The following is a 144,179-nucleotide window of genomic DNA, read 5'->3' on the forward strand; positions in this document are numbered from 1 at the left end:
TTGATGAGAGAGATCAGAGGAGAATGACCAGACTGGTCTGAGCTGACAGGATGTCTATAGTAACTCAAATAAGAACTCTTTACAACAGTGGTGAGCAGAAAAGAATCTCAGAACACACAACACATTAAACCTTGAGATGGACGTGCTACAAGAGCAGAAGACCACATCAGGTTCCACTCCTCACAAACAAGAACAAGAAGGCTGAGGCTATCATGGGCACAGACTCACAGAAACTAGACAGTTGAAGACTGGAAAAAAGACCGGGTGATTTTTATTCTAATCTTCAACTGTCCAGTTTGGGTGAGTCTGTTCCTCAAGGTTCGATGTTTTGTGCATGCTGAGATGCTTTTCTGCTCACCACAGTTGTAAAGAGTGATTATTTGAGTTACTATATCCTTCCTGGCAACTCAAACCAGTTTTGCCATTTCCCTCTGACATCTCTTATCAACAAGGCATTTCCACCCAAGAACTGTCACTCACTTAAGGTTTTTTGTTTTTAGCACCATTCTGTGTAACATCTAGAGACTGTTGTGTGTAAAAATCCCAGGAGATCAGCAGTTTCTGAAATACTCAAACCAGCCCATCTGCTACCAATATCTATGCAATGATCAAAGTGACAGAGATCACACTTTTTCTTCATTCTGATGTTTGATGTGAACATTAACTGAAGCTCTTAACCTGTAACTGCTTGAGTTTTTGCATTGCACTGCTGCCACATGATTGGCTGATTGGATAACTGCATGAATGTGAGGGTGTACAGGTGTTCCTAATAAAGTGGATGGTGAGTGTATATATTACTTTATGTAATATCTCCATTAATATAATATGTTTCATTGGAAAAACAGTTATTCAGTCCTGCAGCAAACTTCAAAAGTCATAATTGGAACAGGCCTCCCTTAACTCTCACATCATTTCATACATCATATAAAATGAATAATTATTTTATAGTATTCAGAACACTCCTAAGTGAGCAAAGAAGATCATTTCTGATTCTTCAGATCCAGCTTATCATCTTTTTCTACGTTTTCCCTCTGAGAGCCACTAGACAGAGCATTAATAACTAAGACATTCTACTTTCGAGCTAGATTCCTATAAAAACATTGAACATTCTCTCTTAGATGATACATTACTGGGAATTTGCACTTTGCAGTCAGTTTATAAGAATTAATTTGTGAATTCCTAGCATTCATCCTGTTTGCTTTGTGTTCTCCTGAGGTGTTCAGTGGGGTTGAGGTCAGGGCTTTGTGCAGGCCACTCGAGTTCTTTCACACCGCCCTTGGCAAACCATGTCTTCATGAAGCTTGCTTTGTGCACAGGGGTAGAGTCATGCTAGAACATGTTTAGGCCTGCTAGTTCCAGTAAAGGGTTATTCTTAATGCTACAGCATGCAAAGACATTCTAGACAATTGTGTGCTTCCAACTTTGTGGCAACAGTTTGGGGAAGAACCACTTGTGGGTGTGATGGTTAGGTGTCCGCATACTTTGGGCCAAATAGTTTATAATTGCATTATTAATGTGCTGAAGCAAAAACAAATTTGACCAGTGCTTTGCATTCCTTGACTGCTAATATCTGAAGAGAAAAAAATCTTCAGAAAAAGAAACTGGGGGAGGGAGTGGGTGACATATATATACTTCAGACATTATAAGGTACCATGTGATAAAGGGCTCTGTTTTCATGACATAGCAGACATGCAAGAACAAAGGCATACAACCCAGCACCGCATATTTGTTGGATTCCATGGGCACAGGAGCAACACAAAAGTAAAAAGGGTCTGAGTTAGATTTCACTTACAGATATTATTTTTATCCTTTTTGGTAGAAACAACTATCTTACTGACAGAACTGAGAGAAATATATTTTCTTTTTTCATTGTCACTGGATTTTATGTCAGTATTTTAGTGGTAGTGTCACACACATGGAGGCTTGGATACAAGTGTGCCTGATTTCTGAAAGCCAACAGTCCAAAATCCGCAAACCTTAAAAACGTGATACACAGATATCGCACGATTGCACAGATTGAATGGAGCTGCAGCTCCCCCTAGTGGAGGCAGCATAGCATCTTAGATAAAATAATAAATAAATAAATAAATAAATATATTAGGTTAGAACAATGGATAAAATTGGTTAAAACAGTCATGCATGGTTGTACTGAATACATATTTTAATTATTTATTGAGTATATTTGCTCATTTAACGTATGATATGAACAATAGTTTGGTCAATCAAGGACGCTTACACTAAATCCTCTAAAGCAGAGGCAAACAAAACTGGCAGCTATCAGCAAGCAGAAAATAATATCATATTTTTTCCCAAGTAATGTTAAGATGAAAACAATACCAAAGCTGACAACAATCCAGCCATTCCAGTAGAGACTATAGCTAGCTCTGTGCAGTTAGTGTTTGTTTATTCAGCACATGTAATAGCAGGTAGCCTAATGCTAATGGGTTTGTTGGTAACACTGCTAATACGGTTTGTGTGTGTGTGTGTGTGTGTGTGTGTGTACACATTAAATACTCTAAAAATGCTGGATTTTTTTTTTTTCACATCTAAGCTTTTCGGTCAGGTAGTTGAGACTTCCACATTCTAAAATACCTATTAGCAGAAACAAACACCCAAGCAAAAGTTTGATCTTAAAGTTCACTACAAAGTAATTTGTTGCCAACTGGGTGTCTTCAGTTAAAATTAGATATCACCTGTGATATTAGACACATACAGTCCCCTCCGAAACTACTGGAACGGCAAGGCCAATTCATTTCTTTGTGCTATACGCCAAAGACATTTGGGTTTGAGATCAAAAGATGGACATGAGATGAGGGTTTAGGACTTCAGCTTTTATTTTTTGGTATTTACATCTAGATCTGTATCCTTTTGTATCAGACCACCCAATGTTTTGGCGAACAAAAGTATAGGAACGGATAAGTCTTGAAATAAATTAAAGTGAATAACACTTAATATTTGGTTGAATATCCCTTGATTGCAATAACTCACTGACATCACCAAATTGTTAGTTTCTTCTTTTGTGACGCTTTCCCAGGCTTTTACTGTAGCCTCTTTCAGTTGTTGTTTATTTTGGGGGATTTCTCCCTTCAGTCTCCTCTTCAGGCAGTGAATTGCATGCACAATTAGCTTAAGGTCTGGTGATTGACTTGACCAGTCTAAAACCTTCCACTTTTTACCCCTGATGAAGTCCTTTGTTGAGATGGCAGTATGTTTTGGGTCATTGTCTTGCTGCATGTTGAAGTTCCTCTCAATTAGATTGGATGCATTTCTCTGTAAATTGGCAGACAAAATGTTCCTGTAAACTTCTGAATTCATTCTGCTGCTGCCATCATGAGTGACCTCCTTAATAGAGAGTGAGCCCATTCCAGAAGCAGCCTTGCAAGCCCAAGCCATGACACTACCTCCACCATAATTCACAGATGACTTTTGTATACTCTGTATTTCTTTGTGAATTCTAATCTGGCTTTCTGATTCTTACTGCTGATGAGTGGTTTGCATCTTGTGGTATGGCCTCTATATTTCTGCTCTTGAAGTCTTCTTCAAACGGTGGATTATGATACCTTCACCCCTACCCTTTGGAGGTTGTTGGTGATGTCTCTGACTGTTGTTTTTGGGTTTTTCTTCACAGCTCTCACAATGTTTCTGTCACATATAACATATATGTAGATACATGTAACTCATCTCTTTTCATATTCATCTTTTGATCTCAAACCCAAATGTCTTCAGTCTACAGCAAAAACAAATGAACTGGCCTAGCCTTTCCAGTAGTTTCGGAGGGGACTGTACATTAAATTATTACATGATTTTCTTTGACAATTTATTATGTCGGTTTGCTTTTTAACCACAATAATCCATACACAATATAGGTAATTGCTAAGGCATGTTAGCCACATTATCAGCATGTAAAAGTGCTGCTATGTTTAATCGATATAAGTAATGTGTTTAATTGTTACAATAATAAGGGTTCAACTAGCTGATATGCCATGAAATGTCTGCTACAGACCTTCATCGTGGGTGGAATTGTTGCATACATTAACTATCCATCTCCTGAGACAACTCTGAGCTGGAAAGCTTTGAAGCTTAAAGAGCTCTTAAATTTTGAAGACACTGTACACAGAGGGACACAGCAGTAATCAGAATATTTCTTCATTTGTTTCTCAAAATGTTCTGCTGTCAATACCTTGTGGCATTAGAGAAACCTGAAGAACAATTTGCTGTTTCACTGCACTGACAAAGGTAAATAATGATGCTGGAAACACTACAGCCACACTATTTCAAAATGCAAATGTGTCATAACACTGAATGCAATAGTCCACTGTTCATAGGTTGATACTGGGCAATCTAGCATGCGGGTTGGGGATGCAGAACCATGTAAATGGAAACAGGCTCTTTGAAAATTAACATACATAGCTATTGATGATACATCTAGCTGGTTCAAAACATTATCTTGGATTATTGGCTACCTCTGGAGTCAAGTTAATTCTAATCCTGAGTTTGATGTTCATTGCTCATGATTTTGAAATGTGCACAGATATGAAATTATCATGTTTTAGTTGAGTAAGGCTTCTTTCACACTAAGTGTTTTTAGTAGATAAAAGCACAGCCTGAAGCTTTTTTTTATGATGATTAAAAAAAACCTGCTCATGTTTTACACACACACATACACACACACTCACACACACACACACACACTGTAACCATAACAACTTGGGTGTCTACAGCCCAGCAATGTAGTAATTTTCAACCACAATTTGGGTTTAAGTGACCTGGTCAACATCCTACCCCAATGCTATTACCCTCCACAATAGAACTAAAATCCAGTGAAAATGTGTTTAACTTGGCTAGATTGCATTACACAGAGTCATTCACAAACAAGAAATAATTAATCAGTTGTTAACTGTGGCTATGCAACTTGATGTGGAATGATTTGGCCGATAGGTTACACTCACACGATCCATAAAGCCGCTATGCTGCACTATTAAAAACTAATTTGTCACACTTTTACATTCAGTTGACAGCCTGACCTACATAAAACATTTTACCATGCGCCTGATGGCATTTAAGAAAAAACATGCAGAAATCCAATGATGCAATGTACTCATATGCTCATTTATGCACTTATCCAATCAGATAATCATGTGGCAGCAGCACAATGCATAAAATCATGCAGCTACAGGTCAAGAGCTTCAGTTAATGTTCACATCAAACAGCATAATGGGGAAAAATGTGATCTCTGTGACTTTAACTGTGGCATGGTTGTTGGTGCCAGATGGGTTGGTTTGAGTATTTCAGACACTGCTGATCTCCTGGGGTTTTCACACACAACAATCTCTAGAGTTTACACTGAATGGTGCGAAAAAAAGAAAAAAAAAAAAAACATTGAGTGAGCAACAGTTCTTGGGTGGAAACAGCCTGTTGATAAGACAGGTCAGGAAGAAAATGGCCAGACTGGTTCGAGATGCCTGGAAGGATATAGTAACTCATATAATCACTCTTTACAACCGTGGTGAGCAGAAAAGCATGTTCAGCATTCACAAAACATCTGACCTTGAGGTGGAAGGTCTACAACCGCAGAAGAACACATCAGGTTCCACTCCTGTCAGCCAAGAACAGGAATCTGAGGCTATCATGCTCACAGATTCAACCAAACTGGACAGTTGAAGATTAAAAAAAACTCACCTGGTCTTTTTCCAGTCTTAAAATATATAATATATAATATAATATATAATATATCATTATAAATTGTCTAGGCTTGCAGGTAAAACCTGAGTACCTGAGCTGTATTCAGGAGGTTGCTTCATTAACATGATGTAAGTTACATTCACGCTTCGGGTTTTTATCAGTAAAACTGAATGCACACGGGTTAATTATGTATTAATTGTGTCTGATCACACTTCAAGAAAACATGTTTAAAGAGTTAATAAAAAGGCTTAAATTCATTCATCTTCATTAACAACTTATCCTGGGTGTTTCCTCCTACTGGTAAATATTTGAGAGGTGGCAGGATTTGTTTTGGTTTGCTTTCTTTCAAGTAATTCATATGAAATAACTGAGTTTCACAAAAGTATATTTCATTCACGTCTGAAATAAACAATTTCAATTTGACAGTGTAAGCTCCATATATCAAGAGTTTCACATTAGTGAGTCTCCCTAAATGTAAATGTGCAAAAGGTCAAGAGTTCTTGTAGGATGCAAATGCTTTCATGAACAGGATTTTCATGAATACTAATTCAAATTGAACAATGACTTATCAGTTCTGTGGTGGCCCCTTAGCTCCGTGCCTGACTAGCACCCAACCATCCTGCTGCATTTATATTTCCACCTACATAAACTCCTTAGAGTCTCACAGAAGCTTTGTAAACTGACCTTTTATTGCCACAACTGAGACGGTTGTTCTTATAATTAAGAATTATGTCTATTGTAATAATGAAATCTGTTGTTTTTAGATAGGAACTGGCCTATTTATGTTGAAGTGAGTGGTACAGGCCAGTAGTAAACATCCACAAAATGGTCTTGTTAGAAATGGGAAAACACCTATAACTCCGAGCTTGAAGTCATGAAAATATCCCTGCATCTCAAGAGGGATCTTGGGAGGCAGTGACGCACGCACCTATTTGGACAAAAATAGGTTTAAAAAATCCCACTGTGTTGGCAGATTTTCAATGTTACACCCCCTTTTGCACCACTTCACCAACTTCACCAAAGGCCCATACTAGCAAAAGTATGTAAATGCAAAAAAAAGAAGGCTTTTGCCCAAACAAAAAACCCCCCAAAAAATAATCTGGTGTTCACTGGCACATTACACTGCACTGGAATGGAAACAGAGCTCAGTGTAGTTTACTTGTCATAGTTCAATCATCCCAACCCGTTAATAAAAAAAAAGCTTCCAGACAAACTGCATCATTTTATTATTTAAAAAAATGTATTTCAGCATTTGCTTTATTGTGTTTTCTTGCACAATCCAAAATACGACAGAGGACATAAACAATTTTAATGCGGTCAACATGGTCATCTCATTTGTATAATATTAATATGCCCTGCTTACTTCCATTCAGTGTTTGTAACATTAGCACTTTAGCTTGCACGATTTCTTAATGTGTATGTCAGCAGCACAGCTCAGCAGGCAAGACTCATCTCTCTGGAGCAGATGACAGTTTTGCAGTGTGGACAGAATTGAAGCAGTGATGCTGGACCTTAAACTGCTGTACTATTCTACCATAAAACTGTTATGGGTTTAGATGCAGAGACTCTAGTATTACACAACATAAACAGCATGGAATTAAATGTAAACATCGAGGTATCAAGGTAAATAGAAAAAAATACATTCAGAAACATTTTGTTGTTCACTCACACAAAGCACAGTCAAAAATATTGTATGCATAAAAGCAGGGGTTCAACATAGCAAGGAATCATACAAAAATAACAACAGAATAAATAAAATAAATAATAAATAAATAAATAAATAGCTTAAGGAGGTGGATGGGAATCATATACACTTGTATGGCTCTTGTGTTCTACTGGACATCATTTGCAATAAAAGTTTGTCGGATCACATGGCACAGCAGGACACTGAGAAGAAATTCATCATCATCTTCCACTCACACGTTCTGCAAGCAAACAAACACGATTACATAAACTGCTGGTGCAGGACAGCGGACAGCACAAAAGGCGAGATGCTCTCCTGCGTGGCTGATTGCTTTTCACGCCACAAACGTAGTGATGATGTTTTTTCTAATCAAATCGCCATCACTCCTTCTTAAAAGCACGTTATTGTTTATCAATGAAAGGCCAATTATGAACCTGGTGATTAAATCGCCTTTGTGTTTGCGACATGTGTTGTTGTGTTGCTGCATATCGATTTCTGTTCTACTGCGCCGTGTGGTCTGTGTTAGCAGTAAATACTGTAATTAACTAATTTAGGCCTATTGAACCAAGCAGTCTGGAAACACAAACACACGCACACACACACACGCGCACACACGCACACACACAGTTTAACAAATGTCTAATTATATGTTCTTGTGTATATGACTATGACATATGCATGCTTTCAAGGAGCCTGGTTCAATTGGTTCAAATTAGTCTGAATTAGTCAAGAAACAAACATTTGCACACTGAACTGTGCTAACATCCTCAGCCCACCTCTTTTTTCCTCCTGGTGTGGGAAGCTGTGGAGGGATGAGAGCAAGAGCTGGAAGGTTCAGGAGGAGAATACCGACTGGACATGTGATTCCTGGACTGCATATTCACACTGTAATGGATAAGCTCCTCATCTGTATATAAACACAGCATTCAGCATTTACACTCAAACAGACACTAAAGCATTTACACTGAACAGAATGCACTGAAGGAAAGCAATCATATTAGGGGTCTGACCTTATAAAAACATATCCCTTTGTTTGTGATTGACTTTAAACATGAATAGACCTGTTTAAATTCATCTGGCATCCTGTGACCGTTCATTGCTTGACTGACAAGAGTTACAGGATGGGTGACTGACCCTATTTGTGAGTGTGTAGTAGGTTTTCAGACCTTCTGTGCTCCACTGGCTCTGTGTTCTCTGATCTGCCCTCCATTCTCGGCTAGGTGGCTGCGTTCTGGCCTTCGACATGGCTGCCAGGTCCACCTGACAGCCTTCTCCGGGAGGGGGTTCAGGCGGAGGGGGCAGATCTGCACAAATAAACAAACCAATGAGTTTGCTACATGCACTGTACAACACCTAATTCTATGAAAAAAAAACCATTTTGTCTCCTGACCTCCTGGTTTCAAGGTTTCTCTTCTCCGAGGTCCATCTCTGGATGATGTCTTTTTGGACCGTGGCTGCTCAGTGGGGGATGGAATTGATTTCTCATGCACAAATAAAGCAACGTCACCTATGTCAGGATAAATTCAGGGATAGAAATGACATAATTAGAGAACATGTAATACTATATTAGCCCATGATGGATCCCGACGATAGGTATAGAGTTTTGAAACAGATCATTTGGTAGAGTTTTTACCTTTTAAGTGCTGAGACCTGTCTGCTTGACAGATGTCTCTCCAGTGGCCTGGCAGACGGGGCAGACTGCTGTTGTGTGATTCCAGGTTGGTGAGAAGGTTTGGGTTGGGCGGAGTTAATTTGGAATTTGGTGCGCATGGTCCCTTAATGCTGGACAAGCACAAACCCAAGAACATTTTAACTTCTACCTGATGATAACACTTGTATGTATGTTAGTGTGGCAGATCTGAAGTAATAAGTCAATAAGAAAATAAGAAAAAATGCAATAAAATGTATGATACTATATTTTTACATACAGTATGGGATGATTATAATTGTATTTTTAACACAATATATTTTCAAAACATTTTCTTAAGTGCATTTTTCTCTGCAAAACATATGGTCAAACATTATTGACACTGTTAAAACTGATATTTAGAGTAAGTATATACAGTTAGTACAGTAATGTCCTTTTTCTAACTAATTGTTAACTATTACAGATGTGAAACTTTTCTATTAAGGACCTGATTGTGCTTAAGGGTAAATTTAACTGTTTATGCATTTTTATAATCATCTGTCTCTTTTTTAAAAAGCTCTTTGGTTTTCACCTTGTTGATGGATGACATGAATTTTACAGGTGACCCCGACTGGCTGGAATGAAAGTGTGTAGCAATCCTTTGTGGCTAAGATTGAATACCCCTGGTGTACAATGTTTATTTTAGTCATTTTTGGCCATTCACTTGAATGGTGCAAATAATTATGGTCACATACCAAGGGACAACAAGTCTCTGTATATTCAGTCTCTGTAACTGAATGTACATCAACAGTTTCTGTAATTAAATGAATTATGGTATAACAACAAACGCCCTAAATAATGACCCATGAATAAGTAAGATGGATCATACCTAGCCAGCCATTTTATAACAGTGTATCTTGTCTACATGCTAGCAAAATTTTTACCCAGCTAAAAGGCTATTTAATCTGAAATAATGTACTGTAAATGTTCTTAGCATTCTTGTGAATATTATTACACAGTGATGGCTGGTCGTGATATTAGATGGAAGGCTAAAATCTAACATCTTTCAATATCTTGACAATGAAACTATTATGCTTGAAGAATTTTGGGGGGGAAAATGATGACAGAGTAAATAACCCACTTCATTCAGGTTCATTACACCCACAATTGTATTTCACATCACCACTGATGTGAAGGCTTGGGGTGTTTTACTCTTTGTAATCACTTGACAAAACTGTCGCTGATAGGCTGCATCAATCTAAAGTCTGTGCTAGAAGACTGGGCTAGAAGATAGTTGCGCTTGGTTACACAAAGATCCAAAATAATCCACTTTGTTAACAGCAAATAATTTGATGTGGATGCCAAAAAATGAAACCTTATACTGATGTATTTTTATCTTTCTAAAAAAAGGGACCAATCGCCAATCCTATTACATAAACAGCACACTATTACCTTTAGTATCAATAATGCAAAGTCTCATAAATTGATTTAAATGCCAACTGTTCCTTCCTTGTTAATATGCGTAGAGAGTATATTGCATAAACGCAGCATCTGACCTGCCTGTTCTCTAGGCATTAATTTTTTCATTAGAATGGATGTTGATTCAGTTTGCTAGCCATCTGGAAATGTTGAAGCTAGCCAGGAAAGATGGGGGCTAGTCTTGACTCTGATGTGTAGGTGTGTAAGTGTGTGTGTTTGTGTGTGTACCGTAGCAGTAAGTCAGGATGCCGCAAACATGGATTAACTGGCATTCGTTCCTCATTAGGAGATAGATTTAGGGTAGCTGTGAACGGCTGGCTGTAGGTGGTAGCTCGCCCACAGCGCTCTCCTCTCAAAGGCAACGTGGCTGCGTTCTCCAAACCTTCCATCCGATAAGTCCTCTCCGGCAGAGGAGCACACCAGTCTTCATCATTCTCACACCTGCAGGACCGGGAGACAAAATACTGTTGGGGTAATAAGTTTACATACACCTTGCAGAATCTGCAAAATGCTTATAATTTAAAAAAAAAGAGGGATCATAAAAACTGCATTTTGTTTTTTATTTATTACTGCTCTGAATAGGCTATTTCACATAACAGATGTTTACATATAGTCCACAATTCTAACTGAGTTTACACAAATGAAGTAAATTTTTGAAACCAGTTCAAAAGGTTACATTCGCTTGACTCTTAATACTGTGTGTTGTTACCTGGATGATCAACGACTGTTTTTATGTTTTGTGATAGTTGTTCTTGAGTCCCTTATTTGTCCTGAGCAGTTAAACTGCCCACTGTTCTTCAGAAAAATCCTCCAGATCCTGCACATTATTTGCTTTTCCAGCATCTTCTGCATATTCGACCCCTTTCCAACTATATGATGTTGAGATCCATCTTTTCACATTGAGGACAATTGAGCGACTCGTACACAACTATTACAAAAGGTGCAAACATTTACTGATCCTCAAGAAGGCAACACACTACATTAAGAGCCAGGGGGATGTATACTTTTGAATAGGACGATTGGTGTAAATTGTTATTATTTTGTTTAAAGGTCTTATTTTTTTTTTTACTTAGTACTGCCCTTCAGAAGCTACATAAGATATTTACGTGTTTCCCTGATGACAAAATAATAACAATTTACACCGATCATCCTGTTCAAAAGTTTACATCCCCCTGGCTCTTAATGTGTTGTGTTACTTTCTTGAGCATCAGTGAATGTTTTACCTTTTGTAATACTTGTGTATGAGTCCCTAAATTGTCAGAGTGAAAAGATCAGAATTATGAATCAGAAACGGGTCAAATATGCAGAAGATGCTGGAAAACCAAAGAATGTGCAGGACCTGGAGGATTTTTCTGAAGAACAGTGGGCAGTTTAACTGCTCAGGATAAACAAGGGACTCCTGAACAACTCTCACAAAACATAAAAACAGTCCTTGATCATCCAGGTAACACGACACAGTATTACGAATCAAGTGTATGTAAACTTTTGAACTGGTTCATTTGTGTAACTTCAGTTATTATTGTGTCTTGTGGACTATATGTAAACATCTGCTATGTGAAATAGCTTATTCAGGGCACGACTAAGTAAAAAATGGAATGCAATTTTTATGATCCATTTTATTTTTTTTAAATTGTTAACATTTTGCAGATTCTGCAAGGCGTATGTAAACTTATGACCCCAACTGTACCATACACATCTCATAATCCTGAAGAGGCTCCAGTTACCACAAATCAAAATGACCTGGATTACTAAAATCGGAGACCCATTTAAGTGCTATTGCCAAACAAACATTATGTCAACCCACCCACTGAGACCTGAGGTAATTATCCAACAGCATGACAGAGAAGCACACCAGCAAATAAATGGATCAACTATCAGAAGACCACAGACCCTTGGGCTGTTTGTGGATAGGATTTATGGGTATTACATATTGAACACTGCAACAAAAATCTTCTTAAACCGAGCCTATCCCGAAGGGCAACACTCCAAACATGATGTGAGAAGAGGAGGAAGTTAACTTGATGTGTCTCATTGCACAGTGCACTGCCAGCAGCTATTATAAACCGGCTATGCTCAGGTGGCCTGTGTCTCATCCTGCTTGTTCTCGTAGTGTGGCACTGAAGCTTGGACTTGGGCTCTAACTTCATTAGCTTCTGTCATTATAAGTTATAAGCTGTCACTATAAGAAGATAAAACGGGTCCTTTATTTACTCTCCACCTGCGTTCTGTCCACTGAGAGCAGTCCAGCACAAGGCTGGCTAATTAAGAAAGATGTCAAAAATAATCTGGCAAAAAAAACACACATACTGCAAAGGGAAATTGTGTATGAAATGAATATACACAAGACTGCAAAGTTTTAGAACAACACACAGTTGAGTGCAAAAGTTTGCATAAGACAAAATGAAGACAACAAATACACTATATGGCCAAATGTATGTGGACACCTGACCTTCACACCCATATGTGGGCCTTCCCCAAACTGTTGCCACAAAGTTGGAAGCACAGGATTGTCTACATGTCTATGTATGATGTAGCATTAAGATTTCCCTTCACTGGAAGTAAGAGGCCAAAACCTGTTCCAGTATGACAATGCACAAAGCGAGGTTTATAAAGACATGGTTTTCTAAGGTTGTTGTGGAAGAACACAAGTGGCCTGCACAGTCCTCAATCCCACTGATCACTTTTGGGATGAACTTGTACACTGACTGCATGCCAGGCCTTCTCGCCCAACATCAATGCCCGACTTCACTAATGCTCTTATGGCACAGTTAGCACAAATCCCCACAGCCATGTTCCAAAATCTAGTGGAAAGCCATCCCAGAAGAATGGCAGTTATTATAACAGCAAAAGGAGGACTAAATCTTGAATAGGATGTTCAACAAGCACATGTGGTGTGATGGCCAAGTGTCTACAAGCTTTTGGCTATATAGTGTAAATGGAATTTATACCAAGGGAACATTTATTGTAAGGGTTCACAGATATTCCTTCATAACCTTCACACAAGTTACAGAAGTGGTCAAATAGTGTATGATATGATATGATATAAGGTATTTACATCATATTTATTGCAAACTTCACTCAATTGTACGCATCAAATATTCAACTCTATTCAAAAAATAGTGTTACATTTTGAACTTTTGATTTCAAAATATGGTGCTATAATCTTGTCCTACCATTTAAGTCTTAGTAATTCATCTGCTGGCTTTGTGTAAGACAGTGCATGCTGTTGGGCCTGACCTGGGCTGCTGTCTCTGTTCTCGAGTATTTGGCGGTGGCAGGGACAGAACATTGGACCAGTTATACGTCGCTGACTCACAAGGCTTCTGCATTTCCACATTAGCTGTAATAACAGAGAACATTTAATAATTTCATTTGAATTGACATAATTATCTTATATGTAAAGGCAAGACTGGCTTCTGTAAGTATCTAATAACTTCGACCTTATGTTCAGGTCAATTACATTTTTTAACAAGTGTTCCAAGTGTTTTTGAACAAATTATTTAACACTTGATTTTACCTTTATAATTTTTTTATTCTTAACTACATAAAGAAATCATTTTAAATGGTATTTATGGTATGTAGCAGAGATAATGTCGAAGTCATGACAAGGTGAAAGAGTATAAATATAATAGTGATATATTCTGAAAAAGACTGAATTTTTAAACAATATATTAAAAATAATAAAAAAATGTTGGTTATTCTAAAATAAAGCCTTAAATTTCACTGCTACAGGATTATAAGAGATTACCAGGGTCAAAAGACATACAGTGCTATGTAGTAAACAGAACATGAGTGTTAAGACAGAAGGTGAAATTGAGCCACAGTACCATTGTCCGTCCTTGGGTACTGGAGTTGGGCATATTCAGCTGTGCTGAGGTCAGACTGTAAGCTCCACTGGTCGAGGTCAGGTTTGGACAGGACTGGTGAGCTGGTGTAGAGGTCATGAGAGTAAACACTACTCATGTCATGCTGTGACTCGTTAGCTCTGTCTATAGTGCTGTAAATGGCGCCTTCGTTGGATGTTGGGCTGCATGCTTGGTTCGGCCTCAGGAAGTTTGTCCCTGCAGCTGGAGAACAAAGGAACAAGAGAAACTAATTTGTGAAGTGGAGGGCAAAGGCAGGGCTTGATTTGATAGGGGATGCATAGAACCATGGCAACAGTCATCTTCTGCAAAACTGCCACCCCACTTGTCCATCCCCTCCATATTTCAATTTAGTCCCTTTTTCAGATTTATACCCGAAGTTGGACAATTAAGGATTTCTTAACATCAAACCAGATCTGTGCTATATCTAGGGATGTAACCAAATATTAATACATTATTTGGAATGAAGAGATAATGGGTTCTAAATGGATACAAATACAGATATAAACTGTAGGCACACTATTTATTTATTTATTTATTTGAAAGCTTGTCACAAAGGTTAACAGGGCATGTGGTTGAGACTGTATAGTGCATGTATAATACATTTATGGAAAACACCACAGGAAATAAAAATATTTAAAACTTTATATTACGTGAATATCTGCACATTGTAAATCTGCACATTGTTAAATTCTGCACATTGTTAAATGTGACAGCTGCTATTGTTATTGTGTAGTTGCACTCAATTTGCTACAGGCTACTGTACTATTGTTTTTGTATTTGTATTGTATTGTTTTGTACATAAGTCAATATTTGCACAAGTCAACATTGCACACTCACACATACAGATGTACATAGTCTATATTTCTATATACATAATCTATATTTCTACTTCTGTAACATAGCTACACTTATTATGTTTGTTTGTATGTATGTGTATGTCTGTTTTTTATTTTTATTTCTATATAGTTTCTGTTATCGTGGCATTCAATGTGGACAGCAAAGAAAGAATTTCATTGTTCAGGGAAACTTGGTTCCTCACTGTGCACATGACAATAAACGCTTTGAATCTTTGAATCTTGAATCTTGAATATCATTCATGTATACAATATTCATATATAAATACTTTTATCAGCTTCTAAGTTCTATAGTTTGTACTTTTATGTAGGTTTGAGTGAGCATTCAGATATGAAGCTTGCAGTATAAAGAAAGACCATGTTCAGTAACTGAACATGCAGCACTCATTCATTCATCCTTAGTAACTGTTTGGTCAGGGTCATGCTGGATTATATTAGGCTAGTCTCTAGTTGAGGCCAGTTATCAACTCAAGTGATGTTGGTGAGGTTGAAGAACTGTCAGAGCCAGACTGTGCTGACAGTGCTGGCATTTCCTCCTTTGTGTTTTTTTTCCAGCATATTCCAGTGTTTCTGGGGACATAGTTACATGATTTATATTAATTTAAATTAATTTAAAAAAAAAACGACCATTTGAGGTTTATATCCAAACACAGATACAGATAGGGATATTTGCAGCACTAAACAAATACCGATACAGATATTGATAGTGTCACTGAATTAAATAATCAGGTATAATCACCTGATTGCTGAAATATGTACAGAATAAATTGAAACATTTAAGTCTACTATGCAGCATTATTTTGGCTGTTACTTTAGTTGCTGGGTAGCTAGTTAGTGCACAGCTAGTTTAACACTACCCTTAACCCCACACACCCCACCCCAAGTCCCCGAACAATCAGCTCAACCTAAGATCATCCTTGAATTAAAAAAAAAAAACATCACTCTGTCATGATGTGAGAAGACTCTTACTGTTGTAATATCTGTCTGTGGAGTCGTGTTTGCCAGTGCAGCAGTTCATTGAGTCTTTACTGCTCTGGTTGAAGTTGTTGTTCGGCCATGAATCTGCCAGCCAGGGATAGTTAGCCATGTTGGATCCAAGCAAGCATGGCCTAGAGAGAAAGGTCATTATATACACTCACCATCCACTTTATTAGGAACACCTGCACAAACTGCACATTCAGGCAGTTATCTAATCGGGCCAATCATTAAATCATGCAGATGCAGGTCAAGAGCTTCAGTTAATGTTCACATCAAACATCAGAATGGGGAAAAAGTGTGATCTCTGTGACTTTAACCACGGCATGGATGTTGGTACCAGGCAGACTGGTTTGAGTATTTCAGAAACTGCTGATCTCCCGGGAATTTCACACACAACAGTCTCTAGAGATTACACAGAATGTCGCGAAAAACAAAATACACTGAGTGAGCGACAGTTCTGTGGATGGAAACGCCTTGTTGATAAGAGAGGTCAGAGGAAAATGGACAGATTGGTTCGAGCTGCCAGGAAGGATAAAGTAACTCAAATAATCACTCTTGATCTCACACACAGCAGTCACTAGAATTTACAAAGAATGGTGCAAAAAAAACCAAAAAGCATCCTGTGAGCAGAGGGTCTGCAGGCTGAAACACCATGTTGATGAGAGAGATCAGAAGAGAATGACCAGACTGGATTGAGCTGACAGAAGTCTCCAAACCTAGAAGTCTCCAACAGCAGAAGACCACATTGGGTTCCACTAGAACAGCCAAGAAAAGGAATCTGAGGCTATCATGGGCACAGGCTCACCCAAACTGGACAGTTGAAGATTAGAAATAAAATCACCTGGTCTTTTTCCAGTCTTCAACTGTCCAGGTTCGGTGTGTCTGTGCCCATAATAGCCTCAGATCCTTGTTCTTGGGTGACAGGAATGGAACCTGATGTGGTCTTCTGCTGTTGTAGCCCAGCTACCTCAAGGCTCAATGTTTTGTGTATGCTGAGATGCTTTTCTGCTCATCATGGTTGTAAAGAGTGATTATTTGAGTTACTATATCCTTCCTGGGAGCTTGAACCAATCTGGCCATTTTCCTCTGACCTCAGGAGATCAGCAGTTTATAAAATACTCAAACCAGCCTATCTGGTACCAACATCCATGCAATGATCAAAGTCACAGAGATCACACTTTTTCTTCATTCTGATGTTTGATGTGACTTTAACTGAAGCTCTTGATCTGTACCCGCATGATTTTTTTGCATTGTGCTGCTGCCACATGATTGGCTGATTAGAAAACTGCATGTATGTGCAGTTGTACAGGTGTTCCTAATAAAGTGGACGGTGAATGTATGTTTTGACAGTATACTTTTCAACGCATGTGCAAAACTATAAGCAGATGGAAATACCTTCCGAGTCCTGATCCGTCACCATTGGAGAGGCCAACTGGGAGAAAAAAGTAAGGTTAATACCATTCATCTCTAGCTCTATTGAGAATATAAGTAAAGCAAGAAAATAGATTAAGGCATTATATTACTGCCAAAAATCAAGGGAACAGTGCCTAATTACGATTCTTTAATCTCTCAGAGAGATTCATTTAGTCTTTCATTTTGTGCACACACTATTGTTTTCTGGCAGGAAGATAATGGCAATGCAGTATATTTCATTTCAGGGTACCTGCAGGTGTGTAGGCAAAAGAAGTGGCATAGTGGCCGAGCTCTTTCCTTCTCTTGTGTCTGCAGTAGATCCAGGCACTGAAGCCCATCAGCACCATCCAGCAGGCTGAACCCAGAGTGGCAATAAAAGCTGGTTGTCTGAACAGTGCCGAGATGTGCTCCGAAAGACTGCTGCTGTCATCATTCAGCACAGGCAATGAGGGCTCCCCTACAGGGGCTTCAGACAGAGAGCGCGAGAGAGATAGAGACAGAGAGAGAGAGAGAGAGGTATGTGGGTGACAGTTTGGATGTTCAGTGTCATCGAGTGGAAGGTACGACTGAATGTAATGTGAGATTTGTCAGATATATGGGATTCTAAAAAGATATGATAACAGCACTGACATAAAAATAGCTGTGTCAAATTAGGGATACTGTATGTCATATGCCACAGAAGAAGAATCCATCAGTTTAGCGATGGGTACTGTTAAATTGAGAGAAAAAAATCAAAATTACAATGCAGTTTATAAGTAATTTAACACTCATTATGCTAAAGTGCAGAATGTCATCTTAAAGTTGAGGGAGACTGTGTTTGTACTGGTTAGAACAAATTCTGTGATGCTGTGGCACACACATGATGTTGGAACATTTTCAGCTCCTGCTTGTCTTGTATTCAGCAAACCACATGTGAAATAAGGTTCATGTCAGGTAATTGATTTCCATTCCACAATCAGCTTCATAATATGCTATAGCTGACAGTCTGCACTTTAATATTAAAGTCATTAAAGTAATGTATTTAGTCTCTGCAAATATTATTGTGATAGTTTCATTTCATTGTTAAGTTAGTCAATAAAAAAAAAAAAAATCTTGAAATGGCGAAAGGAAAATGATCCAATCAGGATTTTTTTTCTCTGTGGTGTCTGAGTAGATACAGTCTAGCTAACTCGCATTAGACGGACAGATGGCCTTGCATGACCGATTAACCACCAACATAATTAGTAACTGACAGTGGAACTGACACTTCAATCACACTCTGCTTTCCAATATTAGGGGTCATCTTGCGAGAAAAAGTCAGGCTTTCTTGAAGGTCAAGATACGTCACTGACTCTGAGCACTTTTTACATACAGCCATTTGACATATCTATGTTGAGAGCATGAGCTGCGACATTCAGAAAGTAGGTCATTAATGGGTGTCCATTAAAGCAGAAATGAAAGGATTTGGTCACGGGTTTGCTAGCACTGGAGAAGAATAGATATAATCAGTAATAGACAATCAGCACTGTTAGCACTGTCTCATAAGTGATCTTCTTAATTAGTTAGCTGCTACTAGCCAAAAACAGCAGTTTAATGTCTCTGATCCACTGGTTACCTGGGATTTCCTGATGCTCATGTTAAATACGCATTATTTTTCTTGGTGGCAATTCATGTATGGTTGTTGAAAGCAGACGTCCTCTTTTTATTTTAAGGTGGTTGTATGTCAAGTGTCTATAATGGATGATGTCCACACTGTGACCTTTTAAATTTTTTAAAACAGTGTTTCCCAAACAGGGGCTTGCAAACCATTAGGGGTTCTGGGTGTCACTGGACTGGGTTCAAAGGGACTATGATTAAAAATGTCAATGTCACATTGAATTAAAATTTGAAAATATATATTTTTACAAGTTAAATATGTAAAATAGTAATCATTACACATTGGAAACCCCTGATTTAAACAATTTAGTTAGAGGCTCAAAATTCAGTTTGCAAATGAAAACTACAGCTGTATACATAAAGCAGATCATCTGAACTGTGCTCAAGATTTGGTCTCATAAAAATCTGTGTTTATGTTAATTTGACTTGCTATTGCCTGGCTCTTGTAGTGAAAAAGCATTAATATCCCATATCCCCATCTGTTAATGTTCATCTATGTGTACTCTGGAGCTCAATGAGCATGATTTGCAATTGGATGTGAATTTTCTCCCATTCAATCTGTAACATCCAATAAATGTCACCCTGAGCTCCAGAGGCATCTGTCAGTGGAAGGCACTCACTGATGAGAATAAATACTGGCTCGCTGGGTTCTCCAGCTCCTGCACTGGTCACTGCAACCACCTGCATGCTATACAGTATCTCAGGCACCAGGTCATCCACCAGCACGTGGAGGACTTCCCCGGTCACGCTTTGGTTTAACTGCATCTGAAGTCCAGACACATTCCCTACACACCACACCTGCAGAGGAAACCAGAGTGGCACTAAGGACCATGCACAACGTTTTGCAAATGGTACATTGGTGAACTTTTCCAAAATGGGGCACTATGGTGAAAAGAGTGTAGTTAAAGATACAAGGCCAGGGCTCTCACCCTGTACTCCAAAATGGGCTCATCCTGGATATCAGCAAAAGGAGGCTCCCAGGACACTCGCACTGTGGAGCTGTTATCCAACTGGACCACATTGACAGCCTGTGGGGGGCCACATAGCACTGAGAAAATAAAAAAAAGAAGCTCAGAGTAATCAGTTTAATCTCTGATTAAACCTAAGTCATTAGTGAACCCTCATGCTCTTTTCGCTACATAGCAGTGGATGTTCCATTGGCCCACTTCATCTCTTTCAATTCTATAGCAACACAACTGTACAATTACTACATTGTACATGTACAATGCTAAAACATTTATGAAACAAAACCTGCTTGGCAGAGAGGGAGTGCAGAGATTAAAATATTAAAGATGAGTACAGAGACTTAAACACTCTTTGGTTACTTACTTGCAAATCCCAATCATTTTCAAAACTTTAATAATGTCACCTTGAAATATAACCATGGTTTTATAAAACAGCTTTTCATATTCATTCGATGCATTGAGCCAAGGTCATAAAGTTCATGTTTGAACATTCCTTTTGATTTTGTTCCATTCTCATATTGCCCCAAACAGTTCATTAAAAAATCCTTCCTGAGGTGATCTGAGCATATCAGAACAGGCTTCCCACTAAATTTTCAGGACTCATTTTGATACCCCTGGCCTATAAAACCCTACAGCGCTATCCCTGTGTCCTGAAATGAGGTTGGGGTCAGATAACTGGAGTTGGTAGCATGGGCAATACAGGGAGTTGTACATTGTAGGTGCAGAGAACAGTGTTTCTAGCTGGAAGGTATTCGGTACACTCCGAATAAAACCAGAAAAGGAATTAGTTAATATAAAAAACCTTACCCTCCTCTGGGGTGCGAAACACTACTAGCTCACTGTCAGAGCCCTGGAACTCTTTGAAGTAGGGCCTCAATTTGAGCTCATACTCTCTGCCTCTGTGCAGCTCTGATAACACTGCTGTGTGTTTGGACGCTGCCTTTATGTCCTGAACCAGCCAGGCACCGCCCGACGGCCTGTACAGCAGCCTGTAACCCTGAATGTAGTACGGCTCACGCTCAACCTGAAATAACACAGCACACTAGTTGTTAATGTGTATAAGGTTTGCTAAGCTGAAAATGAATGTGTTATTCAGACGATAAAGCCGTGTTCTTACAGTCCATGTGATCTGTATGCTTGTAGGAGTCAGGATCTCTGGAGGATGCACATACACCGTGACCTCTGCTAAATCCGCTTGTACACGCCTGAGATCGATTGGTGAACTGCTGGGACTGCCATCTGAAACACACACACATACACACAAACATGATTACACAATTTTTTGCTGATAAGAATGAAAAATATGATTGTTTTTTTTTAAGGAAGCAGTAACAGCAATAAGACCGAATTTATAGAGGACCATCTTAATCGAGTCAATTTGCTACAAACAGAATTGTTTTCTGCTGCTCAGTAGGCTCCCCAAAAAGACAATACATCCCCTACAACTTGTACATAATGCACATATTTTTACAAAAAACAAATAAGAGCACATATCATCCCTGTCTCGAAAGAACTGCACTTGCTATCACTGTCTTCCAGAGTAGGTTTGAAAAGCCTTTTAGCTAAATGGCCTAAAGCTCTGATTACCTGTGTACCTCAGTGAATCTTTTTATTTTATTATTTTTTTTTGCTTAGCATTATTTTTTTGTTATGCCAGAGGGCAGAGTTGCTAGGTGTACTTGACAAAACCAGCCCAGTGGACAATAACTCGAAATCTGACCGTCACAAACCCTGAACTTCAAACTCCAAAATCACGACTTAGTTTTTATATATTGCAGTAGTTACAAAGTAACATCATAGGATGTATTTTTCAATTATGCAGTTTTAAAACCATGCAGTTTTACTTAACAGTACAGTCTTAATATTGGCTTGCACGACATTTATATAATGCCATGGACAAAAATACACCAACCCATGACATCAGTCAAAAGTAGTCCAATTCTACAGAAAAAAAAAAACTGTGGATGTGGCAATACTGGCTGTTTCAGTTGATTTATTTTACTTCTTGTAAAGCATACTGGGCTACCATATGTATGAAAAGTGCTTAAAAAATATGTATCAGCCTGAGAAAACCCTTCACATGGTGAGGTCTTGATATTTCAGATATACATATCTATCTATCTATCTATCTATCTATCTATATATCTATCTATCTGTATATATATATATATATATATATATATATATATATATATATATATATATATATATATATATACAAATAACCACATATATGTTAAACTGTCTCCTTACCTAGTGTGATCTTTGCAGGAAGATTGCCTAGGCAAGATTAAAAAGTTAATTTAAAATCAATTTGGTGAAATAATACATATAGAATACAGTTATTATAGAAGTGGCCTCAGGGAGTTTTTCCTTCGGTTGCTCATTAGGGCTAAATTTTAATTAAAATTTTATATCTGGATTTCTGTAAAGCTGCTTTGTGACAATGTATATTGCTAAAAGCACTATACAAATAAAATTTAACTGAATTGAATAGAAATATATTTATTGTTTCTTAAAGTTGAGGTGTCAAAATATGTTACAGGCAGAAAAACCTTTGGCAAAAACCACATTTTTCATCTTTTTTTGACTTCTTTCCTGAATTCTGCCACAGTGACATCACAAAGTGACGGGTTTTCTCATGCTGATTCACAAATAAAGATTATTACTATTGTATAAGGTGCTCATCAGCATTTCATATAAAAATTTCATTCGAATGATAAAATATAAACATACTGCTAATGAATGTAACAAAGTATGTAGCATGCTATGTATAAGATTGAGGGACGTAACTGCAGTGTACAGTAACAGTATCAGTAATAATAGTAAATGTAGTTAAAGTTAAGCATATTACACATAGTTTCCAGAGAAAAACGATGTTTGGACAAAAGTACTTCATCAGCTGTGTGTAAGCAAAGTGCTGTAAGCTACATATATTAGCCTTTTATTAGCAATTATATGGGATTGTGAACTGTGTCTTTCCTTTTATCATTTAAACAAAAATAATGCCTGAGATCTAATCACAGTGCAATGCTGATGGAGATGGTCTGGCTAAGCCAATCACATTCTGGTTGCAATGCATCCCAGTTGTATTTATAACTGTTTTGATTGTGAACTGACCACCATGTTAATGTGAGGTGTAAACAAGGCATTGGACCCTTCTGTATATACGTGCACATGTCAATCATAACTCAGCGCTACAAAAGAATTGAGTAAATTTCCAGTCCCCACAATTATTCACACTCACCTTGTGTTCTGACAGGCTCTGAGATGGGGCTTGGGTCACTCAGGCCATACGAGTTCACTGCACGCACAATGAAAAGGTACACAGTGTTTGGGAAGAGACCAGACACTGTGTGCTTCTCCTGCTTCACTTGATCTGCAACAGTCTGCCATGTGTTTCCCACTGACTGACTGCAAACAAAGAAAAAAGATTTAAAAAAAAAAAAATCACTGTGATGATCAATTGAGACATAAATGAGTAACCCAAATACATGTTGTTGCTTTTCAGTTGTATATGGATATGCACAATTATTCCATCATGGAAAAAAAAACGTTGAGTTTCATGATCATAATACATGTACAAAAACAAGTCATAATATCAGAGCATTGTATTTTATGTGGCACAAAGTGGCACAAATGTAACACGAGGCTGAGTCTGAATTAATACACTATGTAAATGAGGAATATAGACAGAATGACACAGAGTTCACAATTCTCTTGGCATGATTTACCACTATAATCACTGTAAAATCCAAGATTCATTCTATATTTGGCAGTCTATGCTAGCAATTAAAACAGTATATGAACTATTCAAAAAAAAAAAACAAAAAAAAAACAAATCTCGTATGCTCAGAAATTCTATGGAGTATGTTTGAAGAAGACATTTCTGCCAAGACGTGTGGGTCTGCAGCCCATTATTCCTTCTTTTTTTTTTTAAATGTTTCTCTTATGAAATAGCCATTTAAATAAATTCTTTTTAATAATCTTAGATTACTGTGCCTTGGATTACCTTTTTTGGAGTACATGAACTATACTGAATAGTTTAATTTCAAAACACAATAAATGTGAAAATCCCACCAAATCAGTGGAACTGAATGCTCATGGGTCATTTAATAGCATAGTAATTATCCCTGATCACGCTGCAAGCAAAAACATGTTGTTTAATGGGTTGAAAATTAGTTTCTTGCAAAAAGCCATCTCCGCCACATCTGTTTTTAACAAATCCTTACATATAATGGGAGACTTAAACCCTGTGACCGAGAGATTTATCTAGATAATCTGCTCCAACAGCAAAAAACAATTTCACACATTTATAGTTTTATATATAAAGGCAAATGTATACTTCTAGAGAGACCCCCCAATTTGGTCATTGGCCAAGTCCTATCCACTAGTTAGCTCTCCATTGTCACACGACAGCTACAAACGCTACACAAGGCAGCATAACACCCTCGGAAGAAATCGCTATCTGCGCTCTTCTGCCTTCATGAGCTCACAGGGGACCTTGATTGGCTAGTGTTGTTGTGATTGACAGGGGAGAGAGTATTACTATCCCTCCAACCCAGAGAGCATGACCAATTTTAATCTTTTAACATGAGTGTCTGTGAGCTCATGTATGTAGAAGAGGGTAGACAGCAGTGTGTTACACTGCCCTGTGATGCAGCATGAGCAGCAGCTTGAAAAAGATACAGTGGCTGGCTTCATGTGTCCCAAAGGAAGCACATGCTAGCCCACACTGTATGATAAGAGAGAGTTAACTAGTGGTTGGAGAAATGTGGGTGGGGGACAAAAAAAACACAAGCATTTGTCTGACTAAAAGACTTTTTTCAGAGCATTTTATTCTTATTCTTGTTCATATTTGTTATTTAGGAAAAGTAACCTATTTATGTTGAAGTGCAATGATATATACATTCATAAACCCAGTTATAAGAAATAGTATAACACTTGTAAGGATGCACTTTATGTGTGAAAAATTTGTCTAATCCCTGCTTCTGCACTAAGAAAGGGTTTCGAGAGGCAGTAATGCACACACAGTATTAGATAAAAACGTTTGAAAGTCTCACTGGTGGCAAGTTGGCGGATTTTTAATGAACCCCCTTTTGAACTGCTTCACCTACGACAGGGCAGTTCATTTACCTTGAAAAACATGAAAAGATTTGGCTTGCACCCAATCAAAATAACAACATGTCAGCCTCAACCAGTAAATTATGCTGAAAGTTAATACTGCTGCTCTTGTTTGAAAACTTCAGCACACAAACTATGCTGCATGGTCGCTGAAAGAAAATGCACACACACATTCCACAAGTGGGTGAAGGACACACTTGAGGAGGCCCCTTCTACCACACACACACCGAGGGCCAGTAAGGACAGCGGTGTAAGCGCAAAGGCTGTGCGAACACAAGTGTGAGGAGGCCACGCTATAAATCAGAGCACATCCTTAATAAGGTGTCAGAAAAAAGCTAAGTAATGACTTGAACTCTGCTCCCAACCTCGCTGACACCCCAGTATGAATGTGCTGTTGCCCCAGACCATATCTGTGGATTTTATAGCAATACAAGTAGAACATTCATCTTCAACTACCATATTATCTTAAACTCTGTTACTAGCTATAACAATATAGTGGTGAAGTCAAATGCATTTTACTTCCTACTGTTACTCTCAGGTCAAAATGACCTGAATATTATCTTTATATTATGTATTTTAGAGAATGATTCATCATCAAAATCAAAACTGAGCCAAGAACAAAAATATCCTTTCTAAAAATATCACTTAGACCTTAACTAAACAAAAGAGTATGAGGTTTAAAGCGATTCTGCAACAGAAAAGCTGAGGCTCTCCACTTTAGCCTGAGCCTCCATCAGAATGACAGCCTCTGAATAGAGTTTCTCCAACAGCCATCACCCTAATGAGACCTTTCGACAATACACACCATTGTGAAAGAGCAACTGAACAAGCTAACACAATGATGTGTGATGGATGGGGTTAGCCCTACTGCATTGTGCTGGTACCTGAAAGCAGACTGGCATGTAATAATGAGTTTCAATACCAGTGTCGCAACACTTGGTGGTACATTTAATTATATAATATTGAGTGACCATATCTTGACTGTTTACAGTATATACAACTTATTCATACAATATAGACAGAAAATAGAACAGCTTCCTATCAATGAGGTGCTTGGGAATTTTCCATTCAGCTGAGTCAGGTGTGCTAAATTGAGGAAAACACAGCATTGTATATTGCCATGACCCCCCTTGAGACCGCTTAAGAAGCTTATTTTAACCACACCATTACTGCATTCTCTTGGGCGTGCACTAATAAAAGCTTGGCATAAGGACACTGTGATGTACAATAAAGGTGACTGATACAAAAAATCTATTTCAGTCATTCAGCATCTTTGCTGCAATGAGTCAAGTTGACTAGACGTTTGATGTTAAGTATAAAACACTTTGGGATATGCTGTTACAGGAAAACAATCAATGATGGAGTGGTATGATGTGGCCCAGCTTGATTCTGTTACTACCACCAAGTTGATTATTTCCCTATAAGAGCACATCCTGAAGGGTTTTACTCTTCGAATACCACAGCGATTCATCATTAATGTATTAATAAACTACAATTATAATTCATTTTTAATTTATTAATGAATCACACATCATGCTTTCTAACAGTTTATAGTTACATTTAATATTTAACATCTGCAAGACAAGTTAGTTCCTGTTATCACTTATGTTATAGTTACATATATAGCATAACATATATATTGCAGCTACAGTGATTCCCTCACCAGGCTCTCTTTTTCTTTCTCTCTTGAAGTTAGAAAGACAACAATACCACAGATTGTCACATTACTGAAAACTCTCATGAAGGAAAAAAAGCACTGACATCCAAGACATCTTACATACTGTAAATGTTAAATAAACATTTCCAGAGCTTTACAGAAAGCTTCGTTTTATCAACAATTCTATATTTTTGTTTGTTAAACAGCAACATATTTATAATCCATTTATTATTAAAGCATGGATTAAGTGGAGCATCTGCCATACAAGTCCGAGTGAATGAGTTGTTATTATAGAACAGTAATGTATTAGAATGAGTATTAATATAAACCTGGGATGTGAATTACAGGCACTACTGTCAGAACTGTGCTGTAGGTTTTAGACTTTTATCACTTCAACTAAACAGTGAAAAATTTAACATTTGTGATTCACAGTCACAACGTCACAGAACTCATTATGCTCACAGACTGACAATGCACACTGGAGGTGCAAATGGGTGTGAAATTACCAGTTTAGATATTAGCAGGTTTACCTAAAAGCTTCGATAATGTAGGAGGTGACAGCAGCGCCTCCTTCATGCTGGTTGGGCTGCCACGTCAGCGTGACGCTGCTCTGGCTCACGTCCGTCACGGCAGGCTTCAGTGGGGGACCAGGCAGCTGCAGGGTCTGAGAGAGCCGGACCAGGGATGACGTCTCTGTATCTGTAACGCAGACATATTTGTCTTACTATCCTTGTGAGGACCTTCCAGTGACATAATTATTAATGCACCTGACTCAAACCTTTTTGTTCTTTTAGGTTTTTTTTATTTTTAAATAAAGCTGTGGTTTTTGTAATAAAGCAGTTTTCCTCATGAGGACCAACCAAATGTTCCCATACGGTCAAAGCTATCAGAAATTCTTATCCTTGTGGGAACTAAACCACCAAGGTATATAAACAAAACAAACACACACACACACACGCCCCTCAAAGTCAGTTGTATTGCTCTTTGAGGTAACTCAACATTATCTTTTTATGCCCCAAAGATCTAGAAAATTCAAACCCATCCAAGCGCATAATTTTACATAATTACCATGTGCATGTTTAAATTATCTTTTTTTTTTACTTGCTTTAACCTTTCATTTGAAATGCCCTTTTTTTTTCTCAGTATACCAACCTCATGTTATTCTTTTTTATTATTTTATATTAATACCTCTTCCACCTTGGCATGTCTTGTTTTTAGCACCTACCCTTAAAGCATGGATAACATTTCAAAGGCATGCACTGGGATATATAAAAAAGTTATCATTGTCAAGAATTCTTTGTTGTCTCACCTCTCACAGTGATGGTGCCACTCCACCTCGTCTCTCCTGTGGAACTGGAGGCTACACACGTGTACATCCCTGAGTCGGTCTCCTAGCAACAGTCAAGGCCAAATAATCTCACTTTATGGATGAAAGCAGGCAGAGATAATTGCAAGCAGCGCTCCATATCCAAATGGAGCAGATCAAATGGGACATTTGGGCAGATACAGCCTGTTTGCTGAAATTAGAGGTCACCCAAGGAACTGACAAACATTTCTGCATGAGTACATGACTTTGTTTAACAGCTTGAAATCAGGCCATACAGGCCACTTAAAATGATCTACCGGCAGCTTTCAAAATAGCATAACCACTTCAGTAAACTAGGGATCCATGGGAGGGAACTGATGACAAAAGGTGAGGCATATCTAAATATACACTTACACAATGGTTATAGACTCATTGGCCACTTTATTAGGAATATGTCTATGTCTGATCATTCATGCAGTTAACCAATCAGCCAATCGTATGACATCAACGCAATGCATAAAAACGGGCAAATACAGGGAGTTTCAGTTAATGTTCACACTAAACATCAAAATGGAAAAAGAAAACCTTGAAACCTACTGGGATTATGATTTTCTGCTCACCACGGTTGCAAAGAGTGGTTATTTGGGTTACCATAGCTTTCCTGTCAGCTTGAACCAGTCTGGCCATTGTCCTCTGTTCTCCATCTACCTCTCTCATCAACAAGGCATTTCTGCCCGCAAAACTGCCACGCACTGGATGTTTTTTGTTTCTCACATCAATCTGTGTAAACTCTAGTGTTACGCATGAAAATCACTGAAGACCAGCAGTTTCTGAAATACTCAAACCAGTATTTTGTGCACCAACAACCATGCCACGGTCAAAGTCACTGAGCTCACATTTTTTTCCCCGTTCTCATGTTTCATGTGAACATTAACTGATGCTCCTGACATGTATTTGCATGATACTGCTACTGCCTCATGATTGGCTGATTGGATAATTGCATGAATGAGGTGTATAAGTGTTCCTAAAAAAAGTGGTCGGTGTATCTTACGTATCTATACTGTATCTACTATCTATTATTCAACATTCAGCAAACTGATGTATTATTGGATTTTATATTAAAAATATAAACAGCAGGTGTCAGTGGCTACATAAAAATTATATTAATTTGCAGAGGCTTGTAAAAGGTCACGTAAAGACCTCCGTTGAAAGGAGAGCTGCTTGTTCAGTGCTGCCCATTGCTTTAGTATTCAAGCCAGGTTTACAGAGTAACGTGAATTAAACATCTCAGCCCACTTTTGGAAATATCTCTATCTAAGCCTTTGATAGGCTAATGCATCTCCTGTGTTCAACACTATCATGGCACGACAGATTTGCTTCACTCCGCTGATGTATTGGGCATGGAGAAGGCTCTTTACACCGTTCACCACTGTGACTGAATCTTATTGCGGGGACAAAGCTTAAAGTATTTCTTCATCTGACAGTTTCTAATTAGAATTCCCAAGACTATAAATCACACACGGTCTGAATTAATTACTATTGCCAATACACTCTGTTCAGTGCTGCAAACAGCAGGTGAGGCAAGAAAAAAACACAACCAGTACTCTGTCAAAGCCACTATTTACATTTCTAAATGAGCTCATTAATTACTAATACATCTTTGTGTGCTTAATAGGATTTTGACTGAAGCAACTATATGGAACTGAGGCATGGACAAAGAGAAACAAAAAAAAAAAACTTGATTTGACATACAAAACAAGTATTAACAAAAGTACTTTTTGGATGCTTGGAAACTTTGAGTACACTCAAGTAGTGATAAAAGCTGTTTGTACATATATTAACACAAATATCTAGAAGTAAATGGTAGTCATTCAAAAGTTGCCAAAAGTACTATTTTCAATACAGGCGCTTTATTTCCAAAAAAATAAATAAATAAATAAATAAATCCTACAGCTAAAACGCTCCAAATATTTTCAGTCTAAGAGTAATTCATAAAACATTTAGTACCAAAAGCAACTCCTAAACCTACAACAAGGTGCAAGGATCCAATAATTTGGATCGATGCATCAATTTAAAAGGCAATGGTTAAAATTAATTGATGCAATAGTCATCAATCATTTATTAAATGGACATACAACTGGAGCGTAAAAAATATTTTTACATACATTAGTGTGTTAATGATTTATGTTAGGTGATTTGCTCTTAACTCTGATAGTTTGACCATAGGTGTAAATGTGAAGCATCATCATTCACAAATTAACAGTAAGCCTACCCAAGATCCTGAACAACGTTGGTTGGTTGGATATCGCTCAGGGGTTACTAAATCAGATCAAATTAAATCTTATCGTTGCATTGTTAGCGGTATCATCAAATATTGAATCGTGAATCAAAATCATATCAAAACAAAAGAACAAATTGTAAGTCCAGAAGAGTGCTGTTACTAAGAACGAATCAAAAACAATCCTAAATGGCCTCTGACAGCAATCTGCAATGCAGTTAAGTTAATGGGCTCTATTTGTGTACCAGTGCAATTCTTAAAATCATCATTTTGCAATTTTTATTGGGCACAAGCCAATTTGTAAAAAGTCTGTGCAAAAACTAAACAAAAATTCATATTAAAATCACAATTTGGATTTGTTTCTCAATGCAATTCACTCGGGCCACCATTACATAAAACTGAGTGCCACTATTTGTCCTTATTCATTGTACACCTACCTGTAAAGAGAAGGGAAAGAGTTGTCCTAAACAAATGCGTAATATTATTTACTGAATATTAAACGTTCAATTAGGAAACAAACAATGACTTCTTTCAGCTGCTACTGTTAAAGAGTGGCCACAGCAGATCACCTTCCATTGATTTTGGCACAGGTTTTACACCGGATGCCCTTCCTGATGCAACCCTCCCCATCATCCAGACTTGGGACCAGCTCTGAGCCTATTGCACTAGCCTGTGCACCCCCAGTGGCTGGGGTTGGCACCCGGCGTGGGGCTCAATCCCACAACCCTGAGCTCAAGGGTCCCATGCGCTACCAACTGAGCTAGCCAAGCACTGAGGAAACAAACAATGACTAAATGTATGAAGTGAATGAATGGGATGAGTGAGTCATAGTTGCACACACTGTCTCGCTCAAAATTCATCAATGACGCATTACGTATTTATACATAGAGCGATTTTATCAAGACTGATTTTCACCCCAAGTGGCTTATGAGTTGCTATCAGAAGAAGTACTTTTATTTTGAGAGATGCTGGGGATACAAATAAAAAAAGAAACCTGTGATCTTTTCACTGAAAACATTTTTGAAGCAAGATAATGCTTCCATTTTCCATTTAAAACTCTAGAGTAATAACAGGATGATGGATGCTCTGGAAGCCTTTTAAAATTGTGTTGTTATGGTTTACAACACCTACAGCGCGTTGCACTTTGGGAGGTTGGTAGAAGAAAAAAAGAAATTAAACCAGCTTTAACTCATCTATTTACACTCATCTTACAACCATTTACACAACATGTGTTTGCTTACAGTGTGATCAGACATAATTAGTGTGTGGTGACTCATGAGCAATCAGTTCCATTGATAAAAACACAAAGAGTGAATTTGGTATTTATCTTGCTTTTTTTTTAAAAATAAACTATTAAATATGGTTCAGATACTGTTTTATAGAAGCACAGACTGCAGAATGTAGCTTGAATGTTGTATTTTACAGAGATTATAAACCATACAGAAGATAAAATGGACTCTTTGCGTATGCCTGCAGCTCACAAATGATGAACTCTATCATTCTGTCTATATTCATCACTGAATTTCTGCATGTGTTCTCTTCAATATCTTCAATTTCTTTATTAGCCTGATGTCTGTATGCCTAATGTAGAGGTTCCCAAAACAGAGGTTGTGACCAAGCTTGATTTACAAAAGAGAGAAACTCACATCTCCTTTTTTGTTTTATTCATTTATTTTACAAATGAATATTATGAATATCGCTGTAAATACGAAGAAAGATTTCGTGTGTTATTATTTTGAAACGTTAGCGGGAGTCACCTACAAGCAAGCCACATTTAAATTAGGAGTGTTTGGCTATTTTAGTCATTTTTATTCTGACGCAGTGCACTAGTGTAGGAGTTCGGCAATAAAAATGGACAAATTTCTCTATCCATCTACCTCCGCTAGTTGCTCAACAACATCGAGTGACTCTGACTCAGTGGAATAACGTAAGTCAAGGAAACAAACATAAAAATATCCCAAACCACTTACTGATTATAGATATCTAAGCGTGATGATAAATAACGAAGAGAAACTAAAACTAAAGGCACACGGTTCTTAGGGAAGGAGAACTTATTTGACTGGATATCATAGCAGCTCACCTAACCATGACCTATTAATAATGTTTTTATTCAATCTTTGCTCTGCTGTGAGTGACATTACCACCTGTGCTGATGGTCATAAAAACATGACAATTACACAAGGCGCTGCTCCTATGCCTTGTTTTTGTGCATGCACTATAATCTCAAAAATACACCCCAAAGACTTTAAATTTTTAATGATAAACAATATAAATGTCTCGGGTGTGAGGGTGTTGTGATGATTGTGGTGTTATTCAGAAAAGCAGACACCTCACGTACCAAAAGAAGCAAAGCAGTACCAAAAATAATAATAGTATAAAGTATACAATCCTGCTAGTTACTTTAATTTTTTATTTATTTAAATATGTCAATGTAAATTGCAATTTCATCTACACTATAGTATCAGCCAATCCTTATCAATATTCATTCATAAAACACTTTCTCAGTCACAGAAATGGGATCAACCCTCCACCAGTCCTTCACCTTAGCTTAATTCCTTCAATTTCTTTGCAGTATCTCTCTGAAGTTTTGTGAATATTTTTTAAAAAAACAAACTCTAAGCTAGGAACTTTTATTGCTGCTTGGGAGAATGCGTAGTGGTAAGATAAGATTTTTTGTCAAAACAGACCGGTCCTCTAAATATCTTATAAAAACCAATACTGCTGGATATGGTATTAACTTTGTCAAAAGTGATTTCTCTTTTACCGCCTTAAATGTACAGTAATAAAGTCGGCAAAGATACACTTTATATTCCATAATTGCGAATCAGTGGAGTCATGGTAAGTGTTTTGAGCAGTATCCACTAGCTGCGCGCTTTTGTGAACTTTTCACTTGATTTGAAAAATCCAGATAGAGGCATATCTGCCTAAAGTGCTTTCAATTTCCAGCCCACTAATGAAAGCCAACAATCTATGTTTTGCCTTAAACTGTCTGTCAAATACCTGCAGGCTGCTGATGTGTAAAGTGCCATTTTCAATCAGATTGATGTGGACTCCATCTGCTGAGAGTCTCTGCCCGTCCTTCTCCCACCTGATGCTGGGGGGTGGGATGCCCATTACATGGCACTGGAGCTTGGCACTGGAGCCCCGTGTCAGCGTCTGGTTACCTGGGCCTTGGTGGATGATTGGGGGAATGCGATCTGAGGGCCCTGCAGAATAAATGGAGCAATGTTGTTGGTTTTTTTTAGATCACTGTCACCTTTGCCTTGCCTCAGATAATAAGTTTAATACAAGAACACAAGACAGGGACTCATTTCAATGCTGACAGTGCCTTTTTGATGTATACTATATTTTAAAGGCCCCAAAGCACCATATCTATGCAGACTTACTATAACATCCTATTATACACTATATGGCCAAAATATGTGGATACCTGACCATCATACTTATATGTGCTTATGTTCCACTAGATTTTGGCGCATGACTGGGGATTTTCCTATTCAGCCAAAAGAGCATTAGTGAGGTTGGGCGCTGATGTTGAATGAGAAGGATTGGCACATGGTCGGCGTTCCAATTCAACACAAAGGTGTTCTTCCACACCAGCAAACCATGTCTTCACAGACCTTGCTTTGTGCACAGGGACACTGTCATGATGGAACAGGCATAGACATCTTAGTTCCAGTGAAGAGAAATTGTAATGCTACTGAATACAAAGACATTCTAGACAGTTGTGTGCTTCCACCTTTGTGGCAACAGTTTGAGGAAGACCCATCATATGGGTGTGATGGTCAGGTGTCCACATAGCTTTGGCCATATAGTATTAGTGTATAAGCATGTAACTAATATGAGACTTTGACTGCAGTGAACAGGCATAGAATGCAATATTCACAGTCAAATAAACTTTCAACATGCAAAATTGGGTACATACTGTATTCTGTACAATAGGGGTATAACGCAATGCCACTATCTGTATTTGTATCTGTTTAGTGCTCCAAATACTTATATCTGTATTCGGATTCGGATTTAAACTCGAAAAGGTAGTGGCCTAAACCTGGTGTTTTTTTAAATTAAATGTGAAGCCTACCACTATGAACTGCTGTATTACATTCAAACATGTAATATGTAATACAGACTGATTAACATAATAGAGGCTGTCTGGTTTTATCTGCAAAAACAGAAGCATGTGCTAAGGCCAAGGAACTGTGGCAGATTCTCTTGAAAAAAACACTCTGAAATCTGTACATATTATTCTGTGGGTAAATGGTATATTTTGTAATATTCTTTATTATTTCCAAACATTCGTATAATATTTCCAAATATTCATATCTGTATTCGGATTTAAATCTGAAATGGGCGTGGCCTAAACATGAAATAAACATTAGGAATAATCCAGAGGTCGAAACGCCAGCATGGTTTGTGAATTTTCCTAACCTCATCACTCCAATTCATCACTAGCCTCAAATAGAAACATGCACAAGACTGTTTTTAATCCCACTTGTGCTGTTATTATTGTTGTCTGTACCTGTCTGTGATATTTTCTAACAAATTTAGTTGGTTTTATTTCCCAAAATATAGTAATTTAAACCACTGCGACACTTATAAGGCAGTCAGTAAGGACTGCTCCATGTTCATATTAATGAATGTAGTCTTTATTTGAGCTCTTGCTCACGTCTGCATGAAAGTAAAAAAAATCCCTGCTCGTGTGACTTTTTTGGGGTTTTTTTTCTGTCCGCAGTCCCAATACACAACTGTAGTCTCAAGCAGATGCACTGTAAGGCTTTGAAGTAAGCTTTTTTTAAGTGAAACTTCTATTTATATCTGTACTTGTGCCCATTTTGAACACATTATCTGTTTTATTTGAACAATGTAATTGTATTAATCATGAATTTATATACAATTTGTTATTGTACACACTGCAAAGAACAGCAGAGCTTTTATTTATCATTTACTTTATTATATGTATGAAATGACAATGACTAAAAACAACCATATATGTATCAATTAGAACTGTGGTCAAACACCAGGTCCCGTACCATTCTCTGGTAGTGGGAATATCTGTGCTTACCAGTGACTACCTTCAGGAAGGCTTTGGAGACAGTACTGCCTGCCACGCTGATGGCTTGGCATATGTAGTACCCAGAATCTTCACTTTGGACAGCAGTGATGATTAGCTCACCGCTCATAGACACAGAGTAGCGTCCAGCCTGAGAGGGAGGCTGCCCTGGGAATAGCAGCATCTATACAAAGCACACACACACACATTTGTCTTAATATTGTTGTAAGGGCCTTCCATCGACATAATTATTGATGCAGCTAATTAATTTGATGCCTACACCTACATCTAACCCTAACCTTATCCTCAGTAAAAGGAAAGCTTTTTGGCTCTTTTAGCTTTTTAAATAAAAGCTGCAGTTTTTGTAAAAAAAAAAAAAAAAAAAAAGAAAAAAAAAAAGCATTTTTCCTTGTGGGGAATGTCCTCACAAGGTCAAACTGTCAGGTATTCTTATCCTTGTGAAACATTTGGTCACCACCAAGCTATAAAACCACACACATGCTCACACACATGCTCACACACACACACACCAGCTCCTCTGTTTGCTCAACATCCCATTACCCTTGTCTTGTTCATTAACTGCATCTTTACTCCCTGTATAAAAATGTATATTTTTCCTGTGACTTTGAGAAGTAAGTAATTTACTTGCGTTACTTACCTGTATTCTGAAATCGCTTTTCATCTCATTTCTAATTCTACTGTTTTACTATCTACTGCAGAGTGTCACATGCACACACACACAAACACACTCCAAGGGGCGATTTACAGTGATCAATCTAATGGCATTAGAGAGGTGGGTGGAACACCAGAGAACCCAGAGGAAACCCACATAGATCTAGAGAGGACATGTGAAACTCAGACACAGACTATAACCAGAGCTCATGATCAAACCATGGATCTTGGAGGCACCATCACTACATGCTACATCACCTAAAATTTAGATGTGCCATCGATTAAACCTGTCTGACTGTGCCTCTGAACATGGAGCCATGGAGCCATTTTTTGGCATTTATGGAAAAGTCATAAAAAGCTGTAAATCCCACTGTTGATACCTTTGACTCAAAAGATCAGATACAGAACATTACTCTCATTTATTTAAATTTCACTATTGACATTTATTTTAATATAACAGCCAGGATTAGCACAATTCACAATTATAACGAAGCCTTATTAATGAAAAAATACACGGTACACTAACATACACTAGTTTTCTTTTCACTAGGTCCTTATTGTACCTTTTACTCTGGGGAATAAGGAAACAGGCATTAGGTCTATGTCTTTTATGTCTTCTTTATTAGTGTGTCGGTAGAAAAGGGCAAATTAAGTGTTACACAGCAAGGTACACTGTTTGTATGGCATAGTAAGTAATGTAGCACTTTTTAGACACCATAATGGAGGCTGTCTGGATTTATCTGCAGAAACAGAAGCAAGTGCGACAGCCAAAGGCTGCAGAAGAACTGTGGCAGGTTCTCCAAGATGCCTGGAAAAATGTACCAAAAGTTTCCTTTTATAAAACTACACAACAGTGTACCTGAAGAACTGATGCAAAAAAAACCTATTAAAAAAACTATTTACTGCTCTTTATCGCCAGTTGTATTATTTCATTATTTTTGAAGGCATCTTTGCTTTAAATAATTTATTGCAAAAGAAAATGTTGGTCACTGAACAACAATGGTGTGTCTGAACCTTATTTCTGTACCCAAGGTGACCGAATCAGAAAACAGGTTATTGGAGCAATGGGATTTAATCCATTTTATATAACTGTCCCATAATCCCATTTAATAGAATGTAATCATTAGCCCCTGGGCTTCCTGAAAAAACATATACCTTTTTCAAATCTATTCCTACTAACACTGTGGACACTGGGAAACATTTAAAGATATGTAAAACACCTCACACTACTGGAAAATTGTTGATTTGTGAATAAACACTGAAGGGCTGCTGAAAGATTGAATAAAATTCTATAATAAACCTCTGCCTGAGATGCTTATTACTACAAAGATGTTGTTCCGCTTTTAGCAGTTTATCCTCTCTAAATGGATTACTCCAGATTTTTCCTGTGGAACATTTTTCAACTTGGTTTAAAAGCATTCATATCCAAATGTGGAATTTTATGTGGTTGGATTTTGGAAATTGGTGTCCTTAGTTTTGCATCAAAGCTACAATGCTAATTTTGCTATGAAGGATAGCATGGCGCAAACTGCATGCTAAATAATTACACACTCACCCCAAACCAGGTCAAGTTGTCTAATCTCAAATAACTGAGCAGCCCACGGTTGGTATGTTAAAAGTATTGTTAATCTAGTTAAAGCTAGTTCTAGCTTTCTTTATATTGTCGTTATCTTTGCCCCTTATATGTTTTTCATTTATTGGTTTGTCTGTGTTGATTTGTATTTGTGAAGTCTGTTGTCTGCATCGCCTACAGTTTTGAGCCATGGTTTTTCTCCTATCCATTGTATTTTTTAAATTGTATTTCCTTGTTTGGATCGCTCTTTGACCTTTGGTAGTTTTGGAAGGTTTTTATTTTACCTCCCTCATTTCTCTAGTCATCAAAGGGACGTCCTGATAATGTGGTATTGGACTGTAGCCGATTCTGTGTTAATACATGCATTCCAATGCTACCCGCAGTCTTGACTGACATCAGAGCAGCTTAGGAGGACACTACGTTTGCCCACAGACTTAAATGGCCTTTACACTGTAGCTCTCACAAGACGCTACACTGTGCTTCCAGACTTGAGAGATATGCATCACACATAAAATCAAATATTTATCTCAATAAAATTTAAGTCTAACTGGAGTCAAAGCACTTTATGGAGGAATGGAAGTATAACATAGATGAACAAATCAGAATCAGAATCAGTTTTATTTGCCAAGTATGCCTGAACACACAAGGTGTTTGACTCTGTCTTTTCAGTATTTTTCTCACAAAAACAACACATACACACACAGAGTATTCAAAAAGAGCTAAACATTACTGCTGATAAATAATAGTTGATAAATAATAATAATAATAATAATAATAATAATAAATAATAATAATAATAATAATAATAATTCTTCTTCTTATTATTATTATTATAATAAAGTGCACAAGCTGTGTAGCCTGTGGTACACGGGTATTCCTTAGTTAGATATGTGTAAAGTTCTACTGCACAGAAAAAGGTGCATAATGTGCATTGATATTCACAGTGATATTGTCCTGTATGTAAAGAACTGTGCGTTATCTATTACTGTCCATGCGTCTGATGGCCTCTGGAAAGAAGCTGTTCTTGTGTCTGGTTGTTTTGACACACAGCTATTTGTAGCACCTCCCGGAAGATGTGAGGGGTCTGTGATCAGTTTAGATGCTTGTTTACTGACCTCAAGTCTTGAAGGGTGGGCAGGACTGGGCCGATGATGTTCTCTGTGGTTGAGACTATCCGGTGTAGTCTGTCTGGGTTGGTGGCTGAGCCAAACCAAGCCAGACAGACTGGAATAGCAAATAGATGGAATAGCAAAGGATAGACTCAATAACTGATCTATAGAACTGGGTTTGCAGTTCTTGAGAAAGGTTGTACTTCCTTAACGGGCATAGGAAGTACATCCTTTGATGTGTTTTTTTCATTATGGACAATATGTCAGCCGTGCACTTCAGGTCCTGGCAGATCATGAAACCTTCCGGGTGATGAAGTCTACTATCATCTCCACAGTTTTGACAGTAGCTACGTTTACATGGACACTAATAATCCGATCGTAATTGGACTAGAAGCACAATCAGATCTAAAAAGTCACATGTAAACACGTCAATCGGAATGAATTGGGCAAAACCGATTAAAATTTCATTCGGATCGTAAGGGGTGGTTTAAACCTTTTCTAATCCGATGGAGAGGACATATAAACACTTCATCGGGTTGAAAATGAAACCAGATAGTTCTGCGCATGTGCAATGACATACAAATCACGTAATGACGTATGACGCACGGCTGTCAGCGGTATTGGGGCTCTGACCGTAGCCTCACCAGGTGCCATGTTCCCCTCCACCATGGAGCATAGTGTCGTAAATGACTGTCGTGTCATCCTAAAATTCTCCTTCCACTCCTCGTCTGTGAAGTGGTGCAAGACGACGTTGTCCCACCGGTCTTTGCTTCGGACCCTCATCCACAGACGCCTTGTTCTGGGCTCGGGAAGGGGCATTTTAATTGCTTGATAAATACACGCAGCACCGCACAAAACATCACGCACTCGTCGTCTTCTAATTAGCAGCTGAAATAGGCAAATGTTAAGTTCGCTTTTTAAAATGAAAAAAAGAAGCAATGGCAAGAGAGTGGCTGCTAGTATCTGCATGTTGGAACGGCTGGAAACGTGTATTCGTGCACTGTGCGCATGTCCGAAGATTCTGTCATGTAAACGCGCATATCAACCCGATTACTTTATTCAGCGTTCTTGTAAACACTGCGATCGGATTAATCAATCTGATTGATTTCATTCTGATTGAAACAAAAAGTGTCCATGTAAACGTGACTAGTGTTAAGCTCCGGGTTGTTGTGGAAAGAGGGTAAGTCGGTCCACCTCCCTCCTGTACGCAGTCTCGTCATTGTCAATGATCGTCATGTCATCCGCAAATTTCAGGTGCTTGACAGAGGGGTTGACAGAGAAACAGTCATTTGTGTAGATGGAGAAGAGCATCGGAGAAGTGTGCTAGATGTGACTTTGCCCACCCTCACCTGCTGCTTCCTGTCTGTCTGGAAGCTGGAGATCCACTGACAGGTGAAAGCAAGCACATTCGTCATTATAGTATATTAAATATGTAGTGGGTCACATTTTGGCAAGGTGGATCTCACTAAAATGTTGATCCTGTCTACCCCACAGTTTGTGGGGTAATGCTGAATTGTTTTTCTGCACTTGCAACCCAAAGTGTGTGTTAGTTCATTGCCCTACAGCAATCTTTTTAATTGAGATGGGTTGTAATTACAGCTGGCCCAATTTCAGATGTCCCCATCCCTCATGTTTCATTGGCACTGTTGTGAATATGGGCATTAGTTTCCTTGATTAAAAATGAAGCGTGCTGCTGTACCAGTAGTAATGCACTGGCGTGAATTGAAGGTAGCCTTACTTTCTAATTTCTTGGAAGCAAATTCCTCAAACAGTTCATTGAGGATACTGTAATTCATCAGCCTCAGATAATAGAGTTAAATGGCTCAAGGTATTTCTCTTCTGTGCTCCTCTCTCAAACCTTGTATTTTTTCTTAATGCATTTAATATTATCTTGAATTTATTCACTTAAAATAATTTTACTGGCACTACTGTCACTTAACTTGTTACATTGTTAAGTTTGAGTTTCAAAACTCATCTGCTTGCAACAAAGCCACAAAACTATGGAGATGAGTGCCAGTTAGCCAGCACTGAAGCAAGTCCACTGTTTACTTTTGCATATAATTCCTCTGCCTTAGACTATGGAGTTTAAAATATTATCTTTAATAGAGAGCATGAAGGTGGCTGACCTGAGCGCACAGAGCTATATTAGCCCTCAGGGTCATTAAAAATGAGCACAAGGTGCCACACGTTACTTGTTACTGTTGTAGGAAGATGCTGTAGTTGCTCCTCTTGATGTTTTCATAGAGCACAGTTTGCAGTCTGCTTTGCTTTGATTGCTTTGCTCAGTTTGCATCTTGCTTCGCCATCATTAATCGTGAAATACATGTCATCTGTTCATTAGCGCAGAAATATGCACTAGGCTTATGTGGTATCAGATGCTGGTATCACAGCATTTTGTATGATTATGAGAAAATGAGCATAGCACCTGACCGATACCAGTATTGTTATCAATGCATCGGTGCTTTTCATTTTTTAGTATGTGTAGTATGTGACATACAGTCATGGGGTAAAGAAAGTACACCCTCCTTCAATTCTATGTTTTTATTTATCAGAGCCTATTGTGTGGTATTGTGTGATGTAACACAAATAACATCAGGTGACAACAAAAAACACGACAGATTTCAATATGTAGTCATTTTTTCCCAAAAACTAAACCAACATTTAGAAACCAGGTGGTGAGTAAATAAGTACACCCTATAATTCAGTAATATGTAGAACCACCTTTAGCAACTATAACTTAAAGTAAATTTTTTCTGTAGGAGTTTATCAGTCCCTTACATAATTTGGAGAAAATTTGACTCACTCTTCTTTACAACATTGTTTCAATTCATTGATGCTAGAGGGCATTTTTTATGCACAGCTTTCTTAAGATCAGCTTAAGTTGCTGGACAGATGGCCTCCCGTTTGTCTCAAGAATATTCTTGTATAAAGTGGACTTCATCGTTGCCTCAAAAACTGCAAGTTTTCCAGGTCTTATGGTGCAAAACGAGCCCAAATTATCACCCCTCCACCACCTGGCTTGACAGTTGGTATGAGGTTTGTGCCAATACACTGTGCTTGGTTTTCACCAAACATGGCGCTGTGCATGATGAGCAAACATCTCCACCTTGGTCTCATCAGTCCAAAGGATATTGTTTGTGAACCTTTGTGGTTTGCTCAGATGCAATTTTGCAAACCTAAGTCATGCTGTCATATTCATTTTTGAGAGAAGGGCTTTTTCCTAGCCACCCTTCCATGATAGCCATAGTTGTTTTGTATTTTTCTGATTGTGCTGTCATGAACATAAACATTTAATGTGCTTACAGAGACCTGTAGGTCACATGATGTAGCTCTTGGGGTTTTCTTTATATTACAGAGCTTTAAACAGTCTGTCCTTGGACTGAACTTGCTCAGACGCCCACTCCTGGGAAAATTGGCAACTGTCTTGAAGGCTCTCCATTTGTAAACAATCTTTCTCACTGTAGAATGGTGAATTTCAAATTGTTTGGAGATGGCCTTATAACCCATCCTAGATTGATGGGCAGCAACAATTGCTTCTCTAAGGTCATGGCTGATGATGTAAACACCCTTGAGTGCTCCAGAACACCAAACTGTCAAACGTTCTGATTTTATAAAGGTGGTCATACTTCTTGATGATTAATTAATCTTGTGTATTTCACTAGTAACACCTGGCTGCTAATTACTCTCTTACTGATTGTGGAAGGGTGTACTTATTTTTGCCCACCTGGTTTCTGAATGTTGGTTTAGTTTTTGGGGAAAAAATGACTACATCTTGAAATCTGTCGTGTGTTTTTTTTGTTTTTTATTTTTTGTCTTCAGAGATTCTTTGTTTGTTTATAGATGCTGATGAGGACCACACAATTTTTATTAGGCGCTGATAAATAAAAACATGACTTTTTCCGAAGACTATATATATATATATATATATATAAACTCCACAGAGGCAGTAACTTGAGCTCAGGATCGAACCTGCTGCACCACTGTGCCACCCTCAAGTTACATGTATATTTAATTTTTAAACATGGACATATGCTGCTATTTAATGCCAACTTTTACACGTATTTACAAATTGTACTACTTTGCCAAAGTCTTTCAGGGCATGTGCTGTTTGCAGCATGCAGTTTGCATAATGCTAAACTAGCCATAAGCCTATCTTAATCATCTTAACACATCTTGACTGATTGTGTATATTTGGGGGAAAAGAAAATTTGTAAAACTATTCCTTTAGTAGATTTACTAAAAAAGTTCCTAATTTAAAACTTATCTCTAGCTGCTGTTTGCTTTTTAAAGAGTAATACATTTAGCCAGAGGCCTCTTGGGCCTGTTTCCATATTTGTAAAACCTCTGGCTAGCATACAGAAATGCAGAGCCAGCTTTCTGTTGGAGCAAGGCACCTAATGATGCTCATGCAGCAATAGGTTTTTAACCTTTCCTTGACATATGAGTCCTGGGTAATGTTTGAAGAAGTCTATCTGTTTCATTAAAAACAAATAAAAACTATATATAATATAAATCCCCCCTCCGTGAAGTCTCCTTGGTGAAGTCCTTCAGGGCCTTCCAGAGGAGCAAATATTTATGAATGATATATGAATGAATATATTCATTTATCAGCTGAGGGTCATGGTGTATCCACAGCGCATCCAGGAAACACTGGGTGCGAGGTGGGAATATACAGTATCCTGGATAGGAAGCCAGCCCATCTCAGGGCACAACACACATTCACACAGGGGAGGAACTGGTGAACCCAGAGTACATGCAGACATGGGGAGAAGTAACCTGAGCACAGGATCGAACTGGGACCCTGGAGCTGTGAGGCAGGTTACCTGCTGCGACACTGTGCCGCCCCATCAGTATTAATTGCAGGCAAAAATCTGGTTCATTTATATGCAGTGATTTGTGGGTGTTGAATAAGAGATAATTGAAATCCCAAAAATAGTGACTCATAGTTTTTAGAACAGTATGACAGATAAATGGGTCTGCAATGATCTCATATGAAGTGGTCATTAATATTCTGTACTCTCTCACTAAGCAAAACGTTATTCTTAAAAATGACTGATGTACCACTGAAAACAGGTGAAATCCCATGGATTCCTAATTCCTAAATGATTCATCCAGTATTGCTGTAAACACCGTTTAAGCTGGCAGTGTTCATTTTAACTTCTGTAGACTGTGCAATCTTGCTACACATGCACACAAACACACACATACACACACATACACCGGCTGACTGTAAAATGACTAAAGCTGACTTCACTGGATGCCTGCACGAAGAACACCAGGAAGAGCACTGCACTACGCCTCCCAGGAGGCTTTCCTCTCATTCACTTGGCCTGTTGTCTATTTATAGAATAGAAGCCTGTTCCAAACCACCATCAGGCAAGAGAGTGTGCAGAGTGAGCTTGTGTAGGTTTGAAAGAGGAGCACTGGCACCTGATGTTCCTCACAACCACCTCTCCACCTCCTTCATATTTTCTCCACAAAAGCGTCCTTCTCAAGACACACTCCCACAACAACACAAATCTGCCTCTTTATCTGCTGAGCTGAAATGAGCCGAGGTTTTGATTTACCACTTCAGCGTAATCAGCACAACGAACCTAATCAGCATTGGCGAGGGGGAGGGCAGAGGGACTGCTTATTGAGAGGCTCTGGATTGTTGGAAGAACTTAATGAGTCATGGATGAACACGGCGAGACGCAAAAATGAAAGGAATTAGCTCCAAGAGCTTAGAATGATTAGGTGTCTGTAACCCACACATAATAGCTCACCAGCAAATAGCACTGTGTTGTTATTGAGAGTTAGCATGAAGTGGAGCCTGAAAGCAAAACATAGACATGTCATCTGGTTCAGTAGCTGCACCTGTACCTGATTCCCTTCTTTCTGCCAGAAAACTGCTGGAGGAGGGTTGCCTTTTGTGCCACAGTGGAATGTGACAGTCTGGCCTTGGGCTGAGACCTGGTCCTGGGGCTGGAGGACAATCTGTGGAGGGACTGTAAAGGAGAGGAGAGGAGAAGTCTGAGATTAGCAAATTCACAGCCATCCACTTCAGGTGCATCGTTATTACCAATGCATTGAAATGAAAATGAACCAAAATTCCAGACACACTAGGCCAATAAAAAGCTTTTTTCAGTACTTAAACTGAAAGCTGAAATATCTATCATGAGGAGATCAGGGATGTGAGCTGCAACTAGACTATATGGCCAAAAGTTTGTAGACACCTGACCATCACTTCCATATGTGTTCCTTCCCCAAACTGCTGCCAAAAATTTAGAAGAACACAATTGTATAGGATGTCTTTATATGCTGTAGCATTACAATTTCCCTTCACTGGAACTTAGGGACTCAAACCTGTTCCAGCATGACAATGCCCCTGTGCACAAGGCGAGGTCCATGAAGCCAAGGTTTGGCAAGGTTGCTGTGGAAGATCTCAAGTGACCTGCACAGAGCCCTGACCTGAACCCCACTGAACACCACACCTTTGGGATGAACTGGAACACTGGCTGCACCCCAGGGCTCCTTACCTAACATCAGTACCTGATCTCAGTAATGCTCCTGTAGCTGAATGAACACAAATCCCCACAGCCACATGCCAAAATCTAGTGGAAAGCCTTCCCAGAAGAGTGGAGGTTATTATAAAAGCAAAGGGGGACTAAACCTGTAATGGGATGTTCAAAAAGCACATATAAGTGTTATGGTCTAGATGCCCACAAACTTTTGCCAATGTAGTGTATGTTGTACATCTCTGGTAGACATGTATCTGAAAAGTACAGTAGCATCTACTCAGCACTGTCTAATCAGACACAATCCAATGAAATCCAACATCCATGACAACAGGGAACAGTTGGTCATCCAAGGCAATGGATTACATTAGTTATTGGATATACTTTGTGCTTTAGCACTGTCTTTTGTGAATTCGTGCATCTTTTCAAAATCTGTGGCTGCAGATGGCTTTTTGCTTCTGTTGTTTTGCTGTATTATGCATATTGAGAGAGATGCCATGATTTCAAGTGGTGTATCAAACCAATGGTGGAGAAATCCTTGGGCATTGTACCCCCTGTTTATACTTGACATGAACAGTGATTATAATTCATTTGTCTAATGTCCCTCTTAGAAATTGTGAAATATTTCCACACAGCTGACTTCTTCTCTGTTGATCTGCTGCCGTTCTGTTTGAACGCATCTATGCTGACCGGCCCCTGAGAACAAAGGAAAACTAGGACATTTTTAATCACATTCTAATTTATCATTTTTACCATTACCAGTGATAGATTTGACACTTTATTTTAGGTCTATTCAATCTTTTTTTCAGGTCCATTTTTTTCTTTTTCAATCAAAAACCAAAAGTACTGTTTCGGACTAATTTGCATCCCAAGCCTTTATACCATTAAATCATGCAAGTGCAAAAATATATGAAATAAACTTTTAAAAAAAATACGCCAGCCACTCTAACAGGAATGCCCACCTGTCCACCTGCTTATTCAAGCAGTTATTCAATCAGCCAATCACCGGACACTCGCCTGCTCTGCAACTGTCCAGTTTCGGTGAGGGAGTGCCCGCTATAGCCTCAGATTCCTGTTCTTTGCTGACAGGAGTGGATCCCAATGTGGTCTTCAGCTGTTGTAGCCCATTTGCCTCAAGGTGTGGCATGTTGTGCATGCTGAGATGCTTTTCTGCTCACCATGGTAGTAAAGAGTGGTTACTTGTGTTACAGTAGGCTTCCTGTCAGCTCCAACCAGGCTGGCCATTCTCCTCTGATGTCTCTTATCAACAAGGCAAGGCATTTCTCCCTGCAGAACTTCTGCTCACTAGATTTTGTTTTTCGTACCATTCTGTGTAAACTCTACAGGCTCTTGCATGAAAATAGTGTATGAACGAGCAGGTGTACAGATGTTCCCATTAAAGTGAATGTCTATTGTCTTTTTTAATGAGTTCTGATGGTATCTCAGTAATGAGTTATTTACTCCTGACCCCTCAGCTCAATGAGTGTTGTGATTTCCATGTTTAAAACATATTTAACCTCCAGTCATAGAGGATTAGGGTAATTAATTAACTGGGAATGCAGGTCAGAGGGTCTGCTTCTGGATAAACGTGGCAATGTTGTGTTTGAGGCTAGTAGTGTTTGCACATGGGTTAAATTGGGATTTAGGAAGTGGGTCTCATGGGAGCCAACAATGTGGGAACAGTGCTGTTCAATTTATGTGTTAATACGTGGAGTTCTCAATACTGATATCATGGAGATTTGAGTAAAACAAGCTTTTAATATACAGTGGTTTTCAAAGTATCCAGACCTCTTTAAGTTTCTGCACAATTTATTGTGTTGTAGATTAAATTTAAGATGGATTAAATTGACTTTTTTGGCCATTATAATCTGAATATCTGAATAAACTGAAATCTCTCATTAAGAAACTACTCAGATCATTTATTCAGTAATATGTAGAAGCACCTTTTACAGCAATTACAGCATCAAGCCTTCTTAGGCAAGGGTCTACAAGCTGTACTCGGATCTGGGCAATTTCTCCTATTCTCCCATTCATAGGGATGGTATTACCAGCTGATGAGCAGTACAGTTTTTGTCAGACGTAGCACTTGGAGTTCTGCCCAAAGACTTCAGTTTTGTCTCATCAGACCAGATAATGTTTTCCTCATGCTCTCAAAGTCTTTTAAGTGCCTGCCATATGCCTTTTACTCAGGAGTAGCTTCTGTCTAGCCGCTCTGCCATAAAGGCATGATTGATGGAGTATGGTTGTCCTTCTGGCAGGTTCTCCGATCTCCGTGGAGGACTGCTGAAGCTCTGTTAGAGTGGTCACTTCCAAACTTCTTCTATTTCACAATGATGGGGCCCACTCTGCTCCTGGGAATATTCAAAGCTTTAAAAATGGTTTTATACCCTTGGCCAGATTATGTCTCAACACCATTTGATTGTGGAGGTCTGTGGAGAGTTCCTTGGACATCATGGCTTGGTTTTTTCGTCATTGTGAATTGTTTTATAATTTTGATATGAAAGCATCCATGAAAATAAAGCACCCATCTATAAAGCAGCATGAAAGAGTATTACATCAAATATTTTATTATTACTATTATGCCAGGCTATGATTTACATTTCTATCAGATTATAGCACAGGAGCTTCTCTCCCCTGCACTCCCATCTAATTTATTCTCTGCTTACACACGATGTTGGAACTTGTTTTAGCAAGACAGCTGTAGCAAACGTGAGAGCTGCCAGCAGCAAAAAGATTACAAATCAGGCCATATTAGCTGCTTTTTCATGTGTTTGGTCTCCTGATAAAACAAAAGTATAAATTAAATGAATTACATTTTTCACAAGTTCTCAGATATGATCTGTAATCTCATCAGTAGGCAAGCTGTGAAGAATCTACCTCACAGCCATCGTATGGATTTATAAGCCACAGAGCTGAGTGCTGTGTGGGCCTTTGTTTTGATAACCAGTCTTCTATCCTGCTGCTCAAGAAATTTCACAGCAGGCATATAAACATGGCAGGCATGTTGCAGAGGGTGTGAGAAAAAGAAATAGAGAGAGAATCTAGAGTGAACTATCATACTCCCACACAAATAAGCACTTGCACAGCGAAGGCAACCAGGAAAACTGTATTCCAAGAGAACAATTATCTAGTGTGACAAGCGAACGATTACCACAGCAATCCAGAGACAAAAAGAGAATAAGATAAAGGGCCGATTACCACAACACTCTAGAGAGAAAAAGAGAGAGAGAAAAAAAGCAGCCCAATTAACGCAGTCATCCAGATACAGGGCCAGAAAGTGTATATCAGATTTAGAGACTGAGATAATGAGCCATACGGAAGAAATCTTCCTCTGAAGGATGAAATATTTAGAGTTTGAACTTAATATCACCTCCACACCTCATTACCCATTCTGTGTTCCATGTCCAATAAATTTTGGATGATTGAGACAGTGGGGTTCTTTAGTAGTCACATGACTGAGTCACTACTAAGTCATGGGAGGGTTTTGTCTGGCTTTAAACAGATACTCTCATTTGATGAATGGAAAAACAACAGATGTGTGGGTGGCCAAGCCATAATCTGGAGGACATTAAGTCATTCCAGGGCTTACTGTGCAGAGGACACTTTAAAGATGATGACCGAGATGAGGCGTCCATTACGAGGAAAAAAAAAAAAAAGGCTCTACTCTTCCAAAAGCATCTGTGTTTCACTCTCTGTCTGGCTGCTGATGGATGTTAATTGAAACTTCCATCGCTATTGGACTGAAATACAGTAAGAACAATGGGAAGATTTTATCTCATTAAGCCTCATAATAATTTCAAAAAGCCTCTAAATGCCTTCCGGTCTTTCTTGCTCTCTCTCACACACACATGTACATTGGTTTTGCAATCTTTGAGATATTTCAAATGACTTGTATTTTACTGTAGTTAAATAATCCTAAACCTAAACCTAACCTTAACCTGAGCTAAAAGTGTTTAAAAAAAACAGCATTTATTTGTTACGTTCTGTTTTACCCGCTGTGTGAGGACCTTCAATTAACATAATTACTAATGCAGATAATTAATGGTATTGCTATACCTAAATCTAACCATCAGTTCAACCTCAGTAACCAACTGGAAATATTTTGACTCTTTTAGTGTTTCATGTAAAAGCTCAAAAAGTTTTTCCTCATGGGGAAAAGACAAATGTACCGAAAAAGTCAAAACTTTCAGATATTCATAGCCTCGTGGGGATGTTTTGTCCCCATCAAGATATAAAGACTTGCCCACACACACACACACACACACACACACACAAATTCTATTAATACTCTGCTCTCTATCACTTGGCCCGCACTGCTTCCCTAATGGCTGTCAGATGTAGTAATGCATATGCTTTACCACAAACGGCATGTAGTGTCTGTGACGGAGAACAAGAAGCCTATAAACACACTCCTTCCATCTGAATTCCCCCAGATAACACTGATGGCATCTGACAGGCCCAAAGAGCCGTAATCAGATCAGCTTAATGGAAATCAAGGATGAGCATACACATGAACCCATTAACAGAGACATCTGCTTTATATTTTATGAGTGCTGCAGAGTGCCCACATGTGCATCGTCATGAACTGGGCGTGTGTCTTAAAAGATGTGTCTCTGAGCTTTTTATGTACCGTGGACTTGCAGCGTTGCCGAAGCCTCGGTTCTCCCCACGCTGTTTTCTGTCACACATGTGTAAGTTCCCTCGTCCTCCTCTCGCACCTTCACCAGACGGAGAGTGTTGTCACTGCGGATCTCAAATCTACACCCACCCAAAGAAAAGAGCAAATCACAGCTTTATGGTGTGAGGAATTTCACATACACTCACTCATCAGTCATCACCTCTAAAACCACTGTGTTATACTGCAACTGTTCAAATTTGGCCTGCATTTTTTTCCATTCACAGCCTTATGGAGCGGCTATAATCATGTTTACTATGAAAGATCTTTTTCGACAGGATTACAGAACATTCTTATAAATATATTTTCAAAATCTGGAATAATTACACAGGTATGCTCCTAACAGTTCTCCACCAGAGAATAAATAATTGCTTTTAAAATAATTAAAGTGATAAGCCAATTTGTTTGGCAGTGACTGACATCTCAAGTGTTTTGCTTATTGAAATTTCCTTCCCCATGACAACTAATCCTCACTATCTTTATTAAATTATGTACATGCATAACATTCCTGTCAGCACCCAAGTCAGTGTATTGTCTGAAGAGTTTTAAAGGCATAGGATGGTCTCTGGAGCTGCTGAGGGGGCAAGGTGTGGCCATGAAATATTTATTAGGTTTCTCAAGATCTATTCTGCGGTCATGAAATACTTAGCTCGTGGCAACAACTGTAATAACAACTGCACAGAGAAATCAGCTGAATTAGACCAGTGAGGCCACCATTGGTGCTGCGACATGGATATACCATTTGCATGCGTCACCTTCTTTAAGCGAATAGACTTTTTTTTTGCCTGTTCCTGCCAAATAATTAATTTCCTCATATCATCTCGGGGAGTTTTTCCTTGCCACCGTCGCCACTGGCTTGCTCATTAGGGATAAATTCACAGTGATAAATTTAAATATTTACAATATATTTTTGTGAATCCATTTATTTCTGTAAAGCTGCTTTGTGACAATGTCCATTGTTAAAAGCGCTATACAAATAAAATTGAATTGAATTGAAATTGAATTGAATTGGAAGCCATGTATTAAGTATACAGTAATATTCCCACAGCATATTAAGTTGAGGTCTCAAGTTACACAATTCGTGGCCAAGACTTTGGTATCTCATGGCCACAATATAATAATTTGTGGCCACAAGACACTTTTTTTCTGTGCCTTTGAAACATATATTTGTGGCCACACCTTATTAAAAAAATAAACACTATTTCATCTTAGAGGAATCACACAAGTAATGAGTCCAGTCCTTTTTTTGAATATGAACAGAGTTTTTACAGTGTTATAAGAGACTTATGGCTGGTTTCTGACCTGGCGCGAGGCAGCTCTCCCCCTTCGCGTCTCCAGCGGATGGTGGGAGCCGGATCTCCATGGACCTCGCACAGGAAATCAACTGTTTCCTCTGTCAGCACTATTTGATTCACAGGCCTACGGATGAACACTGGTCTCTCTGCTCATACACACACACACACACACACACAGACATCCAATCACATGCTGACCCTCACTTTTACATGACATGGAAATACGAGGATCGAAGGCCTCACCGAAAACCACCAGCTCGGCCGGATCGCTGTCCCTCTCTCCCACCATGTTGGAGCCGACGCACACGTACATGCCTGCGTCACTTTTCCGAGTGTGTGAGATCATCAGCTTGCCACCACGCATCTGTGACAGCACAAAGCAATCACACTTCTGCTGCTTGCTGACAGTTACATTTTCACTACACACTTAGAATCAAAAAAGAGCTCAGGAACATCAATCAGTCCTCTTTCTTCTCAAAGCAATTTGCTTCCTGATTTGGATGCACATCTACCGCAGTAATGACAATAACACCTGTCCAAAGCAATCTAACTCTAAGAAGACACAAGTGGTTCCTAAAGATGCTGATGCACATCCTTTGAGCTAATCCTGACTGCACTGGGAGCCAGCCGATGATGTCATGTCAAATCAGGGGTCAAGCTCTAATAAGCACTTGGCAATCAGCGCTCTCTGCCTCTAGCCTTATTTCTTCCTCCCCTAATTCCCTCAGGCTCTAATCAATAGATTGCTGGAGACTCACAGAGATCCTGCTGTCTTTGTCGCTCACTCGGACGTTGTTCCTCTTCCAGTAGATGCTGGGCTCTGGGTGACCGCGTGGTGGGATGCACTCCAGCACGGCAGGTTCACCGGCAGCAACCACCACATCACTCGGGGCCTGGCGGAAATCATCTCTCAGCGCTATGAGAGAGAGAGAGAGAGAGAGAGAGAGGGAGAGAGACAGAGTATTACACTCTCCTTGATGTCTATTAATAAAGATAGATCTACAGCATAAAACAGACAGATTAGAAAAAATGAGAATATTCACAGATTTCTTGTGCTTAATTCTATGATAAAGTGATGGCTGTCTTTTTTCGGCTCTCTGTGGCATTGAGCTGCTTGGTCCCTCTGCCCCTAGAGCTTAGCAATAATGTGCTCTTTTCATAACTGTAAACACGCTTTTTGAACAAACCATTTTCCAGACAAAGCAAGAGACACGACACTGTTTCTTCTGCAACATGACATGATTCAGTTCCACAAAAGAAATAAAGGGAAGCAAAAGAAAGCCCCTTCTGGAGAAATGATGAAATAAATGCTGACTGAAGTGTCACCTGTACTGTTAACAGCATCTAACAGCATTACAGATAAGACAGACATGGAAATGCCATGGAAACTATGAATCCCGCATGTACTGTGCGCTGTGGCAGGAGCCTAAGGGCGCTCAAATCAAAGAATAGAAACCCTCTGGAGCTGAAACGCTTCACACACACTCACACACAAAACTGCCTGTCGTTAGTCTCCTCCTGATAGTTGTCACAGCACCTTCTTCTGTTCCTGTTCATTTCTGCTCCGGCTCTGCCTCTGTCATGTCCCCCATTATCAATCTCACCTGTATGTACTATTTCTTCTTGTCCAGCATATGAATCATCTCTAGTTAGTGTTCATAATGGAATGTGAGACATTTTAAGAGGCATCCAAAATGCTAAAACGCTTACACTGGATTGCACCAGAGGTGCTATAAGTAACGAAATCCTTTACACAGGTAAAAGTGCAATTATTCCTCAGAAGAAATCTCTATAAAAACTGAAGTTCAGCATCAAATTCTTCACCCAAATTGAACTAGAAATGTATAAACTATTTCATAGTATTTCATCCTTTTGCTAAAAGTATGAAAGGAAAATTACATGAAAGATTCACCTTATGACTTTACAAATAACTGATTATAAAGAAATATTGCAGTGATTTAATGTTTGAGATATTACTTTTGAAATGGAGTAAGTAAAAGTCAAAGGTATTCCGTGAATGAAAAACTCAAGTACTTACAGTTCAGAACCGAACTTAAATACAGTACCAAAGTATGTGCAAGTAGAAAGACTAGCAGGATTGCAAAAGTAAACTTGTAAAACTTTTACTTTGTTACTTTCCATGTTTCGGATGCACCAACAAAGATTTTATAAATAAAATATATAAAAAGTTTTTAAAATAAATTTCACCAAACTTTGAATCTTTTTGAAAAAATAGGGTTGTATTTAATCCTTAGACTTTCTGAAAAAGCACCATATTTTAGATGGACTGCAGAAACAGAAAATGTTTTATGCTTTCACATGAAAGGGAAGAAAATATCAGTAATGACTATTGTCGAGTAACACGGTTGCAGTTTACAAATAAAACATGCAAATAATTGTTTAATGAAATGTAGCATACTTTTAGCTGTCATCTGTAGCATACAACTAGCAGTCATATTTGTAATCCATCTCAGTCAGGCTTTGGCTAAATGTATTTTATATTGAATGCCACCTAATTAACCACTATTCTATTAACTATCAAGCTTTAACTAGCATAAAGGTACTTTAAGTATGTTAATGACTCTTATTTTGTGAAGCTATTATATGAGAAATCACAGTCTGTGAGAAAGTGGGTTTTGCTCTTGTGTGATGCAGAAAGCACGCATGTTGTTTTCCACCCTCTCACTTATTTAAAGACAATGTGAAACAGATCTGTGAATTAATTTTCTTGTGACATTTTTCTTTGCCAGCACATCTGGGTGGGAATAATGCAAGAACAGACTTTGGTTTTATCCACAGTGACTCATCTAAATGCTAACATGCAGTCAATCATGCATGACTACTGCAACACCACCACCTGCAACACCGTTAGAGGAGGTGGCAATCTTGCTATTGTTGCTATTTGCTAATTGGCATTCTTGTGACTAGAGCACAACCTGACTGCTTTTGTGTTTGAACATAGCTGGGTGTGAGGGAGGTGAAACATGGCATGATTCTCGTTGGGGGTTTTTTAACACTCTCACAAGCACACACTGATGGAAAAATTAGAGGCTGTTTAGAGTTGGGCAAAAGTACTTGCACTTTAGTAAAAGAATAAGGACAAAGAAGGACTTTTACCTTTTAAGTGATTAAGGTAGGTGAATCATGTATGATCCAACCAGGGATATGAGCAGACAAGGTAAAAAAAGATCAGCTTTGATTTCAAGATGACTTTAAAGCAGATAAGCTAATACAGCAAAGGGCTTAATCGTCGTAGTTACAAAGAAACATCTGCACATTTACACGTGTGAGAAAGCTAAGCAATCATAAAATATGACCATGATTAAAGCAAAAAGATCATCTTGGTCAAAAAGGGTACCAAAGGTCAACATATGGGTAACAATTCCTGCTTAAGATTGTATATATATTAAAGGTAATGGCTGGTTGCTTGGGAAACAATCTGAGTCAGGTTGACTCCAAAGTACTTATCACATAACTTTGATCATGTATTAATGGTGGAAAGAGTACACAACATACTGACATAAATAAAAGCACTGCTAATTTTCTAATAATTCATTTGAGTAAAAATAATAATCGAGAAAATGTTGTTGCTGTTCTTTCAGCTGCTCCAGTTAGGGGTTGCCACAGCGGATCACTGGTCCACATGTTTGATTTGGCACAGGTTTTACGCCGGATGCCCATCCTGATGCAAGCCTCCTGCTTTATCTGGGCTTGGGACCAGCACCGAGAGTACACTCCCAGTGGCTGGGTTGGTTCCCTGCCCAGGAATCGAACCTGGGATGTGGCACTGAGTGCGCGGGATCCTTAGTCACAAGATCACCAGGAACACAAGTAATAATCAAGAAAATATGAGTAAATAAAAGGAAATGAGTCATGTGGAGAAAAACCACTTGAGTAATTACTTTACAAATTAATTTTTATATGTCTACAATTGACAACTAATCTGAAATTTGTTGTATTTTCTATATTCTGTTCTTATGTTAACTAATCCAGGGAGCTATGCTGATGTGAACACCACCTTCATTATCAACATTACAAAAAGAAATGTAACATTAGCTGCATAGATAGCCAAATGTTGTTGGGGATTCAGTAGCTTGCTAGTTTCATTAGCTAGGTAGCTAGCTCATGGGGCGGCTGTGGCTCAGGTGGTAGAGTGGGTTGTCCACTAATTGCAGGGTTGGTGGTTTGATCCCTGGCCCCTCCACATGCTGAAGTGTCCTTAGGCAAGACACTGAACCCCAAGTTGCTCTGCTGCCATTGGTGTGTGAATGAGAAGCAGTGTAAAGTGCTTTGTAGAACCACTGAGGTTAAAATGTGCTATATAAGTGCAGACCATTTACCATGTTCATTCATATGAAGTTTCTAGCTACATAGTTAGCTATCTAGCAAAGATGCCCCTTGCACATGATCCTGAGTGCTACCTAAATACTGTAAAACTAGTTGACTTATCTAGCTAATGTTTCTGGGTTGGATGTTGAACTGTGAAATGCCGATATCTCAACAGGTTTTGGCTCGTATAATTTGCAAATCTTTATCACATTGTTTCCTTTGAATCATTTAAAACTGAAGATAGCTGATAAATTGCTCATCTGTCTCAGACGTTGCTGCTGCTGACTCAGCATTTGGCGTGTGAAGTGTAGATTTTCTACACTTAATTTTTTCTTAATTAACACACTTAATTTTGACTGGGTCTCGAAATTAAATCATTTAAAATTCTCACATGCTGTCTTTAATTGGCTTACAGTCTTCTGGGGTTTAATGCATTATTATTTTTTTTACTCTGTAATGGTAATCAAAAATAAATGTATCAAATGTTTTATTTAAAAAAAAAAAAAAACTCAAGTAAATGTATTATGATTTAACTATATTTAGAAAAGTATCGTTCCAGTGAAACATTTAATCAAGTACTCTAACAAAGGTACATGTAGTTTGCTACGTTCTATCCCCGCTTTAGACTAAATTCAAAGAGAACCTTGAATTGAAATAATCATTATGAAGTTGCCTAGGATTAATGTGTTTGTGTGTTTATTGAAAAAATCTAAATAAAAAGACTTCATTCAACCTCCTCTGCCTCCTGAATGTCTTACCATCTCAATCAGAGATAAACAGCAGTTTACAGACACTAGAATGGAATAATCACCACATTAGCAACCATATTGCCTATCTCGTCTTGTATAGATTTGCATCAGCATAATGGAGCATGGCAAAGCTTAATCTAATCATTTAGTGTTTCTAAATGAAAATTGAATGGAAACTGAATTGGGCATCATTAATCATCACTTCAGTTTTTAATTATGATACCAATTCATCAAGCTCGGCTATTTGATTGAGACTATGCTATGCCACCATTTCAGTTTTGGATTTCTATATTTCACCGTACAAATCTTCTATGAACATAATGATTTCTTCTTGTTCTTTCCTGTTATAGATGTTCAGGGCCCATTAATACTTTGGAGGACACAGTGAAAGCTCTGAATGTCAGTTTCCCTCTTTAAAGTATGAATATTCAAATCTGTCCAGCAGGGACAAATGGTGGGGGGAACTGTCTCTCTGAGCAGTTCATTTGTCAGATCGCACGGCAGCATTTGAAGTGGTCATCTGTCAGCCTGTGGACTGTGAAACACATACGCACACAGCACACCACCGGCACAACTCGCACAACTCTGCTGGCCCTTGTACGCCACGCACAATCTGTCACATCTCTTCTCACGCCGCATCTCTTCTCCAGTTTACTGAATCGTTTCAAAGTCATACACATTCATTTCTTTTCCAAAGTTCTACTACATTCAGGAATTATTTAATATCAAATCTTCACATAATCTAACAAAAGACTGTGAAAAGCAGTGAAGTAGGAATAGAGGATAAAGATGAGCTTAGAGTGAAAAAGTGTCTTTTCTCTTCCACGGCCACAAGGGCCAATAATGAAACCACTAAAGTGTAACATATATATTCAGTCTTGCCTTGTGCCGTTGGCTGCATAAGCCACTGATTCCTTTGTGGTTGGTGGTCACTGCTGACTGAGTGTCCACCGTGTCCCTCAGGCTATTGTCTATAACCATGTTCACCGAAAGAAAAAGAGTCCTCTAGGGTGTGTTTTTGTGCGTGTGTGTGTGTGTGCTGAGCTGAGCTGATGACCCAACAGACCCAGAGGCAGGAAAACTGAAGGGAAAGAAGGATGTGCTATGCTGACATCTGTCCTACCCAGCAACCTCTCAAGTACCTCGAGAGGAGGAGAAGCTCACACTCAGAATGGTTAACTCTTTTGTTTCTGGCCAAAATGAATCATTTTAAATTTCCTGGCACAATACTATGTGATCGATCCAACATGAACCTGTATGTGCTCGGCTCTTTCACTAAAGAACATGACCAGTTTTACAATTATATATGTATTATATTATACAGAAATAACATCATTTTGGCATCAGGAGTGGACAAGTCACTAGACCACATGCTTGGGACAAGCAGATATCGTTTCCAGGCTATTAGTTTTTTTAAGTAAGTTCAACAACCGTGAAAGAAAAATAAATCCTACATCCTACTGACTTTGAAAACAAAAGTATTCATTTGGTGTTTATGTTTAAATGACTAATAATGAGTGTGCATGCAGGACAGACGATCTTTTCAGAATCAGGAGAATCCAAGAATGTGGAAACACATGAAAGCGATCAAAATAAAGTTTAATGTAAAAGCCGTCATCTAACACTCCTGCTAGAACAACACACAGTCAATCTTTTATGTGCGACGTGAGGAGAGAGCATCACAGCTCACAGCTGAAACATTCTCTAATGACTTTTTGTCTAGGGGTTAAACATGCTGTTCTATATTAGAAACTCTGTTATAAGGGGATTGTGATCACACACTCATTCCTTTCTCTTAATCCGTGTTAATGCACTTAACTAGCTAACTATCTCGCATTACAAATAGGATTCCAGGCAACTTTTATGGGCGTGCGTTTATAAATATATTTACAGTAGTGGTGAAGACAATATATTGAGCATCTACAAATTAATTTTTAAATTCTACTGCTAGAATGAATATCAATGGGACATTCATTGCTAATTGGTGAACCGAACACAAAGATTTAGCTGAATCCTGGGACTAATTGAGTATTTCACCAGCCATTATTAATACCGTCTGATAGACAATTCAAAACTGCACTAGCAAAATTGTACAGTATGCCAAAGCGCCTCGTCCTAAAATGCATTCTAAACATATCATACCCATACACACTCCCTCTCTGTCACTTTCTCTTCCCTACTCTCTGCCCAATCGCCTTGCTGAATTAAATATAACTTGCACAAGACCCATGAACAAGCAAGGACAAGGACAAGCTGTTCTGAAACATGCTGCATCTTTCAGGAGACAAGAGCCATGAGTAATTCATGAGCTCTGCTTAAGGAAGAGAAAAGAGCAGGGGAAAAGTGTCACTGTTTACCTCCAGCTGGCCCATAAGGTCTGTAGCAATACCACACGCCTAGTTAAGGGGAAGGGCAAAACACACTCGACCCTGTCCCTGCTCTTGTCTCATGGCACTGTGCCAGGCAGATAAGACATTGGCCCCAAGTCTCTGCTCCTTGTCCTCTTCCATGTAGTAGCCAAAGTAGAGAAAGGAGCAGCGCAAAAATAATTCCGTAATATTATTTTTAGCCATCCAAGACAGCAACATGAGCAGAGAGCTTTGTCAACGAACTCTCAGAGTCTGGTAAGGGTACATGATTGGACAGCAGATTTGCATTTCAGCAATTATGTATCTCACTGACATGAACTCCAATCAATACTGAGCAACATCAGTAGCTCAATAGCCAAGAGCCCACAAGCCCACAAGCATTTTATGTGTATCATTTCACTCAATAATTTTACATTATTCAACAGTATTATTATTCTCATTATTCAAGAATACATTCTTTAAAATTGATTTAAATATAAATCAGTTTTGAACCTGAATACCCTGTATCCACCACTTCATTTTTTTTTTTTCAAATTGCTGTCTTGCCGTATTTTTCATTCCAATAATAGCATGCACGCTCTTAACACTCAGGGCCAGATGTACATACATGAGGAGGCGCAGCGCAAACATTGAGACTAGCACTAAGACTGTAGCTCATTGCACAATCTGTGACTAGGATGTTTGAGTGAGCGATATGGCAAAAAATATCTTACCACTCTACTTGAACACATTTTCATGATACATGATACACACCATGATACTGACACCTTTGAATCATACAGTTCTCTCTGTCATTTTTGGCAAAACTGTGTTAATGTTATAAATATGCCACTGAAGCTGCAAGACATTTTACACCAAGAAACTGAATAAAAGTATTTTTCAAAAGTAAATAAAATGCTTTGATTGCACTGAGGGTTTCAAACAAGCACCAGTGAAACAGAGGACAGAAACTATATGTTCAGAGATGATTTATTTGGATTTTATTCATTTTTAATAAGAAAAAGAAGAGAAAATAAAACAAAAATGATATGCTAATGTTCACTTGATACTGTGAGTGACAGTTATATACTGAAGCACTGACACCTGACAAAATCTATAATACTCAGAAAAATGTATCAGGATGTTGATAGATAAGTCAATATCATATTGTAATACTGGCCAAATCTACTAGGATGACTACAACTACAAGCACATTGTAGTGTAAACCACAATATAATAATAATAATAATAATAATAATAATAATGGCTGATTTGCCATTGATCCCCTATTAGGTTTACCCAAGCTATAGACTGTTGTGTACAAAATAAACTTCATATAAAAAGTATGCCATTTTCTCTTCATCTTGTGCTTAAGATTTAGAAAATTGCAAATATGACACAAAGTACTGTTTATTGTGTCTTTGTTACATGTGAGGAAATTGATATATGAGTTCACAGTGTGTGTGCTAGAGCTGCCAGATCTACATTACAAAAGCCAAAAAGCAAACCCTAAAGACATGCAGTATTAAAATACACAGTTTGCTTGACTAGTACTTTGTATCATTACACATTATTTCTATCCGTTGTCACCCGGATGATGATGGGTTCCCTTCGGAGTCTGGTTCCTCTCAAGGTTTCTTTCTCATATCATCTCAAGGAGTTTTTCTTTGCCACCGTCGCCTCTGGCTTGCTCAGTAGGGATAAATTCATACATTTAAAATTCATATCTTGAATGTATTTATTTCTGTAAAGCTGCTTTGTGACAACATCCATTGTTAAAAGCACTATACAAATAAAATTGGATTGAATTATTTCATAAATAAAAAATATCTATGCAAATGAATAATCAAAAGTAGCCTAAAGTCCTATGCAGAAATGCCGACTGTCACTGCCTGGCGTCTATAATAACATTTTTTCATGTCTGCTCTGAGATAAAACTCTCAGACGCCAATTATATTAATACAGGATGAGTGGGTTTCCACTGCGAAGCCAAATGTTTACTTCACACATCATCACATGTTGTTTTATACCTCTCAGAGCCCACAATGACATATCTTTTGTCTTATTATCTAAGTGAAGAATGATATTCTTGCATGAACTGACCACATTCATTCAGGCATCCTAGGACATGCTCAGATTAAATGCAGTTTTCATTATTGAAAATCAGCAGTCTTGATTGGTCGCCAAGTGGTAACACAATCTGAATCTCTGTTCTATGAATGAAAAGAATAAAAGGCCACGTCTGTTGCAGAGCCTCACTCAGGTTGATCTCATTTTAAAAGGCCAGAGCTGCTTTCTTCTCGGCCTCCTGTAGGGCTCATGAAGGGACGCTAAATGGCAAGCCTGTTGGGCAGTGCATTATTAATGTGCCACCGCCAAATGCTGGTGAGCTCCTCCTTCACCATTTGGTCCTTTTATTTACATTTAAAGGGGCACAAAACAAATGTGAAAATGCCAACTCATACCTACTCAGACGGCAGTTTCCAAAATGCATTATTTTCGACCTTTTATAATTTAACAAAACAAAAAAAACATGGGTTCCTGTATGTGTTGTTATTTTTAAATAAAATGCTGCGTGGCATCTAAACATTTACACAAGCTGCTCTATGGATATTAGATAGACTTGGATGCATCATAGGTACCTGCTTGACAAATCACAGAACTCGGTGAGAGGAGGCGAGCAGATTGAATAAGAGATACGGCTGGCAGGCTCAAAATGGTTCAGCGCTCTCTTGTTGTGTACTTCAGCAGACAAAGAACTGCATAAATAAATCCACTCCAGAGGTGAGTTAATATAACAACTGTTTTGTCCACCCACAAGTCTTAGCTAATGGAGGCCTGGCCTGCAGGAAGAAGGGACTGGATTCATCTCCACATTGTCTGTGTTTACAAACACTCAATCAGACCCCAGCCAGTAAGCTTTTTTTTGAAAAGAAAAAAAAAAAAGAATACGAAGATATATATGTCCAAAAACTGATTTATAGAAAAATAATGTTGAAAATGTAGATATATAAGAAGACACTGGTCATCACCCATACTGTTATGGTATAGTCCATAGTCCGTACTGTTGCTGCCATCGATCTTTTATATTCTTTATGTTATATCTTTATATTTTTCCTTTTTTACTTGTATACAAGTAAATTCTGTTTTATGTAAATTCTATTTTTATGTCACCGGACAGTCGTTAAAAGCATTTTACTGCATGACATACTGTTTATGGTGGTGTGTGTGTGTGTGTGTGTGTGTGTGTGTGTGTGACCAATAAAAATTAGAATTTTTACATCTGCTGATGAAATGTGATGATGTGCAACTCAGAACTAAATTATCTTATTGAGCTAATTATTTATTCACTTTAATCCAAGTTAGCCAACACAATCCTAGCACATTCCTGAGCAGTGCAGGTTTAAGGTCCTTGCCCAAGGCAGTCTGTCTGGCTCTCTGACAGGCGTGGGATTTTAATACACAACCATCCAGTCACTAGTGCAGAACTGTAACTGCTGATTCACTGTAGGCCTAATGACCAGTTTCAGAAGGCTTAAACAAGCAAGGTGAGGGGTGAGATGAGAGGTGATTGAAAACAAGAACACATTTTTAATGAGGACACTTTACTAATCTAATCTGTTACACGTTTGATCAAACTGCTTGAATGATTTCTAAATGCATGAACAGAACACCCTAAATGTAAATGACAATAAATCCAGTCATTTCATATACAACCCTTTGTTACGGTGCAGGATGGGCCATATTAATGCTGCCTTCAATGCGTCATTGTTCGATAATCCCACACTGAGTGAAGGAGGAACAGCTGGCTCAGATGCCTTTTAAGCAAGTTTGATTACTTTTTTGTTTGTCCTACTTTATCTTAATCCTAGCTCAGGAAGCACTGCCATTTTTCTCCCCCAGACACACACATTCAGTGCTTTAAAACAGATACAGATTTTCTCCTACACACAATAGACAGCAGAATAGCATTGCTATTTTGGGAAAACCTGATGGGTTTCATACGTTTCCCTTCAAACGCAGAAGAAGTTCTATCAGATTTTAGTGAGCTCAGCAAGTCGCCTTCAGCTTTCATCAGTATTCCTACATGAGTATCACGTGTCCTTTCCTAGAAAGTGGCCTAGGTCTTTCATGGCTAAAGAACAATGTTCCAGGCAACCTAAAAATAATCCCTTTCTGTAAATACATACTATAATGTGTATAGTATAATACATACAGATATTATACTATATACATCATAGTATAGTATAATACATACAGATATTATTAAACAGGGATTCTCAAACATTTTTTCAGCCAGGGACCCCTTTAACTGTAAAATATATTCCATCAACCCTCTCATACAGATTCTTTTTAATGAACATAACCCAACTGTTCAAACATTAGGCTATTATTTAAATGCGTACAATAATATTTTGGCTATTTATTGGAGCATAGAGATTTTTGATCCTAATGTGTCCACCAACAGATGGTCCAAGTTGACATTAGGCCTACTTGTTTTTGAGTTATTGAAGGTTGGATTAAACCAATTTCATTCAGGTGATTAGCCAAACAGGCTAATAACTATAAGAACTCAATAATAAATACAGTTGAGGCCAGAAGTTTATATATGCCTAGACTAAAGACATTCAAAATTTATTACCATATATTTCTTTGGTAAGTCAATTAGGGCATTTTCTTTGTGCACATCAGAGGTAATTTTAAAACAATTGATTAGAGACAGATCTATTTCAGCTTTAATTCACTATATCAGAATTTCAGTGGGTCAAAAGTTTATATACACCAAGTTGACTGTCTAGAAGATACCAGAAACTGATGTAATGACTTTTAGAAGCTTCCGATTGGCCAATTGTCATAATTAGTAGTTAATTGGGAGAGCACCTGTGGCTGTATTTAGAGTCACTACTCCTTTGCCCTTGATACATTGGGAAAATCCAAGCAACTCAGCCAAGACCTCAGAAAAATTAATTGTCTCCAAAACGTCCAGCTCCTCCTTTGGAGCAATTTATAAGCAACTGAGGTTACATTGAACATACAGTATAAAAATATTGGGACCACACAGACACAGCAACATTCAGAAAAGAGGAACAAATTAACTCCCAGGGATGAAGAAACTTTGGTCGGAAAGGTTCATCTTAAGCCCCAGGACAACACCAAATGAACTGGTGAAACAGCAAGTATAGAGGAACAAGGGTCATGCTTTAAATCTGAAGAACACCAACCTAACTGTAAAGCATGGGGGTGGAGGCATCATGTTGTGGGGGTGTTTTGCTGAAAAATGGACTGGGGCACTTCAGAAAATAGAAGATTTCATGAAGAAGCAGGATTATCTACAAATACTGAAGCAACATGTCAAGACATCAGAAAGAAAGTCAAAACCAGATCTTCCAGCTGAACAATAATCCTAAGTATAACTGCAAATTGTAACAAAATAGCTTAAAGACAACCAAGTGAAAGTACTGGAGTGACCATCACAAAGCCTTGACCTCAATCTCGTAGAAAATTTGAGGACTGAAATTAAAAAAAAAAAAAAAAAAAAAAAAAACCATGCATGAGCGAGGAGGCTCACAAACCTGACTGAGTTATACCAGTTCTGTGAGGAGGAATGAGCAAAAATTCCAATAAGTATTGTGAGATGCTTTTCCTGAGAGTATGATTAAAGTTCAAGCAATTCAAAGGCAATGCCACCAAATAATAATAATTAAAAAAAGTGTATGTAAATTTTGACCCAAGGAAAATCTGATACAGTATATAAAAGCTGAAATAAATCTGTTTCTTACTCTCTTATAGAAATAAAGTAGATACCCTAACTGACTTAACACAGGAAATGTATGGTAACATGAAATGTGAGTTGTGAAAATTTGTGTTTGAATGTCTTTAGTCTAAGTGTAAGCTAACTTTTGGCCTCAACTTTATAATAGCTTTCATAATGGTGGGATGTTTAATAACAAAATTTAATAAAAAATAAATAAATAAATCCACAAATCCCATGGCTTTGCTTCACAGACCCCTGGGGGTCCCACAGTTACAGTATAATAAAATTTGGTCAACGCTATTGCTTTGAATCCTATAGCATTTTGGTATTATATTATAATGTCATACTATTATGTAAAATGCCAAAAAACTAAAATATGATTTGCTTACATAAAGATTAGCTATAGTCCTGATGATCATTCTGCCTTTTAGCTCCACTGTGCAAAAACCCAAATCATAATGAGGTTATGAGTGATAACTTCGCAAGTGTTCCTGAACATTTCACAATTCAAGAATAACAAATATCACAACATAAAAAAATGATAGGGATGACAGGGACTGACAGTACTGCATTATTCTCCTAATCCCTGAAAGGTTTAAGAAACTGATTTATCACTCCAAATTTTGCTCACTTATCAACAGATATTGCGTCCATGTACAGCTGCATATTTTTCCCCCCCTGCCATGTAATCTACGCTGCAGGATCCGCAGCTCTAGCAGATGTAAACAAATTTCAAAAGAGGTGCATAGTAGGAAGCGAGGTCGAACTGCCAGCCCACATCCTCGCCTTCCTCCACCTGTTGTCCTCTGCTCATAGATCATCCAGCCAGAACGTAGGCAGCAGGCCAGCACTAATTAGCATATGAATCACAGCTAACGGGGAGCAAACTGGCAACAATGTATGATCCCACTATTATGACCTCACTCTCGTGATTTCATCACCCACAAGGACAAGCACTTGATCCCTACGTGCAGTAGAGGTCTTACGTATACAGCAGAGAGCCCATTAAGTAGCAGATGTTTCAGGATCTCTCTGTATAAATAATTGACCAACTGTAGTATGTTGGTATGTATATATATAATATTTGTATGTAATATGTATACACACACACACACATATGTGTGTGTATATATATATATATATATATATATATATATATATATATATATATATATAGGCTTGTGTGTGTGTGTGTAATTTCTTTTTGCAGCCTTGTCTCCTACATAAACAATTTCATTGCAGCAGTTAAGTTTTTTACACATGAGTAAACACACACTTTCAAGGTGAAATGATTCCTTCACTGATTGCAGTTCTTACCTCAGCTACAGTGATTCTCTTAATCCATTACACTAATGTTATCACTGCCAGTGTTTATATCGTGGTTTAGAAACAAAACTGGATTTTTACAAAACATAGATACATAAGAAAAAAAGACACACATAACTTAGACCCAGTGGTACATACATGGTATGTAGGAGATTTATAACACCATCCTTCATATTACAGCTTGGGACACCATTCACAGCATTTGGAAGATGATTTCATCCAGAGTCAGTTACAAAAGTTCTTGGTTGTCTACTTTGAAAATATATCTGATCTTAGTGCAAATACAAGGTTTAAGAAATTGACAAGCTAAAGCACTGCCACAAACAGCAGTCATTGCCGATAAATAAGTAAATACTTAAGCAAGTAAATATTACATAAGGGTTGCTAAGCATAAATACATAATTATCTTCGATGCAGTCTCATGATGAGGTCATTCAACTACAAGCTGTTAGTGAATAAAGCTGAGAATTAGATCCAGCCAAGGAAATGGGATGATACTAAACTGCTGTATAATGTTGTTAATGAAGCCACTCTATTCTGTTATGCTTCTTTACACATCAGTGCACTTCCTTTTGTATTTTTTTTTTTTTTAGTTCGGTTGGTTTACTCAAACATTTACAAATAACTTTACTAAAAGACTGATAAATGAGGCCCATTGTGTCTGCCGTCCATAGAGAAATTATTTCTTTTCTAGTAACCTCATCACCCAAATTTCCAATCACCCTGGCTTCAATCACACAATCACTAGATCTCCTGGTCAGAGAAAGAAATTCTAGCCTGGTCACCCAGTACACTTATGCATCACTCACCCCTCAATTACTATAGCCTCCACTATAAGTCCTGACATAGAGCAACAACCCAAAAAAATAACACATTTCAACAAAGGTAAATAATGTGCTCTACCCCTAATAATGATTGTGTAATAGACATATATAGGTCCTGAGTTTACTCTTTATCATCTGTCAAAGCCCTTAAGCAGGTTTATATTCAGCTAGCGCTGAAGCTGACAATTATTTTGATAATCAATGTCATAACCACCGGTCTTTACGGGAACTCCCAGCACTCCCCACCTCTAGCTACGCCTACTTGTCAATCTAGCTCACCAATCTAGCTTGTCAATCACTTGCACCTCATTCTGATTTACTCTAACTCTCTATATATACTGTTTGTTCTTCAAATTGCTAAATCTTGTTCATATTTTACATTTACATTTCTAAATACCATTAAAATTGTAAACTAACCACTTGGGCTCATACACCAATCAGCCATAACATTAAAATCACCTCCCTAATATTGTGTTGGCCCCCTTGTGCAGCCAAAAAGCTCTGAACTGTCGAGGCATGGACTTCACAAGACCTCTGAAGGTGTGATATGCTGGCACCATATCTGGCACCAAGACCTTAGCAGCAGATCCTTTAAGTCCTGTACGTTGCGAGGTGGGGCCCCTATGGATCTGACTAGTTTGTCCAGCACATTCCACAGATGCTTGATCAGATTGAGATCTTGGGAATTTGGAGGCCAAGTCAACACCTTGAACTCTTTGTCATGTTCCTCAAACCATTCCTGAACATTAGCTGCTGAAAGAGGCCACTGCCATTAGGGAATACCGTTGCCATGAAGGGGTGTACTTGGCGTGAAACAATGTTTAGGTACGTGGTATCTGCCAAAGTAACATCCACGTGAATGCCAGGACCCACAGTCTCCCAGCAGAGCATTGCCCAGAGCGTCACACTGCCTCTGCTGGCTTGCCTTCTTCCCATAGCGCATCCTGGTGCCAACTATTCCCCAGGTAAGCGACGCACATGCACCGGCCATCCACATGGTGTAAAAGAAACCATGATTCAAGGTGTTCTGACAGCTTTCTATCATAGCCAGCATTAACTTTTTCAGCAATTTGTGTAATCAAACCAGATGGGATAGTCTTCAATCCCCACACGCATCAATGAGCCTTGGGTGCTTGTTCTGACTGTCCATGACATAAATAGAATTTACCTGATTCTCTCTGTGTTGGCCTTTAGGGAGCAGACATGCTTCCCTGACCACAACAGAGAGAAGTCCACTAGTCCATTGTTTAGATGACTGAGGTCCTTCACTATCTTCCTGGCCTTGGTCCATCACCACTTGCTGTAGACAGACTGCAGGTCAGAGAAGGTATGCTTAGCTGATCTCACCACCCTCTGGAGAGCCCACCAATCTTGCTTGGTGCTGCTCCCAAACCAGGCTGTGATGCTTCCCATCAGGATGCTCTCGATGGTGCAAGTGATAAGGTGATAAAGACTCTGATGGGCCTTCTTCACCAGGGTGTTAATGTGACAGGACCATGACAGGAACTGCGTGCTGTGAACGCCAAGGTATCGAAAACTGTCCACTCTCTCCACTGGGGCCCTGTTAAGGGGTGGTAGCTCCTCTCCTGCTTCGTGCTGAAGTCCACTATCAACTCCTTTGTCTTGCTGATGTTCAGGAGGAGGCTGTTCTCCTGGCACCAGTTCTCTGGGCTTTTAATCTCCTCTAGGTAGGCCTTCTCGTAATTATCAGATATCAGGCCCACCACAACAGTGTTGTCAGCAAACTTGACAATGGTGATAGAGTTAGAAGTGGCCAAACACTGTGTCTAGTTTCCTCCCATAGCGCCACTTTGACTCCTTGTCTCTCTGCACACATTGTAGGATGCAGCCTTGTACTCATCCATGTTCCTGGTGGCAAGTTTATAGGCAGCAGTGCGAGATCTCAGCACTGTTGGATGGTTTTATCCACCCACGACTTCTGGTTGGGAAACCTTCTGATGATGGTTTTGTGGAATGTGTCATCCACCAGTTTCCCAATAAATCCCACAACAACTTTCATAAACATGCTGATGTTATCAGAGCTGCATCTGAACAGAGAGAGTCTCCATCATCTAGAGCATCCTGCAAAGTGGCCACTGATTGGTCTGTCCAGCGAGCAACCTCCCTTTGAGCCGGAGCTTCCTGTTTCAGCCTTTGTAACTTGGCATGAGGAAGATGGCGACATGGTCCAATTTCCCAAAGGGTGGTTGGGACTGTGCCTTGTAGCTGTCTTTGAATGGAGTGTAGCAATGGTCCAGTATCCTTTCACCAATGGTTGGGCAGATGATGTGTTGGTGGAAGTTTGCAACTGCCCATTTGAGGTTGGCACTGTCCCCCACCACAATGAGCACAGCTTTCTGGTGATGAGTCTGGTGTTGAGTGAGAGTCTCATGTAGTTCACATAAGGCAGTGTCCGTGCCTGCCTGAGGTGGAATATAAACGGCACTGACTATGACCAAGGTAAATTCCAGAGGAAGGCACAAAGGGCAACATCTGATGGTCAGGAGCTCCAGGTTGGGTGTGCAGGGGAGTGTGAGTGTCACACCAGCTGCTGTTTACCATCAGACACACTCCACCTCCCCTTGACTTCCCTGACTCCATTGTTCTGTCCATGTGGTAAACCGAGAAGAGCTCTGCTGGCTGGATGACATGGTCTGGTACCGCTGGGTTCAGCCATGTTTCGGTGAAGCAGAGGAGGCTGAAGTCCCGAATGTCCCTCTAGAACGTAACCCTGGCCCTGAGGTCCTCAAGCTTCTTCTCCAGAGAATGGACATTGGCTAGCAGGATGCTAGGCAGGGGAGGACAGTGTGCGCAAGCCCTCAGCCTGTTCCTGATGCCAGCTCGTTTTTTCTCAGGGCCGCCGCTTCAGGTTGCGTTCTTTGCTCCTCCTCAGGATCCCGCTCAGCCAGCATGGATCCAGTGTTAAAAATGGTAATAGGTGAGTGGATTGTAAACCAATGTAAATAAGAGTGTTTCTATCGTATCGTATCTTTTTTCACCAGTGATTTCTATTCTCGTGTATTTCTCACATATTTCTGTGGTTTGCCACTGTCGTTCTGAATTTTTTGTCTAGTTCTACATTCTGTCTTTGCCTAGCTCAGCCCATTTGTAGATTACTTGACCCATCTGTTTCCTGATCTTAAATATTGCCTGGCCCTTTGCAGTTTGTCTGTTCTGGTTTACTCAATAAACTGAACCCTGTGTTTCCATCCAAACTTTTACATTTTCTGACACACAATTTCTGTTCCCAAAGTATCTGTCAGGTTTAGTAAATCACACTGCAGGCGCGAAATGAATCTATTTCCATAGACTCCACCCTATGTTTTGCACTTCTCAGCAGAATCTACTAACATGAACTGTTATTACAAAAGTTGTCAAATACTACTACAATGTATGCATGTCACTTTCTTCATTTTTAAAAACTGCTGTGACTACATATATAACATTTGAATGCTAATGTATTCTACTAGCAAACACATTGTTTTCATCTCTCAATATCAATCCAAGCATGTTTAGGCATCACCATTGCTACTGTTTCCAGTAAAAAGCAGGGTTTTTTTTTACTGATATTAGGGATGGATCATCCTGTTTCAGAAATACTGTAAGTGGGTGAAGTGATGCGGTAACTCAGTGCTTAAAGAAATTTGACTCATGCATTCATAGGCCAATGACTAATCCTTCTATGGCTCTGAACAAGAAACCAGGTATGGGTGAGTCATATTATATCCCAAGATATTTTCACATAATATGCATCACAATATTTAGCCATTACATTATCACAAAAGAAACGTCACTTGTTGAACTCAGGGATGAGGAATCAGTCCTGAGTTTCCATGTTGGAATTCCAAGTTGAGGGGGCATTTCTTTGTTTTTTCCTAGTCGGAAATTATGAGTTCCGATTTAGTCTGAATGCAGCATTAGTGCATGCTGCACTTAGGAGATGTGCTTTCACCATTTAGTTGTCATTCTGTAAGTTTCAGCTCTCTGTGAGATTTGGTTTTTATTGAGTTTTGTGGGCATCATTAAAATGTAAATCAGCTCTGCGGCAAATGTGCGGATTAATTTACGTGTGATTGGCATTTATCGACCTATACACATGAGCATTGTTAGTACCTTGGGCATCAGGTTCATCTACCTACCCTTTCTAAGCTGTGACCACAAAATTCGAAGGACACAATTGCCTAAAATATCTTTTTATGCTGTATTGTTAAGATTTCCCTTCACTGGAACTGAACAGGCCCAAATCTGTTCCATGACAATGCCCCTCTGCACAAAGAGAGGTCCATTAAGACATGGTTTGCTAAGGTTGGAGTGGAAGAACTCGAGTGTCCTGCACAGAGCCCTGACCTCAACCCCACTATCCATCTTCAGGATAAATAGGAACAGCGGTTGCATGCCAGGTCTTCTTACCCGACCTCACTACTGCTCTGGTGGCTGAATGAGCACAAATCCTCACAGCCACATTCCACAATCTAGCGGAAAGCCTTCCCTGAAGAGTGGAGGTTATTATAGAAGTAATGTGGCGGAAAAACTCCATATTAATTGTTTTGGAATGGGATGTTCAACAAGGACATAGGAGTGTGATTAGTGAGGTGTCTACATAATTTTGACCATATAGTGTAAATCAATGTCTCAATAATCCAATAACCCAAAAATCTATTGTAAAATTAAAAGTGTTCAGCTTTGCCCATAATATTTGTATTCCTAGGTAATGCACAGAATAATGGCCAAAATAGAAAAAGAGACTTACTGGCCACCTCCAACGAGGCGTTGCGACTCACTGCCTCCCCGAGGTAGTTACGGGCCACACAGGTGTAGATGCCTTCGTCAGGCTTGCTGCGGCGGCCATGCACAATCCGCAGGAAGAAGAGCGAGCCGCTGGGCAACAGCATGCGGTGTGAACGCGGGTCATCTTTATCTGTCTCTACATGTTCTCCATCTTTGTACCACTCCACATTCGGCATAGGCCGCCCCTCAGCTTTGCAGTTCAGTGTAGCTGGTTCTCCTTTAGACACAATCAGATCAGATGGGTCTTCTATGATCCGAGGCGGACTGTCCTCCAGACGCAACCGAAAGCCTATGGGAAATTAAAGAAATCAACTTACACTGTTCAAAGTGCTTAGTGCTGTTCCCGTCTAGACGTTCCATACAAAAGGTCTTACGATACAAACAAAAGTCTCACAAATGGTTTGGATGTCCAAAACCTTTTAAAATTCAAAGAATTAAAAATCAAGGAAATTGACCGAAAGTTTTTTGATGCTATTCCACACTAAACTTTTTTTTTCTGATATAAAAAAAAAAAAAAAAAAAAAGAACCACATAGAAATAGGCAACTAGTCCATAAAGCTTTTAACTTTCATTCTGCCTGACAGGTAGTGATTAAATCAGATGTGGCTTCTACAGGTGAAAATATGCTTTTATTTGCCTCAAAGTCAATACTGCAATATTTCAAACAGGCATTTGTGCTGAAGTTAAAAGAAATGAAAACGGTTGGCTTCAGATGACATCAGACACAGACCAGGAGTGGAGTAGACGTTTAATGGCTGGTGATGGAGCGAGTCTGAGGAGTTGATGACTCAGCATCTATTAGGCTTTCGAAGAGTCTGGACGTGCAGACGGAAGGAAAGAGAAGGTAAAAAAAAAAGCTGACATTAAGCTTGAGGTTTGGCATGGCTGCTGTCGGGAAAGAAAGCTCGGAAAACGAACCGCATATCCCCTCGTGGGACTGAATGGAGATGGAGATGCTGATAAGAGCCAGACACAGATAGAACATATCTCATATTCTTATATTCCAGGAAATGAGCACCTCATAGCCGACTGAGTTGTGTTGCTATGGCATCATTGAAAAGAGGATAATAGCATTGAAAATGAGGCTGTGGAAAAAAAAAAATGACAAAGACAGCTTTCGTCATCAATGTACAGTATCAATAACTGTCATTATAGAAGAAAGTTCATAAAACATTATTTTATGTTATTGTTTTTCCACAGTACAAATATATAGTACCACAAGCATTTAAATCTTAAATTATTTACATTTACAGTATTTGGCAGACAGCCTTACCCAGAGCAACTTCCAGAAGTGCTTTCTACTCTCCATTAAAAACATATCCCCACACTAGTATAAATAGGTCAAGATCTAAGAATATTATCAAGATAAAACCACGTTAGTGAGGAATTAGCGATGGTACAGACACAAAAACAATACAAGTCAAGTTTCTTTTTATTAGTGCTCATTAAAAACATGTTCAAGCATTATTTCACAGCAACAGTTGTTTTACCTCAAAACCTCAACATGACTTGCTTTTATGTTTCATTATAGGTTGAAATAATTAAAAAAAAAGTTCCATTGCACCATTGTTTAGGGAAACAGTCAAAGGAGTTCAATTATAAACCATATAAGACAAATTCAGCCACTGGTAAACAAACATTAGACATTTTTGCTACAATCACAGTGCATTATGTCAAGAGAGACAATATGTTCTACAGCAGCTTAATCAAAAAGAGGATAATGGGTTGCTTTCCATGAAGCTGAATGTTTGAGACACCTCTCTGTGCTTTGGTAAAAGAGGAGTGTGTGACAGCCTCTAATGAAGGAGCACTGGATAATTATTCTTGCTGTGCGTCTCAAGGATAAGCTCATACCCCGACAGCTCGAACACAGACAAAAGAGAGCAGCTCTTTCAAAAAACCATAAGGAACAGAGAATTTTAATTGCATCCCTTCTCCAAAAAAAAAGCCAAAAAGGTTTTTCGTCAAACATTTTAAAACAGACCTTTTTATAACCATTTCCATATGAATATACAGTGAATACACAGCTAACATGACACTTCAGAATAAACACACAGACAACGTTTGATACCAGTTATTGTCATGCTAAATAAGAAAGTCAAATTATACTGATTTTGATTACAAATGCTAAACACCCAGTATGTACAACATTTCTGTGGTAAATAGGAAAACCTGCTTTGTAAAACTGGGTGGTAAAATTCAATAAATAAAATAATATAATGATATAATGGGCTAAAATTCCAAACCAATAAACTATTGCACTTTAATTTGACAATGTGATACCGCAGGTTATTGTTAACAGTTTATTGATCTACAAGTGTCTGCAGTTGGTGAATGCTCCATAAACATGATGAGAAAAGTGTATCATGCTATAATTTCTCACAATAATGAGAGAATATCATCCCAAACTTTGTGCGGGCTTTCAGTCACACCCACCAGCCTTCATTAATTCCCTCCCTCCCATTTTAGACACACTCCTCTGAGGATGTAGTAAGTGATAACACTGGAAGGAATTACCAGAGCAGAACAAACTGGGATTAATCTTGAGGCCTTGAGTGTCAGAAGTTAACTTCAATTGTTGTTCGATCAAAGCTTTCAATCAGCTCCGGTGGAGCGTAAGACCATTGCTGGTGCAAGACAAGACACACTTGAGTCTTTTCTCCTGTAATACCACTAACCCAAGCTGCATCTACAGCATGACTATAAGCCACACCATTATGTAACGCTTCTCATTAATTAATATTAACAAATATTAAACATGCATATCCTGCTGCCTCCTCAGAGGCTAACTAGGATCTTGTTAGACTAATTGATTGAAGATGTGGGCCAGAGAGGCTTGTATTTCCGAAGTGATTTACCTTAGAGATATGTAAATAATACAACAACAGTCTCAAATGAATGCACTAGAATAAGGTGCATAATTTATGCGATGTTTGATATTGACCTAAGAAAAATAAAAGGGAAGAAAGAAACCGTTATGGAAAAGGGGCAGCCTAATGCAAGGGAACATTTATAGCCAATCCCACAAAACACTAGAACATAAGAACACATACATATTACATTATATAATCTCTGACGGTGAACCACAGTGGTCTGCTCCCCCATGAACAACTTAAACACACTGAATGATACAAACCAAACGGGATTTTTCTGCCTATCCTCAGTTTAATCCCTAATATGTTAATGACTCCAGGAAGACTTTCCCTATGCCATGCTTGATTTAAAAATACTGCGGTGATCCATCAGCTTAATCTCCCGATATTACACAAATCAATTTGGTAAAATGAGCAATCCCAGTTTGAATGACTGCCATTAAAGTATATCTGACTGTTGTTAAATGAAGAGCAGAAAACTAAATAAAACATTAGCTTTCCCCAGAGAAAAGGAGAAGAGAAACCCACTGAGTCTGGCATTATTTGTGTAATAATATGGCATGGCCTAAAACATTATTGTATTGTGATAAAATACAAGATTTTTACAAAATACTCAAAATACTCCTGACAAAGTAATCAACAACAATAACAACAACAACAACAACAACAACAAAAATAATAATAATAATAATAATAATAATAATAATAATTATTATTATTATTATTATAGTTTTGAAGACATAAATTGTAAAATAATACATACTAATAATTATAATAACATTCATTATTATAATAATGTATTATTATTATTATTATTATTATTCATAGCAAATTGTGCCTCCATTATCCCCTGACAAAATCTCACAAGGACATTTTAAAATCTTATTATTAATACAGGAGTAGGAAGAGAGATGAACCTAATGAGAGAAAAAGCATGCTTTTAGTTGGGGATTGAAAGTGAATAAAGAAGCAGAACCTAAAATATACAAGTAAGAATACAGAGAGATTGTGGAATCAGGTTTCAGAGTCTGTGGGCCAAACACTGAACAATTTGCCCTACTTTGAATCCATTCCGATCTGAGGAACCACCAGTAGACCAACACCCCAGGACAAAGTGTTGGAACTGAAATGATGCAGAACTTGAAATGATGAACTTTTGTGAAAAATTGAGGCATGAGGCTATGTAGTGCTTTAAACGCAAGGAGCAGGCGCTTGTACTTAACTCAAGAGGCAAGCTACCAGTATAACTGTTGACATACAGTATGTGTGTACCTGTACAGTGTGTGGTGTAATAATAATAAATTCTTATGCTAAAACCACATACTACCGCACTAAAACAGATGTCAAAGGAGTATAGCACTAACATACTGTTCAGTATGGTGCAGTAGTTCTGAACATAGCCATAACAAATGGAGCACAAACCGTCTCCACCCCCATCAGTGCTCCATTCTTTTTAGCCTTTCATGAAGAAAATTCACCAAAACTCTAGCAAGCTGCTCAGACAAACTTCAACGATTTAACTGTTTTAAGACAATAAAGGTTAGTTACTCTTTTAAAGTTCAACCAACAAATCATTTTTTGCAGTGAACAAATGTTTCACACTGCCTACAGAATTGACACATCCACTTCGCACACTACTATTATTTAACTGGCAAACAAGGCTGCAAGCCAGGGCAGAAAAAGCAACCGCAATGTTCTATATTTACATCTCTTTCATTGCATTAACAAGGCCATCTACAGTAAAGGGCCTAGGGCAAGCTTCTAATGTGAATTTAAAAACCCTGCTATGTGCTGCAGTTTCTGTCTTGCCTAATACACAAGGCCAATACCGGAATGCTGACCTTCATGATAACATTTTCACTCATTTGCCTCAAACAACATTGTCTGGCTGTTCGTTATAAAATTTGTACATGGACAGTTTTGTAAACTAGCTGGATAACGCTGCAGTTAAATCTGAAATGTATAATCAAGTCACGTGATTCCAAGTGGAATATGCAACATATTTTTGTACAGTTTTTAGATCTCTCAGTAATTGTTTAAGTCCGAATAACTGAACAACCAGACAGTTTGTTCAGACTACTATGAATCTGGAGTCTGCACAATGCTAAGTGGTGGTCATAAGCTTCCATTAGTTCATAGGTGTAGTACAAAGCTAAGAAGTACAATCTGGACACCAGTGTTTACAGGCTAATGAACATCATTTGAGGGAAGTGTACAATTCGGTTTTCACAAAAGCCTTCTCTTGGGCACAGCAAACACCCCAGTTTTGAATGAACACCTACAGTTTTGGTATAATTGGAGCTGAAAACTATGAAATATAATTCAGCACAGATGTTCATTGTACCCTGTATGAGTGAATTCAACAGTGCAGCTGTTGATTCGTCAGAGGTCTTACGTGTGTATATTACATTAATTATACATTACACATTAATTCTCATGAAAAGCCAACACCTGTAAAATGATTTGAATTCCCTTTAAATCCTGTGTTGACATCCACATTGTTGAATTACTTCATACTGAGTTCACATACCACTAGAGTACTAAATTAACGCTTACACTTCGGGTCCATTTGGTGGATTAAACAGCAACACTGAGCGTTTCTCTGTTCAGAATGAAAAACTACATTTAATACATATAATGTTGCTGTTTTGTCCCTGTGTAACCCAATAAGACACTAATGCGATGACTTCAGAGATTTGATGCAACACTGATTAGATGAATATCCCTGATTATGTGATCAGATGCCTCTAGCACTTTAGCGTGCTGCTGAATTATACAAATGTTTTAGGGGTCTGCACCTTTGTTGTTGTCAAGTCTGTATGCATAATGCAGTATAGTGAAACATCTGGACAGACACACACCAATTTTACACCACAAATGATCCATACAAAGGTTGAGATTACAGTATTACACAGGAATGAATGGTGTTTTGTAGCTTATTTGCAAAAATAATAATAATAATAATAATAATAATAATAATAATAGATAAATAAGTAAATAAATAAAATAAATAAAATCAGGATAAACAGACCAATCAAAATAAAAATAACGCAGTAATAATTCTAAAGTCTAATAATTGCACATGGCAGATCATCCTTAAAGCTGATTATTCATATAGAAAGATTCAGTATGAGCTAAACAAAGACATGCAAATGCTCTATTACTATAATTTATTTATACAAGCAAATGAGTTGACATGCATTCTGGAAACAGTGAACAGCACCACTATTCTAATTTCAACTCGGAACTTTTTTTTAGTGCACTTTCTTCTGAAACTTACCAGTGCATAGGCAGATGTGAATGAAAATCAGCAGGACGCTTTCTCTGACCCGCAACGCCATTGTCCCGCTCGTCTGGTGGGTTTGGATCGATTATTATAGCAAAACAGTGATCTTTGCGTGGTGTTTGCAGAATAAGCGCGTGAGCAGTCACTGAAAACGCATAGAAGTCCCATAGTTAGGAAGTGCGCATGCAACAAAAGAACGAGCCGCATTGAGAAAAACCTGTCGCATTTGAATTAAAGCGCATGTTGCTTGAACTACTCTTGCGGGTTCAGTAAACCGCACACAGACAGATCAGTATTCAAACTATGACGGAGCCCTGGGTCTTAAGCTACATGCAGGCAGATACTGGTGAAAATAACATAACGAAGCTCGACAAATTGACTTTCTGGTCCATTTCAGCTGCCTGCGTGAACGTGGCTGATAGAGATGCGGGATGCACCTGCTGTGCGCGAGCTCCGCGCTGTAATTAAGACGCGAGGCGCACGAGCTCAGCGTGCGGAGACAGCGCGCGGTACGAGACCAACCTTAAAGAGACAGCGCGCGCAGGGACACCACCACCACCACCACCACCTGTCCCCTCACCCCGCCCCTGACACTCTGCACACCCATCCTGCAAACTACTCTCCAAGCACAGTCCTCTTCTCCTCCAGCTTTCCCTATGCTCCTACTTAAGAGATCATTGTTTGCGTCATCTATGACGTGCAACTGATTTTTTGTTGACCTGCTAGAAAAAAAAAATGCAACTTGAAAAAGTTTGCCCCAAAGTACCACAAGAACATGCCATTTTTGGCCATTATAATAATCCATATAGAACAATGAATTGTTGTTTTTTTTTTGTTTTGTTTTGTTTTGCAAGGAAAGATCTCTACAGATTTAACTTTATTAAATATGCCTGACTCTACAAATATGCATGAATATGTCATTTGGACAATCACGCAGCTTCGATTCTGAGCTCGTGCCACGCTTTGTGTGGAGCTTCTGTGCACGCTCTCCCTACATCCATGTGGGTTTCCTCCTACCTTCCAAAAATCATGCCAGTAGGTGGATTGGCTATGCCAAATTGCCCATGGTATGAATGAGTGTGTGAATGTGTGTGTATGGTGTGCTGCCATGGACTGGCATCCCTTTCAGAGTGGATTCCCGCCTCATGGATAGGCTCCGGATCCACCACAATCCTGATCAGGGTAAAGCAGTTTCTGAATAAATGAATGAATAAATGAATGTCATTTGGAAATGCATGCCTCCCAAATAGGGCTTGGGAACTGATGTCACACTGCACTCCATAATGAGATCATTCTGCCATTTTAGTTTGGTTAGTTCTGTGTTCACATGCTACAAACACACACTGCGAGAGCTTAAATAGACTACTGATGGTGGTTTTTCTGACTTTTCTCTCTCTCTTTTTTTTTAGGACAAAAAAGGTGGTTCTATGGCAACAAACTCCAGAGGAATGCCAAGCAAAGATATTTGGAAAAACTGAGCCTTGTAAATGGTGTGGAACCAAATAGAGCAGGAATAGGAATAGAATAGGAATAATGATCCGGACATGCTACCTCCTCTTACATTTCCAGATATCTTTTCCTATCTGCTGTGTGGCTCGAGTGCCTATTCTTTTGAGCAGTTTAAAATTGGCAAGTCACTTGAAGCCCATGTACAGTTACAAATGAATGGATAAAGGACACGCTGATCGACGGTATCACAGAAGCCAAAATGTGATACCACAGTCGTCCAAACCGGGGTATGCTGCTAATGTTACAGTTATATTGCCCTCATTTTTCTCCACAGCAATTTTATTAATAGTGTTATTGACGGTTAAAATAAGCATATATGATTAAATATTAAATAAGCACATATTAATGTAAGAGTGCAGTATTTCGTCCACGTCAGTATTCCTTACACTTAAGCTTTTCCTGCTAATAAAACCATAAAATAATAAATTACACTTGCCAGCCATGGATTAAATATAACCCGCTGTTATTCTTATATATTCCTTTCCCAAACCTTTTATGAGACCAAACACATTGTGATTCACCTTAAAATGTCAGTAGATAGTGACAGAACCATGACAGAACCATGGCATGACATGAAAATTGCAGGTGAGGGGGACGCTAATGCATATGGAGAAGATTCTTTGTCAGATTGAAGCAGTCATACAGGTGAAAAAATCCAAAATGTAATACACAAACAGTGATGCTTTTAACTTGTAGCATGCAGACTACGTGCCACACCTCATTGTATTGCTCCTACATCAGTGCTCTCTTAAATGAAAAACACTCAGCAGGGGATTGCTTTTTAAGAACGAAATGCCAAAGTTGTGTCAGAAGTGAATGTGATTCACATGTAAAAGTAGTCCACATCAAAGTATTGCAATTTATTCTGTGATACTGTTTAAGACAGAAAAGCAATCAGATTCAAAAAGCAGCCACAAAGGTGAAAGAATGTGAAATGCACTAACACAATCAGTGCAATAATGCAATAACAACTCATTAGTGACATGTGGAAAATGTTATACACTGAAAAGCCAAAGCCCTGCATTGCTCTCACACTGACTGATCTCTTCACTTAAAAATAATCTGGATGGTATTGGTTTTTTTTGAGAAGCAAATGCTGACTTTGTGTCAGAAGTGAATATAATCGTTAGGTTGGCTATCTGACTAGATAACTGAGTAACCCTGCCAAAAATGTGTGAACCACAGTCCCAAGCCTTGTAGCTTATCACTAATATTAGATAACCTAGCTAGCTTTCTAGCTAATTGTATTCATCACAGGTGGACATGAGAGTTTTTTCCCAAAAAGAGAGAGTTTTCATATTCCCAATTTATTAACAGAAGCTAAACTTACAACAATAACAATCAAAATTTTCCATACAATCTGAATCAACCATCCAAGAGATTTATCCATTTGCCTTTTTTTTTTTTCTTTGAATAACGTACAACAAATACAGTGGGGTCCAAAAGTCTGAGAGCGCTAGTAAAAATGCTTCTATTTTGTATTAGTTTCTAATTTAACACAATTTTCATTACAAATTATATTATCGACAATGGCTTGAGTGAAAAGTAGAATCTGTGAAATATTTACATGAATTTCAGAGTTTCTTAGTATTTGGTACGTCCCATATTTGCTTTAATGACAGTATGCACTCAAGCTGGCACGGACTCCACAAGTTTGTGCAAAACCTTATGATCTATTTTAGATCAAATCCATCGGAGTGTCGTCTGAACACATGGAAGAGATTAGACATGAGCAAAATCTGACCTGTACAAAGCAGTTAACATGGTCAATATCGTTTCAAAATTCTAAAATCTGTTTATTTCCAATTTTAAATGGAAAAAAATCCCAGATGTCCACTAGTGGTCTCAGATTTTGGACCCTACTGTAGTTCCAACATATCCAACATTCACAATTTCATTATTACAGTATTTTACATTAGCTTTAGGGTAGCACTGATTTGGAACTGACCTCATCATTCACGGAATTGTACAAAGCATCACTAATGCATTATGGGAAACTGGAATCTGGAGCAGCTGTGAATGAGGCAATGGCATATCTATTTAGATCTTGCATGCCAGCAATGCCAGAAGCCGGTAGAGAACACTGAGTCATTACTTACTCTCAAAAACAACAGATGATACTGGCTTGAACACTGTGCAAAACTACTGGGTGATGTTTTAACACTTCAGATTAATGACATCTATTATCAACTGGCTACAAATTTTCTTCATGTTCAGAGAGCTTGGTTTAGGATGATATCAGTAACTTTATCCTTATCTGTGCCAAACATTTTGAGTTCCATTGTCACTGAAGGTTTTCAGTCATTCAAAACATTTAAATGCCTAAATAATAATAAGTCAAAACAACTTAAATTCTGATGCTGAAGACATTTTAGCCATGCATCTGAGGCCCTTCATTCTCTGGCATTCAGCAGGATGCAGGCTAGATATAATAAAAGTGTAAATTTTGAAAGCTATTAGACATGATAGCTGTGTTTGGTTTATATTAATAAGGACACACACACACACACACACACATACAGAGAGAGAGAGAGAGAGAGAGAGAGAGAGACTGTGGAGGTTTACTGTTTGTGCTAAAACATATAGCTATGAAATAACCAATATTATCAAAATAAATCCAAATACAATATTATAAATTTCATTGACCTTCTTTCTTTATCTATGAACTGAAGCCGTGTAACCCTATATACTATAAGCTGCATAGTGCGTGTAAAATGATACACTGAATGAAATCAGTGATGCTGACCAAAAACATTTAGGAGAGTGAATATAAAACATAAATAGTAAGCTAATGGGCTACACTGAATATAATAAATAATGGTTATTAACCCATAGCAGAGCTTTCAATTAACATTTCTGTGGTGGAACAGTTGAAAGATTACGTCTTCGGTTGCATTTTTGTGCCTAGAAAAATATTCAAATTCTCTGTGAATACGTGATTGAATTGTCTTGCTAAAAGTAACTAGTAACATTAGCTGTGTCACTGTGCTTAAGTCAGGCCTTACTATTATTTCTAGCCATGTTTGATATTAGGGATATGACTGAATATGAACATATTATTCAGAATAAACAGATATAAATACAGATGGTTTTTTTTCTTTCACTGAGCTCCAGGGTTGAGACTACATGTGTTCAACAAGGACTAGGAAAAAGAAAGTGGAAGGTTTTTGCTTTCATGTGGGCATGAGGTCAGAAGCTCACTGGATAAAGGCCACATTCATTAAGTGAACGTGAGTTGCTTCAAGGTTCATTCATTCATCTTTAGTAACTGCCCGCTCAGGGTCACAGTGGTTTAAATCAGACTACGAGTTTGTTTATATTTTAGGAAATAGAACCAATGAAATTTGTTAGAAAATATTGCAGGCAGGTACAAGCAAAAAATAATAACTGTGTCAGGAGTATGAGCCACGCCCACTTCAAAGATTTGGAGCACTGAATATTTGGAGCTCTAAACTGATACACATACAGATGGTGTGGTTGCTTTACATCCTGATTAGATACATACAGTGAGTTTCCTGTTTAAGTGTATCAATCTAGTACCTAGCATAAGCATCTAGTTAAATAATTAGTGAGACAAATCACAATACTTAGACATCCCCCAGTGTTAATCTGTGAGTATTGCTTAGATATAGCTTTTAAAAGCTCTATTGTAAGTGCAGACTTTTCCTCCAACATACAGCGTAAGTTTGATCAGTGTAGCCACTGCAACATTTCGTGATCTAGAATCAATTGCCAGCTGAAATTCAATACAAAGTGGCTCTGTAGAGAGTTTTAGCTGGAGGGCATAGGATTGAAAAGAGACGGTAAACTGAAGAAAGCTAACTAGAACATCATTTGTAACATCACGTACAGTGGCTTTAACTACGACATTGAAGCTAATATTTGCTAAGAGTTGCCAGCGTCAAAGTTAAATATGAGTTTGATTATTAATGACAGTTTGGAATGAAATATGATTGATTTGGGGGTCGCTGTGCACTTGTTTTATTTTCAACACCTGGCAAAGCTGCAATGCAATGTGCAGCTTTTTTTTTTTCCTACCAGAGTAACTGACTCCCTGGTGAGCCTCCCATTTCACTCTTTCTCCCTCTATAAGCAGCCACACTTTTTCTTCCATTGACTTTGTGTCTGCTGTGAAGGGCTAACATAATTGAGGACTCTCCATGTGAAACAAGCATCCTGTTCCACTCTGTGACCCTAAAAATACAATGGAGGAGCCTAGGACATAAAACGGCCAAGGTCACAGTCAACAATAGTAATAAACCTAAGTGAAGTGCACTTCGATGAAAGGGTCGCTCCGAGTCCTGGAGCAGCTTCTGAAAGGGCAAAGTGGAGACCATTCGTCAACAGTGAGCAAGTCACAGAAGGATATGGCAGACTGAATTTGATTTTGTTTGTTTCAGCCAAGCTTTTACAGGTGATGTTATGTACTGTATCTGAACACTGCAGTGAGTTTAAATGTACACTGAAAGAGTTGCATTTATTTCATCACATCTGTGTTTTAATGTGTGATTAGAAAGTTTGTCCCCTCAGGCTAAACACTGCAATAATAGCAAAATTTGATAACAGTATTACACACCATTTTGAACCAAGACAAAGGAAGGTAGCATTTATCAGATATCTTCAGCCTGTGAAAAGTGCCATACTTTTATAGGCGGAAACAATCCACAAGTTTCTGGTTTGACCTGATTTCCAAAGGTATCAATACACACTATAGGGCCAAAAGTTTGTGGACACCTGACCATCACACCCACATGTGCTTTCTGAACATCCCACTCCAGATTTAGTCCCCACCTTTGCTGTTACAATAACCTCAACTCTTTTGGGAAGCCTTTCCACTTGATTTTGGAGCGTGACTGTGGGGATTTGCCCATTCATTCACAATAGCATTAGGCCTGGTGCACAGTCAGCATTCCAGTTCATCCCAAAGGTGTTCAGTGGGGTTGAGGTCATGGCTCTGTGGAGGCGACTCGAATTCTTCCACACCGACCTTATCAAACCATGTCTTCATGGACCTCGCTTTGTGCACAGGGGCATTGTCATGCTTGAACTTGTTTGGGCCTCTTAAGTCCAGTGAAGGGAAATTGCAATGCTACAGCATACAAACAACACCCTATACAATTGTGTGCTTCTCAATTTGTGGCAACAGATTGGGGAAGGCCTACACATGGGTGTGACAGTCAGGTGTCCACAAACTTTTGGCCACCAGCACAATGTAGACGTGTTTTTTATTAACTTTATAGTCTTGCTTAGGCTTTTTTCCCCTGCAAGATCACGTGGTGTAAGAACCCAATGTGCTTAACAAATGCAGTGGTAAAAACAGTCAGTCTGTCTGTCTAAAATCTTGCTAGCTAGTGTGATTTCCTCACACAGTGAATGTCATGCATTTGATCAAGTTGATGGATAGCTACAGATATGTAATACAGAAATGGATATAAGCCTAATCAATTCAATTTGTAATCAGATACCGGCTGTCAAATTTTCATTTATGCTCCTGTGCCGCAGTCAGAATCCATCTATCCATCCATCCATTCTCTGTAGTGCTTATCCTACACAGGGTCACGGGGAGCCTAGACCCTATCCCAGGGGATTCGGGACACAAGGACAGGGTACCATCCCATCGCAGGGCACAATCGCACACATTCAAACACTACAGACAATTTGGAAATGCCAATCAGCCTGCAACGCATGTCTTTGGACTGGGGGTGGAAGCAAGAGTAGCTGGAGGAAGCCCCCGAGGCACAGGGAGAACATCCATCGCCGTGCACACAGGGCAGAGGTAGGATTCAAACCCCCAACCCTGGAGGTGTGAGGCAATGGCGCAGTCAGAATAGAATCTTTAAATATAATTTTCCCCCTTTTTGGGAGTAACCAGTGTTTAAAATACTATAGCTCACTACTATAGCTAATTGTTAGAAGATACATGAAAAATAGAAATATATTTCAGCTCAGGAAAGAATGTAGTGTTCAGCGCTTATTATTTGAGAGATAGTAAGTAGCCAGCTGTTTGGAAATATATCAACTTCACAATTGTTTTTCAGCAGCATGAAACAGACTCCTTGTTGTACAGTTGAATGAAATAAGAACTAATTAATCAAACCTTGACACACAACACAACAGGAGCAATATTTCTTCTCATGGCCTGCTTTTCACCGATGTGCCTAATGTCTCCCAGTACTCTAAAACTGCTACTGAGTCATCACTTACGATCAAAAACAACAGATGACACAGGCAGGCATTAGAACATTTTGTGAAAGTACTGCGTGATGTTTTTAAACAGAGCTCAGCTGGGAATTATGAGCAGCAATCTTTGTTCTGGGATCTGAGATATTGACCTCTAAGGTTTGTTCTAAGGTTCAAAATTCCCACATATATAAATGACTGTAGATATATAGACTAGAGAAGTACAACCGGTTCAGGGTTCTTGCTAGCTTAGAACTTTTAGTACAATTTTATTTCTCCTGCTGTTGTCAGTCCAGTTGTGGTGCCATATGGCCATGTTTCTCTGTTCCAGAAACCTGTTTTCTTACTCTATAAATCCAGTGCTGTTGGGGCTCCAGGTCATGAGAGGGCATGATCCACATTACATGCAACAAAAGGCCCAGCTGGCCAGACACACGTGTGCACAATCGCCAAGACACAGCCATCAAAAGAAGACAAAGCCCTCACAGTGATTTGTTATTGCCTGGCACAGAAGCAATAATGGCTCTATGGAGGAAAGATGTCACATGGAAGTATAAAGTCAAAATGTTTGAAAAGGGGAGTGTGAGTGAGCAGACCTCACAGCCGCTCAGCAACAATAAAACCCACACCATTTGACCTCTATTAGTCTCAACTGTGACCTTAAGATATAGATTTTGTTGTACAAAGAAACCCCCTGATGCTACAGTGTCACTGAATTCAATTAATTGAGGAACAATAGTAGTGATACTTCTGTACAAACAATGATGCAAAGACATCAGAATTATTTCAATCTCCAACTAACCAATCCTGTATATTTTGAAGAAATTCTCTGATACTCTGATAACTTGAGTAAATGTGCAATATAACCAGAAGAACAGTTTCCTTTCTAGGTAGCATTGCCATCTAGTGGATTTAGCAGAGTGGTTTAAGTAGCAGTGATTCAGGGAACGGTCTGCAACATGAGGACATGAAAAGAATTTTTAAGTCATGTTTTAAAAGTTAAAAAAGAATATTTAAGCATAATTATTATGGACCATGAAGAATATTCAAACTAAATTGCCTTAAAAGGTAGCTACAGTTACAAGATAGTGGTGCTGGTTAGAGCAAATGAAAAAAGAAAAAATGTAAGAAATGATTCACAGAGGCCATTTGGATGTCTCAGAAGATGAATAGATAATAGTACTGATGAACAGATAAACAAATGGTCAGCATGCTGCAGTTGCTCCAGTAGGACAAAGTTAGTTGGAAATGAGGCAGAGGGTACTACTTCCTTTCCTGATTATTGTTTTCTTATTTATTATAATTTTTCCCAAATAGGTTTTACTGGAGTTACCAAAGCAAAGCTTGCTTGACATATTAGAAGCAATTATTCTTGAGTGTCTACTTCAAATTGGCTCTGTCCTTTTGAGCAACAGCACAGTGTCCATCAAAATGTTCAGAACAGCCTGTAAGTAATTTGATTGTAATTGCAGTTCCGGAAGATTTGACTGTTTTATTTCTGTATGCCAGCTCACTGAATTTTTAAAGGAAAGATCTTTTATTATTTATGCATTAATTTTTATTTATTTACCAGCCAGGACAGGTGGCACAAACATGTGCTTCCTCCGAGACACTTGAAGCCAACCTCCGCATCTTTTTCAAACTGCTGCTGTTGCTGCATCACAGGGCAGCGTAACACACTCGGAGGAAAGTGCTATCTGCCCTCTTCCACATACATGAGCTCACAGATGCCCATGATTGGTTAGTGTCGCTGTGACTGACAGGGAAGTGAGAGTATGTCATTCCGCCCATCCAGAGAGCACACCCAGTTTTACTCTCTTGACGTGCGATCTCCCGATGATAGAGCCAACACGTTTTTTGTTGCACTTTCAGCTTTTCATCCTCAACTTAATCTTCATCATGGCTTTCTATACAGACATTGATTTTCAGATTGTAGATTTCTGAGGCAAATCAGAAATCTGACATCTAGAGTCCACTACACATGAGAGAGTAGACAACTATTCAATTCAATTCAATTCAATTCAGTTTTATTTATATAGGGCTTTTAACAATGGACATTGTCTCAAAGCAGCTTCACATAAATCCAGATATAGATTTCAATTTATCCCTAATGAGCAAGCCAGATATAGGACTATGATTTGTATAAGAAGAACCGATGCTAAATCTTAAGAAAAATGGGAATGCTGTTACTGACACAGATTATACACGCTTTGACACATACCATGATTCTGAGGATGTGTACTAGGACACGTTTGGTTCTATTCCAAGCACTTAGAAAGAGGAGAGATGACAGTGATCTGGTAAAGTATATAAACAGGTGAGATAAAGCCATTTCCCTTGTGGCTGTTTACAAATGACTTGCAGGTATTTCCTCTCACGTACCAACCTGTCAGGCTATGTCTCTGTTGCTGCCATGGCAACAGCATGGGTTTTCCTCAGTTTGTGAAGGTGTCATTATAAGCAGTAGCTCCTGGTTGTAAATGTTCATACATAACAAAAACATGTCAGTGTGCCCATGACAGCAACAGAATTTTGTGTAAGCCAATGCTATCAGACCAGTCAAATATGAATAAAAATAACTCCTGCCTCACTGGCCCTCAGTCATTCACAGCTAGGGGCAATCTTTATCTTAGCCAGTCTACCTACTTGCATGTTATTGGGAGGTGGGAGGAAACAGGAGAACCTGAAGGAAACCCACGTGCACACTTGGAGAACATGCAGAGAAGCTCCACACAGACAGTAACTCAAGCTCGGGACTGAATCCAGGACCCTGGAGCTGTGAGGCAGCAATGCTACCCGCTACACCACTGCATTATGGACTTATTCAATGAAATTCAATTGCGTATTCTCTACATATTCCTTCTGCTGCTTTCCAAAATGTGATTATAGACTGCCTTGTAAATGTTCTTTGTTCCATGTATGGACAAGTGCAGTTTTTGTGTGTAAAACGGTTTCTACCATCAAAAATAACCTATGTAGTATAAGTTTAATTTTTAATGCCCACAAAGGTACTTAAAATGGCCCTTGTACTTCGCTACACCTGTGCTATCATTAATAATACCAGGGTCTATGAATATATGTAAATAATTAAATTCAAGTTGATTCTAATGGTGTAGTGCATTTTACAGTAGACACTCACAAAAACAGGAAAAACTCATGAGGAAGAGACCTTGAGAGGAACCAGACTCGAAAAGGGGCGTGGCATTATGAATATTGGAATTATGTACATTACAGTAGTTTCAGTATATTACATTCTTTCATTTTCAGTAACCATCCTGGTCAGGCGGGGTTGTGGTCGTTCTTTAGCCGAGGTGGGAGCATTCACCCTGGATGGTATGTCAGGCCACCACAGAGCGTCATACATACACACATTCACAAAGTCACTCACTCCCAGGGGCAAAATACATTTACGCTTATGGCATTTGACAGACACCTGTATTCAGAGTGACTTTTTTTATTTTATTTTATACAGCAGTGGAAGTTTGGCAGGTTTGAGCTCATGACCTAAACATCTAAATCACTCAGCTACCACTGCCCAAGAACAAGTATAGGAAATCTGCATACCTGTATGTTTTTTTATGGGAGGAAAGCAGATAACGTGTAGAAAACCCATGCAAGCACAGGCAGAAGATGTGAAACTAAGAATAACAGACAGTAACCCGAGCTCAGGATCAAACCCAGGACCCTTGAGCTGTGCGGTGGCAACGGTGCCCTCTGTGCCACCGTGCTGCCCTTTAAAGTGGACAATCAAATTTAAAGGCAACAAAGTGAAGGCAAAAAGGACTAAATGTGTTGAAAAGATAGAGAATGTTCAGTATACGTCAGTATTCAGACTTCAGATGTAACTATGGACTATTCAAACATTCGTGGAACAGATTGAGAATGTCTAGATAGAGATAGAGAACACAACCAAGAGTTCACCTAAAACAGAGGCACGTCTAAGTTACACTCAGTTCTGACCTTGGACTTTAGCTGTTTCTTGCGCAATATCAGCTGGAGTGAGGAGCAGCATTAATTCCAGCGCCAGTGTCTGACAGTGTGATGTAACCACAATATGCCACGTTGAAATGTATGTTTCAGGTTGTAAATACACTCAACAGAAAAACCAATAAATGCCATTTGAGGCCAATAATAAATACATAAATATGACGCTATTAATTAAATTAATAATATAATATAAGTTTTTTTTTTCTGCTGCTTTCCAAAATGTGATTATAGGCTGCCTTGTAAATGTTGTTTGTTTCATGTATGGACAAGCAGAACTTCTTAAAGACAGTACAGTTTTTGTGTGTACCTGATGTAAAAATGGTTTCTACCATTAAAAATAACCTATGTCATTGGAGGAAGAAGCATCTTAATCAGAGATATTGCTTATCTCAAGGACTGAATTATTTATGGATAAGATTGTAAACACTTAAAGTGAGCCATCAACAAAAAAATGCATTATGTTTATTAATTCAACAATTCAAAATAGTGAATTAAAAGCAGGATAAAATAGTCTACATCCCACACAAACATGACTTTATGACCTCAGTTTAGTATCTTGTGGCATCATTAAATTATGTGATATAAAAATATAAAATGCAAAATCATAGGATGTCTAGTCTTGTAGGTTACTAGTAGGTTGGATCAAATGCTTTTGATAAGATACTGAATAATGAGGGTGGAAGCCATTTTGTTAAATTAAACCAAATTTGGAGTGATTAATGTGATCATTTTAGAAGAAGCCTTTATTTGTCACATATATATTACAGCATAGTGAAATTCTTTTTTCACATACCCTAGCTTGTTAGGAAGCTGGGGTCAGAGCACAGGGTCAGCCATGAGACGGCACCCCTGGAGCAGAGAGGGTTAAGGGCCTTGCTGAAGGGCCCAACAGTGGCAGCTTGGCGGTGCTGAGGCTTGAATCCCAACCTTCTGATCAGTAACCCACTAACCTACTAGACTCCCATTAGATGTTTCAATGCTTGCTATCTTCACATTCACATATCACCAAATTAGACTTTTTTATTTTAAATTGTCTCTTTCTTTTATGTTACATTATATTACATTTGACTACATAGAAAAAAGTGATTTATTTCTTCATTCTACATTTCTATATCCCAATTTTTTAAGTTTTTTTGTTTAAAGGTGGTGAAAAATCCAGTATGAAATGCTTCTTTTGACTGAATGAACAAATTAATGAATGAATAATTATATTCACTAGGCAAATTTTTCTAAATATACCACAACAATCAGAACTATTATGTCCATCACTAACATTAGCTAAGTTGCCTAACTAGTTAGAATAGCATTCAACTTTTTTTTATTGGAAGGTTGTTGACTGCATGTCGCAAGCTTCAAAGTGTCTGTCCAACAAATCAAATTCAAATTGACAAACTAAGATTTTCCAAACAAGTGTAATGGTTTTGTAAAGTAGCAAAGATGCTACCTTACAAATGAAGATGCTTTTTATCACAGGCCCAGCTAACAAAACCGCACAGTTGTTTGTTGGTGTCATCCAAAGAATCTGCTGGTCCTGATATGTTCTAGAGGATGCTGCATTTGGAATGGATTGAAATTTTTTGCAAAAGAAACATATTGCAATAGGATTTACTCCTTCATGATCTCTGTCTCCATCTATCTGAATCTCAATCTGACTCACTCTCTACCTCTCATGGTTAACGTAATGGGGCCTGACGGCAGAGGAGCACACACTGAATATGATTCATTCATATTTATAAGGCACTTAAGACTTAGAGGAACATTCACTGAGACTCTTTTTTGTCAATTTACATGAATTTGTGTAGTATTTTTAACAAATCAACATGCATGAAGATGAGCTGGACATTAGGTTTCTCATGATGCTGTACCTACAATCCACATATTACAAAATATGGAAAAGGACCAACCATCAGAAAAGGTAAACCCCTTTATTTCTCTGTGACAACTATGAATTATTCAGTAACTGCAATGAAACGTAGTAGGAGAGGTGTAAATTCATGAGAGGGATTTACTATGAGTTTAACGAGTTAAAACAAATGAGGAGAATAAGATCGTCTGAAGGCAAAATAAATCACTCCAACAAAGGCTTCTTTTGTCCCAATGATGAGATGAGATACGGCTTTTTTGCCTTGTCTAGCATTGAGGCTCAACAATAAACAAGAATGGATTAATTGATTTTCTTGTGAAAAAAATAGCTATTTGGTTAAACTCATCTGCTTTAGACATTGACTTTACACTTTGTTTTTTTTTCTGTACAGTAATAGAAAGGGATTGAGCAAATGTTGGTAATGGCTGATTCTTGTCATGTAAAAGCTTATATAGTGCCATGCAAATTGGTAAAATTACTCATTTCTGTCACCCATTAATCATGAACCACTTTATTCATTAAGAGTCCTGGAATATATGAGAAATTCATCTCACTGGTGCCACATAAAGTGTGCTAATACATAAAGTGTTTTTATGCCAAAATTTATGCCAAAATATTCACTTTCTCCATTGTGTCGTGCCATTATGCAAATCTATTAAATAACAACATAAAAACATAGTTTCATGAAAGTATTTGTTATAAACAATCTGGAAATTGTAACTATGTTTATTTAGAACTGATTAAAAAAGGTGTTGCAATGATTTCTATTTAACAAACCTCAAACATAATGAGCTACTTTGCTGATGTAGCTGCCATGGTTAGAAATGGCTGAGGTGAGTCTTTGGTCTACTGACTTGGTTAGATTCTGAATTTCTGAGGATAGAATACTTCTTGCTAATTTTGAAACAGCGTTCCACAATTCAACAAGTGAAGAAAACTGATATCCAGAAACATAAATTTATTGTTTGATGATGCTCCATAGGTTCTCACTGGAATTCAGATGCTGGCCAATCCATCAGACAGCCATTTTTGAAGCCCATTTTCTTCAAGTACTCTTCTGTCTTCTCAGCAGCTTGTGATGGAGCGCTATCATGTAGGAATATCATTTTTCGTTTTAATGCCCAATGCTTACCTTTGTACGTTATGCATGGTTCTGTTTTCAGACATTCAGTATAAGCATCTGCTGTTAATTTTACACCTTCAGGAACTCGTCAGGTACCAATAGTTATTCCAGCCCAAAACACCACACCAATACTTCTTTACAGGCATCTCAGTCTTGTTCCATCCATCAGGTCCATCAAGAGCTGCTCAGCACTCATCAGTGAACAATTGCGTTTGGAAATACACCTTCATGTATGTCTGGGCCCATTCAACATGCTTCACTTTCTGGATGGCTGTCAGTGGAGATTGAATACTTGGCTATTCACATTTTGCAAAGTAGCAGAATGTCCTGCATGTTGTAGATCTTGAAACCTCATCAAGTATATATTTGCTGTTGGCTAAAGGCTATTTCATTAGTAGATTAGATTAGATTAGATTAGATTAGATTAGATTAGATTTTATTGTCATTGTCATTGTTCCAAGTACATATACAAAGCCAATGAAATGCAGTTAGCATCTAACCAGAAGTGCATAAGTGGCATATTTACAATAAATTACAAATAAGGATATATAGCTATGAGAGTGATATGTACAGGGGAATGGATGACTTATGTACAGGAGGTGCAGTAGATATTATAAATAGGGATAAATATGATCTATATATGTATGTACAATCAGTGTACAGTGGTGAAGACATGTTAAGAATATAACAGGAATATGAACAGGATATACAAATGAATATATACATAAATACATATTATATATATATATATATATATATATATATATATATATATATATATATATATAATATGTATTTATGTATATATTCATTTGCGTTTGAATATATATATATATATATATATATATATATACACACACACACATATATGCATGTAAGTACAGTAGTGCACAAACCGCATTATAATTAATGTAGTGCAAAGAAGCAAGGTGAATAAACAGTGAAGTAAGTAACTGAAAACAGATATTACAGTGTACAGTGTGATCAGCTGTTCAGTGTGGAAACAGCCGCAGGGAAGAAGCTATTTCTCAGTCTGTTTGTGCGGGCGCTAAGGCACCAGTAGCGCCTTCCAGATGGGAGGAGGATAAATAGTCTGTGATTCGGGTGAGAGTCAACTTTGATAATGCCGTTCGCCCTCTACAGTCAGCGGTTATTGTAAATGCTCTCGATGGTGGGTAGCTGAGTGCCAGTGATGCGTTGGGCGGTTTTCACCACCCGCTGAAGGGCTTTTCGGTCTGTTGCGGCGCAGTTGCCATACCAGACTGAGATGCAGTTGGTGATGATGGTACTTAAAGAAGGAGAGTTTACGTTGTAAAACAGCTTGCATTTTCCCCTTATCAGACCTTCTCCTTATTGCGTTTGAATCTGCCACATACTTCTTTATGGTTTGCTGATCTCTGCCAGACATCTTAGCAATTTCAATTGCTGATTTGCCATCACATAAGTTCTTAACAATTGTTGACTTGTCTTCTGGATTTAAATCTTTCTTTTGTCCCACTTGCTTAATACCATAGCACAGTTGTGGAAAAAGTGTAAACATGGCAGTAACATTTATAACCGTGTCCAGTAAACAATTAAATTCTCAGAGCTGGTGCAGACAATTGTTGCCAAAGCCCTTGCAATGTAAGTGTCCATAAAATGCAATGCATCCTGAAAGAACTCCAACAAACATGTTAGTGCGACAGTGATAGTGTGACACAGTGTACCGTATATACAAAAAGAAGTACACCAGAAAAAAAAGAACAGAAAGAACAAAATAGACTACAATGGAAAATGTAATAAGATACAAATTTAACATCAAGTGTAATGTACACAGTTAAGTAAAGCTGTCTTTTAGTTCTCAGTCATAAGGAAAGGTAATACAATATGAATAAACCCAACTAATTGGTTCTTGATGGCATTAGATGGGTTTGTTCCACTTATCTCCACTTATCCTGTTACTCTGCATCATCAAACAGCTAATATGCAGTTTCAACCTGCTTCTGATACAAGTGATACATGCATACCTAGTGAACTAATAATAAAAAAAGCTAAACAGGTAAGAGTTAAATAAAACAGACACTTGTTCTATTCTTATCTGGAAAGGGGCTAATCTGTTTTTCTGCAATTTCCAAGTCTTTTTAAAGTAGTCAATTGGCTAGTCATTAGTCAGTCACAGGCATCAATAATGCACACTCTGTTGTACACAGATTGGCTTTTCCACCTGTCAATGTCTTATGTCTGATCTTTCGAAATTCAATCAAAGAGCACTTCTTCCTCCAGGCTGTTTGACTAAGATATTGATTTACAAATTTCCAGGTTTAGTCTAAGACCTGTTTCAGTGAAGGCTTCCAATTACTGGCTACAATCATGTAAGTATAATTATTTCACCACAAAGCCATCAACAGTAATGAATGGGGGAAAATTGCAACACAAGCAGATGAATGTGAGGCTTTTGAGTCTTGGCACAGGTACAAAAATTACCAGCTGAGGTGTTTTCTGGTATACAAGCCAAAACAGTTTCTTCAACTGAAATATACAATTCAAATTGCACATACTGCAATGGACGTGTGTACCCGAAGTACATGTTTATCTGCACAATAGACATACTTATCAACAGATTCATTCATCTTCATTATGCTGATGGCCTTGTCAGACAATAATTTGCTCGGTTAATCCATACCAATCTTCTTATCATTTTCAATTAAGGGAAGATAACCATGCTCCTTGTGAAGATAACCACTCACTCTATGTTCACTCTTACACCTGCTGCTTTTGTGTTGCGTTTAAGGCAAGTTGAAATGAGTGGTGTTCATATATTTTCTTTGCATGTGCCACATGGGAAGCCAGGCATGGACTGAACACAAAGAGACATAGGCAACAGCTTTTAATGAGTAGTATAATAAATAGTATAGTAAGTCTTTATGAAGAGGTTTTTCTTGTCTAAAAGAGAATCTCTCTATTAAAGGGTATTATATACATTCAGAAAAATTAGTATTAAACTGTACTGTTCCTTGTCACTGGTGGTGGTACCCTCAAGGGTATACATTTTGTATACATATATGTATTTAATATTAATATTTAATATTCAATTAAATTCAATTCAATTTTATTTGTATAGCACTTTTAACAATTGACACTGTCACAAAGCAGCTTTACAGAAATAAATGGATTCAAAATATATTGTATATTTTACGGATAAACCTTGAGCGCTACCAGACTCAAAAAAGGAGCCCATCCTCATCTGGAAGGTAACGGATAGTGCAATTATAAATAAATCCCTTCTATTATTGTGTACTATATGGACAAATAGTGCAAATGTGCAACCAGTAAATTCATCGCAGTTTTCGCAAGAAATCTGTTTGTTTAAAATCTATCCACTGTCCAAGTCCTAAATACGAAGCTGCTCATGGCAACTGCAGCCCCATTATCTTAATATGTATCTTTCACCTGGAAACATGGATAAAATGTACCTTTGTAGTTTTACACTATACACTGAAAAATAAAGCTCACTGAATTTACTTAATTCAAATGTGTACATCAGTTCCATGATTGAATCGAGTTACAATTTGTTTTCACACATCCAATCTGATTTGATCATGTATTTTTAAAGCCCTGAATAAAAGTGAACTCTGTGCTCTCGCCCAAACTGAGGCTCAAACTGAGCTTGGTGGCATGCTGCAACTATTCTACCACACATATTTTAATCACGTTAGTGTACAGTAATTGTACTATAGTGATAGTTCCAGTCATTCCCAGCATCCTCCGGAGATTTCATAATGTAATTGGTTTATGTTAATACTGTGTGACTTGATCATACTCACTTTACATAATTCAATCTAGTAACTAGAAACTTGTTTAAATTAAGTTTAGTATAAGCAATGAATTTAATATTATTTACATTATATATTATAGTTAAATATTATTATTTAACTATAAGTAATATATTCTCTTAAATCTGACAGACCACATATTCCCTTTTTTCAGTGTATGGCACAAAGTTTGTGGGCACCTGAACATCACACCCATATGTGGGCCTTCTCTAAACTCTTGCCACAAAGTTTAAAACACACAATTGTATCGAAAGTCTTTGTATGCTGGAGCATTACAATTTCCCTTGACTAGAACTAAGAGACCCAAACCTGTTCCAGCAAGACAATGCCCCTGTGCACAACGCGAGTACACTGAAGTCATAGTTTGCCTGCACAAAGCCCTGATCTCAACCTCAATGAACACATTTAGGATTGCCTTTAGGATGCCGACTGCACCTCAGGTCTCCTCACCCGACATCAATGCCTGACCTCACTAATGCTCTTGTGGCTGAATGGGCAAAGCTCCTTCCCAGAAGAGTGGAGGTTATTATAACAGCAAAGAAGGACTAAATCTGGAATGTTATGTAACAACATAACACATATGGGTCTGATTGTCTTATAATGTACCTAACTGTTTCCTAATTAGTTTTAAAAAGCTTTAAAGGCACACTACATGCACCTTTCTATGTAACAATAAAAAAAAACTATATTAATGGTAAAAAAGGTGTATGCTTGAGGTTAGCACACCAGCAACAAAGAAACGTACAATTTAGTACCATTTTTTTCTACGAGTGTATAGAATCTGTAACAGTTTCCCAGAGGAACAAACCAAAGAAACTTTTAGGGTTTTTTTGTTTGTTTGTTTGTTTTGCTTCTAATTGGATTTTGGTATATTATGACAGTATACAATGTCCTCCCTTATATAGAATATAGATGGTTGTTTATACAAAAAAAGGAGTCTTACAGTATATGACAGATTGTATGTTTTTGTGTGAAGCATGGTCTGACTGGGTCGGAGGTTTAGTCAGCTAGAGTCTACACTTTGTCACTGGATCCTGTAAAGACAAGAATGTTTGATTGTGCAAATGTTACTGGCATTAAATAGTTGCTTTCAATTCTGCTCTATTAGCATTTTTATTTCAGCAACATCATGCGCTGCAGTTGCAGGAGCTTTCCGTGGTTTTGTAATGATAATGCCCTGAGCAAAGAGATCCTCAACATCACTAGGGTACTGAGAAATTATACATAATTATACTTAATCTAAAACTGTTATAAGCAACTAGGCCATTTTGCCAGAACTCATTCAACCTCTAAATACCCTTGTCGTGTGCATGACGAACAATGTAGCATTCACAAAGATTGTGAATGAATTAATCAGAAGTAACATAACATGTAAATTAACAATATTTACCTTTAGCTAGAATTTATCTTGCTGCCTAGGCAATTATGTTAGCTATTAGAATCAGTGGTAGTCTTAAGCGGCATTAGCAAAAAAAAAAAAAAACAACAAGCTAAGTTAGTTGTATAGCCAGTTAATGTTAGCAAAATAGTGATACTTATCTCACCATGATTATTCAACTTTCATAGAGTTCATGCTTTCTAGAGAGGCAAAGGAGACGCCTCATTTTATGCATTTTGAAACATTTTACTGAGGAAGGGCCAAGGATGCTCATCCTCAAGTTCCATACTGCAGTCTGGTGGCTTTACCATCTTCAGATGCACAGGGATAGCTATAGCATTAACGACATTGAGTAGCATGAAAAGGTCACTGCAGATGATGAACTGTTCTTGACAGTGTTTTCTATATTTATGAACTGCATTGATTGATTGGATGCTTTAAACTGAAATGTAAAAAAATACACCAGAGAATTTTATATATACAGTACTGTGCAAAATTCTTAGGCACATGCAAAGAAATGCTGTAGACCAAAGTTGCCTTCAAAAATAATGAAATTAAATGTTTCTACATTTTAAAAAATATTATAAAGAGCAGTAAGCAGTAATATATGAAACAAAGTCAATATTTGGCGATCCTTCACTTAAAAAAAAGATAGTAGTCTCAGGTACAATTTTAAATTAGAAATGAGCTGTAAGTGTTACTGAGCCTCTTGCATAAGCAGCCACGGTTCTTCTGGAGACTTTGACTCTTGCACTTGGTTCTTATTTTTGCAGCAAAACCCAGCAGCCTTCATTATGTTTTTTTTGTCTGAAAAGTGTCTCTTATGTAATATTCTGCTTTCTTTACTGACATACAAACATTTTTCTGTAACATTTAATTTTGAGCTGGAAAACTAATGTTTGGAATTCTAAAAAGTTTTTGTACTGAATCAATAATGTAGAAGTCATAAAATAAAAATCTATAACAAAGTTTGTACTAAAAAAAAAATAGGGTGCCTAAGACTTTTGCACAGTACTGTATATGTAGCATACAGTCATTGGCTGGATGAGAGAAGAAGAGACCTTTGAGAATTGCAATGAGTACTTTGAAGGTCTAAATAAAAATCTTTATTCAGTATCAATAACACTTAAGTGAAAAAATACATACCCCAAAATAATCATTAATTATAGTAACAAAGTACAATTACTCATCTATTTTCCATCCCTGGACATCACAGATGTTATATCAATGCCTAGTGGTGCTTAATTTCTTCCTGATTAGATATGGACATAATTCCCCCTGACCTAAAATACTGTTGTATGTAAATGGTGAGAGGAGAAATGAATCCTGCACCACTAGATGGCAGGACAGACTTGTGTCTCAGACAAAAGACAGACAAAGACATTTATTAACATGTGAAAAGTTGACCCCAAGATTTACAAAGCAGTGAATGTAGCTTCAGTGAACAGTATCTCTCTTAATCGCCTGTGATACTGTTTTAAAGCAGTGTTTGGACCTTTAGAATAAGTTATTCTGGAAAGAATATATTCTATAGCAATACATTCAAATGGTTAACAATTATATTTCCATTATTATTTTATATGCACAATACAGCAATTTGTGAACAACAAATGGTTCATATGTGAGACTATGCTAGCAAAACTGAGTGATGGAATTTCACCAACCCTGCAGTTTGTCGAAAATTCTTCTCACTGGGTCAAGCACTGATGATGAATTATTCAGTGTGGCCATGGGCAGCAGATATTCCTAGTGGGAGTGAGACAAATATGTGGGAGAAAATTTAAATCTACCCTAACTCGACCATACACAAAATCAGTGCTTCTCAAAGTGGGGTCCGTAACGCATATAATTATCAACATTTTTATTATATTAATCATCAAGTTTTTTTTGGTCACTTCAGTTGAATGGGTTTAATCCAAATCTCAATAACTCGAAAACAAGAAAACTATACATGTCAATTTGGAACTAATGTGTGGTGTTGTTGGAAAGTTCAAGGAATAGAAAGCTCCAATAAAGAGCCAAAATTTTATAATACGCATTTCAATAATGAAGCTAATATTTGAATAGTTGGATTATGTGCTAAAGGGGTCCATGGAATTTATTTTACAGATAAAGCAGTGACTGTCTGCAAAAAGTTTGTGGAACTCTACCCTAAATAACTGTATTTGTGGAAATTGTTTTATCCATCATGTAGTCTGGGATGGATTTGGAAAATTCTAGTCTTCAGATTTTGCTAGTTTTCAAACAGATGCAGCAATATCAAAAAATTCACAGCAGAAATGTGTTTATAATTACACTGTGTACAACCAGTTGTTAAAGGTGACCAAATGCATGTCACAAAACATCAAAATGACACCAGCTTTGACTTTAATTAGGGAAGCATAGACCTGCAAAAACCTGCCACATGAAAAATTCAAAAAAGACTAAATTATTAAGTTCTGTCTTGAGCCCTTCCAAAATCACCATCATTATGTATTCATGCACCTTATGAATATTCATTATGTGTATAAGCAGTCTATGTGGATACCATATACAATATGCATTTATATATTTCTAGGGAAATTGACTGGAATATTAATCTGCCTAATGATTGAGATTTGGAAATCTCTTTTCGGGATTTTCTTTAAACCAGTACAGAAAAACAGCAGCAAGTGACCTAACAACACAAATTATTGTTGGATGAGTTAGTACATGATGTATAAAAAAATCCTGCTCAGTATTGGGCTATGCAAAGATACACAGTATGTCTCATTTCAAGGTACAAATCTACGGTCATGTGATTCTGTAAACGTCTTGCAGTCTCAACCAGCACTGAAATAAATGCGACTGGACATTATGACATTTATAAATCCAGGCAATTAACCCTAAATTCAGACATAATATAGTAAAGGTCTGTTAGTGATGTTTTTTTTGTAAATGTAAACTATTGGGGGGAAATTTAAGAAAGATTCACTCACACACAAAGTACTATTTCTCACGATGTTGTGCAAGGTCTGATGAACTCAGGCTGAATATTATATTAGCTAAATTAAAAAAAAACATACAGGCTAGCACTTAATAGTGTTGACCTGGGTTACACTTATGCCTTAACCTTTCTTTTTTTTTTCCCCGTCTCCTTTCATTTGAGCCTCGAGACATTAGATTCAGAAAAGCAGACGTGGACATCCTGCTCACCAGACCATAATAATTAAGGAATCCTAATGAGCAGACTTCTGAACTTCATGTGTTTCTATGGCGACTGGGAGGCTGTAGAGCTCCATCTGGGTTCAGAAGTGACATCAAAGAGCTTTCCTAATAAATAACATATAGTCTATGTAGTATGTACTGTATAAATACTTAACTTAATTTTAATAATTTAATCATTTTTTTATGTGCAACAAATAATGCCTCTTTTCATGAGAGTTGCCAAATATTAGATTAGCACTAATGGGCTGTCCATTCTGTGTGTTAATTAACCCTAAATCAGCCATGTAAGCAATGCTGAATGCAGCCATACTGTGATTTCCCTTACTTTCCCATTTTTTCCCAGGTGAGAGTCAATGTGCTGTTGTTTTTGACTAATTACACTGTTGGACCAAATCCACTGATCGTGACTGGTGGTAATGAGGAAATGAGAAAAAGACAAATGAAAATATATATTAAGAAATACATAATGTTTGTTTTTGAAGGAATAGATTAGCAGAAAATAGAAAATATACACATACACATTTCCCCCTTAAGTAATTAAAAACTCAGTCAAGGTTTGGTGTCCAGGGTTTTAGTTACAAGGCTAATGTAACTAAAAATTAACAGAAATCTAGCTGACCCAGAATCCTTTTTATATTTAAATTAAGTAATGACACACAGAGTTGGTGATGTGCTTTAGGACACTGTATGTGTAGAAGAATGTACAAAACTTCACTGTGTAGCTGAAGGCTGATAATAGACTTGGAAGAGAAAACATGCCACTTTGTCACATCCAACTTGTTATTTTCTAATATTGGGATGCTCTGGCAAGGATTGTCTTCCATTACCATGGCTACTTATCAGCATTTAATGAGGTTTAATTAATGAGGATTTTGCATGTTTTGTTTACTTATAAGGAATCTATAACTGAGGCTAATTAGTATTGAATTCAAGACTTTTTTTCTGCCATATCGCGGGTGTTGTGAGGTGAATGGACTGTATGTCGTGATTCTCTTCTGCTTCCAAGTTCTCCCACGTTCTGCACTCTTCAAACAAATTAGAACTGAACTCCATGGTTAAATCCGTGGCATTCATTTTTATTATTTTATTAGAAATACAATGATGATGATGATGATGATGATGATGATGAAAATTGAGATGTTTGTGATATTAGGCTGTTTGGGAAAACAGGAGGACATAGGGGTGTTTATATTATTACATATTCATGTATGATCCTGCCGCTGTTAATGAAAGTACTGGTGCAGACCATTTCCTATCCTTGTAGTTTTATGGACATTAAAACAGTAAACAACTTATTATGCCACATGATTATCATTATTATTTTAATGGTCCTGAAAGGACATGTTTAGGCTTACTTTAAAAATATAATTACATAGCTTATTGATATTGTTTCAAGCAGGTATATAAAGTTTTAGACATGCATTTAAAGAAGTGCATTTCTGGTGATATTGACTTCTGTTTGTTACTTATATTAGCCTCATGGCTTCAGTGCACCACACAGGTCTAGGCTGATCGACTACACTTGAAGAAAAAAAAAATTACTTGTTCAACTATTCATTTTGAATTAATTAGGAATAATGAGCCATTGAAGAAAAAAAATGCCATTTTGAAATTATGTCAACAATGTTTTAAAATGACTGTGAGTGAAGAATTTAAATTCATATTCTATACTGTTGATATTGATTATTGTTATGTTTGTATATTGTTGATTTATATATATTGTATATACAATATTGCTTTACAATATTGCTTTTCATGTGATTATTTATTTCATAATAGACATGTCAACATGGATGGAATTTCCCACCGTAGGCTGAAAGATTACTTTAATTTGCTGGATTTTTTCACACACCATGTACATTTCATTAACCCTTATGTTCTTCCCTTTCCCTCGCTTCAGCAGAGAAGCTTGATGCTTGATGTTGATGCTTTTGTTACCTCCAGACTCGACTACTGCAAAGCGGTTCTTTACGGACACCCTGTGCAGAATCTTACCAAGCTGCAGTATGTGCAAAACTCAGCTGCTAGCATTATCACCCACACAACACACCCATACTGCAAAAGTTACACTGGATCCCTGTTCCCTTTTTTATTCTGTACAATATACTTCTTCTGGTCTTTAAGTCTCCGCATGGTCACACCTGCACGCACGCCTAGATCCTCTAACCCTCACCTGCTTTGCTGTCCTTTCCTCTTGCCTCCACAGTTGTTTAAAACACAACTAAAAACACATCTCTTCCACCTTGCATTTGCTCACACCCAATGACTCTTGCACTCAGCCTTATTGTGTCCTTTATTGTTTAGTCTGCTAGGATTTATGTCATAGTTTTATACACACATTTGTGTTTTTTTTCCCTTTTATTCTTATTTTTCCCCTTTGGTTACTTTTATTATTCTATTTATTATATATTAAATTTGAATACATATACAGTATGTTTTTCTTACTACTGTAACTGCATGGTTTTTTTTCTTGTAACTGTACAGTGTCCTTGGGTACCAGGAAAGACGCTTATATATAACATATTATTGGCAACATCTGAACTGAACCTCGGTTTCACTGCTGAGTGCGAGGCACCTGGGATGAAAATCAATACCAATTCTGAGAGCATGGTTCAATCCCAGAAAAGTGTAAGATGCTCCCTTCAGATGAAGGTAGAGATTTTGTACCTGGCAGAAGAGCTTAAGTATATTGGGATCTTATTCATGAGTGAGGGAAAAAGAGAGCATGAGATTGACAAAAGGATCAGGTCTGCAGTAGCAGTGTTACGGTCGCTGTACCAGTCTGTGGTGGTGAAGCAGGAGCTCAGTTTGCTGATGAAGCTCACTGTTTACTGGTCAATCCTCTTCCCTATTCTCACCAAGGGTCACAAGAGCCTCAGAGATGCTGCTCCTCTGAATTGAGAAGAGCCAGTTGAGGTGGTTTGGACACCTTACAAGGAGGCCCCTGGTCTGGTCCTGCTAGAGCTGGCTGGATGGATAGATGGACAGACGGATGGATGGATGGATAGATGGACAGATAAATAGATAGATCACTTTATTAATCCCAGACGGAAATTTACACATTACAGCAGCAGCAAAAGAATAGTGTTTGCAGTAAGAAATAATCAAGAGTAATCAAATAAACATATTCAGAAAGATGATAAAGACTAGTAAACATAAAGTAACTATAACTGTAAACGCCAGTCCTCTGAGTAAATGTAAGTGACAGTGCAAGTAGTAACAACAGATATGCAGCGAAGTAGATATGATCAGCAGAGCATCCACTATAAGTTGCATACTGCAACTATACACAACTTATATACAATTATATACAGCTGTATCAGAGACTTCGTACTGGACAGAGATGTTGGGGCAGATTCAGGACTTGCTGGAGATATTATACCTCACAGTTAGCTTGGGAATGTCTGGGGTTCTGCCAGGAGGAGCTGGAGACTGTGGCTGGGGATACAGACGTCTGGATGGACCTGCTGCACCAGGAAAAGTGGAAGGAAAATGAATGAATGAATGAATGAAGACATCAGAAGAAACAGGAAAGAGCTGCAGATACAGATAGAGTGGTATGCTGTATTAACTATTGTTCATTTGACCCAGCTAATACAAATTTTGGTTCCTCTTTACCAGAATCCTGGGCCAGTTTTATCTATTATTGTGGTAAGAGGTGGGATTAGGTGGAGGCGTGGTCCCAACTACACTGCATCCACTGTCACTGAGACTAAAAGCTTAATCCATCTACCCAACACTGTACAAATAATGCAATCAAATGACCCAACAGGCATTGGGGTGGAACACATAACCCAGTATTTGGAAAAGTCTGAGGAGAAATGAGGATTTGGGTTAGTGAGTGTGTATTTGGCCTGACACAAGCTCTGTTTTTTTGTGTCCTATAAAGAAAAATGGCTTTTTTGGAAAAGGAGTTTACTGTGAACCAGAAACACATGGCACTGGTAAGAACGTCATCACTGATCACTGCACTGTACTCTTGTATAAGCAACATATTTTTCACATGTATGACGTAAATCTCTTCTTACAGTCGCTTATGTCTTGTACACAATGCAACACAATGAGAATGCAAATGCAAAAGTTTTGCGAGCGAACACAAAAGCATTGAAATATAAACTTTCCTCCCATCCCATATTTTTTTCCATCACCATGTCACCATGCTCTGTAGAATTGAGCCTGTGACTGACAATCACAAATTGCTGAGGGAAAAAAAGAACACTTTTTTTTTTTTTTTTTTTTAGATGAATAGCATTTTTCAGGCTATTGCTTATTTTGGACTGACTAAATGGTGACCCATCACAACCAATCACAATTAAGCTGCTTGGGAATCAATCAGAATGAACGCATTACATGAAGTCACTGGTAGTTTTATGAAAAGGTAGGGACTTTCACATGAAGTTTTGAGGGAGTGAATTTGCTAAACTAAAAAGCAGACTGGACTTGACAAGAAGATATTGTGGGATGTTTTCCTTGTTTATTTCATTTTCCTTTTTTTTTCGTTTATTTGATTATGTTCGTTTTAGTTTTACCCAAATCAATATGATAATGATGACTTTTACACACTGTAGCTCTGTGACGTAAACATGTTATTCTGAGAATAAGTATTACGACTTTGTTGTGTGAAGAAGCTCTAAGAAGGCAAGCCTATCTTGTTGGTCTGTCTTATTGTGGACTTGTGTTTGTATTTAACCTGAGTGTTTTTAGAGACATGTCAGACCAGACCGGATACCAAACATACTCCAGAGACATAGAAACCATCGATGATCAGACTGTTATTGCATATCACTTTCTCTTGTTTATGTCAATTTTTGTGCGCACTTAATAAATCTCCCTTACTTCTACAACCTGGCTCTTGGCCGGTCTCATGGTTCCTGATTCTGACTACTGAAAGATTTACAACAGTATGAATATGTAAAATTTGTTTTCTGTTATAAAAATGATATTACCTAGGGACATGCTTATACCTTTCTTCCAAACTAGCAAAGTAAGTGAAGGCCTATTAGAGGATTTATTTCATTTTTTTTAGGCTAAAACATGTGTTTTTAGGCCGATTTCCACTTTTGAAATAAAAGCCATCATCTGTCTGCTGCTAAATAATAACACTGTTAATCAGAAAACTTGCCCACCATCTACTGGTCAAAATGTAAAATTGTAGAATAGGTGAAATACAGTCCAGAAAAATGGTAATGGACATATAAGTTAAGAATGTACTGTATAAACGTATAATGTATTTTTCTGTTTATTTTACTTAATAACAGAAAGGGGGCAATAGGATATGACTTTCATTATAAGATTTTTAATATAGAACCTAATTTTTTTTTTGATATGCAATTACATAAACTATAATGTTGTAAAAGAGACTAATAAAAATAGCAGGGCAAAATGACACAAAGTAAACACTGACCTCGTGCACTTCTCCTTTTCATTTTAAATGTGTATTATGTAAAAGCTGTTTGTGAGTACCTTATGCTCGCTCAGGAGGAAACAAGCGTCAACTTATTGTGAGTATTTATTTTATTTCTGATTTTAATGAGTTCTTATGAAAAAATTCACAGTTGTTGTGAGTGCAACATATGTGCTATACTTCTGGTGTAGGAGAGAGAAGGAGTGGCAGCACCGGTAGAGGAAAAATTAAGTAATTAGCACTTCAGGATGTTCACACATAAGAAGTCAAGTAAAAGCAGTGTTAAGCCCTATTCAGATTGGATTAGTTTATCAATCAGTGCAACGTCTGTAATAATATTTGATACATGTCTCCTCTGTGATAAAACTCTTGCATCGGAACAGCAATAAATTTACCACAGGAGGAGGTTCTGCAGGTTGGATTTTTCTACAAACCCTGATGTTTGCATCAGGTGGACATACGATCACGCTCCATTCACAGCGTAGTGTCCAAGCAGTCAGAGAGGCACTGGTGTAGGTGCACATCACCTGTAGCGAGAGAGAGAAAGACAGAGAGAGAGAGAGAGAGAGAGAGAGAGAGAGAGAGAGGGAGACGATCAAACAGTGATGCGTTCATGAACTCTCTCTCTCACACACAAACACGCACCCCATTCATAGCCAATAGACTGTACTTTTTTTTGCCTTGTTTTTTTTCCTTCTTCTTCTTCACTTGTTCATCTTATCAATTGTTCTCTGTTTTTTTTTTATTCCTTGTCCATATAAATGCTTTGGCAATACATTGTACAATTTTTCATGCCAATAAAGCTCATGTGAATTTTTAAGAATGAGAAAGAGACAGAGAGAGAGAGAGAGAGAGAGAGAGAGAGAGAGAGAGAGAGGAGGGGGGGCACTGACAGAGAGGGAGAGAGACACGCTGACAGAGAGAGAAAGAGAGAGAGAGTTAGAGAGACTTGACTTTTACTTTCCTTTATTTTAACCATTCATGATGTGTCCACCATTTTTACATCAAATAAATAGCACTTTTAAATACCTACTTAAATAAATGAATAAATAAATCAACAGATTTTAAAATATCAATAGTTGATTGCATAAATAAAAAAGGTAAACCTACCTTTTCATCCAAACTGCAGTTCAAAGACAAGAGAGAGAGAGAGAGACAGAGAGAGAGAGAGAGAGAGAGAGTTTCAATGGCAGTTGGCAGCAAAATAATCAGCTCCTGATTTAACATTTTTACCAGAGAATGTATTGTATATATATGTTTTTCATGACTAATTGGATACTAATTGGATACTTAATATTATTAAGGTAAGACCTCTAGAAAAAGTAATTATTTTTATTGATATCAACTAAAAACGGCATATAATCAATACATCAAGCTGACTGCTAGCCAAGCTAACATTCCGTGGCAGTTAATTCAGTTGAGAACAACATGGGCCTACCTAAGGCTGAGGCATTTTTCAAAAATGAAGAGGAGCTGGAGGTAATATATCCAGCAGAAGTTAAATCTGCCAAAGACAAGAAAGAGATGAAAGAAATGATCCTGAGAGAGGACGCAGAGATACTCTTATCTGACTACAGTGGACCAGAAGACAACAGAGTCCTGTGTAACGTGCTCTTCTTCACTGAACACCCATCATCCTGGCACACTGTCCTCTGCTCTGCCATGACATGTATGAGAAAAGGAGGCATCAGCAAAGGCAGACATCTCACCCTGGAAGGAGACAACGACACAAAGCTGACTGTGAACCTTTATCACAATGGCACAGTCATGGTTCAGGGACCAGAAACCAGCCTTAATGAATTCCAGAGGAACTTCAGAAACCTTAAAAGGGAGGTTCAGAAAATTAAGAAAGATTCTGAAGTAAAGAGCCAAGCAGAAGATGTGCCTGGCACCACATCAGTTACCATCTCTGACGCCAGCTCAAGAACACATGGACACACCAGCACTCCTACGTCTCCCAAGATAAAGGCCTTGAGAGATAACATCACTGAGCTGGAGCAGGTCCTCTTCCTGTTTAAAGAGGAAACTAACAACAACCTTCATCAGCTCCTGAACCTGACCAGCCACCACAGTATACAACAACTTCCACAGCTCTGCTCTGCCGTCAGACACCTAGAGGAGGCCAATCAGGAGCTGCGACAGGGGGTGAGGAGGGTGAGAGAGGAACTGGCCAGAAGAGAACAACATGGCCACACACTGGAGAGACTGCTGGAGGAGACCAGAACCCAGCTACACACAATACAACAGCAGCAGTGTGTCAGCACACAACCCCACAGCAGCCCCACAACCACAACTCAACACCAGAGGCGTGTCAGCACACAAACACACAGCACCTCCACCCCTGAGTGCTCCACAAACTCAGCTCAACAGCAGCAGAGTGTCAGCACACAGTCTCAGAGTCCCTTCACCCCTGCAACTTGTCTGTCTCCTCAAGCCCATCAGAACCTCAAGAGGAAGGACAACAGCAGCAGCAGCAGCAGCACTCAGATTCATCCACCGTAAACAACATCATCATCCACAAGCAACGGCAGAGAACAGAAGAGAAAAGACAACATTGTCATCCTCTGCGACTCCAATGGCCACCATCTTGACCACAGATGACTGTTTCCGGGGAGATCAGTGAAGAAGTTCTGGTGTCCCACCTCACACTCTGCTTTAAGACTGCTGCGAGACGGTGCACTGGGTGCCCTGTCACACATTATTATTCACACCGGAACAAACGACCTCAGCACCAGAAGGATGGACGTCACAAAAGCCCTGTCCAACGTGGTGAGAACAGCTATCAGGATCTACCCCAGAGCCAAAGTCATCATCTCAACCCGTCTACCTCGCAGAGACGTACCACAAAGCATCATCAACGCCATCAACGTGGAGATAGCTAACATCTGTGCTCCAATACCGAATGTTCACATAGCCATCCATCAGCATATCGCACATCAGCATCTCTACGACCATATCCACATCCACCGAGAGGGCATGAGAATGTTTGCAAAAACAGCCCTCAGAAAACACATCCGGAGGAGAGAGTTGGGCAGCTTCCTGACAGTCAGAGGAACAGCTACGCCGCTGTAGTGGCACGACGAGGTAGATCAGACCCAAGTGACCTTATCCAGATAAAAATCAGGCTGAAAATTATATGTGACAATCTATTAGCTTAAGTACACAATGGATCTATAGTCAAGAATGATCATTATTTCTTAATGACTTGTTATTCGTTTATTTATTAACTTATTTATTTTGCTTATTTACTTATTTGTTTTTTAAATGTAACATTTGTAAAATGGATCCACTCACTGTATTTCTATATATTCTCTATATTACCTTTTTAATTGATTAATCTATATTTTTACATGATTGTGTCATGAACTCATACATTATTCTGGTAATTACAATAATACTCAATGTCATCATTTAAAATAAGATGTTATAATATTCAAGGGATGTTCTCTTCAGCTTTTGGGGAGAAAATTACTAACTCTGATTTTGTTATTATAGTATATAGTTCAGATATAATCATATTACTTGAGACATGGAGTCGTTTAGAGACTCCAAATCCTAGACTCTTAAAAACTACAGAGAGCTACATATACCATCAATCAAACAGCCTAATGTTAAAAACGGAAGAGATTCAGGAGGAATCATAGTTTGGTTCAAAGACCATCTGTGGCATTATATTCAACCTGTGAAAAAAGGGAAAACACATATTTGGATAAAACTGGAAAAAAAAAGAGCTTTTGTGTTTAGATGAGGACCTGTACCTATGTGCCACATATATCCCCCCGTAGGAGTCGCCTTATTATAATGAAGACATCTTCTCAACCTTACAGTCAGAGATCATATACTTTCAGTCTGTAGGCCCAGTTTTGTTAATGCGGGATCTGAACGCTAGAACAGGGAGAGAAGCGGACTACATTAGTTCAGATGGAGACAAATATATTAACAGTTCACATATGTACCAACAAAACCGTTTTACTAAAGCACGACAGAATTATGACAACACAGTAAACAGACATGGAAAGCAAGTCCTGCAGCTCTGCAAAAGCCTGGGTCTAAACATAGTTAATGGCAGAGTAAAGGCTCTGGGTCGACTCACCTACTGTTCCTATCTGGGCAGCAGCACAGTAGATTACGCCATTACAGATCTAGACCAAAGTAAAATCAGTTATTTCACAGTGATGCCACAGCTACCGTTATCAGACCACAGTCACATAGTCCTCAGTCTCAACAGGTCAGCGAATATTCTGCCATCTTCAGAACAGAAAGTTAAACTATACCCACTCCCTCCCAAATTTATATGGAGTAAAGTCAGTCCTGCCCAGTACGAAGCTGCGCTCCACAGCACCCAAGTTGAGAAGATGATAGCCTCATTTCTACTGACTTCATTTGGTGAAGAGAAGAAAATGATCAATTTAGCAACAGAACAATTAACTACAATTTTCTCTACAGTGGTCAGAAAGTGGCGCTGAGAAAAAGAAAACATTACAGATGTAAAAAAGAAATTGCTAAAGCTGGTTGGTTTGATAAAGAATGTCAAAAACTAAGAAAAGAATTACGATCATTATCAAATAAAAAAACACAGAGACCCTGCAAACCAACAAATACAAGCCACATATCAACAAACCCTTAAAATATACAAGTCACTGCTAATACAGAAAAAAGCTGATCACATGAAAATAAAGCTCAACAAGATTGAGGAGGCAGTCGATTAAAATTCTTTTTGGGAATTATGGAATCATTTAGATAAATCCAAAGAAGCTAAACACATTCCCATCCACGACCTAAACTGGACTGGACATTTCGGAAAACTCTATTCACAAAACGAACCAACTCTTACCCAAAAACACCTGACCTCCAAATTACATGAGCTAGAATTCACTACAAAAGAGCAGCTAAACCATTTAGAAAAGCCCATAGCATTAAATGAACTAACAGGCAAAATGAAATCCCTAAAAAAATAAAAAATCCTGTGGCTTGGATGGAATATCTAATGAGATGCTGAATCTCTTACTCAAATCAGGACACTTTCCTGAGATGTGGAAAGAAAATCTAATAACTTTTTTTAACAATAACAATTTTTAAACAAGGTGAGAAGTACGACCCAAACAATTATAGGGGCATCACAGTGAGCAGTAACCTCGGAAAACTATTCTGCTCTATTATTAATGACAGATTAGTTCAGTTCATTCGAGAACACAAAATTCTAAACAACTGTCAAATTGGATTTATGCCTAAACAGAGAACATCAGATCACATTTACACACTCCACACACTCATACAAAAATACGTTCAGCAGACAAAACAAGGAAAAATATTTGGCTGCTTCATTGATTTCCAAAAAGCCTTCGATTCGGTATGGCACAATGGACTTTTCCTAAAAATGATCCAAAATGGAATAGGAGGAAGGACACATGACATGGGAACAAACGCTGTGTCAAAATCAATGACAAACGGACTGATTATTTTGGTCAGACGAAAGGAGTCCGTCAAGGCTGCAACCTCAGCCCGACTCTTGTCCTGTCCTGGTCTCACCCTCGAGGGCAGAGAAATCAAATGCCTCCTGTATGCAGACAATCTTCTGCTCTTGCCACCTCATGAAGAAGGGCTACACCAAAGTCTCTCCATTTTGGAAAAGTACAGTAATGATTGGGCCTTACCAATAAACATGGAGAAGTCTAAAATCATGATCTTTCACAAAAAGCCTCGTCTTGCTGACAAAAAATATGAGTTCACAATTGGAGGAACAATTCTTAATCATGTCACCTGTTATTATTACTTGAGTCTGACAATCTCAGCCTCTGGACAGTTCAATACTGCAATAAAAGATCCGACGGATAAGGCACGCAGGGCTTTTTACAGTATAAGAAAACCACTGTTCAAATTCAACCCACCCATTAAACTGTGGCTGAAAATCTTCGATAGCATCATCAAACCCATTCTTCTGTATGGCTGTGAAATCTGGGGCCCCAAATTTAAACTAAACTACGAATCATGGGACAAAAACCCTGCTGAAATTTTCCACCTTGAATTCTGCAAAAACATCTTGGGAATTCACAGAAACGCCTCTAGTCTCAGCTGCAGGGCAGAACTGGGCAGATTCTCCCTCCTAGCAGAAATCCAGAAGAGAACAGCGAAGGTCTGCTTCCATCTTTCAGACACGCTGACAGATAGCTTCCATCACAGTGCTTCCACTTACAGGAGAAAACACCCAGAGAGTGACCCCATGCACTATTTAATAGAAAAACATCAACCCAATTCAACAATTCAGTTTAAGTATTTAAAAATGAAAGAAACAGAAAAAATAACCCAGGAAGAATACATTCATGATTGGCAGCACAAAGTAGCTCAATTAAAGAAATTAACTTACTTCCACAGTATAAAATCTGATTATAAATTGGCACCTTACTTAATCAAAATTAAAGACTATGGTGAGAGAAAGCTTGTGATGAAGTATGGTCTGAGTGAGCACAGTCTGAGTGTAGAGACGGGCCGACACACACAGAGCCGGAGAGCCAGAGAGCTCAGACTGTTCTCACTGCGCAGATGGAGCCATAGAGGACGAGCTACACTTTCTCACCGAGTGCAGCAAATATCAAAATATTAGAGATGCTTATTTCAACCAAATAACTCTCGTTTCACCTGAATTCAAGCATACAAGCAACTTAGACAAACTGTTATATTCTGGGAGAAAAGGAAAAGTGGATCCACCTGGCAGTGCACTATGTATCCTCCTGCCATCAAACGAGAGAAAAAGGCTGATCCCTCCTTCCCATCTATAACTGCTCTCTGTATTCATTTATTTATTTATTTTATTTTAACCTACATGTATAATATGGACATGTATACGTGTTTCCCCTCAATTTTTTTTTTTATCTGTATGTCTGTATAATATATTTATTGCTTTGGCAACATTGTGATGTTATACAGTCATGCCAATAAAGCTCATGTGAATTGAATTGAATTGAATTGAATTGAGAGAGAGAGAGAAAGAGAGAGTTGACTTTTACTTTCCTTTATTTTAACCATTCATGATGTGTCCACCATTTTTACATCAAATAAATAGCAGTTTTAAATACCTACTTAAATAAATGAATAAATAAATCAATAGATTTTTAAAATATTAAAATAGTTGATTGCATAAATAAAAAAGGTAAACCTTTTCATCCAAACTGCAGTTCAAAGACAAGAGAGAGAGAGAGAGAGAGACGGAGAGAGATTGACAGAGGGAGAGAGAGAGAGAGAGAGAGAGGCACTGACAGAGAGAGAGAGAGAGACAGACAGACAGAGAGGCACTGACAGAGAGAGAAAGAAAAAGAAAGACTGAGAGAGAGAGAGAGAGAGACGCACTGACAGACAGAGAGAGAGAGAGAGAGACAGACAGAGAGGCACTGACAGAGAGAGAAAGAAAAAGAAAGACTGAGAGAGAGAGAGAGAGAGACGCACTGACAGACAGAGAGAGAGAGAGAGAGACAGACAGAGAGGCACTGACAGAGAGAGAAAGAAAGAGAAAGACTGAGAGAGAGAGAGAGAGAGAGAGATGCACTGACAGAGAGAAAGAGAGAGAGAGAGAGAGAGAGAGAGATGCACTGACAGAGAGAAAGAGAGAGAGAGAGAGAGAGAGGCACTGACAGAGAGAAAGAGAGAGAGAGAGAGAGAGAGAGAGACGCACTGACAGACAGAGAGAGAGAGAGAGAGATGCACTGACAGAGAGAAAGAGAGAGAGAGAGAGAGAGAGAGAGAGAGAGAGAGGCACTGACAGAGAGAGAGAGAGAGAGAGAGAGAGAGAGAGAGAGGCACTGACAGAGAGAGAGAGAGAGAGTGAATGTAGTAAAGGCGCAATAACGCGTCACTCTGTAGGTAAAGAGCAGCTCTTTCTCCGGAAATTATTTGAGAGAGTTTTGAGAGATTTTTGTTTTGTAGCTTTCGCAAAACCAGTGTGGACATTATAACCCGTTTAGCTCTGCATGTCTTTACGCACAAGTTGTCGGTGTGTGTGGGCAAATGGACAAGGTGTTTTCCTGGAGACTCGGAGTCTTCCTGTCTCTCACTGTGCTGCGGCTTTTCCCAGGTAAGAGGAACATTTTCACTCCTCACCTCATCCCTCAGAAGTAGTCCACAAACCCTAACGGCTCCTCTCCTGGCTATCTGGAAGTTCCACTGAATTTCTGAGTTTAGCAGTTAGCATTAAAACCACAAAAAAGTCTACAAACAGAGGAGTGGGACAAGATAAATCCGTCGTGACTCATTCAAACTAGCTAGCCTGCTAGCTCCATACAATTAGCAGCTCACACATCATCATGAGAACATGTCAATACGCACGACGACGTGTCATGCCCTGAAAGTGCACGTGTGACCATCATGTGATCACATCTGGAAAAGAAAATCACATCTGAAAAATTAATGTGAAGAATTTAAATATGAAAAGAAATGAATCATTGTGGGGCTGCATGTGAAAATAAAGCACATGCACTACATGTGAAAATGTGCAAATGTGTGCAACATGTGTCAAAAAACTACATTTCACCTGTGAATCATGTTCATGTCACTTTTCTGTGGGTTTATTATATTGGAATGGGATGTGTATCACAATTTTGAATATATCAGCATATTTTCCCTGATTTTGTGTTGAAACTCACTGCACCTTGTCTTATGTCATCATGTGGTTTTCCCTGATTTTGTGTTGAAACTCACTGCACCTTGTCTTATGTCATCATGTGGTTTTCCCTGATTTTGTGTTAAAACTCACTGCACCTTGTCTTATGTCATTTTGTGTTGAAACTCACTGCACCTTGTCTTATGTCATCATGTGGTTTTCCCTGATTTTGTGTTGAAACTCACTGCACCTTGTCTTATGTCATTTTGTGTTGAAACTCACTGCACCTTGTCTTATGTCATCATGTGGTTTTCCCTGATTTTGTGTTGAAACTCACTGCACCTTGTCTTATGTCATCATGTGGTTTTCCCTGATTTTGTGTTAAAACTCACTGCGCCTTGTCTTATATGTCATCATGTGGTTTTCCCTGATTTTGTGTTGAAATACACTGCACCTTGTCTTATGTCATCATGTGGTTTTCCCTAATTTTGTGTTGAAACTCACTGCGCCTTGTCTTATATGTCATCATGTGGTTTTCCCTGATTTTGTGTTGAAATACACTGCACCTTGTCTTATGTCATCATGTGGTTTTCCCTGATTTTGTGTTGAAATACACTGCACCTTGTCAAATTTCACTGCAGTGTATTTCATTACAAAATCAGGAGAAACCAGATGATGTAAACAAGGTGCAGTGTAATAATCGCACAACTGGATATCACAATTTTGAATATATCAGTGTATCTGTTTACAACAGCAGAACAAGTATTGAATCATGTGGCGAAGAACTGCTACAATCATATTTAAAATCGACTTGTTGAGAGGCAAGCTGGTTGTTCCCTGATTTTTGAAATATATTGAAATACACTGCACCTTGTCTTATATGTCATCATGTGGGTTTTTTTATATCATTATACCAGTATGTCCTCACACCCTGACCCCACACCATGACACATTTCTCTTAATCTCTAATTTTCTTGTCTTGAACATTAGTATTTTTCATTACCAAAACCAGAGACTGTTTACTAAATGAGTACATTTATTTATTAAAACAATACAGACTGTTTTCTACATTAGTATTTTTCTTTATCAAAACCTGTAGAGACCATTTTCTGTTAAAAATTACAATCCAATTGCCCTGATTAATTTCTAGCACAGATGAAGTCAAAACAAGCCCGAGAATTGCCGTGGCATTCACTTGCAAGGCAAAAATAGAAATTCACAGTCCATCCCTGCTGTCATAGCTAACCTGCGAGTGCTTACTTTGGGTTTTGATTTTATTTTTCATTACTGAAAAATTAGAGAAGTGTTTTTTTTTTTGTTTTTTTTTTAGGAATTTACTTTTCTAGTAGATGAACTGTGCATCTAGAATTTGTCAGAGGGTTTAAAAAAAAAAGGTATGATTATCTCTCTCTCTTTCTCTCTCTCTCTCTCTCTCTCTCTCTCTCTTTTTAGCAATACTCCTGTATGTGTCCAAAACACATGTCCGAACACATGACCACTGAGAGTCCAAGCCCTCATGTCAATAACAAGTACACATATTTTGTGTATATTTTGTGATATTGTGTATTAAGGTTATTCACAGCTGAAGTTTGGAGAAGAGCCGCAGTTTTATAAAATTCCTTCCTTACAAATGTCGGATACACAACTAATGGATAAGCAATTAACGTGACTGAATGGTGAAAACAGTAAACTTTTAATGTTTAATCATTAATTATAGTGGCGTTTCACATGACCAAAGTAATTTTTAGCGAAACGGACGCTAAACAGGTCAGACCTCGGTTTTGAATTTGATGCAGGGACAATAAACGCTTACGTGCCTGTTCATTCCTGTTTAAACATTCATTTTGTTGTTGATTTTTTCTATAAAAATCTGTTTTTTTAAAAAAAACCTCTTTCTTTATGACCTAATGTCTCTAGCCCTGTAGTCTCTGGTCCGATGAGCTGCCTTCAGTTAAATAATTTACATAAATGCCTTTGAATGGATATGCTAATTCGTGCTACATTAAAGGGCTTTTCAAACTGTACGGTACTGTTACTGTGTAAGTGTTTGTCTGGGGAAAATAAAAATCATATTCTTAGATTTTTGACTCACTGTGAATCAGAATGGAAAATAGTGACAGCTCTGGCAGGTGTAAAGCACAAGCCTGTTATTTGAATGACGTGAGTCAGCATGAACAGCAACCACTTTAGTTTGTCCCTTTTATACACACTGATGCCATGCTTTAACATTCTTACAATAAAAAGAAATGTAAGTTCACTGCAAAATAGCAGAACCTAGTAAGCAATTCTGCATAACATGAATGTTCTTCATTGTTTATAATGATGCAATCCAGCTTAGCCTCACAAATGTAAGATGAACCATTTCCAACAGCATCAACAACACACTCAAACACTGGCTTGATGTGTTACTGCATAAGCTTTGCTTTTGTTTCTTGTCACCTTAAAGTTTCAGCTATATTTGAAAGCTTAGAATAAAGGTTAAATAAAGGCGGTTTCACCTTTAGGAACTTTTTCATCATACAAATATCATTCGAGAATTACTGATAGTAATCAGTGTTGCAGGTGTATGAATGGAGATTTTTCTTTATTTCCTGATAGGGAATTGTCCCAGACCTCCATTTTGTTAATCACTACTACTAAGCAGTAGAAAAACCAGTAACCTGGGCATCTGGAACAAGCAGATTTTGTCTCTGGTCTTTTAGGTTTTTTTTATAGTTGCCCAAACTATGAATAACTATGAATAACATGTAGGCTTAACAACTACACTGCAAAACAATACATCTTAGCAGGTGAAAATGTTTTGGAGATAGTCACATTTATCTAGTATTTCCTAGCCTAAGATTAGAATAAACCAAATATAAGATTATTACAATAATCCTATTTTACACATTTTTTAAAACTAATTTCAAGCTTGAAACTGGTCTTGTTTTGTTGGCAGACTTCTTTTAAATTTTATGCATTTATTTCTAGAAAGAAGCAAAATTATCTGCCATCTGAATAAGAAAATTTAAAACTTGACACATGTAAAAGCATCTAAATCTAATACGAAGTGTTAGATAAATTTGCCCATATTTGAGATATTTTCACTTATATCACCTCATATTGAGATACTAAGACTTTTTTGCAGCTCAGAAAGAAACCTACTCATTATTTGACTTTCACAAAACAACAGTTTTAGTGATATGTAGCTATATTTAAACATAAAGCGCTTCACAGTGGTGCAGCACTGCTTGATACTGAAACTAGTCATTCCAAATCCCAAAGACTAGTGCATTACTGTGACGGTAGAACAATTTTACCACGCGGAGTAATTAACATGTACGGATGACAGATGATGTTTACAGATCAGGAACATGCAGGTATGTGGAAACACTGACAAAACCAAACCACAGCGTATAGCGGTCATATAACTCTCCTGCTTACCACACGCTGTCACATGTAGAGAAAAAATAATGATGCTAGCCATATCTTTTACGTGTGATGTGAGGACAGAACACCACACGACCCGCTGACCTTTTGTCGAGGGTACACACATGAAGTTCTACATTAAAATCTTTGTTAAAACATACTTGTTCCTTTCCCATAGTCTGTATTAATGTACTTATCTGTGATTAGATGACTACTTATGCACTTAACTAGATACCCGTATATTATTACATTACATTAGCTACCACGTTTTAGCCAAGTTAGTTAGGTTTCCAGGCAAAAAAAAAAAAAAAAAGACAGGACTGGGCAGAGCATTGGCGCTTTTAAATGTACACTGGACTAGTAGCTAATAAATTTATAATTTGTCCATTAGGGCTGTAACAATATACTCCGCTCACGATTCGATTCAATTCACGATACTGGCTTCACGATTTGATTCAATTTGATTCTCAAAATATTTTGAACAATTTTTTTAATGAAGAAAAATTATGACTTAAAAGACTCCTTTTTTATTTCTGAATCATACATAGTGCAAAAAAATGTGCATTATTGTCTGTATAAAACTAACTAAATAAAAATTACTATGAACAGAGGTTTCATATTGTAAACAAAATGTACTACAGATTCACCATATCCTAAAAATAAATAAATAAGGTTATACATTTTCCCCAAAATTTGATTGAATAGACAAAGTTTTTGATCCAGGGAAAATGATCGATTGAAAGGCATCATTTTAACTGGAAATAGAGCTCCAAAGTCGGCTAAAATGCCTGAATTCTGTGGCTTTTTTTTCAGGCACTGTAGATTGCAGAGGCATGGGGCTGGTGTCGTTTAAAAGCTACTGAAGAGCTCTTTTTAATGGTTATAATGTGGTTGTGTAACCATATAACCTGTAATGTGTGTCGGTCATTGCAATCCGGAGCAATCGGGCTATCTGGAGCTAAGGGCGCAGACTCGCCATCAAAGAATGCGATTATGTGACCAGCATGTCCTCAGTATATTTTAACTCCATGAGTTGCACAGATTAGGAACTATGGTATTCAAACAGTGCAGTTGCATTAGATGCTTAATTAAGAGAATGATGATTTCCACCATATGAATCTCTCATTTCCACGATGCACATTTTTTTGCATCGGGAGGCATCTTTACACCCCTATTGTTTACCCATTCCTCCAAGTTCTCTGCTTTAGTGTTTAGCTATAGGAATGTTTGCATTTTAATCTCTCATGGGCTTTTGATTTAGCTGTCTTTATTTTACTTACTAAAGCAATATGGCCCCAGGTGGAATGAAGGATTTAGCTTAGCACAGATGAACTGTTTAGGCTCTCTACACTTTGGCAGTGATGTATGTAAATCATTACAAGTTAAACAAGCCTGTTATCTTCTTAATGTTAGGGTTAATGACTTTCTGCATACCTGTGTTGGTTAACTCATTTCCTATTCATGGATTTTGTATTAGCATTTTGTTATCGCTCAGCACAGGCTTTAGTTGAATCACTGTGCCTAAATAAGACACAACATTGTTAACTGTTACTGTTGGAGAGAAATCCAAATGTCCATTTAGAAGTAATGCAGCTGTACTGGGAAATTTGCATAACATTTTTATTTACTATGTATAGTCAAATACATTTGAGCTCTTTAAGAAATGGGATTTAATATTCTACCGGATACATTGTACTTCATTTTCTCTAGTCACTGTGGTGCCATAAATGTCATTCACATGCACACAGGTACATTCCTAATGTAGAGTATTAACTGTTGTCAGCTGGTAACATTATTATGTGTGGGTGTTTTAACATGACGTCTGGACTCAGCTGGGTTCAGACAGTTGGGTCCTGCTGTTATATTAAGAAATCCACTCTTTTCATACTGTTAAAAGTCCCTAGTGATGACTGATCCATCTGTGATAACAGAGAGGCTCAGTTCACCCGTGATCATTATAAAAGCCAGTCTTCAGTACAAGAAGCAATTATACTGGCTCCCTGCACAGCATGGAAAATTACACACCAGAAAAAAAAATGTTTCACTTAATCAAGTCTGTCCTGTTTCAGCTGTATGCTGGAATTGATCTTACATATTCCACTTGAATAACATTGATTTGGACAAATGGAGCTTTTAATGAAGCAAAATGCATTTTATAACAAACAGAGTTTTGGGAATTTGGGAATAACATTCTTTAGTGAAATAAAATAATTAATAACCTTTTTATAATCAGAATCAGAATCAAAAATCTCATACAACATTGATTTGCCAACAATTGATTGATTTGAATTGATTAATGAACAATTGATTTTTTTGTTTTTTTTTACATTTATTAATGAACTTGTCATGCTTTTTAACCATTTATAGCTACATTTAACATTTGTGAGAAAAGTTAGTTCCTGTTGTCACTTACATTATAGCAGCTATACAGTCATTCCCTCATCCCTCATTATAATTACAGCCAGAACTGTCAGAGCCATGCTTTTGTAGAAAATTAAGCAACACCTTCTGACCAATCAGATTCGAGAACTCTCAGTGCTGTGGTATAATATTCATTTGATCATCCTGCATTTTCTCCTCGGTGAATGTTAAAATAAGCTGAAAAGCTTTTTTTTTAGTATTCCTACTTCCTTTTAAACAACTTTATACCGCAGCATGGTTAAATTCTCAAACATGATTAGTTAGAAGATGCGGCTTATTTTTGTATAATTGCACAGCTAGGACAGTATTTCCAGCTGTAACATGAAAACTAGGTATATATTAATGCACTTGTTTTAATACATTATCATTTCTGTAGTAACAGCTCATACACAGCAACTTGAATTGTGTTTTTTAACAAATTAGAAATGTATAATCATTGAAGTGGTGATGTGTTTGTTATGAAATTGGAAGGAGTCTTGAGTGTCAGTGGTTTGTAGAAGTCACAGTGCTTTGCAACGTTTCCCAAAGTCTTCAGGACAGAGGAGTTTGTGCTATCCAGTTTTATGGTAAAAGGACAAGCTGCGGTTTTAGAGAGAGAGAGAGAGAGAGAGAGAGAGAGAGAGAGAGAGAGGGGGGGGGGGGGGGGGGGTGCTGGAATAATGTAAGTGATAACTAACTTGTCTCTTAGACTTTAAATTTTAAATACAGTCATTAAAATGTGTGAATTATTGTTCATTAATAAATCAAACTTCGTAATTGTTGGCAAATCGCTGTAATATAAGTGGAAGAACACACTCCAAGCCAAAAATATCCACTCCCCTCCCCTTTGCTTCACACTACCCCTGGAGTGAATTAATTTCGTATTTGTGTTATGTGGTGTTCCTTACTTAGTGCTTAGCCTGAGAGACGCCATCATAGTTGAGTAGTACATGTTAGAGTCACTAAAGCAGTCATTCGCATATAATTCTAAAATTATCAACAGTTGCAACAAGTTACACATTTCGTCTTTCTTATGGAAGTGGTGAAACCCGAAAGTCACGACAGTAGTCGTTTATTTAGGCTGCTATAATCACTGAGCGGAAGACGCATCTTACACATGAATTTTTGCGCACACATTTTCACACGTGCGCACACACACACACAGGTGCTGCAATATCTTTAGCCCTGAAGCCCTTCATCTATTTCGCAGCCTGCTGGGAGTAATGATGCAGTCAGGGCAAAGGTCCTAGGAGTAATGATGCAGTCAGGCCGTACAGCTCCTCTGTACGTGCACACTGGCTAGATACAATCATGTCTCATGATCTTTTGATCGCTATGAAAATTGTGCGAGCTGTGGGCGAGGGCCGTGTTGATTTACAGCAGGTGGAAGTGGGGAAAGTGACCACAGTAATGAGGCTCTCACCCTGCTAAATGAGGCCACGGCTCCTCCTGACTTGCTCTATGTGAGGGCTGCAGATCACATCTTCCTAACGGCATGGAGTGTGTTTTTCAGATCAGATAGTATGAAGAATTTATGAATTTAAATCAAACATTGTATGCAGGGGTGGACAAATCATAAATTTATTAGTGAGCCAACCAGGCAAGAGAAAGCTCCAATGTGCTGCACAGTAATATGTCTCGGTTGCCTGGAAAAAAAAACAGCTAAAAAGTGGTAGCTAATGCAATGTAATCATTCATAGCTGGCTAGTTTTGTGAAATAATACAGACTAAGGAATGAGTAACAATGTTCGTAATGTAGCACATCCTATTTGACGCTCTCAACAAAAAGTCATCAGGTTACGATCAGTGTTTCAGCTATGAGATGTATTGTTCTGTCCTCGCATCACGTGTGAAAGATGGCATTCGTGTCAGGCTAGCGTCTTCATTTTCTGTTGACATGTTTGACTGCGTTTAAGCTTTTAAGTGCTGGCATAAAAGTTACATGACAGCTTTACGCTGCACTTTATTTCACCAGTGTTTCCACATAACTTTGTGGTCCTGATTCTGAAAAGATTATCTGTCTTTCATGTGCCCTAATAGAAATCGGTCTACCGTCAGCCAGCTCACACCTCAGCTGATATGCGTCGTGGAGTATGTAGTGGGATTTGTAACGAGTAGCAGGTGATATAGCTATGGCATCAAGGTCCGTCACACCTTCGTGAACCACCACCACATACACAAGAAATGAAAACATTTGTTTTGCTGAAGTCAGTAAGGTGTAGATTGTTTTTCTGGTTGTTGAACTTAAAAAAAAGCCTGGACACCAAATTTGCTTGTCCTGCGTGATTTGTCCATCCCTGTTATGGCTGAATATGTATTCCTCCATTGCTTGTTAGCAGCTTTTATTCATTCCTAAGTTTTTTTTTTTTTTTTTTTGAGTTCTCAAAATGAGTTGTTGAAGTATAGATATGCTTCCTCTTAGTAATTAGGCTTGTATCATTATTCAAAGGATGCACCATATTGTACACAATACTCTATCACTGTAGAATAACATTAACAGTATAGATCACAGGTCTGTCCTTGGGGATAGCCAGCAATTTTATTCTGTTCCACTTCCCGGACCAGGTAATCCAGGCTGAACAGCGATGATTGCCGGGTTCAGATGTATTAGGAGGTGAAGTAGATTAGAAGTGTGCTGAGGATTATTGAGTGGAACGTTTGCTTTAATGAACCAAGTCCAAACAATATCAGTAAACGAATTGCTTAGCAAAAAGGAATTGCTTAAGGAATGGCATAAAATATTTCTACAGATTTCTGTCCAAAGGCAATTTGGAAAATGCTTAATTAATTATGAATGCTTGATTTTTCCAATGTTGTCATCTAATAGCTTAATAACTATATAACTAGGTGTACATACTGTAGATAAGTAGTCAGGGTAATGTATATTGTATCATTTTACCTTTTTATATGGCTCGGTTGCTTGTCCAGTTGATGAAATGGTGTAATAATAACATATTTATAGTGTTTATTTTATTTGGTTTTTTTTTCTTTACTCGCCCACAGTCCTGTGCCATGCAGGATTGATTTCGTGGCCATGTGGGAGGCATGACCCAGGATTTAGTTAGGTGAGACACGGTTGAGTCAGGCTAATAAGGTCTAAAGGACTTGATTCAGCTGGCCAGTTAGGGACACTCACCAGATTAACATGCATATTTGTTGCTGAGCTTCAATCTCTTTTACTCTCTGATCCCCACACCTGCAGCATTGCCTGATCTAAATGAGAGATACTCTTCTGCCCTGTGTCTCCAGCAGTTTTATTAAATCTTTCACCCCTCCTCCATCCATCTGCACCTGACTGTCCTCTGTGCAGCTGCTCATCATCAGGCTTTATCACATTTGTCCAATAGAGCGGTTCCGTTATGAGAAATGGTCATGTCATAAATTTGAGCTCAGATCCTTTCTTCAAAATGAAATGTTCGTACCCCGTTGCTTTAGTCATGGCAATTAATTTGATGCTCGTGAGACTGGGGAAGGGTAAAGGAAAGAATCACAGTGCTCATCACCTACAAGAAGATGGAACTGGCCTCAGTCAGTCTATGAGTTCCCAGATCACTCTGGATGTATGTTATAATGAGGGGAATTGGATGTGCTGTTATAATGTGCCTTCATTCTATGCAAGTTAGGTTGATTTTAGACAGTGGTAACTCAGATTCTGTGCCAGTGATCAGACAGTTTTCAAGTTCAAAACTCAAAGACAGTCAGAAAACCACCTTGGCAAAGCCTTTAGCCCTCAACTATCCAGTTATACACTCACTTTACATTCACTTTATTAGAAACGCCATTCTAATACTGGGTAAGAAGCCCCGGCAACCCCCCCATTCTGGTTCATGTTGACATGACTGCATCACATAATTGCTGCAGATTTGTCAGCTGTGCAATAATGCTCCAAATCTCTGTTCTACTACATCCCAAAGGTGCCTTATTACATTCAGAACTCATTGTCATGTTCGTAGAGCCAGTTTGAGGTGACTTTTGGTGTTTTTGAAACCAAAGCAGGGTAATGCACAATTATAAGAGGGGTAAATTGTGGCCATAAAAGAATGCATATGGTCAGCAGCAATACACTGTGATACTGTGACACTCTGTGACAAGGTGCGACATTTAAAAAAGTCACACCCACATCCAGTGTGTGCCAAGGACGCATTCCCCACACCGGTACACCACCACCAGTCTGAACTGTTGACACAAGGCTGGCTGGGTCTATGGATTCATGCACTTGACACCACATCTTCAACTTCAGTCCAGTTTCTGGCTGTTTGTTGCACCATTCTGTTTAAGCTCTATAGATTGTTGCATGAAAATCAACAGCAGAACAGCAGTTTCTGAAATACTCAAACCAGCCCATCTGGCACCGACAACCATACTACGGTTAAAGTCGCTGAGATCACATTTTTCCCCATTCTGATTTGACGGGAACATTAACTGAAGCTCTTGACTTGTATCTGCATGATTTTATGCATCACACTGCTGCCACATGATTGGTTGGTATGATAATTGCATGAAGGAGCAGGGGTACAAGTGTTCCTAATAAAGTGGCTTTAGAAAAATACATGAGCCAAATAAAAAATCTGCAGCCTAATTTACAGGTAAGTTGTCCAAGGAAACTAATGTTAGTGTTTTATTAGTGCTTTATTCTCAAATAGAAAAGTAGCAAGAATTTTGAATTATAAGAACCAAGGTAGATTCATATCATTTTTAGTGAAAAAAAAAAAACAGATTTTTTTTTTATATTACCTTCATTAATATTTCACCGTCTGATTTTTCCCACTTCATTAAATTGAAGCCCACTGAGCAGCATGTGTGAAACCTGCTTGAATCTGAGTATGCTGAGCTGTGGACTGCTCGGATATTCCACAGTTTAAATCAGAAATCTTACTATATACATTAGATTCAGTCCTGGCCAGTTGAAAATGTTTTGGAGAGGTGGTAACTGTCCTCTGTTCTTCTTAACTTTGCTCATATGTCGTTCTAAAACAGTGTTTTGTGTGTATAGCTGGTAAGTGGCTTTAAAAATCTTAACAGTCTTTCAGGATACATGTTAAAGAAGCTTAAAGATCCATCATGAGTGTGTTTTACTAAACTCTCCAAAATGTATCATATTGTGGAGGTGTTGTTCTTCAGCACACTCCACAAAAGACTCCCAATTTCTGCTCATACCAACACATTATTTGTATATTTTGCAGTATTATAGTGTCAAAAGATAACAGAGTGTGCTACTGTAGGAAAACCGACAAGGTGGTATGATGTGACCTGGTGAAGCTGAGTTACTGTTACCACCTTGTTGTTCCAAGAACAGCATATCCCGAAGTGTTATATTCCTCTTATATCATAGCAATTTGCCAGCGAGTACAATTTTTATCTATTAATGAATGACATGTTGTACATTTTAATAGGTATGTAATGATACACTCCGGTCACAATTCAGTTTGTTTCATGATACTGGCTTTACGATTCGATACTCAGAATAGTTTGAACAAAATTTGAATGAAGAAAAATTATGACTGAAAAGATAATTTTATTTCTGAATCATAAATGATGCAAAACAATGTGCATTTTTATCTGTATAAAACTAAATAAATCAAAGTGCTATGAACAGACGTTTAATATTATAAACAAAATATATTACACCATAGCTTAAAAATAACTAAATAAATTTATAAATTCTGCCAAAAATTTGATTGAATAAATAAAGTCTCCGACCTGGGGAAAATGATGGATTGAAACATAATTGGCTCCATAACAGCAATTGAGGCATCATTTAAGCTTTAAGGAAATAGAGCTCCAAGGTCGGCTAAAATGTCCACCTTAAGCAGTTTCTTTCTTGGGCACAACAGACTGTAGACACCAGTGTGGGAGTGGTGTCGTTTAAAAGCTACTGAAGAGCTCTTTTTAACTGCTATAACATGTTCGTGCAACTGTATAATGTCGGTCATTGTGATCTGGAGCTATCGTGCCCAACGTACGCTCAGTATATTGAAACTCTCTGGGTTGTGCAGATTGGGACTTCTGGTGTTGAAACAGTGCAATTGTATTAGATGTATAATTAATAGAGTACTGATTCCCACAATGTAAATCACACATTTCCATGATGCACATCATCCCATTTTTGCATGTCACGATGCATCATTACATCTCTACATTTTAATCATTTAATGTTGTGGCACATCTGAGAAACATGTTAATTCCTGTTTTGTTAAGACAAAAAAAATCAGCTTGTCATGTTGCAAATCCCTCCATCCTGAACACTTTCTTATCCAGAAAACTTAAAGGAACGTCTTTGACACAGGAGACTCTTTTCAAAAATTCTAAATAAATGTTTCCAAGATTCGCCACATCAACAATTCTGCATTATTAGGCTTGTCTGTTACTGTAGAATTGATACAGAATTGATTAGACCAAGCACATTAATATAAGCCTGTGATTTAAATTTGAGTCGTCACTATTGTCAGAGCCGCTGTTATAGAAAATTAATCAACACCTCCTGACCAATTAGATTCAAGAACCCAACAGCACTATGATACTGTATAAGACTTGGTAAGAGGATACAAAATGTCAGTATTTAAAGTTTTAATTATTGTTTTAAGCAGACAGGATACAGAAATCTTTTCAAGTCTAGTTGTAGAAAAATACTTGTTTAATCATTTGACGTAAAGTTGTGTGTGAATACAAGTATTTGTCAGTGACATTTCTGAACTATCTGACACTATGACCTTCATGCAAGGACTCTGTATTAGCATTTCATTCCTTGCAATGAATAGGAAAGTGTTTTAGGGCGAATGTGTTTTTCAGCCTGCTTTGATAAGCAGTGAAGAACATTCAGGTGGAGGAGTGTGTTAGCAGAAAGACAAGGCATGGATAACCACAACAAGTTCATTCATTCAAAATCACAGGATTGTTTGTGCACACTTATAGTTGAAACTGAAAATGAAGCCTGTGGTGGTTTTAAGAAGAGTTTATTGAGTATATATTGAGTATATTATGATGCTTTTAATTAGAAATGGGCAATTCAATTTTTTTTTTGTTTCTTTGTTCAAATAATATTGAAATACTTTTGATGACTGTCATGATGACACTGTAAATTGTAATAGATTTACTTTACTGAAAAAAATAGACCAGAAAGCCAATTGCTTTAAACTTGTCAAGTAGTTTCTTTTAAGTTCATTAAAATTTATATAACATTGCAGAGGTCACTCATGTCATGGCCGGAAATATGAGTGGTGTTAACATAAAATCCTTAACAAAGTTGACTTCTAAGATATAAACTCAGAAAAGAAAGTTACATTCACAAGTCTAACAGTTTACCTCATGAGGTTATTATCCTGAAATAATTAGAGAGGACAATTAGAAGATTATTATTAAGTCTAAAAAAGTAAGAAATATTGCTTTTTTGGGGTGAACTTTAAACCAGTCTTTACAAAGATCACTGCTACAACACATAACCTTTATGTGAAGAAACTGTTAATGAGAAGTACTAATTAACACAGACAACAACAATATGCTAAAAATGTTGGGCAGTTACATAACCACTACTTCATAACCACTTTCTTCTGAGGTTCTTCAGTTCTTGGTTTTCTTCTCAGGCTTGTTGTCATTTTCACTGCAGGTTTCTTTGTTTGAGCTTGCTTTATGTGTTAAGTTCAACCAAAGAAACCTGCAGTGAACATGATCAACCTCGTGACTGATCCTTGCTATAAGCATGATGACATTGTGTAGGCAAGCAGGTACTCTTTTAGTACTATCATAAAGCATCCATCTCATCAAAAACTATGAAATGTTTTAGTTTTTTTTTAAGTTATTGAGTCTACTCAGGAAAAAAATTGAGCATTATCCAGTTCCAGTTGTTTCTTCAGAACTAACAACACTCAAGCTTTAATATTAGATGTCAAGTATTTCATATGTAGCAACTTGAGCAATTAAAAGAAATCCTACAAAAAAGGTATCTCTTGTAGAAAATGCATAATTGGGCATAATAATGAGCCAAGATGAAGCCCCCTGCTAACCTCTGCCTCTCCTGCCAGCTACTAACTGCACCTAGCAATATCTTATCATCTCATAACAGGCAACATTTCTAAGGGCAGCTGCAGGCTGTGCTATCTGGAGCAGATTGGAAAAAAAATTCTGTGACCTGGTAATTCCCCAAGCATTTAGTCCTCACACACCCCTGCCATCTCAGGCTCTGGTGTGAATATTTAGAAGTTAGCAGTGGGAACGAGAGGACACGCTTCATCTTGGTGCGGTGTCACATCAATATACATGAGAGAGAGAGAGCTGCTGTGGATGCTATTAGAGCCTCCTATAGATTTTGCTAGGAATTTAATTTTTTTTATAATCCAGCACAAGGCTCCTCGAAATTTGTTTAGAGCTGGATTGAGAACAGAAAGGAAAATATGAAAAAGAATAATAATGAAAGCATCACAACCACTTTGAAAAACAGTCTAGTTCTGCATCCAGCCACAAGTACAGACTGGGTACAGTAACTGAACACTATGTATGCTATGAGTGATGGAAAAAAAATCTCCACAATGCACTGCACAGATTGTCTGTGAGGCTTTCCATCATTGATTGGATTATAGTGCTACGTCTCAGACAAGCTACAGAATAAATCCAGCAACTCGATGTTTAGTGATATGTATTACTGGATTTATTTTTTGCCCCACTTTTCTTCTCAAGTTTAGTCACTACCATTTCCCACCCACTAGCTTCCCAGCTACCACCCAGGGATGGTAGCTGAACACACACAGAGGATAGTGCTAATTGTCTTCATCTGCATATGATTGGCTAATTTCACTCTGATTGACAGGAGTGAGTTTAGCGCTGTACTTCTCACCCAGAGCGCATGGCCAATTTTTTTTTCTTTTATACTCCTGGCCCTTGGGTGGCTGTGGGATTTCTGTGGTGGTGGTGGTGGTGGTGGTGGTGGGGGGGGGGGGGGGGGTTGTTCAAGCTTGCAAAATAAGTGCAAAATAAGTCTCACATGGCGAATAAATCATGATGAAGCTGGCTTAAAATAGCATGTTTTGAAGTCTTTTATTCCTCTTATAGCACCGCAGTACCATCACAAAGGTGGTGGAGACATTATGTTTTCAGGTTTCCATCCAAGATTAGTGCCAAAGAAAGAGGGGTGGAATGTTTGTAAGATTTATATTGAATTTTCAGTATAACCAGCAGATGAACTGATTAGATTGTGTAAATGAGCCAAACAAGGTCAAGGTCACAGCAAGGTCAAATGTCTGAACAAGTATTTCTTCAATAGCTTCTTTCCTGTTTGAAATATACATATTTTAAGAGTATTTCTGGCTTACAAATTAGTAACAAGAAGGACTAGACTTGGTGGTGGTGGAGGCATTCCCATTGATGCCGTTGGTATCAAGTTCTACTTGTTTATTATTTGTTAATTAAAGACTGAACTTAATGAAACATTATTGAACTAATGAAACATTATTGAAGATCATTGAACTTAATGAAATATTAAAGGTTAATGCACTTAACATTTGTTAAGTGCATTAATGTATTTTCTTTTTCAAGAGAATCTGAGTTTGCAGGCTCAAACTTGTTTAACTTGCAGTGTATTTATACAATCTGTGAACAAAAGCCTGACTGATACTCAGAAATCCTCTTAGATGATCCTCTAAGATAAGCACCTTAGATGACTGCGCCTACAGTATATTTAAATCTCAAGCTTTGGCTTTGGCAGTCTCAGTCTATGCGTTGCTGCTTCCATGCTGAAATTAAACATTCATCATTACCTCAATGAGTATTCATATAAATATTTTTTAATTTTTTTTTAAAAGTGCTTGATAATAACCTCTATACACATGAGACAAATATATTATTTAAAATGAGAGAACACATGAAGCTAAAATCTCTCTGAAAACGTGGCATAGTTTGGAAAAAAGTGTAAAAGATGGCATAAACATGTCAATAAAGTCATCAGAAACAGTTGATAAAAAGTTGTGTGCCTGGCACTTGTACTTTGTTGCAGTTGGAGAAGCTCAAGGTTTCTGGCTATGAGGTGGCAGTATGAATAGAATTGCATGAGAAGAAGAATAAACCCATACATTTTTTAACCCATATGCTTGTGCATGAAATCCGGTGAAAAGTTTTGATCTAGTTATATTTTGAATGTATGTCTGCATTTGTTCAGAAAAGTAACGGTCTCTCTGTTGAAAGCAGCATCATTTTCTATCCCTACAGAGAGAGACAGAAAACAGAGAACAGAGACACAGCTTTACATGGAGATGTGTTTTACTGGCGTGCTGTGGTGCAGACCCCAGTAAAACACATCTCACGTTTATGGAGGAACCTTGCATTTTAACATTGGAGTACACTGGTATGTGTTATCATTCAGAAATATGCAAAAAGACCAGTCTTTTTTTGCAGTCAGGTCCAGAAGTATTTGAACAATGATGGAGTTTTTGTGATTTTCCCTTTATACATCACCCCAATGGATTTGAAATAAAACAATCAAGATGTGATCGAAGTGTAGACAAGATCACATCTTGATTGTTTTATTTCAAATCCATTGTGGTGGTGTATAAAGGCAAAATCATAAAAACTCTGTCATTGTCCAAATACTTCCAGACCTGACTGTATATATATACAGTACTGTGCAAAAGTCTTAGGCACCCTATTTTTTTTAGTACAAACTTTGTTATAGATTTTTATTTTATGACTTCATTTTAGATTTCCAAACATTAGTTTTCCAGCACAAAATTAAATGTTACAGAAAAATGTTTGTATGTCAGTAAAGAAAGGCGTATGCTGCAAATATAAGAAGCAAGTGTGACAGTCAAAGTCTCCAGAAGAACTGTGGCTGGTTCTGCAAGATGCTCAGTAACACTTACAGCTCATTTCCTTATAAAACTGCACAAACTGTACCTGAGACTACTTTTTTTTTTAAAGCGAAGGATCGTCACACCAACTATTGACTTTGTTTCAATTATACTCTTTACTGCTCTTTATAGTATTTTTTTTTAATTTCACATTTAATTAAACATTTAATTTCATTATTTTTGAAGTCATCTTTGCTCTACAGCATTTCTTTGCATGTGCCTAAGACCTTTGCACAGTACTGTGTATATATATATGGGGTTTTAAATTGCAAGGTGATCTCCTGTGCACAGCCCTCTTCAATTCATTTCACAGGTTTTTTGGTAGAATTTAGATTTGGGCTCTGGCTTGGCCATTCCAAATGTTAATCTTTTTCTTCTGAAGTCTTACTGACTTGGATCTGTGTCTTATTGACTTGGGTTTGTGCAGGGGAGCACCCCTGCAATGTCCCCTCCAGGGGCCAATGATGTGGCCTTCCCTGCCGAGTTCCCTCCAGGGGCCAATGAGGTGGCCTCTCCAGCAGAGCTCCAGCCAGAGGCCAACGAGGCGGCCTCCCCTGCAAAGCTTCAGCCAGAGGCTGACAAGGCAGCTTCTCCAGCAAAGCTTCAGCCTGAGGACGACGAGGTGGCCTCCCCTGCCAAGCTTCCTCCGGAGACCAACAAGGCGGCCTCCCATGCCAAGCTCCCAACAGAGGCCAACAAGGCGGCCTCTCCAGCAGAGCTCCAGCCTGAGACAGCGTCCCCTCCCGAACTTCTTCCAGAGGCCAACGAGGCGGCCTCCAATGCCTTGCTTATGCCCGAAGCTGACGGCATGACCTCCCACGTCCTGCTCATGCCAGAGGCCGATAGCACAGCCTCCCATACCTTGCTCATGCCCAAAGTCGACGGCACAGCCTCCCATGTCCTGCTCATGCCCAAGGTCAATGGCACAGCCTCCCACTCCCTGCTCACGTCCTGCTCAAGACAGAGGCTGATGGAACGGCCTCCCACATCCTGCTCATGCCCGAGGCGGACAGTGCGGCCTCCCACGTCCTTCCCTGCCAGAGCACCACAGTGTGGCCTCCCACGTCCTGCTCATGTCTGAGGCCGACAGCGCGGCCTCTCACGTCCTTCCCGGCCATAGCGCCATAGCTCCACCCCCTGACCCCAGCGAGGACATCGCAGCTCTGCCAGCTGACTCTGGCGATGACGTCACAGCTGTACTACAAGACTCCGGCATTGATGTTGTTGCCCTACCACCTGCTTCCTGCCAGTATGCCCCATGTCTGCTCCCCAGCTCCTCTGGGAAGAGTCAACCTGCTGAACAATGCCTGCCTTGGGACCAGGGATACTGTCTGAAAATTTAACCAAGAGGTGGAGGATCACTGGGGGGGGGGGAGTGTTGGAAGGCACTGCGGGAGCAGCGCCCTTGGGAGGGGATTTGCCACATATTTCCCCCTCGTGCCTAGCACTGCGTGTAGAGGAGCTCAGCGTGCATAAGCAGTTTATGTCACCTTTCCGAACTGTCATGTGTTTGTTTATGTTGCCAAGTGTGTTTTGTTTTGATTCATGTCTTGTCTCCACCCATGTCCTGTCAATGATTGTCTCCCTCATGTTTCCTGATTACTCGCACCTGTTTTCAGTTTGCCCCTTGTTTGTGTATTTAAACCCTTAAAATATGCGGTCGCATATTTAAAAAAAAATGCAGACTAAATACCAGCAGACAGTTCAGTAAGCTGGTGTTAGTTCATTTCTTAGAACAGCACAGGACAAGAATTTAACTGTTTATTTAACTGAATTCTGATTTGATTGAGAGAGGACTTGAATCTTAGCAATGTATTGACTTTTCAGAAATAATGCCAATAAAACATGAAATGTGTCAGTATTCAGTTACTGCCCAGCTCTCCACAGCTTCTGTTACTGTTATGCTGACACAGCATTCACACAAAGCTTTCTATTCATTTATTTATTCATTCACAGTATCATCTCTTCTCTCCCTTTTCTGAAAGAAACATTGTTTTGAGCTGAGGGAGTTTGACCAGGCTGCAGGTGTTCCTGTCTTATTAGGAGTAGCTGTCCACCAAAAGAATTTCAGCCGTGTCTTGCCATAGTCTGATCTGACACAGACATACACACACTGGCCCAAATTGAAAAATTCACATTCACATGCAGTATAGTTTCTCTACACATCCAGATTAACGAGCGGTGTGTATTCAGTAATAATAGTAGACATAGTTAATTATAGTACACAAAGTTTGAGGAGAAACAGGATGTTTCAGGTGCGAAGTGCTTCTGAGGCGGCAGGACGTGAAACCAGTAGACAATTAAAAACAAAGCATGACATTTGCTAAATTAGGTTGTTAGATTAATTGAGCTCTTTTTCCATGGGACATAAACTTGCCATGTAAATGATCAGCCTAATAATAACTATGATAATTCTGTATGCACCCATTCAAAATGCTGAACATGCAAATTTGTTAACATAGAGACTAAAATGTAAATAAAATACTTTATTAGGAACACTATGAACCTTACTGAAACAGTAGCTGATGGACACCACTCCTCACTTTCTCATTAATATCAGATGGCTTTTTTTTTTTCATTTTCCTCTTTTTTCCTTCCCCTTCATCTTATATGGCATGTAACACTTTAGATCGCTCCCCTCCATACATCCTTTTCGTGTGATGTCATGTGATGTAAAAATATATGTAACACTTTGCTAAGTGGTTACAGTGGTTTGCCTCTCCTGTTCTTAATACAGTGGCCAGTGAGTGTATTTTATATAACATTAAAACCACCTGCCTAATATTGTGTAGGTCTCCCTAGTGCTACCAAAATAGCTCTGACTCGTCGAGGCATGGACTCCACAAGACCTCTGAAGGTGTGCTGTGGTATCTGGCCCCAAGACGTTAGCAGCAGATCCATTAAGTCCTGTAAGTTTGCAATGTGGGGTGGATCGAACTTGTTTGTCCAGCACATCACACAGATGCTCGAATGGATTGAGATCTGGGGAAATTGGAGGCCAAGTCCACACCTTGAACTCTTTGTCATGTTCCTCAAACCATTCCTGTGCATTATCCTGCCGAAAGAGGCCACTGCCATTAGGGGACATTGTTGCCATGGGGTGTACTTGGTCTGCAGCAATGTTTAGGTAGGTGGTATGTGTCAAAGTAACATTCACATGAATGCCAGGACCCAAGGTTTCCAAGCAGAACAATTGCCCAGAGCATCATACTGCCTCCGCTTGCCTTCTTCCCATACTGCATCCTGGTGCCATCTCTTCTCCAGGTAAGCGAGGTACACCTGGCCATCCACATAATGTAAAAGAAAATGTGATTCATCAGACCAGGCCACCTTCTTCCATGGCTCCATGTTCCAATTCTGATGCTCACATGCCCATTGTAGGCACCTTTGCGGTGGACAGGGGTCAGCCAGAGCACTATTACAGGTCAGTGGCTACGCAGCCTCATCTGCAACAAGCTGCAATGCACTGTGTGTTCTGACACCTTTCTATCATAGACAGCATTAACTTTTTCAGTTTGTGCTACAGTCGCTCTTCTGTGGGATCGGACCAGACAGGCTAGCCTTCACTTTCCACGAGCATCAATGAGCCTTGGGTGTATTGTAATGAGATAATCAATGTTGTTCACTTCACCTGTCAGTGGTTTTAATGTTATGGCTGATCATTGTATATTTTAGACACTATGTTAACAAATTTGCATGTTGAGCATTTTGAATGGTTTTCCATAACACTCTAAGGTTAATAGTACCAACATGGATACTACCAGTTTTCCCTGGATTCCCCTTTGCCTCAGTTCTTCAAGGCATGGATTCCACAAGGTATTGGAAACATTCCTTCGAGATCTGCATGCCATTGCCGATATCAATATACATCAGACCAGGCAGCGTTTTTCCAGTCTTCAATTTTTGAAGGCTTTTGTTGAGCCTCTGCCTGCTGTAGCCTCAGATTCCTGTTCTCAGCTGACAGGAGTGGAACGTGATCTTCTGCTGCTCTAATCCATCTGCCTCAAGGTTCAACGTGTTGTGTGTTCTGGGATGCTTCTCTACTCACCACGGTTGTAAAGAGTGGTTATTTGAGTTACTGTAGCCTTCCAAGCTGGCCATTCTTCTCTGACATCTCTCACCAACAAGGGATTAAAGCCTGCAGAACTACCACTCACCGGATGTATTTTTGGGTTTTTTGGGTTATGTATATGAAGTCCACCATTTAGAGAATATAGTACAAATATTTTAATACAATTTAATTGTCTCCTATGCTAGGTTGCAAAGCTTTCTCCTCAGACTATAATATTATTAACAGTTCAAGCCATACTTTAAGGGGAAAGTCATACTAGGGACTAGGGACAAGTCATACTAGCAAGAACCCTTCTCAATCTGTCACTTTTCCAATTCATATTAGAGGTACATTGAACACTGAGAGTTCTTATTGTGGTGTAATAATGAACAGAATGTTATATATATTTTCTCTCACATGACATGTGATGTATGGAGGGGAGTGATCTTAAAGTGTCACATGTGATACAAGATGAAGGGGAAGGAAAAACGAGGGAAATGAAAAAAAATGTCATCTGATATTAGTGTGAAAGTGAGGCCTGGTGCCCGTCAGCTACTGTTTCAGGAAGGTTAATAGGAATTTGTCACACTATGATGGATCGCTTGGTTTTGTATTGGCTGGAGGAAAAGTGGCCACAACAAAACTCCTTAAATTTCTTCATTTCGTTTCAACATATATGAGGAATGAGATAAGCTAGCAATAGTATTTCAATTTCAGAGAAATCACAGAGTTTACATTATCTCTGTCCACAGCTGCATTTTCCAAATAGTCACATCTCTAGTCATCTCACAAAGCAGTGTGCTCTCTTCATTTTTGCTTTTCCACCAGCTGGGTTTAAACCTTTCCGTGATTTTTTAGTGAATGAAAAGCATATTTCAGATGGAAATGCCATCTTTTACAAAGGGTTAATCATGTCTTCTCTGCGTACATCCCAACATGATATAGTGTAGATTCTTTTCACATGCACAGCATTGTGGGTAATACAGAATAATCTTGTCTGGCTGCATGTAGGGTCTTCATTATTGTTCTATCCCATGGGTATTAATAATACACTGGTATTAATTTTATATTGCCACAAACAATGAACATTAGAAGTGCAACTACCTACGCTTTACTTCTAATGCAATGATAATACAGTATCACAGTTTATCATACACATGGTTCTGAATTCATTTTATTTATTTACTCACAGTAATGGTTGAAATCAATGGTTGAAAACTCACATGTCATGGTTGAAATCCCAGAGATCACATTTTTCTCCATTCTGCTGTTTCATATGAACATTAACTAGAGCTCTTAAACTGTATCTTTACGATTTTATACATACCACATGATAGGCTGATAGATGTTCCTATTAAAGTGGCCGGTAAGTATACGCTTATTAGATATAGTATAACATACTGGTGTTATCAAACCCACTTAGAGCACTTTTTCTCCCAATATAATGCAATTTGAGATTCAGGCACAGCAAAATGTGATAATGTATGACATTAACTAGCCAGATATCACTTTTCAGGGCTTTTGTTACATCAAAGTCATTTACCTTTTTCACCTGAGAATCATACGCTGATGCTGAGGATGGCCCTTCATGGATAGCCTGAAGTTTGCCGTGATGTTGCTGTGGATGATACCCTAAAGATGATTCGGTATGTTCTCACTTGGACAGCCTAATGATTGACACTATGCTCAGGTCTCATTCATTATACAGTAGATAACTTCACCTGGATATTATAGACTTAAAGCTAAAACTCTACTGAAATCAAAAAATGACCCTGATGCTTGTGCTGAAGATCTCTCCAACACACTTAGCACTGATTGACTCTATAGTATACAGCTGTAGAAGAGTAAAGATTTATATTCTCACTATCCGGTGTCACCCGGAAGAGGATGAGTTCCCTTCTGAGTCTGGTTCCTTTCTTGCTCATGTTGTCTCAGGGAGTTTTTCCTTGCCACTATCACCTCTGGCTTGCTCATTAGGGGATAAATCAAAATCTATATCTATATCCCGATTTCTGTAAAGCTGCTTTGTGACAATGTCCATTATATAATAGAATTCAACTGAATTGAATTGAGCAAAAAAAAAAAAAGTTTAGGAAAAACATGTTTTAATTAATTTACTAAAAGTTACTAAAAGTGGAACACAGGATCCTAAACATTTAAAATGACGGTTTGGTAACTTTGAACTCATAAATATCGGCTGTAAGAAAGCAATCTGTTCCTCTTTCCCCTTGCCGGGAGCGGCTACTCTTTCTTCTTCAGGATCAGTGGCTATACATAATGCATGTATAGCCCGGGCCATCTGCCTGTTGCGTGGATTAATATTTCTTGCACAGATTTTTGCAGGAGTAGATTGTGTCCAAATGCTAGTGGCGATGGAGAGAGTGGTTTTGTGCAGTGGCATCATTTTCTACATGCAGCTGAGATTGCGAGTCTCTCAGGCTTGTCATCTTCCGCATGATTGATGCTGTTTCCCACAGGCAGCCTCCTGTGGATTAATGGAATATTCCCTAAAACCCATGCAAGTCAAAACAAAGTATTCATGTTAAGTTAACTTAAGTGACGCATATAAGCAATTAAAACTTGTTTGTGGGTGGAATTGTTAAACACAAAATGAGGCTAAAGATTCCCCTAAGGTTTTGTTAAAATTATTTTTTAATCAATGCCAGCAATTTTTTATCACTAGACATTGATGACATGTTTTTAACAAACATCATAGACTCAGGGTCTGAGAGGATGGTTGATGGAAGCACAGGATGATATTGCTGAAGGCATTGAAGAAATGGTTAATAATTATTCATTCCTGTTATTGATTTGCGTGTGTTCGTGTTGTGTGCGAAAGAAGAGAGAGAGTTAGAGAGTGAGGTGGGGTGACACTCCACATGTGCATGAAGAGTCAATATAAATGCCCTTAAAAAAAAAAAAAAAAAAAAAAGCTTAAGAGGGGATTTGGACATTCTGAGATAGCACTCTCAAAATCACTTCAAATAGTCATGGGAAGAAAGCTAATGTACGTTAATGTAATCCTATTTAAAGCAGCCTCCTCCCTGTGTATTTTATCAGAGCACCATCTGGCACAGAGCTTAATGTTAACCTACAAACACTGGAAACAAATCACATACTCTGCTACGATCCCTTTCTGACCCACCTGACCCTCTTATCTTTTACTCTCCAAGAACTGAGAGATTATTAATCCTATCATTTACCGAACAATGGAGCCTACTGAGTCTAAAATGAGTTGGGGAGTTGTCAGTCATGCCCAGTGAGTCCGAGAGCCCCGGTGGCTCCTCTCCATAAAGTGGTTTCTGATGTGGTGCTGCCACTTTTGCTCACACAAGATTAGCGGTTATTTTAAGGGCTAGCTCAGAGCAAGGCCGATTGTCTCTCCTAATGCAAAATCTCTAAGACCCTTGTGAGCTGGAGACAAGCGAGAGAGGAGATTATTTTAGAAGACAGTGGGTCTCTGGTTAATGAGAGTGGATTCCTGCTGATAGGCAGGTCTTGTGTTTTTTTTTTTTTTCCTCACAAGGCTTTCATCCAGGCATTTGGTAAAAGCCTCTTGCTTCCCTCAAACACCTGGGATAGAATTGCCAACATAAGCTTTTATGCAGCACTTACTGCATAAAACTGAAATATAGTACTGAAAAATTGTAAATTAAAGGACAATTCACACAGGCGTGTTTTAATGCTGCAGTTAGTTTTCCAACTGAGCAAGCCTTTTAATCCATACCTGCTGCGTCTGAGGTGTGTAAAGCAAATACATTCATAGGACTCCATTGAAATCAATCACTGTGTGTGATTTCTTTGTATCACACCGAATCACGCATGGGCTTTTTGTCTCATTTTTTTGTCACGTTTTTATTGAGCGTATTATTTCAGCTGTCCCCTTCCCCCCGTGTTTCATTGACATGGCTGTACATTTGGACTTAAGCGTGCGGTCATGTCAATAGTGCATGCAGAACACATGCAGTCTGGATTTCTGCTTCAGTGACACGGTCACAACACATCAGGACTAATAGTGAGGTAGGTAGAGAAAAACGTACTCTCACACAGTATACTGTCTTCAGGAAGACTTTGACTTTAACATGAAGGCTAAAAAATATAATTGAGCAATATTGCACAAGCAAAAGTGTGCTTATAATGAATATCAGCACGGCTGTGGCATGATATTGTGTGATATTGCTTTTATACAACAGTTCTATAACCAAGAAATTAATTAATTTTAAGTAGGTGACATTTCGGACGCAATATGGCCAAATGTTCTGGTTAATTTTGCTCTGCTAGTGGAAACAGATCCCAAAGAAGCTACACTCACTTTATGTCGAATAGCTCTCTACCTAGCTCACGTTGAATTGTACATTCCTGTTAAAGGTGCTTTCGGTAAAATTGGCATCCCTTCTTCCTTTTCATCTGATGAGCTTTCATAGTTTAAGCCAAAAGTTATACTCCTGAAAAGTATTGTTTGCCATGTCCACTGATGATGTCACTAACACTACTATTATAAAGGTTTTGAACGAGTGGAATTATAACTAAGTGGAATTTTACGTGGTGAACACAGACGAGCGGAGTGATACACACCGTGAAACATCCCAGTGTGGTTATAGTTAATATAGGCATTCTTGGAACGCCGTTCGACCAATCAAATTAGTGAACCGGAACTGATTGTTGTATAATGCTTACACAATTCGCAAACAAGGTTTTTGGTGAAAGCTCAGTTTCTTTGGTTTTATTTAAATAATTCCTTAGATGTTTTTAATGGCTTTGCTCATTTGGCTTTCTGCTTGATAGAACAAATTTAGTAGAATTTATTTCAATATGAATCAAATATGTATTTCAGCTTAACAAAATAAACATTTAGTAGTTTTACTGTTAACCTGTGCTCATCACTCCTCATCATGAAAGAGTCTCTTACTCTGGTATTGCTATTATTAATAGGTTAATGATTTTTTTTCCCCTAAAAACACCCCCGTGATTATCAGTTAAAGTCACTGGACAGTATGCTGCTGCCCTCACTAGGCTGCAAACTCTAAATGCAGCCTTTAGGATATTTGAGTTTGACAGTTTCTTTTAAAGTTTTCAGCAAAAATAGTCATATTGTCCATCCCCTGCATTATTTCCTTATTTTTTTCTAATGAAATTTTATTCTTCCTCTGAATTAGGTTGATCGCTTGATGATTAAAATTGACAGTAAACATACACCACAACAAGTGTAGTAAAAGCTGTTCATATGTAATGACAGCTGTAATAACACCTTCATGTCCTTCTCCGTATCTCTTAGCAGTGACACAGATGGAGCTGGATCCAGGGATTAGGTCAGATTTTCCTTGATTTATTAAAACACTGCAATAACAGACTGATGCTGGGGGAGATAAACCTCGACAGCGAGTCAGGAGAAAAAAATTGCAAGACAAATCCCAGCTTATGGAGATCTTCTAGGGAAAGAGAAGTTGTAGTGATTTAAGGTTAAACACAAAATGTCCACATTCTTTGTGTTTTTTCTTGCAAAATCTTGAAATCAGGTGCCGTTTCCTGAATTAGTGCACTATGTACAGGGCATCACTACTGTCTTTAACATCTCAATTCAGCAGTTTTTTTATGTAAAGAAGAAAACATGACAGGGTGTGCTACTATATGAAAATAATCTAAGAAGCAGAGTTACTGTTACTCCGTCCTTACAGCACATCCCGAAGTGTTTTATTCCTCTGGATTTCCCAATCATCACCATTTTTTTCTTTCCATTGAGATTTTATTGATTTTGATAGATACTTGATCATCCATGACCTCTTAAGGAGGGGGAGATAATAAATAAATTTACATTTGTGAATGTAATGTAATGCACGTTTAAAGGTTAGCTAATATGGGGGAGTCGTGGGTGCAGGGAACTAACAGATATGTAACAGCAGACGTGACAGTAGACGTAACACGGATGTGACAGCAGGTGTAAAACGCACATGACACATATTAGGATGACAGAAAGAAAGACAGAAAGAAAGAATATAGTGTAGTGATCATAATAACAGTTGTAATAATTAAAATGTACAGCACCATCTTTCTGCTTTTTGTGTATGGTGTGTTTATGTGTGTGTATGTGTGTGTCATTTAGTCGTGTGTGTTTGTGAATAATATGCAAGTGCTGCATGTTATGGCTTTGGTTATGTGATAATCTGTTAGCTATTGTGAAGTGAATCACTTATTTACGTAGATGATGAATGGTGTCCAAATAGAGTTAAATTCAGTAGGTTTTTTTTTTTTTTTTTTACTGAGGTAGAGAGTTTTACTATTGTTGTGTAATCAGTTATTAAGAAATATTAATATGAATATGTTAATATTCCTTGATTTCCAGTTTATTGTATGGTTTTCTTGGCAATGGTTAACGCTGTAAGAAGAACTGTGGTGCTTGAATTCAGACGTATAATTCAGACGTATAATTCAGACGTGATTTGTTTCCAGAAGTGATTAACGGGTGTGCAGTCCCATATGCCATGTATGTAATCGTCTGGTTTACTATGTGTGCAACGTGGACTTATGTTGGATTCCATGTAGCCCAATTTAAACCTCAATGAATTATTTTGTATTGTGTCAGGTGTAGACTGGTGTTATTAGTTATGTAGGACATGTTCTGTAAAACCTGTGGCCAAAAATCATAGGTCGTCTTCCCATTTTTTACATGGTATAGCCATTGTAGGGTTGGATTTGGATATTATTATTTATATTTTGGAAGTTCTAATACTAAGGGGTGGAGGGGTATCTAATGTATCTTTGTTTTGAAAGCATATCCTGGACCTGAGTTGTAGGAATTCAAGGAAATGTGTATTCTCCAGTTCATGCTTCTCTGTTAGATATGGGAAGGATATAAAGGTGTTGTTTTGACAGATGTGTATAAGATGCATAATTCCTTTTTTTACCCATTCGGAAAAAGTTTGTTATCTTTGCGCTGTTTGAGAAAACGTGGTTGTGCCATAGAGTGTTTGGTTATTAGTTATTGGTTATAAGTGCCAAGTTTGTGATTTTATTAAATTTCCACCAAGCTGTCAGAGTCCCTGCAATTATTGGATTTTTTTGAAACAATGATTGCAACTTTCAATTAGTTCATGAATGACATGTCATGCTTCTTATCCAACTGTAGTTACATATAATGTTTCATACATCCATGAAACAAGGTAGCTCCTGCTACAGTGGTTCCATCACAGGCCTGTCTTTTTTCCCCGTTTTTTTCTTCTTGAAGGAAATAAGACAAAAAAAAACACAGCTTGTTATGTTACCAAGAAACTAGAAAGTGCAAAATCCTTAGTCCTGAAAACTCTTCTGTCACAGAAAACTTACTGTTATAAGTTTTTCTTTGTTAAATAACAACAGTTTTTTTTTTCTTTTATTATTAGCCTTAGATTATGTGGATCCAGCTGTTGTATCCAGCTGTTTGCTGGTTTCTGTAGTTCGTAATTAGTTGGCTTATTTCTACCCTCTTGTGTCTTTGCGAAGTCTTGTTCATTGTAAATGTGTGTCACTAAGCCTTTTCTTGTGTTCTGTGTTTCCTGTTATTTTTTTTTTCTACTCTTGCTTTGTTCTTCAGTTTTCGTATTATAAATTATCCTTTTCTGCCATTGTCTGCTTGTGATTTGACCCATGCCTGGAATTATGACAATGATAATTGCATTACCCCAAATAAAACGTGTACTTGCATCCTGCCTCTTCACACTACAAACTTGTTTTTATCCTGTTTTCTTATTGGTTTATATTAAAGGAGAGAGTTAAGTCTTCATTGAAAACGTGAATGAAGACAAAGCGATCATGTGTTAGATCATCGTTACATCTGACTGAGCTGTCCTTGTTCACGAAAGGCTCGAGAACTGCTTGAAAAATTGAGCCAGCAGATTGTTGAGGGATTAGAGCAAAGGATAAGACAGATTTCTAACCAAAATAGAAAAATGTATCAGTACGAGGTCAGCGGCTTTCACTGTGAACAAGAAATCACAGACTCTGCACTTAAAGATTAAAGGATGATGCCAGCGTTCTGATATAACAGCTCTGCTCTAATTCTTCCAGCTGAATTCTGCTTAGTTTGAGTAGAGAAAGAAAGTGCAGTGCAGTTTAGTCCTTCAGAGCTGGTTCTGTTTGTGTGGACCCAGTACCAAGCTGGTTCTGTTTGTGTGGACCCAGTACCAAGCCGGCTGATCTAGACCATAGTGGTTGCTGGGATCAGATGAGCCATCTTCAGCTGTCTAGCCCAGGAGAATATATTCTCTGTAAGTCAGCATTTCTGTGTGTCTTCATTTATTGATTTGCCTTTTGAAGGTGTGTGGTCAATCCTAAGATTTAGACGAGAGCAGTTCCAACCGTTCTCACAATTTCATGCTCTATTTGATGCCAAATTGTCTTCTGTGAAGTAGAGTGCAAGTTGAAACGAAGCAAAGTCTGAAAATCTGTGCTGCGGTTTTGCTCCATCTGACATAATTCATATTTCTTAGTTCAGTTTAGTCATGCACATTAATGAATATATTGAAATCGTCATTGTTTTTTTTTTGGGTTGTCCATCCGTCCGTCTGTCTGAGATTCATGTTAGCGTGATATCTCAAGAAAGAGTAGTTGAAGGTTTGTAGGATTTAAATGGAATTATTATCATTGTAACCAGCAGATGAACTGATCACATTTTGGACTTGATCCAAACAGGGTCAAGGTCACAACAAGGTCAAATGTCTGAAATAGTTTTTCTTGAATAGCTTCCTTCCTGTGTGTCATACAATGCTGTTACTTACGTGTTCAT

General features: G+C 38.3%; 2 protein-coding genes across 6 annotated transcripts in view; one reads left to right on the forward strand and one right to left on the reverse strand.

The window, feature by feature from the left end:
- Positions 1-6,797: 6,797 nt before the first annotated feature.
- zgc:77784 (uncharacterized protein LOC402947 homolog) lies at positions 6,798-78,291 on the reverse strand. Of its 3 annotated transcripts, none has more exons than XR_004579456.2 (28): positions 77,692-78,291; positions 71,501-71,827; positions 52,178-52,335; positions 51,663-51,783; positions 51,427-51,565; positions 50,080-50,207; positions 44,815-44,939; positions 35,611-35,782; positions 33,549-33,754; positions 28,274-28,355; positions 27,495-27,663; positions 23,431-23,597; positions 22,437-22,463; positions 21,301-21,422; positions 20,991-21,207; positions 20,148-20,266; positions 19,839-20,016; positions 17,834-18,049; positions 17,566-17,602; positions 16,162-16,301; positions 14,300-14,539; positions 13,710-13,812; positions 10,701-10,913; positions 9,000-9,148; positions 8,757-8,873; positions 8,501-8,670; positions 8,143-8,273; positions 6,798-7,607 (listed from the first exon to the last, which is right to left on the reverse strand). XR_004579456.2 is itself a non-coding variant. In XM_026923891.3 (28 exons), exons 1-28 carry the CDS (start codon positions 77,750-77,752, stop codon positions 7,599-7,601), a joined length of 4,011 nt encoding a protein of 1,336 aa, XP_026779692.2. In that variant the 5' UTR covers positions 77,753-78,289; the 3' UTR covers positions 6,800-7,598. The 3 variants fall into 3 exon arrangements, 2 of the variants coding, with proteins under 2 accessions (XP_026779692.2, XP_026779693.2); XM_026923891.3 differs by having other exon boundaries at positions 6,800-7,607; positions 8,533-8,670; positions 77,692-78,289; XM_026923892.3 differs by lacking the exon at positions 22,437-22,463 and having other exon boundaries at positions 6,801-7,607; positions 8,533-8,670; positions 77,692-78,288.
- A 35,704-nt stretch (positions 78,292-113,995) lies between these two features.
- The window catches only part of esamb (endothelial cell adhesion molecule b), a 40,872-nt gene continuing 10,688 nt past the window's right edge, over positions 113,996-144,179 (forward strand). The window contains exons 1-2 of one of the 3 annotated variants that reach the window (XM_034310852.2): positions 114,106-114,205; positions 136,938-137,067. Coding sequence is in view for 2 of the 3 variants with exons in the window: in XM_034310851.2 (XP_034166742.1) it covers positions 114,139-114,205 (67 nt within the window). In the remaining variant the exon portion in view is untranslated. Of the gene's footprint in view, positions 114,206-136,937; positions 137,068-144,179 lie in introns of all 3 variants that reach the window. The other 2 variants (XM_034310851.2, XM_034310850.2) reach the window with 2 other exon arrangements.

This window comes from Pangasianodon hypophthalmus, chromosome 14 (assembly GCF_027358585.1).
Source record: "Pangasianodon hypophthalmus isolate fPanHyp1 chromosome 14, fPanHyp1.pri, whole genome shotgun sequence".
In the NCBI taxonomy this organism is placed as follows: Eukaryota; Metazoa; Chordata; class Actinopteri; order Siluriformes; family Pangasiidae; genus Pangasianodon; species Pangasianodon hypophthalmus.

Coding starts and splice junctions, on each gene's coding strand:
- zgc:77784 (XM_026923891.3), bottom strand. CDS start 77,752: ATGGCGTTGCGGGTCAGAGAAAGCGTCCTGCTGATTTTCATTCACATC. Junction 52,336..71,500: donor CGCCTCGTTGGAGGTGGCCA/GTAAGTCTCTTT, acceptor TCTCTCTCATAG/CGCTGAGAGATGATTTCCGC. Junction 20,267..20,990: donor GTTTCGCACCCCAGAGGAGG/GTAAGGTTTTTT, acceptor TTATTTTCTCAG/TGCTATGTGGCCCCCCACAG.